Raw genomic sequence first — 144,179 nt, forward strand, 5'->3', positions numbered from 1 at the left:
CCTGTGAAAATGCATTATTATCATAATTTTCTAAGAGAGTCAGTGGAGAGCTGGGTTAAATGACTTGCCTAGGCTCACTCAGCTAGAATTTGGCAAAGCTCGAAATGTACGTTGATGTGACAAGTAAAACCTCCTCTAATGTTGCCTTCACTTATGTCCTTAAGCAGCTTTCATTTATTAAGGGAACAAGTGATAAATATCATGGAAAATGTGGAAACATGGCCACAGTTGTCAGAAAGGGATCACAACTAGGGGAAGGTCGGAGGAATTTTCAAGGAGTTAAAATTTTAGTTGAGCAAAGGGGTAAAAATTTAGTTAAATATTGAATTATTTTAACAAGTAGATTTAGAAGTAGGAGACATTGTATTTGGAGGGAACTGTAGAAGGTTAGACATAGAGATAGAAAAACGCAGGGCAGGTTGCAGATATTGTATATAACTAAGTGATTTTTTTAGCCTAGGCCTATGCAAAGGAGCAGAGAAAATACACCTAGAAAGGCATGTTAGGAACAATCTTGGAGGGACTTGATTACAAAGGTGAGGACTTCTTGTCTATTTTATTAGTTATATATGGAAGAAAATGTGAGCCTTATTGTGCAAAGAAAGGATGTGTTAACAGCTGACTTTTATTTAAGAAGACTAAGCCTGGCGCGGTGGCTCATGCCTGTAATCCTAGCACTTTGGGAGGCCGAGGCAGATGGATTGCCTGACCTCAGGAGTTCAAGACCAGCCTGGGCAACATGGTGAAACCCCATCTCTACTAAAAATACAAAAAGTTCACCTTGTGTGCCAGCATGTGCCTGTAATCCCAGCTACTCCGGAGGCTGAGACAGGAGAATCGCTTGATCCTGGGAGGCAGAGGTTGCAGTGAGATGAGATCGCACCATTGCACTCCAGCCTGGGGGACAAGAGTGAGACTCTGTCTCCAAAAAAATAAATAAATAAATAAATAAATAAATAAATAAAAGAAGCTTAATATGGCAGTTGGGTATAGAATGGATTAAAGCATGGGAGCAATAAATCAAGAAGAAATATTAGACAGCTGAGCTATGATGATGGCTTTGAGGATAGAGCTAAAGGGATAATAAATCTGGAGAGAGAAAATAGAAAGAGAAGGAGCATGAGAGAGAGAAACTGATTTTTACTAGATGGCCTCTATTCTTTAAGGGTTTATGAAAGCTAAATTCTAATGAGGAATAACTGATTTTGCCCATACACACAAAACAGTATCCTGTCAAAATTGAGAATAATCTACTATTTTAAGGAGTATGTAGCTTTTACAGAAAACAGAGTTATTAATACACCTTGATCAACTGATCAATCTCTTTCTCTGTCGCTCTCTCATTCCATATTTATATCTATCTATATCTATATCTATATCTATATCTATATCTCCACCCATCACCCAGCTGTCATCATCTATCCTTTGCCTTTGGCTTATTCATTAAAGGCTGAACTTAGTGCTAGACAGATTTCATTTTCTCTGAAATTTCTAACATGGACATGAGCAAAATTTCTGTGCTAAATCTAAACTTCCTCATATGTAAAAACAGGATTATTAATGGTCCTTTCAAATAAGGTTATTACGATTAAGTGGAATAATATATGTACAATTCTTAGCACAGTCTTCTGTAATAGTCAGCACTTAAAAAATATGAACACGCACACATACACAGATTTACAAATTTATAAATATGTTTGTAGACTGGCTATCAATTATGTTGTTTATTTTGTTTGGGGACTAGCACAGTACTTCCAATGACAGGTTATTGAAAATTTTATCCTATGGGAAGAGTTAATGTGTCATGCCTTGTCAATCCTTTTTCATTTCCTTTGATGGTTACTTCCAGCCTAAAGCCTCCTGAATTCCCTTGATCTTCCCTAGGAGTCTCATTCTGGCACCATCTGTCCATTTTTCTTGGTACCAGGAGACCTTCCTAATTTATCCTTTTCATCAACGGAGTCAGGTTTTATTCTTGGGTTTGATTCTCTTAAAATGATAACTTCATGTATGTTTAAGTGGGTTATAATTGCTTAATGAGTTACTTTTTTCAGATAAGTGATTTACAATTAACTGAAATTGTTAATGGGCTAAGCTGATGGTTCTCAATGTTGAATATACGTCAGAATCATCTGACGGGAATATAACACAATTTGTTGGGTCCTAATCCTGGAGTTTCTGATTCAGTAGACCTCGAGTGGGATCTGAAAATATGCATTTCTAACAGGTTCCCAGGTGATGTCGATGATGTTGGTGTCGAGACCAGGCATTGCGAACTACCGGTTTAAGCCAAAAGGATATTATTAGGAGTTTAAATCATCACAACCAAGTTACTAAAGGAGACATTTGGTGGTAAGAGAAACATTCAGTATTGCTTCAAGAAAATAGGTGGAAATAACTTCACAGTCAAGTAACTTATACCATTAACAAAAAATGTACTTTTCTATTGGAAAGTCTGGAACATTTTTTTTTTCCATAGTTACTCCCTAGTTTCTTTATTCCACAGAAATTTCTGTGTACACGTACAGCACTAACTTCTCAAAATCCACATGCACCAACAATCTAGTGCCTAGTCTCAAATACATTTTATTTAGACTTACATTTCCTTTGTAAAGGTGTGAGATCTCTAAAGCTAATCCCTGTCCTTTGGACCTCCTTGATGATCAATATGTTGCCGCTAGGATGGGAAGGAAGAAAATTGCCACCTCTATTGGAGTTGTATACCCTACAAAACAGGAGTACTTGCCAGACATCCCAAACCCTGGGGCTGGTTGTTTTTTTGAGTCCTTGGTGAACGCAGATGAAATGAAAGGGAAATTCATGTCATAGGATGACCTTGCAGTATTCTGCATGGTTCAGGTGATTCTGTTTCCGTTGAATTTTTCACATAATGACTTTAATTTTCTACTTTATTTGCATACATATGCCGGGCCAGACTCCAACAGCTGAGGTCCTTCAGGTAATCAGCAAGAGTATCTTGGAACAATTGGCAATTGCATGGAAATTCATGTTTTGAGTAATTACATGCACCGGTATCTAACAATATGTGTACTGACATACTCATTTGAACAAATTATGAATAACTGCCCCAAATTGCCCTGAGATTTTCTCTGCTGAATGCTCCCCAAGTTGAGTTTCAGTGCACCACAATCTTCGCTTCAAGGCTTCCTTTTGGTTACTGAAGCCTGCTGACAGTGGTACCTCTGCGCTATCTGTCACAGTGCACGTACTCCTGTCTCCTCTTCCTGCACGTGGAAGCTCCTTTATTCTTCACAGCACACTTCAGTATCTTACCTTTTCTCCTCCTGAAACATTTCCGTCTTTGTGAAATCTCATTCGAGTATTTCTTAGTATGACGTGCTATCTTGCTACACATCCGTATTTTGGCACAATTTGTCATTCTAAAATAGGCTATTCTTAATTTAGCTTTAGCTTTTCTTCAGTGTTTTCATTTAATTTCTTATCAATTGTATTACTTATCAGAAAGTTGGTAGAGATGTTAAAAAGAAATTATTTGAAACAGGTGGCTGTAAGATTTAGATGCACACACTTCCCTGGCCTTTCTCACTTTTTTATTCTTCACTTTTCCTTTTCTCTAAACCCAGCCCGTTTACGTAAGCCGTGCTTCATTGCACCCAAGCCCCACCGGAGTCCCACCTGAGTCCCACCTAAGTCTCTTTTGTGCTTCTTTTCCTAGGTGTCATGGAAATGTCATAGCCATTCATGATCTAGAGTCAACAATGCCAATGGACAGGTGGTTTTGAAACATCTGGAATCCGATGAACTCTTTCCTCTTCTTTCCATGCATTTTATAGATTTATGTGAGTATATGCTGGCAGGTCACAGTGAGTTATAAAAATAAAGATATGCTCAGCATAAGAGAAGATTGTGGAAATAAATTAAGTAAAAGCTCCTGAAATCCCAGGTTCAGTGTGCAACATTTTTGAAATGCTAAAGGTAAAATTAGACCACAACTTCTTAGGGTTTACATTAGGATTTTTTTTTTTTTTTTCTAAATTTGTGCTTTCTTATTTTACTGTCTCTGATTTTTTATCTTTGTTTCCCCTAGTGGTCACTGAACAATTTTATTTGCAGGCATCACAAGCCCATCAGTGGGAGGTTTAAATTTTTTATTTTTCATTTCCTGTATCATATATTAATTCTTCCAATTCTAAGGATGAAGCAAAGTGTCACATAAGACCTTGGTGACAGAAAATGGGAAAATCTCTTGTTAGAACTAAATGAAGAAAATCTTCCAGGGATTTCAGGTGATTTCATAGAGGACAAGGATTATAAAGCAGAGAAATAAAATTTTGATTGACCACCTGAAAAACAAATAAAGATATCACAAACATTTCAAAAATTAAAGGAAAAAAAAAAACCTCTTGATTGAATTGTTTGGTTAGGGTGTAGGAGATTTGATGATCATGACGAGAGAGAAAAGGATTTTGGTGGAAAGCTTCCATGTTGAAGTGGAAAGAGTCAGCTACAGTAAGTGTTTATGCTTTACTCATATATGTAATGAGGATTCAGAATAATGCCTGGGACTTAACACATGTTGCTTGAATGAATGCCCATTAGATTAAGATAAGAGGGTGTTCACAGGACTGCATATTGCATCCCTCTGACCCTGAATATCCCTGTTATTACCACAGTCTTAACAATTTGGGCACTTGCTTGTTGGACTTTCTGACTTACAATCTTGTCTGATTCTAATATGCTTTCTCCTTCTGAACAGATAGAGCTTCCTAGCATATTTTCTCATCCTGATTAGCATTTCCTCAACCTTTGAAGGCTCCACAGTACCTCAAGAAAATAAATCCAGACTTCCTCCTGAACTTCAAACTATAGCTTGAATTATTTCTATCTATATGATCCACTGCTATGTTATTCTTCCAAAAAACTGTATACTCCTAGTCTAGCAGATTTTCTATTGCCTTCTATACATTACCATCTTTTTAACTTATCCCGCTTGAAGCAGTGCCTCATATATTTTTCTCCTTTTATCTAATCCCTTCAAAGAACAGCTTAACTGTATTGTCTTATTAAAACCTTCCTAGTCATTGCAACTCACCTTAGTAAAATTTTTCTGAAGTCTAAAATCCTTACTGCCTGTAGTACTTTTTGTGGTCACTTTTGTACACATATGTGTTGTACCTTCAAAACACTTAACTACTTATGGAACACAATTCTCAAAACAGTTGACTGCTTTAGGAACTTGCGAAAGCTTTTCCATAGTAGATATACAAAAAAGGTTCATGACAATGATGGTAGATACTAAAATATGGTGCCTTTTATTAAAAAAAAAAAAAAAGTTAAAACTCATTTGTTTTCTTTGTGAGCATTTTCAGTCAGTGTTAGTAGGAAATTCACTTGAATTCATTGAATTACACTATGTTGACAACCAACCAAAATGTATCAGATGAGTTGACTTTGGCAATTCTCATACTATAAATGCACCAGGTTCATTGTCCGGTGCATGACAAGTCAATACACTAAGACCCTTGCAGCAAAGAGGTTTAATCATAAGGCAGCCAAATGAGGAGATAGTAGGAAACCTCAAATCCACCTTTCTGAGGAGTTTGAGAATAGAGATTTTTATGGGGTTTGGATGAGTAGTGGGCTGAGGTGTGGGGATCATTTATTGTTGGAAGAGTACAGGGTGAAATCATAGAGTGAGGAGATGAAGAAACTGGTTCATTCCTCTGTGAGGGTATCTTGTTGGTATCAGCTACTCTGCTGAAACTTAGGATCTGAAAAACATCTTAAGCAATCCTTCAACAAAAGCCTTACGATTATAACATCAGAGGTTCTATCTATAGAAACAATGGGGATGCAAATGTTCAGTACCTAGTGTGTGTGACTTTTGGTTAGTAAGTAGCTGCAAGGAGGTGGGCTAAGGTGCAACCTAATTAATGCTTAAGTATAACTATATTTCTGTCCAGAACCCAGCATGTAATTCTTATTGACTCTGTGGGGACAGTTTCGATATTGAAAGCTCACTAAATAGGTTCATTCAATTGATGAAAACTAATTTCACATTAAAATACTTACATTTACATTTTTAGGTGTATTAGGACATACTCCAGTTTTACCTTCATTTACATAAAATGAGATGTGCCTTTACTGTAAATTGATATTTTCCCTAATGTATGCTGATAGTGGTTTGACTGATAGCTTAACCGGGTAGACAAAGGGCAATATTTTTGATTTATAGGAGACTAATAACTGTCAAAATATGAGTAATAAACTAGACTGGCAATCAGAAAGCAAGCATATTATGAAAGCATAGTGAGGTTTTGCTTAATACCACGGAATGTTTTATTTCCTGCTAGAAGATAGTTATATCAGGGCATATTAATATGTATTTATTTATCTTGTTCTTATACCAAAAAAAATTAAGGTGATGACTGATAAAAACACAATGTGTGTATGAATAGAAAGTAAGTGTAACTTGCATGGATTCTGGAGCCAGACTACATAGGCTCAAATACCATTGCACTATGGCTTATTTGGAAAGTTACTTAACATCTCTGTAGCTCAGTTCACTCATCTGAAAAGTAGGGGACCCGAAGAGTACCTACTCATAGAAATCTCAGGAGGACTAAAAAATAAATTAGCATTTGCAAAATGCTTAGAATAGTGCCTAGCACAACATATAACTTTTTGTTAAATAACATTATTGAAACTACCAGAAAGAAGACTTATTTACATGTGGGACTTATTCACATGATGGGATAACAATTAAACTGAGTGGTGATTTTGCAATAGCAGCAAAAGTTGCTAGAAGAAAATCGTTTAATACCTTGAAGTTCTGAAGGAAAATGCGGGTCCAACTCGAGTTCTATATATAGCTAAACTATAATTGAAAAATGAGGTCTGTGGCAAAATAAAGAATATGTTCTGGTTTTTATCCCAGTTTCTGACAAAGACCTTCAAAAACCCTTGGCATTTCTTGAGTGTTGGAGTATCTTTTATGACTTATTCATAAGAACTTCTTTCCAGCACACCTGAGTTTATACTAACCAGGTGACAAGTAGTGCGCCCTTTTATAGTTTCAAGAAAGGGGCCAAGCACTCCAGAAAGACCTAGTATGTGATTAGAGGGTGGGAAGTTTCAGCCTCACCCCACAGCAGAGAAGGTCTGGAGACTGAGCTCAATTATGTGACCAATGATTTCATAAGACCAAGACCTCACACTCTGGATACACAAAGCTCAAAGAGCTTCCGGGTTGGTGAATACATGGATGTGCTGGGAGGGAGAGTACCCTGACTCCATGGGGAGAGGTCATGGGAGCTCTCCATTTGGCAGTTCCTGATTCATATCCTTTATGATAAAACTGGAATTGTAAGTGTAGAGCAGTGAATGCTAGAAGTCCTTTAAGATAATTAACAATTCCGAGGAGGTCATGAGACCCCTTGAATTTATAGCTGGTCAGAGGTGTGGAAACTCCCCAGGAGCTGCAACTGGCATCTGAGGTGGGTCTTCCCTTTACCTCTAGGATCTGTTCTAACGCTGGATAGTTAGCATCAGAATTGGGTTACATCGCAGGACATCCAGTTTGTATTAGAACTGGTGTCAAAACAAGGTCAAATAAACAGAACTTATAGACATAAAAAAAGCAGAAAACTTACCATCTGTGCAAGCTTACTAAAAATTCCACCCAAAGAGGTATTATAGCAAGAGATTAACCCAAAGTAAAAAAGGAGTTGTATGTAGAAGATAATATAAATCAAATACAAAGCGTGACTTTTTTTTTTTTTTGGTAATTCTAGTTAACTCGATGAATAAAAGCAAAAATTTGTGCTAAAAAGAACATTAATTAAAAATTTAGATACTAGTAAAGATGTAGGAATGCAGTTCTGAGTATGTTTAAGCCAGATAATAATGTCCCTGCTTTGATTAGGAAGAGGACAGAGATTTCAATTAATTTTAGATTTTACTTAAAAAATAGATATTTATATCTCTACCCATAAATGAATCTATCTATATTAGAGTCATGAGGATAATCATGAAAGCCATAGAAACTGATTATATTACTTCCAAAATACAGAAGGAAAGGAGATTAAAGGATACTTTGAATCTTCAACTTAAAAATGACCAGGGAAAATCAAACAAAATGAAATGTGTGCTAAATATGAACACAAATTAGGGTTATACAAATTCATGTACCTCAGTTACATTAATAAATATAAATAGTTTAAACCCAATGATTCAAATAGGGAAATCTGATGGCTTATATTAAAAAGTCAACCATGTTCTGCTTTCAAGAAAACAAAGTCAGAGAAAAAGATTTTTTTCATGTAAAAAGAGATTTTACATGAAGTATGAAAGAATACACAAAGCAAATAGTGACCGAAGATGAACTTGTATAGCCATATTAATTTCAGATAAGAGAATTTAATGCAAAATATATTAATCAGAATAAAGAATGTCACAGCTTAAAGTTCACAGAATCAATCCACTGAAAACTTGCTTCAGGTACATTTGGTCACCTGGTGGGCCATTTAAACATTTTATGAAGGCATTTTGTTCCATCGTTTTCTTCAATGCATGTTTTCCCTTTTCCATGCAAGAGGGCTGATGTTATAATTGTAGATGATTATGCTACAGTGAATTTTCACCAGGTAAAGAAAACTTTTTGTGGTTTGAATCTTCTGAGAGTATCAAAGACTGTCCTTGCCATCCACACTACAACAAAACTTTGGCACCTTGAACTGTGGGTTCATAATCTCCTAATTGAGAAGGGTCCCTCCACACTCTTGAAATCATATACCCACTGGAACCCTTAAGGTGAAGCTAATCAGGGAAGTTTCTCCCCAGAGGAGAAAGGCATCCTTGATGTGAACAGCTTCTCCCAAGTTCACAGATTAAGTCTTCTACTATCACGAAACTCTTATCTGTGAATATTTTTTCTTGCTTCTGCCTCTGTGAACAATAAAAATGGAAAAGGGGTCAGCTATGTACTATGATGGGGTATGCTTTTATTTGTGAAAAGTTTGCAACTGGCCTTATACATGGATAATCTTATACTTTGATAAATCAAAGAGGAAGGGCCAATGTAGGTAAGAAACTTTAATGGTACATACGTTGTCTGATGATCACTCAGAAACAAAACACTAGTTCCCTCCTCTTAACCATATCATGGGTTAAAGGGAACTTTGCCAGGAGGCCTTCACTCTTCTAAAAGGGCACATTTGTTAGATTCTTTATCCATGGTTTAAATTAAAAGAAACAATGGTTAGAAATGTATTCCTCATGATAGGCTCCATAGCAAATTCTACCGTAAAGGGCACAACAACTTTAAATTTTCTTGTGAAAATTATTAGAATTGACTGAGCAGAGAAGTATTTGTGCCACTGCTGGCACTCACGGCCTATGGAAAAAGCATCGGGTGTTACAGAAATTCAACTGTAGCAGATTAATGAAGAAACTGCTTAGTTAAGTCATTCTTTGATCTATTTGATTTTAGGAGATTTGTTTTATGGGGACCTTGGGTAAGGAACATACTGCGAACTCTTGGTATTATCCTCCCAATAGTCATAATAATAGTATCTCTAGTGCGCTGGATTCTCTCAAAGGTTGTAAGTGCTTGCATGCAGCCATCTCTAGAATGTCATATGGTCTCTCTTCAACTGGAATGACAAGAACTGAAAGAAGTGTACAACCATGAGGACACTGTAACCTATAAATGATGTGCTGAGACCAGAAACCCAAAATGATGGTAACTGAGAGTGGCACTACGGCCCTAAGTTTGGTCACACTCTCACCTGAGTGAGAACCGAACCATAAAGGAGGAAGATTTTTAAACGAAATTCTAGGAGGTCATTGTTTTGGACTGAGCTCATGCCCTAGGCCCCAACAAACCAAACCAAAATGGAGTCACTTGTGCTAAGACTTTAAGGAAATGAACCAGGTTTTGTTTTTCTCCTGCAAATCTCTATAACAAATATTCTTAACAGCATAGTAATCCATCCCCTGAAGTTCCCATTAAAACTTTTTTGTTTGTTTGTTTGTTTGAGACAGAGTCTCACTCTGTCACCAGGCTGGAGTGCAGTGACATGATCTCGGCTCACTGCAATCGCCACCTCCCGGGTTCAAGTGATTCTTCTACCTCAGCCTCCTGAGTAGCCGGGATTAAAGGCACATGCCACCATGTCCAGCTAATATTTTTTTTTTTTTTTTTTTTTGAGTGGAGACGGCATTTCACCATGTTGGCCAGGCCAGGATGGTCTCAATCCCTTGCTCTCATGATCCACCTGCCTTGGCCTCCCAAAGTGCTGGGATTACAGGCGTGAGCCACTGCGCCTGGCCTAAATCTTTTAACTAAATTCATTTTCTCTCACTTAGAGACCATCAAGCTTCAGATGATCAAGCAACAAAGGTTTCAGCCAGTTCCAAGTGAAAGCACCACCCAGGCCATCAAGCAGCCACCCTGCCTCCACTAGACAGAGCAGGGCAAGAGGTCCATGATCCCCGACAGGTAGGGACTATGCCCCATGCCAGCATGAAGCAGTTACAGAAGAAAGATAACTGGTTCCTCTGCCTCCCATAACGATTTATGGGGATCACATTTCTCACGGGAGATGAGGCAGGAAAATAGGGTCTGGAGGCAGGGAGCATAAGGTCAATTCACACGTCAGCAATGACAGGAAATATCCTCTCCATAGAGCATAGGCCAAGTAAATGAATTTGCAGCTTTACTTCATCCTCTTCATTCACATAAGGCGTACCCAGGTAACCAAAGGAATCCTCTAGAGGGTAAACTCCCGAAAATTTTCTAACGGGGCCCTCGAGCCCCTATGCTTGGGCCTGCTCCCACACTGTGGAGTATACTTTTGTTTTCAATAAATCTCTTAATTCCTTCGTTGCTTTGTTTATGCGTTTTGTCCAATTCTTTGTTCAAGACACCAAAAACCTAGACACTCTCCACCGGTAAAAATATGATGAAACAAGGATACAGAACTAAGTACTGTTAGGTCATCTACAGAAATGGAATACTCTTTCCCTTTGTGCCTAGCTGGGGTACTATTAAACTCTTTTTCTGCCAATATCCTGCACAAGTATGTGGGATAAAGGCAGAAGGCTTTTTGGTAGAGCCTCACTCTTGAGAAGAGGTCCATCCACCATGAAGTTCTTTGTAATTCTTAACTCTATACCTAGTGAGCTTTGACTAAAGCTAATGCATTTGTAAATAAGACAAATATATATTGCTTACCACTCCTTATCTGTTTGCTAACCAACAGAGTCATATAAGATAGCTGAGCAGAAGATGGTGCCAGTGTTTGAAGGGTTCACACCTTGTGAGTACTCTCCCCTTTTACCTGACATTACTTAGCTTAGGAAATTCCATGAAATCAGGAAACCTTCCTGGAGACACCACTGGACAATGGTACACCTGCTGGGAGAACAGCACCCAGTGGTCCATCCTGAGCTCTTCATTTATTGTCTGATGCAAGTCCATGTCTTTGACTACACCTTCTTTTAAGTCATTAGGATAAACTTAAACACTCCTGAACAATGCAAGCGTTATCATTGTTGACACTGTGTTATTTAAAGGTTAAGATCATCTTTTATATATATGTTATCTCATTTAATACTTATATTTATTTGGGGTATTATTAAACCCATTTCACAGGTGGGGAAGGCAGTAGAGAAGGGTAAAATCGTGTTTTCTATGTCACACAACTTGTTAGCCGTGCTGCCAGGATCAAAACCCAGGTCCATCTGATTTCAAGGTCAGAGTGTCACATTCTTTGTAGGAAATGATAAATATAGGATGAGAAATGGACAAGATCATCAATTCTAGGAGGGCTTCCATGACTTTCTAAACATGACAAGCCAGTGCTGAGCCCTTCCCATGGCAGAGAGCTATTTCACATGGGAGCTCATTTATTTGTTGGACTCCTCTAATAATTTAGAAGTTCCACCTTATACTACCTTCAAATCTTCCTCCTTTTAACTTCTAACTTTTAGGCATTGTTTTTCCCAATAGAAAATTTCATCTTGCTTTCCCTGAACATTATAATTTAGTTTTGAACCTGTGTGGGGCTTTATATAAAACCCTATTATAGTTACAGCACTTTAGAATGACATACTTTGACATTGAGAAATGAATTTCATATTAAAGTGTGTATTTTGTTTTATTAAAAATTTAAATAGCAATCTCACCTGAATGTCCTTTAAAATAAAAATTTAAAAGTAGCTTATAATAAGATTAGAGTTTTTTCAGGCTGTGGAAGTCATTAAAAACCATCTCCTACTTCATTACATTATTATAAGAGTGACTTTCGATGTAGGAAATTAAAGTATAATTAGCAATGTGCATTTTGGCATTACTTCTGAATGTATTATTTTATTTCTCCTATATATTGTAAATTTCAAATACCCAGGTAAAATTTTGCATTTTATTTCTAGAAACTGATTGAACAACAATACAAAAGATAAACCAAAATAGTACTCAGATTTTTGGGATGTCCAGTATTTGTTACATTAGATATTTCTTTTTCTCTTTCCTCTTTTTTTTTTTTTTTTTTTTGAAACAAAGTCTTGCCATGTTGTCCAAGCTGGGGTGCAGTGGTGCGATTTTTGCTCACTGCAACCTCCACCTCCCCAGAGTAAGCAAACCTCTCACCTGGGCCTCCTGAGTAGCTGGGACCACAGGTGTGCGCCACCACACTCAGCTAATTTTTGTATATTTTGTAGATCAGTGTTTCTCCGTGTTGCCTAGACTGGTCTCCAACTCCTGGGTTCAAGTGATCTGCCCGTTTCGGCCTTCCAAAGTGCTGGAATATATAATATATATAATATATAATAACATATATTAAATATATATATAAAATAAAATAAGTCTACATCTAAGATGACTTGCATAATTTGGGGGTAAAATGGTATTAGCTGTGATGGAATTAAACCTAACCTGCTTGCCATCCTTCCTCCCCTCCCTTTCCCTTCCTTTCCCTTCCTTTCCATCTCCTTCTTCTTCTTCTCCTTTCACTTTTTTCTCTTCCTGCTCCGTTTTCTTTTGCATAGCTTTACAGTTTAATCTGAGAACCCAGATCATCTTTCTTTCTCCATGTCTTTTTCAGTGTGTGTGAATTAAGCAGAATATAAACATCCCCCTAAATTGAACAAGTACTTATTTGGAGATCACTGAAAAATCCTGAATTTAATGATTTAGTCAGTTTTTCTGGCCACCCTCAATTATCATTTATCCATAGAGTAGCAATTTGCTAAGTTAATGCAGTCAGGTTTTGGCAGTTGCCAGACCTCTATTTTTTCTTAAATTGACCTCTTGATAAAGTTGGACGAAGTATAAATTGAAGGCTCCTCAATATTTTAGAAATTGCTCTTCTCCTCTGCAGATTTGCATTAGAGACCATGTCCATTTATAGAAAAGGATACATTGATCATTTTATGCATTCTTTTTTTGTCATTTGTACTCTGTAGTATTGGTAAAACTTAGTTGTCAACCATATTAGTACAGAATTTGAAATAAATCTTTTTCCTAAGGTTAACTTAGCTGTTAGCTTCATATATATGTGTGTGTATATATGTATATATATGTGTGTATATATACACATACACATATATATACACACATAATGTAGGCCATGTGAATAACTTCATAAGCACATTTTTACATTTTTGGCTAGAGAATATACTTTTCAAATACTTATAAAGCATGATTTTTGTCAAATAGCCCATTTGCTAAACCTTTACAGGCACTATTTCCACATGGCAAGGCAGTCTGAGACTGCATTGCAAACTCCAGTTTTGCAATTACTTGGTATGTAACCTTGGCCAAGGCACTTATGCTCTTTGCACCTTTGCGTGTTCATCTGTAAAATTAGGCTAATAATACCTATTCTACTTAAATCACAAGAGTATTAAATGGATACAGTCAGATGACAAAGTATAATTTAAGTTGAAAGAACTAAGAAAATTTTTAAAAATCCTTATCTTTATTATATCACATTGAACTCAGTTGAGTTCCTGCAATTTTGTTAGGCTGCTCTCATGTGGCAGTCATGTGGTTTAAGCCATGTATGTGTTAGGACCACATAAATGTAATGAATGCCTACAAGAAACTAGGAACAGTACTTGCAGCTCTGGGGCAACAGCTTAATCAGACATGGCTTCTGGGCACATTACAATCTACTAGGGAGACAGACATAAGCTTGTAAAATGTGTTACAATGAAGGCTTTAAAAGTGCAATGGAGAACAAGGAAGGAAAACTTTATTTCCAGTGAGATGTGAGAAGATGTGAAGAAAAGAGGGTTTGTACTTAAAAAGTAGGTGTAGCTGACAACTGATATTTATAAATAGGAAAGAAAGAAGACTTAAGTCATTCTTCTTTAATATTATTTAAAAATTCAAATAGAAACTAAAGTTAATTAAATATTAATGATGATATTTAAGAGCAAATTTAATAGAAAATTGCCAAAAACATAATTATGTGTCTTCCCCAATATTCAAATGTGTTTTTCTTTGTCAACTCTTCTAGAAGTTCAGATTAGTCAGGAGTCTTTCTTGAGTGAATTGCCAAAATGTCCAAAAAGGGATGACTCTGTCTTTGCTACATGTTGGCAAGACAAGCCACCTTAGCTTGTGAGATTTCCAGCCTTTCTGCAGTTAGAACTCCTGCTTCTTCTAGACTTGAAAGAGGCAGACAAGTCCAAGAGCAGCAAAATTCAATAAAATTATGGGACGAGTAGTTGCAAATATCCAATCAATGGCTCTGTTTTTTCCCCCCAGAGAGAAAGGTGTTTTTCTGACACTGATTTTAGGAGTTATTTATTAGAAATTCAGGGGGCACATGTGTAGCTTTGTGACACGGGTATATTGTGTAATGCTGCGGTTTAGACTTCTAGTGAACCCATCACTCAAATAGTGAAAATAGTATTTGATAGGTAGTTTTTCACTCCTTATCTGCCTTTCTCCCTCCCCTCCTTTGGAGTCTCCAGAGTCCATGATTTCCATCTTTGCTTTAGCATAGCCAATGGAAACATTCGCTTTGAATAGCTATCTCACTTTAGTCATCCTTTTAGTGGTGTTAGAAGCAGTGTTTTCCATTATAAACAAAATCAGTGAGAATTATGTCTTTCAGTACCAAACCACATTGGCTCAAATTTAATCCTTTAGGGACGTATGTATTTTTAAATGTTAAATTTAGTATGAATACATTTCAGAAAATCTGGGAATGGCAAAAATAAATTATCCCAGTCCCATTCCAAATACTGTTGGTATTTTGTTTTCCATCTTTTTCCCTTTTTCCCTATATGACTGATTATATATTGGCCTCCCTGCTACTGTATCTATTCTTTACAGCCTATCAATAGCATCACAGTTACATCTTTTGCTTTGTTTGTATAATTATCAAGGTATCCAGCTTGGATTTTTATAAAGTCTTAATAATCAAGGGTTGCTATAGCTATATCTTTTTAAAGAGTGAATACACTATATAATTTTAATGCAGTGCCACACTGTTAGATTTTTAGGCTGATCCTAGAGTTTTTTGTTGAATCATAAGCATACTTATATGAAAGTATTTATACATGGAACTTTGATGAAATATTTGGGTAAAAGGGTATGAGCAATTCTACAGCTCTGGATTACACAGATGCAACATCAAAACATTTTGACATTCTCAGTTTCTCTGTTACAATCCCTGGTTTCCTTGTTAAGTGATTAGCAAAATGCTCATCAGTTATGTATGGTAAATTATTTACTTTCTAGCTCCTGAATTTGGGAGGTTATGTAACCTGGAAAACCTCTGTTTACTCACATGGAAACTTAGAATAATACTACCTTCTAGAAAAGTTCTGATATTTAAAAAATAGTATGTGTAGTAAATCTTCTAGAAAATTGCCTATTTAATGAGCTCTCAATTGGTAGATATTAGCATTAATTTGTTTCAGTTTACTTTTTTTAATGATGAGTGATGCTAAATTTCTTTTGAAGCATTTGAAGGTCATTTGGATTTTTTATTGTCCTATGCACACTCAAGTCTATTTTCTCATGGCTAAGTGAGAGTGCTAGAAGTAGGCAACAGCACCAGATGCAGTCCCTGGGGTGTCCTGAGTAAAAGTCTTCCTACCTAGGATGTATTGGCATAGTCTCAGGTTTTAGTAATTCCATTGACACACCATGGCTCTTTCAATGATTGATTTGGCCTTTCAAAACTGATAGTAACACTATTATTATTCAACTATTTAATACTACCATTTTAATAAGGAAGCATTTCATATTCCCCACTTTGATAACTCACCAGCAATTGTATAATCACCTTTTGAGACTACTTAAGATCTACCTAGAATAATAAAAAATGTCCTTTTTGTGGCCAGCCTCAAATACAGAGGTTCAATCCTAGGGCTCATGACCACCTCTCATTTTCTTAAAGTGCTGCTTTGCCCTCTTCCTCTTCTTTGTGTTTGGTATCTGTGACAGCTTCCTGGCAGGAGAGAATTCCTGGTCTGATGGCTAATTTTATGTGTCAACTTGGCTGGGCCACAGTGCCTAGATATGTGGTCAAATGTTCTGGATGTTTCTGCAAGGGTATTTTTTGGATGAGATTTACATTTAAATTGGTGTACTTTGTGCAAAGTAGATTGTCCTCCAAGACGTGAGTGGACCGCATCCGGTCAGTCGAAGGGCTGAAAAGAAAAAAAGACTGGCCTCCCTCAAGCAAAAGGGAATTCTTGAACTGCTACATCGACTCTTACATGGGTCTCCAGTATGCCAGCCCACCCTGCAGATTTTGAACCTGCTAATCTCCATAATTACATGAACCAGTTCCTTGTAATAAATCTTTCTCTCTCGATACACACACGTGTCCTCTGAATTCTGTTTCTTTGAAGAACCCTGACTCATACAATCACTAGTGGTGGTAACACGTCTCATGATTGATTGCCTTGTCTAGAAACTCTTGGAGACGCCCCCAAAGCTCTCTTTTTGACTGCCTGTTCTGTTTGTTTGATAGCTCTGCTGTTGAATATTAGGGAGGAAGACAGTGGAGAGACAAATGAAAAAATAAACTTTTGCTCCTCGATAATTGAATCATGGGGGTGAGTCTTTCTCATGCTGTTCTCACGATAGAGAATAAGTCTCATGAGATCTGATGGTTTTGCAGTGGGTACTTCCTCTGCCCATGTATGCCTTTGCTCCTCCTTCACCTTCCACCGTAATCATGAGGCCTCCCCAGCCATGTGGAACTGTGAGTCCATTAAACCTCTTTTTCTGTATAAATTACCAAGTCTCAGGTATGTCTTTATCAGCAGCATGAAAATGGACTAATACATTCCTTTAGTGGCATGTATATGAGGCATCTGGAGACCACTCTGTCACTTTCCTTCTGAAAGAGGAAATTTCATTGGATACTGCATTGAGTAGACCTCCAGAGGAGAAAGTTTTTTTCTTATACTTCTGCCTCCTCAACTTTAACTGAACCTCCAATTTATTCTAGAAAAAGTGCTAATCAAATTCATCTACTTCTAGTACATTGAATAGAATATATTTTCTAGAAGACTAATGTTGTGTGTGAAAGTGTCAGGAGCATGTGACTCATCCTCTCTGTCTTCTCCCTTCTGTGTATGCAGCTGCAGAGGGAGCTGACTTGTGATTGGCTGTCTTCCAATCTACAGTTCAGATTCCAGACCCACGAATTCCAGAACAGGAAGCTCAGTCACAACCTCTGTGCTGTGAATGTCAGGGCTGCTGTTCCTCCCGAGGCCTCCAGGGACTGCTAAGGAGACAGACTCTCAGAGAACCATCTTCTGTGCGCTCCCTGCTGGAGTCTGCCTGCAGTGTTCCAGCAAGCGGGGGGTGCTGACCCTCTCCCGACCACCCTTGCACTGTTTGTCACCTGCACCCCAAAGCAGGGTTCTTCAGTTTCTGCCAGCATTGTATGCTCCTTGGTCCAAGTTCCTTCTTTCCTCTTTCCGGTCTTACCTGCTGTTCTGTTGCAGGATGTAACCAGATATATATCATTGATTTTTCTCAATCCAACCTCATCTGCTCTAGAATTTGGATTTTCTTTTCTGTCAGATTGTTGGGGAAAAAACAAATGTTGCATGTTATCCTTAACTTCTGAAACTGTTGTGACTTGTCTGTCTGCTTGCCTTCATGAGGGGAATGGGAGGCAGCACTCATTAGAAATGGCTAGCTGTTTGACCTGGGTTCTTTCTGTTACTGACAAACTTGGAAGATTTTTCCTTCCCAAATTGAGTCATGTTAGACTGGCTTATATTTTCCTATGGTTGAACTAAAAATATAATTTACAGTTTGAATTGGGTATTAATTTAAATTTTGATGTAAATTTTAGAAAAAAATTAAAAGGAAATTGGAAAAGAAAAAATAGATTGAGAGATATCAAAAAGAGAAATGAGACTTCAAAAATAGAAAAAGAAAAAAGGAAAATAATCACAACATATTAGTTATGGGAAGTACAGCACTATTGTCTAATACGTTCCATAGAAACCATAGCATCTGCAGTAGAAGTTTTCTATTTCTAGTTCAGTCAATGAATCTGTTATTGGCTATAAACTTTTCAGAGGTTTTGATAAGAAAGAGGTAATATTTACTAATGAATAACTTTGAATAATTTTCAATTGCATATTCTCCAATACCATATCAATTTGCTGTTTCTTTAATCATGGAACTAATCTGAAACCACTATTTTTAAAAATGTTGCTACTGAGAGTTTTTTGTTGCAGTCAGCTCATCTCTTTCTGAATATTAGTTTTCTTCCATTTAAACAATAGTCTTAACAGTAAGCATTCTCAACACAGCATGTTTCTACACAAAATGCTAGACTCTTCTCCGTTCTTAGAAACAATTTTAAATTTAGATTTAGAATCTGCATAACCTTAATAACAGCTCCAATTGGTCCAATCCTTAGTTGGAACTGAGAATGTAGTTTAAGTTGAACATTGATTCTCAGTTTAGTTTTGTTCCTAGGAAAGGTATAGACATTCTGAAAGCATTAGAAGAAAATACGTAAATATGGACAAGACAGTCTTGATTTTAAAAAGTATAGTGAGATACCGTCACCCACAGAAATGTTTTTTGTTAGGAGATTTTGTTAGGAGACACACCTATAGTGAGTTAGAAGGTAATGAAAAGAGGTAAACAGACAAGTTCAAAGTTTGTTATCACTTACTACTCATTTGACTTTGGGAGAACCACCGTGTGGATTTCTTCATGAGTAAAATCAAGTATGCCATGCCCTCTTTTATAAGGATTTTGTAAGAAATTAAGTTAAAAAAATTATGAAAAGCAATATCACAAAACTTGGCATGCAATAAATAATAATAAATCATTTGTAGTTGCTTTTATTATTGTTCAAAATAGCATGCATTTCTCTGCAACAGTAAACTGAATACAATAAATATAAATTTGCCTTTTTGGTGAAACCTCTAAAATTATTAGACAATTTTGAGCTAGTTGCTTCCGTTTGTGGCTCAAGGGAGTGAGCTGGGGAGAGGGAGCATGGCTCCCCTGAAGCCTCCAAAATACACGTATCGTCTAAGTAGAAACAACAGGCAGAGACTGTTCCCTGTCACAAGGGAGTAACTGGAACCAGACTTACTATTCCACTATGAACAAGTAGAAAACTACAGAATATATGTGGCAACCATTTTTAGACATTGGACAACCAGCAGGTCAGGACTGTGATCCCTAAGAGGAGGGAAACACGGAGAACTTGGAGGCACTTTCCCAATGGGGATGCAGGGAGGAAATTCTAAACAGTGCAAACATTGCAGGACTTTTCCTTAGTTCAGCTGAAGACAGGGTCCTTGTCCCATGGTCATGAAAGTTTAGGCTTGCAGACAGTTTGAAGAGTGAGTAAAGCAGGGTTTTACTGGATGAAAGGAAAAAAAAAAAAAAAAAAAGCAGGGCAGGGGAAAAGGGACTCTCCACAAGGCCAGAGTCCCTGCTGGGGCACTTCCTGTCTTGCTGCTTGAATCAGAGGTTCCTCACAAGAAGAGGAGCGGCCAGGCTCCTCCCCAGTGCAAAGGGCCCGATTTTCTGTGTCTCCACCCCAGTACACAGGCAGGCTGCAGTTTTGCCTGGGAGCCCCTCCCACCTGGCTGTCTCACAGGAGGCCTCATTGAATCAAAGAAATAGAGATCACCCGGGTGCAGTGACTCACACCTATAATCCTAACACTTTGGGAGGCCAAAGCAGGAGGATCACCTGAGGTTGGGAGTTCAAGACCAGCCTGACCAACATGGAGAAACTCCATCTCTACTAAAAATACAAAATTAGCCAGGCGTGGTGGTGCATGCCTGTAATCCTAGCTATTTGGGAGACTGAGGCAGGAGAGTTGCTTGAACCCGGGACGCAGAGGTTGCGGTGAGCTGAGATCGTGCCATTGCACTCCAGCCTGGGCAACAAGAGCAAAACTCCATCTAAATAAATAAATAAATAAATAAATAAATAAATAAATAAATAAAAATAGAGATCACCATTTAGGGAGGTGAGGTCGGATGGAATCTGTAGAACAGTACTAAAGATGACAGAACTATTCAAGAAAATGCACCAGGAATTTGTTTTGATCTCTTAGGTCTGTTTAGCATTTGGTAAACAATTCCTGGACATATGACATTTTAAAAGTGTGAATCGTCACCAAGGGTCACTTCCTGAACGAAACTTTTAGATGACTTCCCATTACTCTAAAATACCTACTCCAGTCTCAAAAAGTTGACTTAAATGTAAGCCCTGAATCATCTGTGCGGTACTTGCATCTCTAGCCTCATCCATAACCAGGGTGAGGCAGCCTGGCCACCACTATCCCTTCAGTGGCTCCAAGGTACTAAAGTTATTGCAGGCCTTCAAATGCCCCCTTCTGTTTTTCTTGATTCCACGTCTTTGAACATCGTCTTTCATCTGCCTGGATCTCTGGTCTCTCTTTCTCTATTTATCTTACGAAATCCTACCCTTCCTTCAGGTCTCAGGTTTTTTTTTTTTAAATTAATTAATTAAATTTTTTATTATTCTTTAAGTTCTAGGGTACATGTGCACAACGTGCAGATTTGTTACATATGTATACATGTGCCACGTTGGTGTGCTACACCCATTAACTCATCATTTACATTAGGTATATCTCCTAATGCTATCCCTCCCCCCTCCCCCAACCCCACGACAGGCCCCCGTGTGTGATGCTTCCCTTCCTGTGTCCAAGTGTTCTCATTGTTCAATTCCCACCTATCAGTGAGAATATGCAGTGTTTGGTTTTCTGTTCTTGCTATAGTTTGCTGAGAATGATGGCTTCCAGCTTCATCCATGTCCCTACAAAGGACATGAACTCATCCTTTTTTATGACTGCATAGTATTCCATGGTGTATATGTGCCACATTTTCTTAATCCAGTCTGTCATTGATGGATATTTGGGTTGGTTCCAAGTCTTTGTTATTGTGAATAGTGCCGCAATAAACATACATGTGCATGTGTCTTTGTAGCAGTATGATTTAAAATCCTTTGGGTATATACCCAGTAATGGGATGGCTGGGTCAAATGGTATTTCTAGTTTTAGATCCTTGAGGAATCACCACACTATCTTCCACAATGGTTGAACTAGTTTACAATCCCACCAACAGTGTAAAAGTGTTCCTATTTCTCCACATCCTCTCCAGCACCTGTTGTTTCCTGACTTGCTAATAACCGCCATTCTAACTGGTGTGAGATGGTATCTCATTGTGGTTTTGATTTGTACTTCTCTGATGACCAGTGATGATAAGCATTTTTTCATGTGTCTGTTGGCTGCGTAAATGTCTTCTTTTGAGAAATGTCTGTTCATATCCTTTGCCCACTTTTTGATGGGGTTGTTTTTTTCCTGTAAATTTGTTTGAGTTCTTTGTAGGTTCTGGATATTAGCCCTTTGTCAGATGAGTAGATTGCAAAAATCTTCTCCCATTCTCTAGGTTGCCTGTTCCCTCTGATGGTAGTTTCTTTTGCTGTGCAGAAGCTCTTTAGTTTAATTAGATCCCATTTGTCAATTTTGGCTTTTGTTGCCATTGCTTTTGGTGTTTTAGACATGAAGTCCTTGCCCATGCCTATGTCCTGAATGGTATTGCCTAGGTTTTCTTCCAGGGTTTTTATGGTTTTAGGTCTAACATTTAAGTCTCTAATCCATCTTGAAGTAATTTTTGTAAAATGTGTAATGAAGGGATCCAGTTTCAGCTTTCTACACATGACTAGCCAGTTTTCCCAGCATCATTTATTAAATAGGGAATCCTCTCCCCATTTCTTATTTTTCTCAGGTTTGTCAAAGATCAGATGGTTGTAGATGTGTGGTATTATTTCTGAGGGTTCTCAGTTTTAACATCAGTTCCCTGGTAAGTACTTTTACAGGAAACACAGTTACTGTTCCCTGCCCCATGTCCGGAGCTGCTTACTTTCCCTTTCCTAATCTGCTTCATAGTTAATTTAATGTGTCTCCCCCTCCTGATGGTCAGCAAGCCCATGGATGTTGGGTCCTGTTCTCTATTGCCTCCAGCACAGTAGCTGACCCATGATAGGCTCATTGTAAGTGTCAGGTGGAGTGAGTAAGTGAACAAGCTCAGAGACAGAAGTTACTCTTGAATGGGTAGAAGGATACTTGTAATTTCTTCCTTTGACTTTTAAAAAAAATTTATTCTAAAAAAAATGTGATATATGTGCAGAATGTGCACCTTTGTTACATAGGTATACACATGCCATGGCAGTTTGGTGCACCTACTGACCCATCCTCTAAGTTCACTCCCCTTACCCTCCATCCCCTAACAGGCCTTGGTGTTTGTTGTTCCCCTCTCTGTGTCCACATGTTCTCATTGCTCAACTCCCATTTATGAGTGAGAACATGCAATATTTGGTTTTCTGTTCCTGTGTTAGTTTGCTGAGAATGATGGCTTCCAGCTTCATCCCTGTCCCTGTAAAGGACATGATCTGATTCATTTTTATGGCTGCATAGTATTCCATGGTGTATATATACCACATTTTCTTTATCCAGTCTCTCATTGAGGGGCATTTGGATTGGTTCCATGTCTTTGCTATCATAGATAGTGCTGCAATAAACATATGGGTGCATGTGTCTTTATAGTAGAATGATTTATATTCCTTTCGGTAGACACCCAATAATAGGATTGCTGGGTCAAATGGTATTTCCTTCTAGATCCTTGAGGAATTGCCATACTGTCTTCCACAATGGTTGAACTAATTTATACTTCCACCAACAGTGCAAAAGTTTTCCTATTTCTCCACAGTCTTGCCAGCATCTATTGTTTCCTGACTTTTTAATGATCATCAGTCTAACTGGCGTGAGATGGTATCTCATTGTGGTTTTGAGTTGCATTGCTCTGATGATCAGTGATGTAGAGCTTTTTTTCATATTTTTTTGGCTGCATAAATGTCTTCTTTTGAGAAGTATCTGTTCATATATTTTGTCCACTTTTCAATGAGGTGGTTTTTTTCTTTTATATTCATTTAAGTTCCTTGTAAATTCTGGATATTAGACCTTTGTCAAATGGGTAGACTGAAAAAAATTTCTCCTTTCTGTAGGTTGCCTGTTCACTCTGATGACAGTTTCTTTTGCTGTGCAGAATTAATTAGATCTCATTTGTCAATTTTGGCTTTTGTCACAATTGCTTTTGATGTTTTTGTCATGAAGTCTTTGCCCATGCCTATATCCTGAATGCTATTGCCTAGGTTTTCTTCTAGAGTTTTAATGGTTTTGGGTTTTACATCTAAGTCTTTAATTTCTCTTGAGTTAATTTTTGTATAAGGTATAAGGAAGGGGTCCAGTTATAGTTTTCTGCATATGGCTAGCCGGTTTTCCCAGTGCCATTTACTAAATAGCAAATTCTTTCCCCATTGCTTTTGTCAGGTTTGTTGAAGATCAGATGGTTGTAGATGTGTGGTGTTATTTCTGAGGTCTCTGTTCTGCTCCATTGGTCTATATGTCTGTTTTGGTATGAGTACCATGCTGTTTTGGTTACTGCAGCCTTGTAGTATAGTTTGAAGTCAGGTAGCATGATGTTGTTCTTTTTGCTTAGGATTGTCTTAGCTATACAGGGTCTTCTTTAATTCCATATGAAATTTAAAATAGTTTTTTTCTAATTCTGTGAAGAATGTCCATGGTAGTTTGATGGGAATAGCATTGAATCTGTATATTACTTTGGGCAGTATGGACATTTTCACAATATTGATTCTTTCTATCCATGAGGATGGAACGTTTTTCCATTTATTAGCATCCTCTCTTATTTCCTTGAGCAGTAGTTTGTAATTCTCCTTGAAAAGGTCCTTCACGTTTGTTGTTAGCTCTATTCCTAGGTATTTTATTCTCTTTGTAGTGATTGTGAATGGCAGTTCACTCATGATTTGGCTGTCTGCTTTTCTATTGTTGATGTAAAGGAAATGCTTGTGATTTTTTCACATCGATTTTCTATCCTGAGACTTTGCTGAAGTTACATATCAATTTAAGGTGGTTTGGGACTGAGATGATGGGGTTTTCTAAATATACAATCATGTCTTTTGCAAAAAGAGGCAATTTGACTTTCTCTCTTCCTATTTGAATACCTTTATTTCTTTCTTTTGCTTGATTGCCCTGGCCAGAACTTCTAATACTATGTTGAACAGGAATGGTGAGAAAGGGCATCCTTGTCTTGTATTGGTTTTCAAAAGGAATTCTTCCAGCTTTTGCCCATTTAATATGATATTGACAGTGGGTTTGTCCTAAATAGCTCTTATTATTTTGTTAAAAGCATTAAAAATGGTGGATGTGGATAACTATGCACATAATGTTGTAATATTTCTGGCAAGAAATTAAAAGATAGCACTTGATTGGATATGAATGGTAAAGATGGGGCTATATATTTTAATAGTGGCTGACCAATAAACATACACTTTGGAGGTTGATTACGTCGATGCTTATTTTGGTAATGTTTGAGCTTTTTTGGTTACTTTTGCACTACTAGCTCCTCCAGATATTGGTCAATACTCCTTCCACGCATTAGTTAAAAAAATTACAATTCACCTTTAGTATGACCTGTTTAGAATATTTATTTTATCTGAAATACTTACATAATTTAAATAGCAAGAAAATGTTACGCATATAGAAGTTGGAGGGAAAATTCAGACTAGAAAGTTCTGTTTTGGAAATATTTGTAGAGAAATATCTTTCTTAGGACTTTAGCTTAAGGGAATATTTTTGATGGAATGATTCTGGAAAAAATATTTGAGAGTTTTGAAAAATCACATTCTTTACTCTATTTAATAACAATTTTGTAAGTCTGAAATTCAACAGACTGGATTTAGATCTCACATTACCTCACAAACCCAAAGGAACCCTTGGTATGCCACTGCTTTGTTTGTAAATAAATAATCTTGGGGCACTTTTGGATTAAAACAGAAAAACTAACTCATTTAGTTGCCTTTGTAACATGGTAAGTGTATGTTTTCCCCAGGGGATAGCAGTTTTTAGCTGTGTTACTAATTCTTGCTTATGTATATAGATCAAGAAAATATTTTTGGTGGTTAGATATGTTTCAACTAACAATATGTGTATCTCAGACAGTTGACTTTGTTTATTGATGTTTCTCTTTTAATTTCAGAAACTGTAAATCTTTTTTAAAAAGTCTTTCTTGTGTTCCATTTTTCTACTTATATTAAAATCAAAGATCAACATGATTTTCACCAGATTTACACAACTCAAGATTAAATTGAGAAACGATGGCTATAAATATATTTTTATCATAAAGATAGCCTATCTTGATATTCTTGGAAAACCCTTTAATTTAAATGAATATATTTTCTTAGTAGGTTTATTTGCTGTGAGGCAAATATTTTGGCTATTTTCCACATGCAAATGCTTGACACTAATTGTTCACAAGATTCTCATAGAGACTAGATGTGACTTCTGAGATTTTCTTGACACAGTATTACTGAGAACTGTATTAATCAAATTTACCATTAAATATGTAATCCTGTTTATATCCATGTCCCTACAAGATCTTTACAAGGCTATAATGTGATTTTTAAATCATTATTATTGTTATTATTATTGAGATGGAGTCTTGCTCTGTCGCCCAGTTTGGAGTGCAGTGGCAAGATCTCGGCTCACTGCAACCTCTGCCTCTTGGGTTCAAGCAATTCCCTGCCTCAACCTCCCTAGTAGCTGGGATTACAGGTGCCCGCCACCAGGACTGGCTAATTGTTGTGTTTTTAGTAGAGATGAGGTTTCACCATCTTGGCCAGATTGGTCTTGAAATCCTGAACTCGTGATCTACTGGCCTTGGCCTCCGAAAGTGCTGGGATTAAAAGCGTGAGCCACCACACTCAGCCGATTTTTAAATTCTTATGTGTAAAAGAGAAGCATTTGCCTGATTTATTAAAAAATTTGTACCTATGTAGAATTGGCTTTCAATAAGTTTTACAAATACATTCTCCCAATACACCCTCCCAATACACCTGACTTTAACTTTTAGGATTTATTTTTAATATATGAATTTTTTTTGAAAAAGCTTTGTGTAACCCTGTGGAATGTAAACTTTTATTGCAATGCTTTATAAATCAATCTAAAACTTATGAAAAAGCTTCAAGAAAAGAACAAGATTTTTCCCTCAACCATTAGAAAGGAGCCTGCCAATCTGATATTCTAATAGATGTAAAAACTTTGACTGTGTTTCCTAAAAACAAGAACATTCCCTGCATAACCACAATACTGTGACAGATAAAATAACACTGATGTGTTTCTACCACCTATTTATCATGCCTCATTCAAGTTTCAGCATTTTCCCAATAAAGTTCTTTTTAGCAGAAAGATCTAATTCAGATTTAAACTCTTCATTTAGTTGTCAAATTTCCTTAGTCTCTTTCAATCTGATGCAGTTTTTCAGTCTTTCTTTGACTTCTAGGCCTTTGATTGTTACGGGAACTACAGGCCAGTTATTTTTTAAAGTATTGTCAATTTTAATTTGTCTGATGTTTCCTTGGGATTAGATTCAGTTTATCCATCTTTGTTAGGGATATAAAAGAATCGATGCTGTGTCCTCATTGCATCTGCTGTGGTTTGGATCCCATCAAAACTCATATTGAAATTTGATTCTCAGGGTGACAGTTTTGGGAAGTAGAGCTTGGTAGGAGATGTTTGGGTCCTGGGGGAGATCCTTCATGAATAGATTGATGATGGTTCAGAGGAGTAAGTTATTTCTTATGTGGAACTGAATTAATTGCTGTGAGAGTGGGTGGTTTCCTCTCATATTTGGTCTGTTTGCACACATCCACTTCCCCTTTCATTTTCCACCATGAGTTAAAGTGGCACAAAACTCTCACCAGATGAACTGCCTGCTCTTGGACTTCCCAGCCTCCAGAATCATGAGCCAAATACAGTCGTGTGTTGCATAAGGAGCTTTCAGCCAACAATAGACAGTATATATGAGAGTGGGCTCACAAGATTCAACATCGTATTTTTACTGTACCTTTTCTATGTTTAGAAGTGTTTAGACACACATTTATTATTGTGTTAAAGGTGCTTACAGTATTCAATGCAGTAACACGCTCTACAGGTTTATAGCCTGGAAACAATAGGCTATATGCCACATAGCCTAGGTGTATAGTAGTACCATCTAGTTGTGTGTAAATACACTCTTTAAACTCACACAGTGTCAAAATCACTTAATAATTTCTCAGAACGTGTCTCCATTGTTAAGCATGACTGTGAACTTTTTTCTTTATAAATTACTCAATCTTGGATGCTTTGTTATAGCAACACAAAATGGACAAAAACAACATTCAATGGGTAGAACCACTTTTCTTTGTCCAATTTTTGGTAATATTTATTGTAATCACTTGATTTAAGTGGTGCTCATCTTCTCCAACTGCAAATTTATTCTTTTTCCATTTGGTATTAATAAGTAATTTTGAAACTAGGCAGCTCCTCTGTTCTTTACTTGTCTTTGCTAATTTAATCATACATTTATAGAATTTAAGAAAAATTTAATGTGTTATTGTTTATATTTGTCCCAGATTTAGCTAGAGTAAATTCAAGCTGGCTTTTTTGTCCTTCTGACACCCCTATTGTTTTATTTTATGAATTTTTTTTGCTTTCTTGCATGACATGAAGTACCAGGCACATCTTGTATTTCCCAGCTCTATCCCTGGATTCAGTCATTCCTCCAAAGAACCAAGGTTTTTGTAAAAGAAAAATGACACGTAGAAGCCAAGGTCTGGTGATACGAGTGCTCATGACTGTTGTGGCAGTGGCTTGCTGCTCCACATCCTTTCAAGTGGACAGAGCTATACATGCTTACATATTTATTTCTGTTCTAGATTTTGTTCGTTTATTGACTCCTTACTGTAGACTTGGACTTCCCATGCTGGGCTAGGAAGCATAGATGCCCTCCTAACCCCACTTGGACCCAACACCTGTACCAGGCCATGTCCCCAAATAGATTTTCTATTCACACTGTGTGGATAACCTCCATATAAACCCCATTAGATTTCTGCACATCACATCAGGCTACCATTATGTCCAAATTGTCTTTATCTTCTCCGAAAAAAAAAAAAGTGACTTTAGGATTAAATATTTTTGGAAGAAAAGAGAAAGGAAAGAGAAGAGAATGAGGAAGAGAAGAAAAATACTGAATTATTCAGGAAAGATAGGAAAAGAGAAGAGAACAAAAGAACTTTAAAAATGTCATCTCAGCATCTTCTGGCTTTCATAGATTGACATAAGAATTATTCAGTTATTCTTTCCTTTTTATTTAATGTTCCCTTTACACCGCATGATTTAAAAAAATTACTATTTTTGGCAATTTGATTATGATGTTTCTTGGTGTGGGTTTTCTGGTGTCTATTTCAAATATGAATTGAGCTTCTTGATGTCTTTATAAAAAGGGGAAATTTGAATACGTATACACAGCGGAAGAATGCCACATGACATTAAAGGCAGAGATTGGAGTGATACAACAGAAGCTAAGGAATGCCGAGAAATACCCCGAGTTAGGAGGCAGGTATAAAAACGATTTTCTCCCATAGCTTCAATGGAATCAACTTCACCAATACCTTGATCTCTGAATTCTTGCCTCCAGACTATTAGATACTAAATTTCTGTTGTTCTGAGCCACTCCATTTCTAGTATTTTGTTACAGCAGCTCCAGCAAATGAATAGAGGTAGGTTTCCTTTTATCATCAAATTTGTAAAATATTTGGCCATCGTAAGTTCCTGTATTTTGATTTCTATACATGAGTCACTGTGTAAATTTCTAGAGTCTTTACTTGCAGTAGCTCCTTCTTCCTTGGTAGTCTGCCTCACAAATGACTGCTGGAGCTGACTCCTTGTCCTCTGGTTTTTGTTTCTTTTGTTGTACCCTGTCTGCTTTAGATCCTACTCTCTTTACTATAATTCAGAAAGTGCATTTAGGCCAAAAGTCAGGGCGATCGTAGCGCTCACTTCATTTGTATTACTTCTGTCAGAGGGCACAATTCTTTGTCCTTTTGTCATTAGTGAAAAGAGTTGTTTTAATAATTTTATCTCATTTTTAGTTATTTTTAATAACAAGAGGATACTTTTGATCCCAGTTACTCTACCATAGCTGGAAGTAGTAGTACTACTTCATTATTTTCAGAGATCTAATAATTTGGTTTACTAATTCACCTGATATTTAGACAATGGGTATAGATTCATCTTCTAAATACATTTTATATTTAGAATATGTAAAGTTTTACTCTTGTCCAATTTAGAAAGGCCATTTTTTAATAAAGAAGTAGAAAAGGAAGTGCTAGTATTTATTAAGGATTATTGATCCTTTTTAGACACAAAGACATAAATTAAGCCCATCAGGTCTTTGGAGAAGTATCACTATCAAAATTCTAAGCAACTTTGTGATTTTCTTATGAATTTACCAGTGTAGGCTTTGAAAGTTTTTCTTTCATTCTCTAAAAATAGTAATAATCTTTTTTCATTAATTTTATTTAAGGAGTCCTGAAGAGATACTGATTTGGAATCATTCTATCATTGGAAGTCTTGCATAACGATGAACAAAAGTTGACCAAAGTATGTTCAAAATTTCATTTCCTTTCATTCAAAAGCTTTATTTGATTGAGAAACTGATATTGGTACAAATACTAATCATATAACCAGAGATGATTCCCTCAATGGTTAGAAAAATAACAAAAATATCTTAATGCTTGGTTCTCATATGTAAAAAATATGAGAATCTTCAAACAAAAAGAGATACACAAATTATATAAAGACTAATAAGAAAACAGATTCCAGACTTTTTATCAGCTGCACCTGAAAGATACACAAATTCTGACCTCTACTACATGTCAATTTTGTGATTCAAAATCAGATTTCACCGTTGTTATTACCTAAAACAGACTTGGCCATAAAAACAGTTTCTGAGCAAAACTGAAGAGCTTCCTCACCATGTAGGAGATTTGCCAGAGGAGTCAAGTGAAATCGAACTGAGCACTCAGCCTGTCCAAGTCCAGACAAGGTATGCCACTGGACGGCATGTTTCTGTTGACTTTGATGACAGAACACAGGTGAATTATAACTTAATGGAACCTTTAATGATGACTTTCAAAGAAGACTTTGAGACAAATTCATTCAGGAAAAAACAATACTTGTAAAGAAAGCAAGGGAGTCACATTCCAGAAGGAAAGAGTTGTCAAACATAAAACACAGCAAAGGACAAATGTAAAAATTTGCATTTTTTGAGAGAAAGGGTCTTACTCTGTCACTCAGGCTCCTGTAAAGTGGTGTGATCATGGCTCACTGAAGCCTTAAACTGCTGGCCTCAAGCAATTCTTTCACCTCATCCTCCCAAGTAGATGGGACTACAGAGGCCCACCACCAGGCCCAGCTAATTAAAAAAAAAAATTGTAGAAATGAGGTCTCACTACATTGCCTAGGCTTGTCTCGAACTCCTAGCCTCAAACAGTCCTCCTATCTCGGCCTCTCAAAGTGCTGAGATTACAGGTGTGAGCCAGTGCAATCAGCCAAAATGTAAAATTAATGATTACTTAGTGTGTATTTATTCACCTGCTTACAGTTAAAAACTGGTCATTTTTTCAAATGTCATATTCATATTTATAAGCAATATGACATGCCTTCAAGTACCAACACATCAAAAAATAACAATGAAATTGTTTATGTTAAGAAGTCTGGTTTAACAAAAATACTCACTATTTTATTATTGTGAGGACAAGGATCCATCAAGGTGACTCCTTATTTTTAATTTATCATGAGATATACTTTTTCTTCCCCTTGAGTGAGGTATGTGAAGTATATAGTTTTAGTACTGGCAACAGTACAAATGTCAGATAGCATTCTATATAGCGTATTATCTCTGTTCCTTAGGCAAGATTTTTACCTTCTTTGTGCTCCAGATTTCTCACCTATAAAAAGTGAATGGTAATAAAGTTATATTTCTCAGTGAATTGTTATAAGGATTAAATTTGTGTTCGGCAGTGCCTGCAATATCATGAGCAGTACAAAAATGCTTTCTGTTACTGTTATTATGTTGATGGAGATGATTCAACGGAGAGTGAAAAATGGATGATGCAGGAGAGGAGAATTTCTGCACTGATGTCCTTAAGTAGGTAAGGATAGGGAGATGGGGTCTGGTGCCTGAATGGAAACTCTGGTCTTGGACAGAGGCATAGATTGTTTGTCCATATAAGTATGAAGGCAAAGCAAAGCAGATGGTTGTAACATAGGATCAGAGTATATGGGAAGTGTACTGGAAACAGCCTGGAGAAGTCTGTCTAGATTGCTCACATTTTCTTCATGAATTAGGAACTAATGTCATCAGTTGGAAGTGAGAATAAGGAAGAAACTATGGGAGGAGCTGTGATAATGTCATTTCAGAGAGCAGTAGAGTAAGTTGACCAAGACAACGTAGTGGGACTCTAGAGGCCGACTCTGAAATACCAAGGACTATGGCAGAGAATATTATTGATATATTCTGAATATGTTGTTTTAATGCTTTTGTAGAGTTTTAGATCCAGGACCACATTCTACTTTATATTGGACTTAAGTCCTGCAAACAACATTATAGAAGTGGTTATTGTAGTTTTTACTCTTTGTCGTGACATAGCATTAACTAATGTTATTTATTTACTGGGATATCTTGATTACATTGTAACAAATTCAGAAGAAATTCTTGGTGGATATAAACACATTATTTTATATGCATACTTGTTTTATGGATATGTGTGAATTTGATTTTAATGATAAAATATAACAGTAGAGAAATGTAGCAAGGGTGAGGAACCACCCGGGCTTAGTGGTTGTGCATAAGCAGTGGAATCAGTTGCACAAGATTCTGTAGGAACAGGGAAATTGGAGACTGGGACATCACCAGGATTACCAGGATAGAAGGGAAAGGAAGTTAAGGGTGTATGCAAGATGGTCATGTAGAGATGAACTTTGTGATCTCAACTGGATAAAGAGGGAAGAAAGACTATAAGTAGGTGAGATCAAGGAAAAATTTGTTAGGATTAACAGATTAGGGAAAGGACTTAGTTATTGGTAATTGGTAATGGCATGTTCTGGAAGAAAGGGGCTGAGCAAGTTAGGGAACAATACTATGGAGTAAAATAAGTCAACAACCTGGGAGTTCTATATGTTTGATGATTTTATCCAAATGCATATGCAAAAATCACCATCATTTTTAAAGATAATATCCAAGGGTTGGTAGAATCATGACCACATGCATCCCTAATCTTAGAAAACATAATCTTTTTTGTTTTTTAAACTGTGAGCTCTAGTAACTCCACTCTTTTTAAACAGAAAATTCATAGTGAGGTAGTCTCTCCCCAGTTAAGGTAGTTTTACAGTATAGAGATAGTAGTCATATAATTTTCAGTGAAATGAAGACTGTAGGATAGACATGAGACCTGGATAGTTTCCTGTTCACGATAAAGAGGTCCATTCTCAATGTACCCTATATCTAGAAGAGAAAATCATGTGTCACATTGCTTCTGAGAATAGTAATTCATTAATTTATCCATTCCAAAAATATACTTTGAAGAGTTTGATATATTTAGAGATGTTAATTAGAAGTTACCACCCACAGTAGAGAAGTGCTGGAAATAATGTATTGGAAAAATAAGGATAAATCTCACTTGATTTTAAAATATTAAAAATACTTGAAAGATTGCTTTCATGTATGAGTGATCTGTAAAATTCTTCCTCTTTTCCTTTTTTTCTTTTCTTTTCTTTTTCTTTTTCTTTTTTTTTTTTTTTTTCTTTTTTTTGTCAGACGGAGTCTCGCTCTGTCACCCAGGCTGGAGTGCAGTGGCACGATCTCCACAAGTTCGGCTGACTGCAACCTCCACCTCCTGAGTTCAAGAGATTCTTCTGCCTCAGCCTCCCAAGTAGCTGGGATTACAGGGACCTGCCACCAAGTCTGGCTATTTTTTGTATTTTTATTGGAGACAGGGTTTCACCATGTTGGCCAGACTGGTCTCCAACTCCTGAGCTCAAGTGATCCACACACCTCAGCCTCCCAAAGTGCTGGGATTACAGACAGGACCCACCACGCCTGGCCAATTCCTCTTTTCTTTTATGCAATTGTTTTTAGTAGATAACTAATTTTCTAGTTTACAGATTAAAAGGCATGTAAAACATTTCTAAAAATGACTGATAAAAGGTAATATTGTAGACAGTTAAAAGAAAAAGAGTTTGAACAAAATCATTTAGTGGTATTTCTAACTCTACTTTGTTAACAGCAACAGGAGAGAAACTTCTACTCTTGTGAGATTCTGCAGTGTCATATTCAAGAGCCCAATTTTGAAGGGAAATCAGAAACATAAGCACTACTGCCAACTGTATTATTGGCATAGCTGGACATTGCATTTATGTTTTCACAACAGATTAGATTCATGCCCAGTTTACACTTGGTGCTGGAAATAAATCCTGCCAACTGCTTTGAACATGTAACTATGGTGACTTTTTATTCTTTATTTTCCTGTCCATATTTACTTAAAAACAAAGCACTTATTTATCTACTAGGGTATGTTTATCCAGAAATATTCTTGTTGCAAATTTAAACTCTAAAAGTAATCCTTTCTGACAATAAACACAACACATACCATATGCACCTACTTAATTTATATGCAATGCTAAACTAAAAAGTAAAGGAAGTGTTAGTTGGCATGACTATGGGAGTGCACTTAGGTCTGTGTGAACAGTGACAGTTCAGCTGAAGATTATAGCTTCTTTATGAATAAACCTATAATATAATAAAATTTAAAATTTCAGCTGAGCTATTCATAAGCTATCAAAACTCCTCATCAAAAACTGTCATTCTCCAGATGCTAAGGTTGTCTTAATAATCATGAAAATAAATTGAACTCTGATTTCAGAACAAAGTAATTGGCTTATTAAGACTCTGTTTTCTGAATCTTCATCTGAGTTTAAAAGGAGTCTATTATCTTAACAAAGAGACCAAATTAATTCTTGTCTGCATCCTGACATCAGGATGAGCTTATCTTTTGTGTGAAAATTATTCTTGTTTTGTAAGAAATAATTAGCAAATAAATCTAAGTGTTTTGTCTTTAATCAAGTAAAGTAGTTGACATCAAGTTTTCAACCACGCTAATGAATCAATTATTATTAACATTCACTCCTTCTCCTATCTATAAATCAGTCTGGATATACACAGTGAAGTAGATGCCATTCTTTCTCCCTAAATAGCGAGTCCTTAGATGCAGAGATGAATAATTTGCATAAGTATACTCTTTTCACAAAGAAACGCATTTTGCTTCTTGAGATCCCTATAAAGTATTGTGGATGAAATCTGACTATAACTAGGACACCCACCTGGGACGCAGAAGAGCTTTATTTTGCCAAATCGTCCAGTCTAGACCATTACTTCCTTCCTTCAGCATTTCATTCCTTCTTTTAGCCTTTGGATTTCTTCTTCTGTATGAAGCCAGGATCAGGTGTCATGTGTGCGCTTTTGATACACAATGGACCAACCTTCTCAGCAGGTCCTTTTGATACACGTAGACCCCTGATGGCACACTCTGTGGACATCTGACAGCATACTCGGGACTGTGGACAAAAAGTCACATTTTCTCCATGTCTTCAGGAGTCATTGACACAATTTCAAAAGGTAGGCTCCTCTCTTCTGGTAAGAGCTTAGACAAAATTCCTCTTCTGTCTCTTTCAAAAATGGACATTCCTCTCTTGCCCAAGACAGAGAACCATTCACATACTCCTAAGTCTAATTACATTTGTGAATTAAAACATAGTTACTTGTCTTCTTTGTGAAGTTGATATAATTATTATGTTGATAATCACTATTTGCCACAGATGGTGGGGTGAGAAGTGGGAAGAAAGTGACTTGTTTCTTAATTCATCTTTTTGGTCAACATTAAGGAAGACATTTCTGATCCACATTTCACTCTCAAAATTGTGGCAGTTACATATATTTAACATACGCTGCATAATAGGCTTCAATAAGTAGTTGCATTGTGATATTGAGCATTTATATATAGGAAAGAATTTGATCTATTAAAAAATCCTAGGTTGATTCATTTCTTTTATTTATATACCAGTTCTTTCCTTATAAAATACAGTACTTTTTAATGTTTATTTTTTAATGACAGAGTCTTGCTCTGTTGCCTGGGCTGAACTGCAGAGGTGTGATCACAGCTCACCACAGCCTGGACTCCTGGGCTCACGTGATCCTCGCACTTCAGCCTCCTGAGTAGCTGGGACCACTGGTGCAAGCCACTGTACCAGGCTAATTTTTGTATTTTTTGGAGAGACAGGGTCTCACTATGTTGCCCTGGCTGGTCTCAAACTCTTGGGCTCAAGTGGTTCTCCCGCCTTGACCTCTCAAAGTGTTGGGATTACAGGCATGAGCTGTCACGCGTGGCCTCAGTACTGTTTTAGTGGTTTAATTCAACATTTAATATCTCCTTCACTGTGTACTTTTAACAAGCAGAAGAAAAAATGAAGAAACAAAAAATGCATTTGCATTGCTTTTATTTTTCCCTATGTATTTATCTCTACTGATGCTCTTTATGTCTGCATATGGATTTGAATTACTGTCCAGTGCCCTTTCTTTTTTCAGCCTGCATGTGAATAAAACTGGTGTTATAGGCTGAATTTTGTCCCCCCAAATTGACTCTTGAAATCTTAACCCCAAGCATCTCTGTAACTTTATTTGGAAACGAAGTCTTTAAAGAGCTTATATAGTTTCAATAGGACCTTTCGGGTGGCCCTTAACACAATGTGAGTGGTGTCCTTATATGAAAGGACATTTGGACACAGACATGTGTGCACAGAAGAGGGACAATGTGAAGATAAGGGGAGAAGGGGACTATTTACTATACAAGCCAAGGCAGAGGTCTCCTAAGAGATTTACGCTGCCAACATTTTGATCAAATTCTAGCCTTCAGAACTGTGAGAAAATGAATTTCTGTTGTTTCAGTCACAGTCTGTGGTATTTTGTTATGGCAGTCTTAGCAAACTAATGCAACTGGAGAGGATGTTGTCAGTTTGATCTCCATAAAAAAAGTACAGGTGAGGAGTGTTGATAGTCTGCTTTTAGGCAATACTATGAAAAAGAGATACAACTAATATGACTGACATTTAGAAGTAGAATCTGTAGGACAAAGAAGTTGTTCACATGCAGTTGGATGGTGAGTGCATCCACATTCACAGGGAACATAGGTATTGGAATAAGTGGATAGAGGGTAGTGGAAAGATACACATTTGATCTTGAACATGTTGAGTTTGAGATGCTTGTAAGACAACTAGACAAAGATAACAGGACTTGTTTACATACTTGAGTATAAAGCTGAGCCCATATGTAGAAAGAAAAGGAGAGTCAAATTTTCATTTTCAAAATGGGATAAATTTTAATATATTTGCATGCCAAGGAACTTTGTCTTTTGATAATTTGATCACTATGTGTCTAGATGTGCATCTCTTTGAGTTTATCCTGGTTGGAGTTTGTTGAGCTTTTGTATGAATAGATTAATATTGTTTCATCAAATTTGGAAATTTTTGGGCCATTATCATCAAATATTTTATCTTTTTCTCTGCTTCCTCTTCTGGAACTTTGATTATGTACATGTCAGTACATTTGCTGGTGTTGCACAGGTCTCTGAGGCTCTTCAGTTTCTTCTCTTTTGCTGGTTGGAGTGTAGAATCACAATTTATCTATCTTCAAGTTCACTGATTCTTTCTTTTGCTATCTATCATCTATTGTTCTTTCCTAGTAAACTTTTATTTCATTAAATTATTTTTTAAGTTCAGGATTTCTATTTCAGTCTCTGCTGTAATTCTGCCCATTTGATGGATATTTAGTGAAATACTATTCTTATACTTTGATTCTTTAGACACAGCTTACTTTACTTTTTGAACATATTTATAGTAGCTAATTGAAAATATTTTTCTGGTAGGTCCAAAATCTAACCTTCTTCAAGGACAGTTTCTATTGACTGCTTTTTTTTCTCTATGTGTGGGCCATGTCTTATCTCCTTGTGTCCTTGAAATTTCTTGTGGAAAATTGGGCATTTTAAATAATACAATGTGCCAATTCCAGAAATCAGAAAACTTCCCCTCCCTCTCAATTAGGGTTTGTTCTTGTTTACTGTTGTTGTTACTGATGCTGCTGCTTCTTTATTCACCGAATTTCCTAGACTAATTCTGTGAAGTCTGTACCCTTTGTCATGTGTAGCCATTGAAATCTCTGCTCAGTTTGTTGAGTGGTTAATGAAATTCAGTCATTTTTTCCTCCATAACTTCTCCTTGGATTTTTTTGTAAGTCTTTGATTAATTCCCAGAGTTCATTGAAGTTGATTTTGACAATTTTATTCCAGTGTTCTCATTGCTTTTATAAAGCAGCAGTGTTTCAGAGGTCTTTACCATTCCAGAAGTGCTTTATGAGCTTGAATATTTTTGACCTCATGTATAGAAAATTCCCATGAAGGCCAGCTTGTGATTTAAATTGTTTCACTGAAGATTTTAGTTTTGCTTTTCACTTACCACCAAGGCCAAGACAAGTTATATGTGTGTGTGGGTTGGGTGTTGGATTTTACTTATTGTGTATACTCACCATTAAAATAAGGCTGTAAATCTTATGAGACCCACATGCATGCAGGTCTATTCTTTTGTCCGTATTTCCATGAGTGAGTACTAGGCTTTATAATGTGTTCTACTCACTTCACAGAGCCAGAAGAAATAGAAGGTCAATGACATGATAATTTGATGTCTCAGGGAAAATTATCCTCACCAATCACTCCCCGCCCCCCCTCCCCGCACAAGAATTCCTTCTATGGTGTTTAATTTTTTTTCCTTTGTGGATTCTTCAAATTCTTGTCGTTTATGCTATAATTTAATTACTAAAATTGTGCTTTGTCTGGTTTCAAATCTGGTTTAATGCAAGTTGTTCAAACTTTATCATTCACCAGTGATCAGATAGAGAAGTCGGTTTTTAAGGAACAATTTTCCCCAAGATTTTTCATCTCTTATTTTTATCTTCACAAGTGGTAACAAAACTTTAAGATCAAAACCCCTAGATTAATTTTGCGGTGGATTTGTTTTCACTCTTCCTACCCATGTCTCTGTTTTGCAACTCTATCAGAGAAGGAGTACTACCTAAAATCAATTAGTAATACTGTGTAGTATTTATGCCTATGCTGTCACTTCAAAAATATCAACAGTTTTACATTACATTTAGTTATCTACTTCTAATCCTGATTAGGATATTCACTAAGAAGGAGAGCTGCCTTTGATTTGATCTGTTGGAGAGTGCTGGAATGACAAATGTCACCTTGGCCAGAGATTAAAATGTTGCTTACTAAGAATTCCGTATGTATATATAGGGAAAAAGGGAGTGGTGAGGATAGTTTTGAGACATCAAATTATTATGACGTTGAGTTTTCATTTCCTCTGGCTCTGTGAAGCAAGTAGAACACATTATAAAGCCTAGTATCAAGTCACGGAAATGCAGACAAAAGAACAGACCTGCATGAATATGGGTCTCATAAGAGTCACAGCCTTGTTTCAAAGGTGAGTATAGATGTGTGGTAGTATTTCTGAGGCCTCCGTTCTGTTCCATTGGTCTATCTCTCTGTTTTGGTACCAGTACCATGCTATTTTGGTTACTGTAGCCTTGTAGTATAGTTTGAAGTCAAGGGTGATGCCTCCAGCTTTGTTCTTTTGGTTTAGGATTGTCTTGCAAGTGCGGGTTCTTTTTTGGTTCCATATGAACTTTAAAGTAATTTTTTCCAATTCTGTGAAGAAAGCCATTGGTAGCTTAATGGCAATGGCACTGAATCTGTAAATTACCTTGGGCAGTATGGTCATTTTCATGATATTGATTCTTCCTATCCATGACCATGGAATGTTCTTCCATTTGTTTGTGTCCTCTTTTATTTCACTGAGCAGTGGTTTGTAGTTCTCCTTGAAGAGGTCCTTCACATTCCTTGTAAGTTGGATTCCTAAGTATTTTATTCTCTGAAGCAACTGTGAATGGGAGTTCACTCATGATTTGGCTCTCTGTTTGTCTGTTATTGGTGTATAAGAATGCTTGTGATTTTTGCATGTTGATTTTGTATACTGAGACTTTGCTGAAGTTGTTTATCAGCTTAAGGAAATTTTGGGCTGACATGATGGGGTTTTCTAAATATACAACCATGTCATCTGCAAATAGGGACAATGTGACTTCCTCTTTTCCTAATTGAATACCCTTTATTTCTTTCTCTTGCCTGACTGCTCTGGCCAGAACTTCCAACACTATGTTGAATAGGAGTGATGAGAGAGGGCATTCCTGTCTTGTGCCAGTTTTCAAGGGGAATGCTTACAGTTTTTGCCTATTCAGTATGATATTGGCTGTGGGTTTGTCATAAATAGCTCTTATTATTTTGAAATATGTTCCATCAATACCGAATTTATTGAGAGTTTTTAGCATGAAGGGCTGTTGAATTTTGTCAAAGGACTTTTCTGCATCTATTGAGATAATCATGTGGTTTTTGTCTTTGGTTCTGTTTATATTTATTGATTTGTGTATATTGAAGCAGCCTTGCATGCCAGGGATAAAGCCCACTGGATCACGGTGGATAAGCTTTTTGATGTGCTGCTGGATTCAGTTTGCCAGTATTTTATTGAGGATTTTTGCATGGATGTTCATCAGGGATAGAGCCCTCAGAAATAATACCAAACATCTACAACCATCTGATCTTTGACAAACCTGACAAAAGCAAGAAATGGGGAAAAGATTCCCTATTTAATAAATAGTGCTGGGAAAACTGACTAGCCATAAGTAGAAAGTTGAAACTGGATCCCTTCCTTACACCTTATACAAAAATTAATTCAAGATGGATTAGAGACTTAAATGTTAGACCTAAAACCATAAAAACCCTAGAAGTAAACCTAGGTAATACCATTCAGGACATAGGCATGGGCAAGGACTTCATGTCTAAAACACCAAAAGCAATGGCAACAAAAGCCAAAATTGACAGATGGGATCTAATTAAACTAAAGAGCTTCTGCACAGCAAAAGAAACTACCATCAGAGTGAACAGGCAACCTACAGAATGGGAGAAAATTTTTGCAATCTACTCATCTGACAAAGGGCTAATATCCAGAACCTACAAAGAACTCAAACAAATTTACAAGAAAAATCCCATCAAAAAGTGGGCAAAGGATATGAACTTGCAATACATAATCTTATCTTAGGTTACATTTAAAATGTACCTCCTAATATACTTCATACATGCTGTGGGAAGCCTCTTTGATCATGCCACGTATTACTACTTTCATTTCACAAGTTTCTCCTTCTAGTTCTGTTACATGGGAAACAAACGTCTCACTATGTCGATAGATGTACTTAGTAGAAACATTTTTGAGAGCTTAATTACTGTTCCTCTTATACATAATTAGCCAAAAATTATTTTCATTTTTAGCTATAGAAGTAATTTTTATTCACAGCTTTGATTTATTAAGGTACCATATAATGCATGGTCTATGATTTTGACATTTTAAAGTTATTCTTTCTCTAGTTGATTGCTATTCCAAGTTGTGATCTTTAGCAAGAATATAGATTTTCAGTATATAAAATATACCATTGAATTAAAGTATTAGATCTTCGAGGTTAAAGCCAGACACTCTGCAGTAAAAAATAAATTATTGAGTACCTCTATGTTGCAGCATTGGGAAAGAGTCTCATAAAGCAATTGTGAATAAAAGAGACATCGTCCCTGCACTCATAGAGTTTATAATCTAGTGAAGGATATAGAAAATAAAGCAGATTATTAAAATCAAAAGTTATGTCCAAAAAACCCACAAGTCTGTAATCAAATGAAAAGAGCCTTTATTCAAACGATTATTTCAATAAGGGGAGGAGTATACTGTTATAAAAAGTGGGGTACTGTAACAATTGGGAGGGGCCTTTGACTATAAGGTCTGAAGTGTCGGCCGGGCGTGGTGGCTCAAGCCTGTAATCCTAGCATTTTGGGAGACGGAGGCAGGCGGATTGTCTGAGCTCAGGAGTTTTAGAAGTGCCTGGGCAACACAGTGAAACCCCGCCTCTACCAAAAAAAAAAAAAAAAAAATTAGCCAGGCATGGTGGCGGTCGCCTGTTATGACAGCTACTCAGGAGCCTGAAGCAGGAGAATTGCTTGAACCCAGGAGGCGGAGGTTGCCGTGAGCCGAGATCGCACCACTGCACTCCAGCCTGGGTGACAGAGTGAGACTCCGTCTCAAAAAAAAAAAAAAAAAAAAAAATGAAGAAAATATCTGAAATGTCAGGCAGCAGAAAGGGCTTTCCTTCATAGAGAGAAGAAAGTATGAGGTGTGGAGAAATGGAGTGAGGTGGGATGATTGCAAAGCTGATAGTTTCCCCAAAGATCCGCAATTCTCTGCAGGGGCTTTTAAAGCAGGGTTATTCTGTATCCCAAAGCTCTAAGGTAGGCCAAAGCTCACGGGCCTGGAGGAAGAAGACAATCCTGACTAAAGTTTGGTCAAGTCTAGTTAGAGGGCATGTTGTTCTGACTGATGATTGTGGACAAACGGTTGAGCTCTTATTTAAGACCCAAAGAATAGGAGTGTAGAGTGTCTCTGGCCTCATCTTTGGTAAGCAAGTGAGATCTCCAGGAGTCTTATCTAATTCATTTGGGGAAAGGGGGTTCTTTGCAGTAATTGTTTTCCTGAACACAAAGCATGGGGGGATTTATTTTACCTATTGCTGTTTTCCAGGAAAAAGGGCTCAGGTGAAATCGTATGTATCATTCTACATGGTTCATGATGGAGGCTATGATGGAATATTTGCAGAATGCTATGGAAACACCCAAAGGAAGTCAGGGAGGAAGTGCTTTTAAGAATCAGGGAGGTTCTGATTTTGAGAATTAGTAGGAGTCAACGATGCAAAAGCCTCGTTGAATTAAAAGACAAGAAATGTATAATTTACTGGCAGAATATATGGCCTTGTAGATTGCATATTTAAGAGTCAGAAATCCATCCCCCACAGATTTGTGCAATTAGATTTTCATTTTAGATATATGTTCGTGCAGTGGTGCCTTCACTTAGCATAAGACATTTGGGAACCAGAAAGGAGTTGATATTTATTCACAAGGTTTTGCTAACTGCAGGACCCCAGCCCCTAATACTTGGGCCTTGCAGGAATTACAGGAGCACTAGGGCAGAATTCAAGCAGATCTAGTGTTAGGTAGAATGAGGAGGATAAACATTTGGTCGACACACATGTGGTGAGGGCAGAAAGTAATGGAATTGAGGAACTCTGGCGTGTTAGCTCCTGAATCTGGGTAGGAAGAATCAGCAGAAGAAGAGCATGCAGTTTGAATCACCAAATTCCAGGACTAGGGAGAAAGAATTCTTTACAAGACCCCTGTGTGATTGTCTCCTGAGGTGTTTTGTGCTATAATCAGATTTAACTCAGAATCTGAGGTAGCACTTTGCCATCAATATTGATGGTTTAGCACTGTGCTGAATGGATGATATATAGTCACTCACTTCAGTTAGGCACCATTATCTTCAGATATATGGTGTTAAGGAAATAGTGACCGAGAAATTTAATTATTTCCAAGGGTCACCAGGCAATTATTGATGGAGTTCACATTACAAACTCAGACGATCTGGTTTTGAGTCTGAGCTCTTCACCACCACACTATGCTGCCATTCAGCATCGAGACATCATGGTGATCTAAGTCAGAGGGGAAAAGAATATACCTTGGGTCTTGTAGGGATAGGAGTTAGTCTAAAGATCAGGTGTAGATTGCATCTCATCTCAGGCCAGTGGTCTCTTTCCAGAGGTCTGTGTCTCAGGTATATTTGTTAGAGCAGAGGAGAGAAGATATCAGTTCTTCCTTCTAAATGCAAATAGTCCTGGATCAATAAATTATCAAGTCTTCAACACTGCATGCTCAGCTCTTTTCTGGTATTTGGGGGAAGATAGAAAACTTTGAGAATCCCTACTTGGTGGAAGATAGAAAGCTTTGAAAATCCCTAACGTGAGGGCAGAAGGCATTGAGAAGAAAATAACGCAGCAAGAAAGGAGCAGATCTTCCCATCCACCCCCACGATGTAGTCTATGTTGGGATCAGCCTGGGACCTGAATTTAAAGCCAGTTTGCCATACATGACAGCCACTACTAATGAGAGGGATAGAATAGATGGTCCTGTCAGTGATTCTCAGGGTCTTCTAAGCAGTAAATTTGCCCCAGGATACACTGTTTGTGCTCTGTTCCACCAAATCATCCTCTTTTTAAAAATCAAAATTAGTACTTTGTGTCTGAAGATAGTGACTTGTAGTATTTTTTCTACTTAGATTTTTATGGAAGTTGTTAAGTTTCTAAACACCTGACCTCTCAGGAATGACAATGAAATACATCACTGAGCTACTGACTCATAAATCTGTCTGTTTTTCTGTTTTTGTGAGACTCTTTATTTCAGAATCCCTAAACATAATCCAGAGTTCTGTTGCATTCATTTTATTTGATAAAAGCTTTGATTTGGTGGAATAGGAAGTGGAATTCTGTCCAAAACTTAAAACACTCCTTTAACAACCCTTGTACACCTCTTCCCCACCAAATGTTTTAATATGTTTCTTGTACTGTACCTACTCTTTATTCAGACCTCAGAAAAATAGGATGTTCATGGTGACGTCTATATACAAATTTAATGTTGTTCATATAGTAGGCATAGTATGTATGATCATAGAAAGGCTACATTTGGGCTAAATAACTGCTTTTTCTTCGATACTTTGAGCATGTTTCCTGGTCTTCATATGCAAATTCAAAATGCTTTATTATTTCTGTTAAATAACTTGACCACTTTCACAGAGCTTGTTGCACATCTCTGCCATTTGTAGCATATTGTTTTTGATAGTTAAGCAAAGGGGAACAACTAAGTCCAGCAAAAGTACACTATTGCTGTTTAGGGAACAGTCTTCAACTACCAACACCTCAACTATTTTTTTAAATTAATATTTATTGGACACATTAAAATTATAGAAAAGCATAAGAACGTAAGACATACTTAACTACTCTCCACCATAATTAGCAATTGTTAACATTATGCTGTATTTGCTTCATATCTTTAAATAAAATGTAACACTTTAAATTTATATACATATATATATATAATGTTGGAAATTTATTAATCACCTATTTGCAAATTTCCCTTTGTTTCCCCACCCCTCTATCTTCCGACAACCACTGTCAAAAATACAATAGCATTCTTTCTTTTTAAAAAAGTTTTTATTTCAATAGCTTTTGGGATACAAGTGGTTTTTATGTGACATGGGTGAATTATATAATGGTGAATTCTGAGATTTTATTGCACCTGTCACCCAAGTAGTGTACATTGTACCTAATGTGTAGTGTTTTATTCCTAGTTGCTCCCACCCTGCTCCTTCTGAACCTCTAAAGACCATTCTGTATACCTTTGTGTACTTATAGCTTGGCTCTCACATATAAGTGACAACATTGAGTTTTTCGCTTTGTACTCCTGTGTCACTTAAAATAATGGTTCCAGCTCCATCCATGTTGCTGAAAAAGACATTATTTTTCCCTTTTAATGACTGAGTAGTATTCCATTGTGTATATGCATTTTCTTTGTCCACTCATTAGTTGATGGGCACTTAGGTTGGTTCCACATGTTTGTAATTGTGAATTTTGCTGCTATAAACATGTATGTGCAAGTGTCTTTTTCATATGGTGACTTCTTTTCCCCTGGGTAGATAACCAGTAGTGAGGTTGCTGGGTCAAATGGTAGATCTACTTTTAGCTCTTTAAGGAATCTCTATAGTGTTTTCCATAGAGGTTATACTAATTTACATTCCCACCAACAGTATGTAAGCGTTCCCTTTTCTCCACATCCATGCCAACATCTACTGTTTTTTTGACTTTCGAATTAAGGCCATTCTTGCAGCAGTAAGGTGGTATCTCATTGTGGCTTTAATTTACATTTCCCTGATGATTAGTGATGCTAAGAATTGTTTCATATGTTTGTTGCCCATTTGTATATCTTCTTTTGAGAAATGTCTATTAACGTCCTTTGCCCACTTTTTTATGTGATTATTTGTTTTTGTCTTGCTGATTTTAGTTCCTTGTAAATTCCGGATATCAGGCCTGTGTCAGATGCATAGTTTGCAAGTATTTTCTCCCATTCTGTGTGTTGTCTGTTTACTCTGCTGATTATTTCTTTTGCTGAGCAGAAGGTTTTTAGTTTAATTAAGTCCCATTTATTATTTTTTTGTTGCATTTACTTTTAGAGTCTTAGTCATTAATTCTTTGCCTAGGCCAATGTCTAGAAGTTTTTTAAATATTGTTTTCTAGAATTTTTATAGTTTTGGGTCTTATATATAAGTCTTTGATCCATCTTGAGTTGAATTTTGTGTACGGTGAGAGGTGGGGATCTAATTTCATTCTTCTATATGTGGCTTGCCAGTTTTCCTGGTATCGTTCATTAAATAGCATGTCATTCCCCAATTTATGTTTTTTCTACACTTTGTCAAAGATCAGTTAGCTGCAAGTATTTGGCTTTATTTCAGGTTCTCTCTATTCTGTTCCATTGGTTTATGTACCTACTTTCATGTCAGTACCATGCTGTTTTGGTAACTATAGCCTTGTAGTATAATTTAAAGTCCAGTAATGTGATGCCTCCAGATTTGTTCTTTTTGCTTAGGATTGCTTTGGCTATTCGGGTTCTTTTTTGGTTCCATATAAATTTTATGATTGTTTCTCCTAATTCTATGAAAAATGATGTTGGTATTTTGATGGGAATTGCATTGACTCTGTAGATTGCTTTGGGTAGTACGGTCATTTTCACAATATTGATTCTTCCAATTCATGAGCATGGGTACATTTCCATTTGTTTATGTCATCTATAATTTATTTCAGCAGTGTTTTGTAGTTCTCCTTGTACAGATCTTTGACCTCCCTGGTTAAGCGTATTTCTAGTTTTTTTTTTTCTGCAGGTGTTATAAAAGGGGTTGAGTTCTTGATTTGATTCTCAGGTTGGTTGTTGTTGGTGTACAGAAGTGCTACTGATATGTGTACATTGATTACATAACCTGAGACTTTACTGAATTTGTTTAGCAAATCTAGGAGTCTTTTGGAGGAGTCTTTAGGATTTTCTAAGTATACGATCATCTCATCTGTAAACAGTAATAATTTGACTTCTTCTTTTCCATTGGGAAAAAATTCCTTTAATTCCTTCTCTTGCCTAATTGCTCTGGCTATGACTTCCAGAACTATGTTGAATAGGAGTTGTGACAGTTGGCACCCTTGTCTTGTTACTGTTCTCAGGGGGAATGCTTTCAACTTTTCCCCACTTGGTATGATGTTGGCTCTAAGTTTGTCATACATTCTTTATTATTTTAAGGTAGGTCTCTTCTATGCCTAGTTTGTTGAAAATTTTTATCATAAATGGATGCTAGATTTTGTCAAATGCTTTTTCTGCATCTATTGAGATAATCATATGATTTTTAAAAAATTATGTTTATGTGATGTATCAGATTCATTTATTGACTTGCATATATTCTTGCATGTATTCATCCCTGCATTCCTGGGATGAAACCCACTTGATCATGATGTATTATTTTTTTGATGTGCTGTTGGACTCAGTTAGAGAGTATTTTGTTGAGAATTTTTACATCTACATTCATTAGGAAAATTGATCTGTAGTTTTCTCTTTTGTGTAGCATCCTTTCCTGGTGTTGTTATCAGGGTGATACTGGCTTCATAGAATGATTTAGAAAGGAGTCCCTCTTTCTCAATCTTTTGGAATAGTTTCAGTAGGATTGGTATCAAATCTTCACTGAATGTCTGATCGATTTCAGCCATGACTCCATCTGGTCCTGAGCTTTTTGTTGTTGTTGTTGTTGTTGAAAATTTTTAAATTGCACATTCAATCTTGCTGCTTGTTATTGGTCTATTCAGGGTTTCTATTACTTCCTGCTTTAATCTAAGAGCGTTGTATGTCCAGGAATTTATCTATTTCTTCTAGGTTTTCTAGTTTGTGCACACAAAAGTGCTCATAGTAGTCTTGAATGATCTTTTGTGTTTCTTTTTAAAAAATACTTTATTTTTTTTGTGGGTACATGGTAGGTATACCTATTTTATGGGGTACATGAGATGTTTTGATACAGACATGTGTTGTTTAATAATCACATTATGGAAAATGGTGCATTGAAGCCCTAAAGTATTTATCCATTGTGTTACAAACAATTCAATTGTACAATTTGTTTTTTGGTTTTTTTTTTGAGATAGAGTTTTGCTCTCGTTGCCCAGGCTGGAGTGCAATAGCATGCTGTCAGCTCACTGCAACTGGTGCCTTCCAGGTTCAAGCAATTCTTCTGCCTCAACCTCCCAAGTATCTGGGCTTACAGGTATGCACCACCATGCCTGGCTAATTTTGTATTTCTAGTAGAGATGGAGTTTCACCATGTTGGTCAGGCTGGCTGGTCTCGAACTCCTGACTCAGATGATTCACCCGAGTAGGCCTCCCAAAGTGCTGGAATTACAGGTGTGAGCCACCACACCCGGCCCCAGTTATACTGTTTTAGTTATTTTAAAATGCACAATTATTATTCAGTGTAGTCACCTTGTTGAGCTATCAAATACTGGGTCTTATTCATCCTTCTAACCATTTTTTTGGTACCTATTAAGCATCCTCACCTTCCTCAATCCCCAGTCCCCACCCCTCCTGCCCACTACCCTTTCCAGCCTCTGGTAACCGTCCTTCTACTCTCTATCTCCATGTGTTTAATTGTTTTGATTTTTAGATAACACAAATAAGTGAGAATATGTGATGTTTGTCTTTCTGTGCCTGGTTTATTTCTCTTAACATAACAATCTACAGTTCCATCCATATTGTTGCAAACTACTGCATCTTATTCTATTTTATGGCTGAATACTACTCTATTGTATAAGTAGTACATTTTCTTTATCCATTCATCTGGTGACGGACACTTAGGTTGCTTCCAAATTATGGCTATTATAAACAGTACTGCAACAAACATGTGAGCGTAGATATCTCTTTGATATATTGATTTCCCTTATTCCCACCAGTGGAATTGCTGGATTATACAGTAGCTCTATTTTTAGTTTTTTGAGGAGCATTCAAATTGCTATCCATAATGATCGTAGTAATTTACATTCCTACCAACAGTGTACGAGGGTTGCCTTTTCTCCACGTCCTCACAAGCATTTGTTATTGTCTGTCTTTTGGATATAAGCCATTTTAATTGGGGTAAGATGATATCTCAGTTTAGTTTTTTTCTGATTATCAATGATGGCAAGCACCTTTTCATATGCCTATTTGTCATTTGCATGTCTCCTTTTGAGAAATGGCTATTCAAATCTTTTACCCATTTTTGTTAGCTTTTCTTCCTATAGAGTTGCTTGAGCTCCTTATATATTCTGGTTATTAATCCCTTGTCAGATGGGTAGTTTACAAATATTTTCTCCCATTGTATGGGTTGTCTCTTCACTTTGTTGATTGTCTCCTTTGCTGTGCAGAAGGTTTTCAACTTGATGTAATTCCATTTGTCCATTTTTGCTTTAGTTGCCTATGCTCATTAGGATCTTGCTCAAGAAAGTTTTGCCTGGACCAACGTCCTGGAAAATTTCCCTGAAGTTTTCTTCTAGTAGTTTTATAGTTTGAGGTCTTAGATGTAAGTATTTCATCCATTTTTATTTGATCTTTTGTATGTGGGAAGAGATAGGGGTCTAGTTTTATTCTTTTTCCTGTGGCTATCTAGTTTTTCCTGTACCATTTATTGAAAAGATTGTCTTTTCCTAGTGTATGTTCTTGGCACTTTTGTCAAAAATGAGTACCTTGTAGGTGTGTGAATTTGTTTCTTTTGTATTTCTGTGATGTCAGTTGTAATGTCTCCAGTTTCATTTCTAATTGCGCTTATTTGGATCTTGTCTCTTTTTTTCTTGGTTAATGTAGCTAATGATCTATCTATTTGGTTGTTTTTTCAAAGAATGAGCTTCTTGTTTCATTGATCTTTCGCATTTTTTTTTTGTCTGAATTTCATTTAGTTGTGCTCTGACTTTTGTTGTTTCTTTTCTTTTTCTAGCTTTGGATGTAACTTGTTTTCATTTCTATAGTTCTTGAGTTTTGACATTAAGTTGCCAATCTGTGCTGTTTCCGAGTTTTTAATGTAGGCATTTGGTTCTACAAACTGTCCTCATAGCACTGCTTTTGCTGTATCCCAGAAATTTTGATAACTTGTGTTATTATTATCACTCAAGTCAAAGATTTTTTGAATTTCCATCTTAATTTTGTTGTTAAATATCACTCAGGAGTAGATTTTTTTAAATTTCCACACGTTTGTATAGTTTTGAGGGTTCCTTTTGGAGTTGATTTCTAGTTTTATTCTGCTGTGGTCTGAGAAGGTAGTTGATATAATTTTGATTTTTTTAAAATTTATTGAGACTTGTTTTGTGGTCTATCATATGGTATACCTCAGAGAATGTTCCATGTACTTATAAGAAGAATGTATATTCTGCAGTTGTTGGGTGAAATGTTATGTAAATATCTGTTAAGTCCATTTGTTCTAGTGCATCATTTAAGACCATTGTTTCTTTGTTGACTTTCTATCTTGAACATCTGTCTACTGTTGTCAGTGGTGTATTGAAGTTTCCCACTAGCATTGTGTTGCTGTCTCATTTCTTAGGTATAGTAGTAATTGTTCAATGAATATGAGAGCACCAGCATATAGGTGCATATAAATTTAGGATTGTAATATCTTCTTGTTGGGTTGATCTTTTATCATTATATAGTGACCATATTTGCCTTTTTTTACTGTTATTGCTTTGAAGTCTATTTTTTTTTCTGATATAAAAATAGCTGCTCCTGCTTGCTTTTGGTTTCCATTTGTGTGGAGTATCTTTTTTCACCCTTTTACCTTAACTTTATATGAATTCTGTTGTGTTCGGTGAGTCTCTTGAAGACAGCAGATATTAGGTTTGTGATTTTTTTCAATTCGTTCTGCCATTTGGTATTTTTTAAGTCAGAGGTCCCCAACCCCTGGGTCATGAACCAGTGCTAGTCCATGGCCTGTTAGGAACCAGACCACACATCAGGAGGTGAGTGGTTGGTGAGTAAGCATTACTGCCTGAGCCTCACCTCCTGTCAGATCAGCAATGGCATTAATTTCTCATAGGAGCACAAAGCCTATTGTGAACTGTGCATGCAAGGCATCTGGTTGCACACTCCTTATGAGAATCTAATGACTGATGATCTGAGGTGGAACAGTTTCATCCTGAAACCATCCCAATACCCTAAGTCCCTAAAAAATATTTCTTCTATTAAATGTGTTGTCAAAAAGTTTGGGACCACTGTTTTAAGTGGGGCATTTAGGCCATTTATATTCAATGTTAATATTGAGATGTGAAGTACTGTTCTCTTTATCATGTTAATTGTTACCTAGGTAGTTTTTTTCTCATTGTGTTATTGTTTTATAAGCCCTATGAGTTTTAAGCTTTCAAGAAGTTCTATTTTGGTACACACCAGGCTTTTGTTTCAAGATTTAGAACTCCTTTTAGCATTTTCTGTAGTGCTGGTTTGGTAGTGAACAATTCCCTCGGCATTTGTTTGTCTGAAAATGACCTTATTTCTCCTTCATTTATGAAACTTAGTTTTGTGGGATACAAAATTCTTGGCTGACAGTTATTTTGTTTATGGAAGTTGAAGATAGGACCCCAATACATTCTAGCCTATAAGATTTCTGCTGAGAATCCTGCTGTAGGTTACCTGATGCTTTTGTCCTACTGCTCTTAAAATTCTTTCCTTTATGTTGACTTTACACACCATGATGACTGTATGCCTTGGTGAAAATCCATTTGCAATACATTTCCCAGGAATTCTTTCAGCTTCTTGGATTTGGATATCTAGATCTTAAGCCAGGTCAAGGAAGTTTTCCTCAATTATTCCCTCAAATAAGTTTTCCAGACTTATTGTTTTCTCTTCTCCCTCAGGAACACCAATTATTCTTAGGTTTGGCCATTTTACATAATCTCACATATTTTGGAGACTTTGTTTTCTTTTTTTGATTATTTTTTCTTTATTTTTGTCTGATTGGCTTAGTTCAAAAGTCTTGTCTTCAGGTGCTGAAATTCCTTCTTCTATTTGTTCTAGTCTATTGATAAAACTTTCCATTGCATTTTATAATTCCCTACATGTGTCTTTTATTTCCAGAAGTCCTGATTAGTTTTTCTTTGTGATATTTATCTATCTAGAAAATTTTTCATTCATATCCTGAACAGATTTTTAAATTCCTATATGATAGTTTTCACCTTTCTTTGGTATTTCCTTGAGTAGCTTAATAATTGACCCGCTGAACTCCTTATCTGGTATTTCAAAGATTTCATCTTGATTTGAATCCATTGCTGGAGAGCTAGTGTGATCTTTGGGAGTGTTATAGAGCCCTGTTTAGTCATACTACCAGGGTTACTTTTCTGGTTCTGTATCATTTTGGTAGAGCAGGGTTCCCCAACCTCTGGCTCACAGATCACTACCAGTCTGTGACCTGTTAGGAACTGGGCCACACAGCAGGAGGTGAGTGGTGGGTGAGCAAGTGAAGCTTCATCTGCTATCTCTATCACTCATATTACTGCCTCCTGACAGATCAGTCGTGGCATTATATTCTCGTAGGAGTGCAAACCCTGTTGTGAACTGCACATTTGAGGGATCTAGGTTGCACACTCCTTATGAGAATCTAATGTCTGATGATTTGTCACTGTCTCCCATCATCCCCAGATGGAACTGTCTAGTAGCAGGAAATCAAGCTCAGGGATCCCACTGATTCTATTACATACTTAATTATGGTAAGTTGTTTATTTAATAATGTATTTGATATGGTTTGGCTCTGTATCTCCACCCAAATGTCATCAAATTATAATCCCCATGTGTCAAGGGTGGAACCCAGTGGGAGGTGATTGGATCATGGGAACCGTCCCTCCTGCTGTTCTCATGATAGTGAGTGAGTTCTCATGAGATTTGACAGTTTTATAAGTGGTGGTTTCTGCTCCCCTCTCTCACCTGACACCATGTAAGATGCCTGCTTCCCCTTTTGCCATGATTGTAAATTTCCTGAGGTCTCCCCAGCCATGTAGAACTGTGAGTCAATTAAACCTTTTTCCTTTATAAATTTCCCAGTCTTGGGTATTTCATTATAGCAATATGGGAACGGACTAATACAGTAAATTGGTACCACAGATTGTGGGACACTGCCATAGAAATACTTGAAAATGTGGAATTGACTTTGGAACTGGTAATGAGCAGAGGTTGGAACAGTTTGGAGGGCCCAGAAGAAGACAGGAAGATGTGGAAAAGTTTGGAACTTCCAAGAGACTTGTTAAATGGTTTTGACCAAAATGCTGATAATGATGTGGAAAATGAAGTTCAGCCTGAGATGGTCTCAGATGGAGATGAGGAACTTCTTGGGAACTGGAACAAAGGTCACTCTTGCTATGCTTTAACAAAGAGACTGGAAGCATTTTGCCCCTACCTAGAGCTCTGTGGAACTTTGAACTTGAGGAAGATGCTTTAGGGTATCTGGCAGAAGAAATTTCTAAGTGGTAAAGCATCCAAGAAGAAGCAGAGTATAAATGTTTGGAAAATTTGCAGCCTGACCTTGCGGTACAGAAGAATAACTCACTTTCTGGGGAGGAATTCAAGCTGATTGCAGAAATTTGCATAAGTAACAAGGAGCTGAATGTTAATCACCAAGACAAGGGGAAAATGTCTCCAGGGCATGTCAGAGGTCTTCACACAGTCCCTCTCATGACAGGCCTGGAGGCCTAAGAGAAAAAAATGATTTTGTGGGCCCAGGGCCCCCACTGCTCTGTGCAGCCTTGGGACATGGAGCTCTGCCTCCCAGCCACTTCAGCCCAGCCATGTCTAAAAGGTTTAAAGATACAGCTTGGGCTGTTGTTTCAGAGGGTGCAAGCCCCAAGCCTTGGCAGCTGCCATGTGGTGTTGGGCCTGTGGGTGCACAGAAGTCAAGAATTGAGGTTTGGGAACTTCCGCCAAGATTTCAGAGGCAGAATTTTGCTGCAGGGGCAGAGCCCTCATGGAAAACATTTGCTAGGGCAGTGAGGAAGGAAAATGTGGAACTGGAGCCCCCACAGAGAGTCCCCACTGAGGCACTGCCTAGTGGAGCTGTGAGAAGAGGTCAACCATCCTCCAGACCCCAGGGTAGATCCACTGACAGCTTGTACCCTGCCCCTGGAAAAGTCACAAACACTCAATGCCAGCCAGTGACAGAGCTGTCCAAGGCCATGGGAGCTCACTCCTTGCATCAGCATGCTCAGGATGTGACATATGGAGTCAAAGGAGATTATTTTGGACCTTTAAGATTTAATTGCTGTCCTGTTGACTTTTGGACTTGCATGGGGCCAGTAGCTTTTTGTTTTGACTAATTTCTCCCATTTGGAATGGGATAATTTATCCAATGCCTATACTCCCATTGTATTTTGGAAAGAACTAACTTGCTTTGGATTTTACAGGCTCATAGGCGGAAGGGACTTGCTATGTCTCAGATGAGACTTTGGACTTGGACTTTTGGGTTAATGCTAGAATGAGTTAAGAATTTGGGGGGTTGGGAAGGCATGATGGTGTTTTGAAATGTGAGCACATGAGATTTGGGAGGGGCTGGGGTAGAATGATATGGTTTGTCTGTTGTGTCCCCACCCAAATCTTATCTTGAATTGTAATCCCCATATGTCAAAGAAGGGAGGTGGTGGGAGGTGATTGGATCATGGGGGTGGTTCCCCCATACTGTTCTCATGATAGTGAGTGAGTTCTCATGAGATCTGATGGTTTTATAAGTGGTAGTTTCTGCTTCTCTCTCTCTCCTACCATGATGTGAGACATGCCTGCTTCCCCTTCCTCCATGACTGTAAGTTTTCCGAGGCTTCCCCAGCCATGCAGAACTGTGAGTCAAACTTCTTTCTTTTATAAATTACCCAGTTTCAGGTATTTCTTTATAGCAGAATGATAATGGATTAATACAATATTACAAAGTGATAGTAATAGAAATAAAGTGCATAATAAATACAATGTGCTTGAATCATCCCCAAACCATTTCACTCCAATTAGTTTGTGGAAAAATTGTCTTCCATAAAACTGGTTCTTCATTCCAGAAAGGTTGGGGACTGCTGGGTAAACTATTTCTTATCATTGTTCTTGAATTTATGTTTGATTTGACCATGTTTCTTTTTTGTTTTTTAATTTCTTTTTTCCCCTTAAAGATGTGACTTTAATGTTTACAGTTAATCATAACCAAATTTGGTTCTTGGTGCTTTCACATGTGAAGACTCTGTAAGAGTTCCTTGGTCACAGAAGAACGTAGGATGACTTTCTCATGTGCTGGTTGTAGAAGTAATGTGCTCAGTGTGTGAGCAAGTTCACTGTCTTTTATGGGGTTGTGATGGTAGAGGTATCTTAAAGCTTATATCCTTCCCCTATGGCATGCATTTTTAAAATTTATTTTCTCTCGATATCTTATTTACTGGTTTGATGGTTCAGGCTTCAGGCCAGTAGGGGAGGTGTCCCTGGGTAGGAATCAGTTTTGGCTAAAGCAGGTGAGTAAATGCAATACCCAATGGTAGGCAGAGGTCCCAGCCTTGACAGAGGTGGCTGGAGGAGCTCTCAGTGAGTTGCACTAAGGGCTTCTTAGGGGGAAAGGTTGGAGTCACCTCGGCTCCCCTTCCAGGTCAGCAAGAAAGTTATCCAGCTCGCAGACGCATTCCATTCCCAGTGCTTCAGCTAATCAGATCAGTCAGGCACCTCTTTTCATCTGTAGGAATGTTGATGTTCCAAATGAGGTGGAATTGTGACTCTGTCTCTCATGCAAGCCTGAACCTGGAGGGTGCTCCTCCTGCGTGGATGTAGTCACCTTGATCTGTTCAAGAAAGACTGTCTGTAGTTGCACCCAGGCCATACTCCCATGGGAGGAGCTCCAACTGTGTCTGCAGTGATGGACAAGAGGTCCCCTTCTCTAAGACCCTTAAGGCACACCAGGGCTGTCTGACTGTTAGGCTAGAGCTGAAGACTTTCCCTATTGTGCCCAGCACTGCAACTGTGCCTATGTTGAAAGAAACTTCCCACAAGTGGATAGATCTGGCACTTAAGGTCTACTGTCCAGATTTTTTTCTATCCCACTGGGTGCTTCCTTGTTGTAGTACACACACTCTCACTTCCCCTAGGAGTTGGAGTCCCTGAAAGCCAGACTACTGTGAGTATTGTTGCTTCTCTGGATCTAGCTGCCCAGTGAAGTTGCCACATTCCAGGCTTGTATTAGGGAATGACTGCAAAGCAGCTGGTGATGTGACTTGTCCTCAAGTCTCCCAGCAGTGGGTAGCAGGACCAACTCTAATGGAGGTGACAGGGGAGTGACATAGACTCTTTGAGATTCCTTGGTTATTGATAGCTCTAGTGTGTTGACTTTCTCGAACCTGGTTAGAGTAGTAATGAACCAGTCATGTGGACAGACTCAGGACCTCCTGGTTAGCCAGAGTGGTGCAGGCAGTGGCAATAGCTGAGATCATGCTCCTTCCTAGGTACAGTGTTATTCTATGAGGATATGGACTGTGTTAATAATGGACTGTGTTAGGTTGGTTGGCCTCCAGCCAGGAGGTGAGATTTGCGAAACAGCACCAGCTGCAGCAGTAGGAGTGGGATTTTTGCTTGCCTTACGTTTCCAAGGGTGGATACTATGGTTTCTCAGACAATGGGTGGGACCATATAGTTCCTAAGAGTTTCTGTCCTTTGTGTTAAGCTACCAGCGCTGGGATGGGCAAAGCCCTGTGGGGGTAGTGTCAGGTGGGTTTGCACTCTGAGTCTCCATGTACAAAGCAAGTAGCAGACCCTTTGGGTGTCGAGGAATGGGAGCAGTTCTCAGGCCACTGGGTTGGTGTTCCAGAGGGGACTGTTGCTGCCTCTGCTCCACTCTGCTTCATGCAGAAAGTGAACCCCACACAGGCAGCAGTTAGCCCCACACAGATCCCACATACTTGGTGAGCCAGATTCACTCCCAGTGTTTTCCTGGCAGCAGTGGACTATGTTCCAGTCAGCCTGCACTCAGAATTCTCATCTGCCCTAAGTCATAAGCTTTTCCCATAGATACAGCAACTGTGGCTTTCAGGCCATGCACCTTTCCATCCACTGCAAAGCTGGGCACTGGGCTCCTGCACTCATGGCTCCTGAACTTCTGGCTGCAGCCTGCTTTTCACTCTTCCCTGTCCTGGCCCTGGTCAAGGGAGTTTGTCCCCATTCAAAATTAGGCTGGAGGCCTCTTTCATCTTGTGTTCACTGCCTGAACTTTTTGGATGTCATCCACAGGGCTCCCTTTGAGGAACAATAAGCAATGACTTCCCTCAGTTTGTGCTGAAAACTGGGAGTGCATACAAGGATCTTCCTGCTGCTGCTCCTAGTTTTATATTCCATGATCCTCCCCAAGTCAGTTTCTGTACTAGGTAGGGTTAAAGTCTTCCCCTGTGGCCTGGACTTTCAGGGTCCCCAATGGAGGTGTATATCCTGGAGGCAGTCAGTCTCTTCCCATTTCACACTCTGGGGACTCACAGTCCTTCACCTAACTAATGGTGTAGGCTGCAGCCTCCTGCCTCCTTCAAAAGCCCTGTAAATTCCTTCAGTTTTCCTGTTCAGTTCCTGTGTCACTTCTTGAAAAAATGTTCACTGTGTCTGGTCTTCCTTCTAAGCTAATTTTACTTAGGTGACCATAAATAACATAGATTTTTTTTCAGGTTTTGAAAAATCCCTGACAATACATAAATTGTATGTATTATTCTGTATTTTTTATTAAACATTTTGTTTTTAAGATCTATATAATACCTGAACTTTATAAAATTGGTCATGTGTTTTTAAAACAAACGTCAATAGCTAATAAATGGACTCTACTGCATTATTGTTAAAAAACAGCATCAAGCAGGTGAATTTGCTGCAGGCAAGAATTATGAAAAGAACTCAACAAGAAGCATGACTGAACTGTGAAACCAAATGGAAAGGGCAAAGATGCAGTGTTCCACAATAATGATAATCATTATAAAAATGCTGACTTACAGCATATTTTAGAGGCCAGCTGCTAGAGAAAGCATTTGATTCTTTCTCTCACATGCTCTAATGGATGGAGTCTCCTGGGGTAGTGATCCAATTTGCCATATCCTCAGGCTGGTTCTGTCCAGGACTTGAAACGAAAAGTTTCCCCATTAATGGCAGTCCACCCACACCATCCATAATTGGAAGTACAGTGCAGCCACCTCTTGGAGGCCTCCCACCGGTGCAGAGAGATGGAAAGGGATATATTGCATGTGGCCCATCTGGCCAGCCTCTGTCTCAGATACTGTCCTTTGGCGAACATAATGTATAATGGATTCAGTTTCAGTGTAGATGCTATAAAAGACCAGGGACCTGACCTTCCTATGTGTAAAAGGGACAACAGTCCCACTCCAAAATATTAACAGGTATGTGGGAAAACTGGTATATGTCTATCATTTTACCAGCAGCAAATGCATTTCTACAGAATGAATAAAGTAGTTCTATTTGCCTTCAGTTGTATTTCCTGGCTACAGTGTTGAGACATATGCCATTCCAAGCAATGATACATGAATTACCTACATCTCATATTTCAGAGACCCTTATTAACTCAGAAATGGAATTTTAGGGTTTTGGTTTTTTTTTGGTGTTTTATAATTTTTGACTCAGATTTTCTACTCTCCTTGAATTTGAGTTACTGAAATGTGGGAGAAAAGATCCCTAAATCATTTACTTGAGTTAAAATTTCAGGCACTGTAATTTTCCATTCAAATGTAGATAAACAGGATGATACCCCATATCTTATCATTGCCCTAAAAATTTCTAGTCACCCTTCAAATTATATCTCAAACTTGAACTCTTTCAAAATAACTGCTAAGGTCTCTACAGCTTTGCATAGTAAGTATGCTTCCTCTGAGCTCCTACAGCATTTTGATTTTGTGATATTTTTATTTTATAGCAGTTTTCATTTTCCATCTTAGAATCATGAGCATATTTTGTATAAAATGTATAACTCCTCTATCTTATATTTTATATTGCTTATAGGAAGACACTCTGTCAAATTAATTTTTCTATCTTCTACAGTGTCTATCACAATGCCAGACACATAGTAAGCACCAGATAAATATAAATTGATGAAATGTATGAGCAAATAAATGAATGCCCAAGGATAGGCTTTTAAACAACAGTAATCTTAAAATGCATGCAAAATATTTAGTCTTCTTAAATGAAATAATGTGTTCAAATTGATTATCAGCTTAAATGGTCTATTATATAACTCTAAGATTTTAAAGTATAGATAACATTTAAAAAAATATGACCTGTAAATATGTAATAGTCAATATCAAGAGTATTTACATTGATATATTTTTCTCTCTGTCTCTCTCTCTCTCTATATATATAATTTTATATATATATATGTATATATGTTTTGAGAGAATGAGAGAGACCAATCAAAGGGTAAAGAGCACTAACTAATGTAAATGGAGTGCCTATTGCATGAAAATTACTCAGTTACTCAGATAAATTCTTTTGTTACATCATTTGTTCTATACGTAAAATATTTGCTACATCATTTATTCTATACTTAAGCCTTTATAAGCCTTAATGTAAAATATTTTAAGTGTAGAATAAACAACAACATAGAGTAACAATATAGAATTTTCTGTGGAATTTGCAGTAAATCAGACCTAAGCCCAGTCCCTGAGGCACATTTTCTCAATTAGCATTAGTAATAGTCTGTACCTCTTCAAATTGTGAGGATTATAGAAAATGATATATACTTAGGAGAGTTAATACTCAGAAAGTACTAAGTAAGTACTAAGTATCATGCTTTATAAAACTATATTTTAAGTATAGAATAACTACTTATTCTAGCCCGTAAAAGTTACTTATTCTGTAGCCAGTAAAAGTTCCCAGTTTAGCTAGTAGAAAAAATTGCATAAAGCTTCAGTACCATGTTTGAGGTCACATGGCTCTTAGAACAGCACAAAGCACAAATTTATTAAGCATAAATAAATGAAATATCAGTAATTTCTCTTAGAATCACATCTATCAGAAGATTATTAATTTCATAATTAGAAAGATGTTAACAAAAAGTAATTTGTCAGTATTTCCAGAGTGTGAAATTTCTGGGACAATAGTTTGAAAAGACTAAAGACAAATTGAATTTATGTGAACTGAAGTTATAAATTTGCTCTTTTTGTCAATGTTAAGAAAGAACATTTTCTTCATAAGCCATAAGTATTCCATGACACACCAGATTTTGCTGTTCTTGCTGTTGAGAAACAATTATAGATCTTAGAACACACTAAGTATGCATATGAGAGCAAACAGTGAATTTGATGCACACAGTATCTTTAGTGAAGCTTTACTGCATATTTGTGATATGGGCTATTTGGATTGACTTTGGATCCAGTCTCTGTTAACTATATAATTGTATACTCATCCAAAATTTCCTGGGTAACTAGATCAATCTTGCTTATTTTTTGAAACATGTATATAAATTTGCACATTTGCATCTGGAAAGTTTACAAAATCAGGAACCTAATGTAAATGGATGAAATAATCTGCTAATGAGAAGCTCAGAACAATGAATAAAGAACCATTTCAGCAGAGCAATTGTGTTTATATCTTTGATTATTTCATCTTTGAATATCTTTGATTGTTTTATTCAAGCACACACTTAAATAATCATTCTAACTTCAAAGGCTAATGGTACAATGTGTTAGTGATATTAATAATACACTATGGGGGAACGGAAGAACATTTTTTGAGACCTGCCATAAAAGGACAACATAAAGTAGTTTGTGAAATTTTCAGTAAATCAGACCTAAGCCCAGTCCATGAACCACTATTTTCTAAATCGGTATTAGTAATAGTCTCTACCTCTTCAAATTGTGAGGATTATAGAAACTGATACATGGATAATAACATGCTTAGCAGAGTTAATACACAGTAAATAGTAGTTAATTTTTAAAGAGATAGTTTTCTACATTTGAAGAATTTCCAGAAAACTGATTAATAGTAGAACAACTTCATTTAAAGATTGCTGATCATATATAAGGTAAATTATATCAATAAATGAGTGAATTATATCCATATGGAATCCTAGAAGGCAGTGGACATTTTTATTTATTTATTTATTTTACTGTTTATCCATTGGCTATGATTCACACCTGCTATCCATGATATTCACTTGACTTACACCTCCATTCTGTGAAATTTTTACATGTTGTTTTCTTTTCTCTTTTTGAGAAAATTCCATCTCATTCCATGTGAATTCTTTGCTCATGTTGCCTCTCTTACTTTTTCTGTTTGATCATCTTCCCCTTGGAAGGGACTGCCTTGTGGTCCCTTTTGCCTTCATTCTCTTATATTCCCATTTTCATTGCCTTTATTCCCTTTAAATTTATTATGACATCTTCTTTCCTGATGTTTACCATAAACCAATTTAATTTACCTTTTTAAGGGTAAGTTTGTCTTCTCTTTTGTGGGTGCTTTTTCTGCCCCTTAAATATAGGTAAATCCAAAAAGCTACTTTTGCCCCTTGTTTTTCTAATTCTACAAGTTTATCCTGAGAGGGACTACTCACTGGTTTAACTAACTCTTGCTTTCTTGACTCTGACATCTTTAGCCCAGTCTTTTCTCCTAGACAACAAACTTGTATTATTCAGCGGTCTTTAGAGAGGCAGAAGCAATGGGAAACATATAAATACATGAGAGAAAATTTATTATGGGAATTTACTTGCACAGTTATGGAGACTGAGAAGTCTTATATGTAGTCTGCAAGCTGGAGAACCAGGAATGCTGGTATTGTAATTCAGTCTAAAGACCCGAGGACTAGGAGAGCTGATAGTATAAGTACTGGACTTCAAAGGTAGAGAAGATGAATGTCCTGGTGCCAGGAAAGAGAAAAAAAATTGCTCTCCCTCTGCCTTTTTGTTCTATCTTGGTCCGCAACAGACTAGATGATGCCTGCCCATACTGGTGAGGATGGGTTTTCTTTACTCAGTCTACTTATTCAAATACTAATCTCTTTTGAAAAGATCTTCACAGAAATGCCCAGAAATAATATTTTTCCAGCTATATCTGGGCATCCTTTAGCCCAATCAAGTTGACACATAAAATTAACTGTCATATGATTCTTCTTTTCAACTGCCTCTAAATATCTCCATGTTGACACATCAAAGACATTTTTAACTCACTATTTGAAAAGCCCCTTATAGTCACTGAGTTGTCAACACCCAGTTACTCAAGCTAGAAACCTGGTAGTTACCCTCAACTCTTCCTTCTCTCACACCACACGTGTAATCAAATTCAGCTAAATAGTTTTGAAACTTCCCACTTCTCTATGTCAACTTTGTCAGGCTCATTCTTTCCTTATCTGGACTTTTTCAGTTAAGATTCTTAGGACTGCAATCAATAGAATATGTTTTGTGCTTAGTTGAGCACTTCATAAAAAATATAGACTTCTTAACAGCCAAGTCTCTTAAAGAGAAGGGATAAGATAGCTCAAGGAACTCCAGAAAGAGATTTCTGTTTTTTCTCTTTGGGATTATAGTATTTGAAGAAGTGTAGCTGTTGTAACAAACCAAAGCATAATCATATCTCCAGCAAAAAGAATTTTATTTATCTCTCATAGAAAATCCAGAATGAGTATTCCCCAATATTTAATTTGTGTCAAGTGGCGAAATGGGAAAGAACATGGAGGGTTATACATGGTCAATTATGGGCAAGCCTGGTATAACGTCTAAAGCCACACATAATGTCCATTAATATTTCACTAATTGAAAATCAGTCACATGGCCACAAATATCAGTAAGGGAAGCTGAGAAGTATTTTCTAGCTGTGTGCAAGGGAAAACAGAGACTAGGCTTGGTAATCAGCTAGTAGTTTCTGCCCGAGCTTACCTTTCTGCCACTATGTTTATATTTCAACCTTCCTTCCATGACAAGAACATGCTCATCCCCCCTCCAGGAGAGACAATTCAAAGCCTCCTCTAGCTCAGTTTCTCGGGTCCTTGATTGATGCGAAATTCTTAGTATCAGGACATAAAATGACAACATCTGTAACCCTGCTGTGCGCACCTTGTATAAGATGGCACAGAAACAGGAACAACAAAAGAACTCCCATTAGAAAATGAAAGAATAAAAGATACATAGCAGACACGTACTATTACAATTATGAGTTCTTGCTGGGCAAAATTTGTGAAGGCCCTACCATGGCTGCCTGGCTCCTTGATTAGATCCTGATTATTGTATTTGGTTAGAAGAAAATTCTTATCAGTGACACCTAACTGTATTCTCTTGTTTTGTTTTGTTAACTTGTATATTATCTTCTAAGGCTCTAGTTGTAGTGGACCTTGAAAGTATATGTTCCATTGGGACTTTTGCTGTTTTTGCAGTCTTTTTCTTGGTTAATAGTTGAGGCACTACTGAATGTTGTTTTAAGACTGAACAATGAAAAATGTTTTAGTTCAAGGTCAAGGGTTCTTTCTAATATGACACAATTCTCTCAGAAACCAATATTGCTTCCTATATATTGTTTCCAGAAATCCTATATGCTAGTCAACATCTCCAGAGTTCTTTTCTAGGTGCAATGACCAAGCCTGATGTAGTTCTTGGTTTCCTACTTTCTATTGATTTTTTCTTCTAAATTTAACAGTGGCCATATTAAAGCCATTTGAGATAGTAGGGGGGAAAGCCTGTAAATCTGATTTTTTGCTGCATGGTTGTCACTTGCCTGGATTGAGAAGTCTTGGGGCTCTTTGAGTCTTGTCTTTTTTAATTTGAAGTCCAGGTGAAGTTAACTTTGCCAACCCTGCAAGACTCATGCTCTGGATATTCTCCATTCTATAATCATCTTTGCTTAAAAAACTGTAACTTCTTACTTTATTTCTTGTAATGCCTTGTTAAAGGAAGCCAAGAGAAGCCAACACATACTTACCTACTTTTAGAGGTCAGGCCTACTAGCCTTCCGAGTAACTGTAGACATATGTTTGACCAATTGTGTTCCCTCTACATAAGAAGATTCTTCAGTTTTCCAGCCTGTGCTGCGCTAAGTGCTGGGACACTGGGGTTGTTCACCCAACTCCCACCCTCAGATTGTGAATAACTTCATTGGAAGAGCTTAATTTACTCATATTAATATCTGTCATAAGGAATCAATATATTTCATAATTTATGTACTTAATATTTTTCATACAAATGAATCACATGGGCCAAAGAACTAGCCATTATATCGCTGAATAGACCATGATGAGGATTTTTATCTATACTTATCTATTCTGTGATTGTTTTCTCAACTGTAAATTGAAGAGGCTGAATAAGTCAACTGCTAGCTGAAGTGTTCTACATTTCTAATGATTTATGCTTGTTCTCTATTCCTTTCACATTTGGACAACTTCCACATAGAAGAGGAAACAAACGTGAAGATCAGTGCAGGAACTAACACATACATTTTCCTCTCCCTTTTTTTCTTTCTTTTTTCATCCATTTAAAGGCCTCTATTGCTTTCTCTTGCCAAATTCTGCAAAAATGAGTAAAACATCATCCGTGTCTTCAATGAACTCTTGTAAAAGTTACGAATACAGCATTAATACCAAATTGTATATCTCGACATCTTATGTGCTATGATACTGATTTCTGGAAAGTGTTATGGAAATAAAGATTTTATCTTCTTAATGGGTATTAGATAAAGAATCAAACAGATGGAGAGCATCTGAACTGGGCTTTGAAAAATCTGTGAGATTTAATAGAACTAAAATTAAGGAGCAGGACATTGCAGGCCAAGGAATAGCTTTCAGAAAGGACATAAAGTTATGCAAATGAATGCCTTATTTGTTTCAGAATTAAAAATTCATCTAGGGTATGTAAAGTACTTTTTTTCCTTTTTTGTTAAGAGTGGTAAGAGATAAGATGGAGAAGTTGACATAAACTTAGTTTTAATCCTTGTTGGTTGAGAAAAAATATTTGTGACTGAAATTTATTTCCTGCTAAAGACCTTCAAAGACTAGTTTTGATCCATTACTCATTTTTTAATTTTTAGTGAAAAATTTTAATTTTTAGTGAAATCTTTGATTTCATTTCTTTTCATATAAAACTTATAAGAAATTCTTGGAGACTCATTCTAAGATTAGCATCTAAGGTACTGACACACTGTATTGCATTTTCAAGGCAACATTTGTAAATCCAGATTTCCTACTTTTTAATGCCCACGTGAAATTGCAATCACTTAGCCAGCACTTCTGTAACAAAAGAAGAAGGAGTGGGTGGTAAGTTTTCAGCAGTTCTAAAGAAAAATAAAGGAAGTGTTTTCTCCCAGAAGACTTACTGAAGAAGTGGCATGAACATCCAGGAAATGATTCTAGAATAGGGGAACGATGCCTGAAGATTAGGGATGGGTGTTTAGAATCTCTGGCACACAAAGCATTTAAGGCAAGATCAAAGTTGTCATGCCAGGTATAAACAGTCAAAGTTGAAAGACTCGTATAATAAGTGTTCCACAATACTGATTATCTTTGTTTTCTTTTGGCTTATCCTATTTTGGGAGTGCTACAGTCATCTATCTTGCAAACCTGCCTCCTATTTCTAATTAATTTTAGACTACAGTCTCAAGAGCCCATTTTCTTCTCGCCTACTAGGAGACTGATAAATATTGGAAGGCATTTGGCCATCTCAGCCTATGACCATTAGGAAGCAAGTCTTCTAGGATGCCTTAGTGCTGTTGGCTGGCAAAAGCCAGATGGGAAATAAACTGCTTCAGAGACTCAGGGCTAAGCAATGGAATTACATTCTCAAAGGGAAGAGAAAAGAAACAGAGCTAAATATCAGGCTTTGGCATTCACTTTGCACTTTTAAACCATGCATGGTGAGAGTTGCTGTGGGATAGGACAATATGTTTGTAAGAAGGTAATATCAGAACTGTACTCAATTTGCTCCACATCAGTAGTCTCCGTTAAACTTCAGGCATTCCCTACACAAATTGCATTTTCTTTAATGCAATATGTATTCTTACTGACTTGACATTTGAGATTTTTAGTATTAATCTGCTTTGCATTCCTTTTTCATAAAATAGCAGCCCCAGGATAATCCATTTCTAAGATCCTACCCCTCTAATGGCCTGTGGTTCCATTGGCTGGTGGGATGTGCCTATGTATGCTTTCTGATGACCTGATGAGGGTGGGTGAAATTTCATCTCTCTTGGAAGTGTCTGGACAGATTTTTGTGCTTGAAAAAGTTTCAATGATCCAACAAAATTAATTTCCTTAATAAAAACACCTATGATTATAGTACTGAACAAACAAAAACTGGTCTCCATTCACACTTATTTTCTGTTTTGTAGGAAATGTTCCAACTGCTTAAATTGTAAGATGAGCTCATAGCAAACTCAGTATTTTTCATGACTCTTCACTTGCAGTCTTACTTGTTCTCATGAACAGTTGCACACACTCATATACCAACTACACACATACACACACATATATAAACACCATTCTAAGGGAAAAAAAGAATAGCAATGGGCAAATTATATATGTATATGTATACTTCAGCTGTGATCATATATTTTCAACAACATATCATATATATGTATGTATCAGAACCTATTCAATGTTTTAGTGTCTCAAATTAATGATTTATAAATAGACTAACTTCTATTGATGTATCTGTTATCCTAACCAGAGCTTTAAGAAAACTGAAGACAATGAATTAGTATTTTCAGTGGCTTCTTATAGTTTGAATTTCAGTTAAGTAGAGAAACAAGTATCTGTTCCTGATTGAATCCGCAGTGTCTAAATTGGCCTTTTGTCATAGTTAATTCCACTAGAAATAACATTTTAAGTGTAGCTCATTATTTACAACTGAGTACTTAATGACGAATAAAAAAGAAATAAAAATTGTCTTATATGGAGACAAAAAGAAAGTAGAAATGAAAGATAGTAGCTCTGCTATTCACCAACAGCTACCAAGCTGAGAATCAAATCAAGAATTCAAGCCCTTTAACAATAGCTGAAAAACAAACAAACAAACAAAGGAATGTACTTAACCAATGAAGTGAAAGACCTCTACAAGGAAAACTACAAAACACTGCTGAACGAAATTATAGACAACACAAACAAATCCATGCTCATGAATGGATATAATCAATATTGTGAAAATGACCATACTGCCAAAAATAACCTACAAATTCAATGGAATTCCCATCAAAATTCCACCATCATTTTTCACAGAACTAGAAAAAGCAATCCTAAAATTCATTTGGAACAATTAAAGAGACCACATAGCCAAAGCAAAGCTAAGCAAAAAACAAATCTGGAGGCATCACATTACCTGGCTTTAAACTATACTATAAAGCCATAGTCACCAAAACAGCATGGAGCTGGTATAAAAATAGGCACGTAGACCAATGGAACAGAATAGGGAACCTGGAAATAAAGTTAAATATTTACAGCCAAATAGTATTCAACAAAGCAAACAAAAACATAAAGTGGGGAAAGGACACCCTATTCAACAAATGATGCTGGGATAATTGGCAAGTCACATGTAGAAGAATAAAACTGGATGCTCCTCTCTAACCTTATACAAAAATCAACTAAAGATGGATCAATAACTTAAATCTAAGACCTGAAACTATAAAAATTCTAGAAAATAACATCATTAAAACCCTTCTAGACATTGGCTTAGGCAAAGACTTCATGACCAACGACCCAAAAGCAAATGCAGCAAAACAAAGATGAATAGATTGGACTTAATTAAACTGAAAGGCTTCTGCACAACAAAAGAAATAATCAGCAGAGTTAACAGACAATCCACAGAGTGGGAGAAAATCTTCACAATCTATACATCCAACAAAGGACGAATATCTAGAATCTACAAAGAACTCAAACAAATCAGCAAGAAAAGAAAACAAACAATTCCATCAAAAAGTGGGTGGTTAAGGACATGAATACACAATTCTCAAAGGAAGATATACAAATGGCTAACAAGTATATAGTAAAATGTTCAACATCACTAATTATCAGGAAAATGCAAATCAAATCACACGCAATACCACCTCATTCCTGCAAGAACGGCTATAATCATAATCATAAAATCAAAAATAATACATGTTGGCATGGACATGGTGAAAAGGGAACACTTTTCCACTCTTGGTGGGACTGTAAACTAGTATAACCACTATGAAAACCAGTGTGGAAATTCCTTAAAGAACTAAAATTAGATCTATCATTTGATGCAGCAATCCCACTATTAGGTATCTACCCAAAGGAAAAGAAGTCATTATACAAAAAAAATACTTGCACATGCATGTAATTTGTAATTGCAAAAATATGGAACCTGCCCAAATGCCCATCAATCAACAAGTGGGTAAAGAAAATATTATATAGATATGCATATATATATATAATATATACACACACACATATACATATAGGTGTATACCATGGAATACTACTCAGCCATAAAAAAGAATGAAATAATGGCATTTGCAGCAACCTGGATGGAATTGAAGACTACTATTCTAAGTGAAGTAACTCAGAAATTGAAAAGCAAACATCTTATGTTCTCACTCATAACTGGGAGCTAAGCTATAAGGAGGCAAAGGCATAAGAATGATGCAATAGACTTTGGGGACTCAAGGAAAGGGTGGGAGCGTAGTGAAGGATAAAAGACTACACATGGGGTACAGTGTACATTACCAAAACCTCAGAAATCACCCCTAAAGAACTTTTTCATATAATGAAACACCACCTGTTCCCTCAAAAATCTATTAAAATAGAAAATAAATTGAAAACGAAAAGAAAAAGTTTAAGGTAAAAAAACAGAATAAGGAAGAACAAAAGACAGTTTCAAATTTTACATTTATTTAAATTAAATAAAGTAAGTAACTGAGGAAATAACAAAAACCCCAAAACTGTAAACTCTGACATCAAAAACACCCTTGTAGTTCATTTAAATTGTATCATTAAGACTTTGTTTTAAACATATCTATTATGGACACTGTCAGAATTACAAAGGAATATTGATTCACTGAAATCACTATATAGTAAAAAGAGTAAGAAAAAATGAAGTTTAACGTAATCAAAAACATATTTTGGGCAATACTGAATGCATTTTTTTTTTTTTTTAAGACTGTTGATATTTCACTGGTCAACCAAGAATGCCTAAACCACACACTCTTCCTTCATTTCTCCTCTTCCAGGAGTTCCCCTGAAAGGATATTATTTTTAAGAAAAACAGGCTGTGTATGGTGGCCCACGCCTGTAATCACAGCACTTTTGGAGGCAGAGGCGGGCAGATCACCTGAAGTCGGGAGTTCGAGACCAACATGGTGAAACCCCCGTCTCTACCAAAAATATAAAAAGTTAGCTGGGCATGGTGGTGCATGCCTGTAATCCCAGCTACTCAGGAGGCTGAGGCAGGAGAATCGGTTGAACCCGGGAGACAGAGGTTGCAGTGAGCCGAGATTGCACCATTACACTCCAGTCTGGGCAGCAAGAGTGAAACTCTGTTTCAAAAAAAAAAAAAAAAGGCCAGACACGGTGGCTCACGCCTATAATCCCAGCACTTTGAGAGGCCGAGGCGGGCGGATCATGGGGTCAGGAGTTCGAGACCATCCTGGCCAACATGGTGAAACTCCGTCTCTACTAAAAATGCAAAAATTAGCTGGGCATAGTGGTGGGTTCCCAGCTACTCAGGAGGCTGAAGGAGGAGAATCTCTTGAACCAGGGAGTCAGAGGTTGCAGTGAGCCGAGATTGGGCCACTGCACTCCAGCCTGGCACCAGAATGAGACTCTGTCTCAAAAAAAAAAAAAAAAAAAAAAAAATTGCAAAGTGAGATATAAAGTTCTATTTTATTAATCACTGGACAAGTTCCAGGTAACTCCCAAAGACTGTATCTGGTGAAGGTTGGATTAGAAATTGGGAATCAAGTTTTAAGCGACACATTCAGCTTGCAGTGTATTGGTAAATCGCTTGGTTTAACACCTGATTGAAAGAGATTAACAACCACCTTGCAGCTTATGCATGGTATAAAGTATAGGGAGAGGCCTTGCCTTTTGTGCCCTGTGGAGACAGATTCTATTTCATTTGCCTACTTATGGTCATAGATAGCAAAATTAGACAGTATTTTTCATGGCCGTTGATCTTTAAAGGGCAGTAATCCAGCACACTAGGAAAATGCCACTCTTAACATTTTTCTAGACTCAAAGAGGGTATAAATGTTTCCTCTGCATGAGCTAGGTTCCAGGAACAGGGAGAGGATATTCAGCATGCTTTTACCTATAGCAAAGTAGAAAAGAGAGACTGAACATTCTAAATGGAGAGAAACGGCATGGACCAAATCATGAAAATAAAAGTGATGTATCTTGCTGGCAGCAATCAGTCCGTGAAATTCTGTAAAGGTCTTAGACTAAAAAGGTGACAGATGATCACCTTTCCGTGTCAGCACACACTGCGTTTGTTGGGTGGTTGCAAAAGGGTCAGAAAGAGCTGTCTCTCCCAAACTATCTTCCCTGTTCAGAGACTCTTTGATGCACCTTGAAGTGCATCAAAGCCTTTACTTGCACAGTTAGAACTGTTTCCTTTGTACATATCAGTGGAGAAAATACATTGACTTAAACACAAACTTAGGCTTACGTTAGCATTTGCAAAGCACTTAAAGGATCAGGAAAAAAATATCAACAACAAAATATTGGGCAGGAATGATACAGGATTATTTACGCTTTATTTTGCCAAGAACCTACATTAAAATAAATAAGAAATGTACGTATAATAATAATATCATTATGGAATGTGTGTTTTGGCTATTTGTGGATAGAATTGGTTTGATCCATGACTTCATATTTGGACCAGTTGACAAAGTTTTCCCTAGATAGCTGAACTTTGCATTTTGCTTGGCATATGGAGTATAAATATTCATGTTTCTTTAATCCAAGCAGTAAAATATGATGAAAAGAAAATTATGAGCAAAATAAATGTCAGCTAGAATACAAATTCTTAGTCAATGCTGAAGTTTTTTCTTAGAAATTCTAGCTACATACTTGCCAGGGTATTTGGAAAATGAAATAAGATTTCAAAGGTACCCACGATGTTTAAACACTAATGATAGATCAGTAAATGGTAACTTGATGCTAAAAAAAGAAAATTTGGATGAGTATCTTTTCATAAATCATAATTAAGATAGTACTCGAGAATTAGAAACCAGTTGATCACTTTCCATGTTTCTATAAAAATATCATTTTAATAAAAGTCAACTTGGAAGCACCTGGAACACAAAAATGTTAAGCAGCAGTGAACAATTTGTCAGAAATAATTCTCAAGGAACTCTAATTTCTGTCTCTGTCTAAATAATTTACCTACTAAATGGTGAGCAGTTGGCTCACAAAAATGGTATCAATTTGTGTTTTAATAAAGTAGAATTAATCAACATAATTAATATATAGTCAAGGTAAACATAATGAAACTTTGATGCACAAGTTTTAAATTGTATTTTATACATGTAGAAATCACAAAAATTAAACTCATTTTAAAAGTAATATTATTATCATCTAACAAAATATAAATTTGGATAGAGATGACAGATTTCTTTAAAACTTTAACTTGATTGGTAGAAATAGTGATGTTTGGAAGAAATTTTAAACAATATTCTGTACATTTTAATTTATTTTGTCTGTGCAAAAATCCAGATTACAGCATAAATACAAAACGCATTTTTATTTCATGTATCTGTTATTTTAGTGTCAATTGTTAAACAGTGCTGATGACTTAGGTTGTGCAGATGTTGATGTTATTCTGGGCACAGAACTCTGGGAGAAGCATAGATGATACCATAAACTATAATTCTTATTTGTTCTTATTTAGTCCTTTATTTGATTATATCTCTCCCTCAAATTCTCATATATTAGGTTGGTACAAAAGTTATTGTGGTTTTTGCCATTGAAAGTAAACTTTTGCACCAACATAATGCATTTATCTCCATATTCACTGGCCTTGAAAGTAAACCATATTTTACCTCCCACAATCCTGTCTCCCATTGGTAATACTCTATATTTTCATAGTAATCTAATACTTGAAAAGTGTTAAGACCATTATTGTATGTAATGTACCCAACCTCCCTGCTATTCACTCCACATTATACATTTTAAATAAATGAGAAGTTACATGACTTGACCTAGTTCACACAGTAAAAGATGAAATATGGTCATAATTCTAGGTTTTCTTATTATAGCTCCATTGCCTTTCCCTTCCATTATGTTGACCTTTAAGCTCCGGTCTTGGAAATGGAGGAGATGAAGGAAGTAGCCTTTCTCCAACCTGAAACATGGGGGTCTGGAAAAACCTACTCAGTCTACATTTTGTCAGTTCACAGGTGCCATCTAGATGTAAAGAGAATGGGAAAAAAATTATCGTGTTCCATTTTTTGTCTTTAAAATATGTGTGTTTTGGAGAGAAATGAAGCAACTGTTCTTCTAATGCTTGTATTCAAAATATAAAATATCAAAATTAAAATATAAGTTAATAGAAAAAAGTTCAATTATTAACCATTAATATATCTTCTCTTAATGTTTACTTTGAACTTTTCTTTCACATAAGCATGGGTTTGCCAACAGAGTTTGCCCAGTTTTTCAAGATTTCTGCTCCATACATTTTAACTAATTTTTTTTCTCTGAAAGTAAGGATTCTGTTAAAAGATTAATTGGGAAGCCATTAGTTGGGGAAGTTACAGTGCCTGGAGTTTCTACATAAGCAAACCAAACCCAACTCAGTTGGAAGGTCATATTCTTTGGCAGTCAGAAACCACCAACGAACTTTTAGAAAGGATTATCCCACTGACATGATGCAAATAAGTTTACTGCAGTATTAGCCAGTCGAAGATTTTCTTTGCCTTGCTTCCATATTCACCTTAAAAGTCTTCCCCTCATGCCCCTTTGGTGGAGTCTCTGACCCCCTTGTGGTCTGGAGCTGCCCAATTCATGAATTGCTGTCTGCTCAGATAAACTCTTTAATATTTGAAGGTACCTCAGTTTATCTTTTAACACGTCTTTCCCTATTGTTGACATGCTTAAGCTCTGTATCATTTAACTCTGTTCTTTCTCTTGAAATTTGTTCTGAGTGCCTTTTGAAAAAATGATATAGCATTTGATTATATTTCCATCTTGACTTGATTCTTTATGACTCCAGACTCCTTTAACATGCAACTTCTTCTTGATGACTCATTTTTGGCATGATAAAAGCATAGGAGCCGGGTGCTGTGGCTCAAGCCTGTAATCACAGCACTCTGGGAGGCCAAGGTGGGTGGATCACTTGAACTCAGGAGTTCAAGACCAGGCTGGCCAACATGGTGAAACCCCATCTCTACTAAAAATACAAAAATTATCTGGGCATGGTGGTGGGTGCCTGTAATCCTAGATACTTGGGAGGCTGAGGCAAGAGAATTTCTTGAACCTAGGAGATGGAGGTTGCAGTGAGCTGAGATCATGCCACTGCACTTCAGCCTGGGCAACAGAGTAAGACTCCATCTCAAACAAAACAAAGCACAACAAAAAAACAGCACAGGGATTATAGAACATAGAATACCAATTCTAAAAAGGGGTTTTATCACCTGATCTGGTTTAGCTACACAATGTTAGCAACTTTTCATTCTCCATGTGAGTCTTTAGAAATTGTTGAAACATAGATGTGAATATGAGAAACTCTTAATTTTGAAATAAAATCAAAAGTTTAGACAAAATTCTTACAGAAGTACAGGGAAATGAGTAAAATACTTTTCAAAATTAATCCAATTTTTTTCTTTTCTTTTTTAGATAGAAGTAAAACTTGCATAAAATCAAGAATGTAAACTGAGCATAGTGGTGCGTGCCTGTAATCCTAGTTATTTGCGGCATCAAGGTGAGAGGATCAGTTAAGACTAGGAGTTTGAAACCGGCCTAGGCAACATAGCAAAACCTCATCTCTACAAAAAATTGAAAAAAAAAAAATACCTGTGCATGTTGGAATGAGCCCATTGTCCCAGCTACTCAGGAGGTTGAGGCAGGATGATCATTTTAGTATGAGATTGCCTTGAGCTATTGAGAGGTGACAATGTGCTAGCAGCCTTCACTCTCAGCACCTCCTTGGCCTCGGAATCCACTCTGGCGGTGCTTGAGGAGCCCTTCAGCCCTCCACTGCAGTGTGGGAGCCCCTCTCTGGGCTGGCTGAGGCCAGAACCGGCTCCCTCTGCTTGCAGGGAGGTGTGGAGGGAGAGGCCTGGGTGGGAACTGGGGCTGCGTGCAGCGCTCACACGCCAGCGGGAGTTCCCACCGGCGTGGGCTCCATGGGCCCCATACTTGGACCGCTGGCCGGGGCCACCAGCCCAGGGCAGTGAGGGGCTTAGCACCTGGGCCAGCAGCTGCGGTGGGTGCCCCAGGTCCCCCGACAGTGCCAGCCCACCGGTGCTGCGCTCCAGTTCTCCCCGGCCTCAGCTGCCTCCCTGCTCCCCAGCAGTGGGCTCCCACGAGGCCCAAGCCTGCCTGATGAGCACCACCCCCTGCTCTGCGGAGCTCGGTCCCATCAACTGCCTAGCGGCTGAGGAGTATGGGTGCATATGGGTGCATGGCAGGGGACTGGCAGGCAGCTCCGCCCACCCTTGGCCCCTGTGCAAGATCCACTAGGTGAAGCCAGCTGGGCTCCTGAGTCTAGTGGGGACTTGGAGAACTTTTATGTCTAGCCAAGGGATTGTAAACACACCAATCAGCACTCTGTGTCTAGCTCAGTGTTTGTAAATACACCAATCAGTACTCTATATCTAGTTAACCTAGTGGGGACTCAGAGAACTTTTCTGTCTAGCACCCTGTGTCTACCTAAAGGATTGTAAAGGCACCAATCAGCACTCTGTTTCTAGCTCAGGGTTTTTAAATACACCAATCAGTACTCTGTATCCAGCTAACCTAGTGGGGACTTGGAGAACTTTTATGTATAGCTAGAAGATTGTAAATGCACCAATCAGCACTCTGTCAAAAGGGACCCATCAGCTCTCTGTAAAATGGACCAATCAGCAGGATGTGGGTGAGGTCAGATAAGGGAATAAAAGCCGACTGCCTGAGCCAGCAGTGGCAACCTGCTCAAGTCCCCTTTCACACTGGTGGAAGCGTTCTGTCTTTGCAATAAATCTTTCTGCTGCTCACTCTTTGGGTCAATGCTGCGTCTAAGAGCTATAACACTCACCACGAAGATCTGTAGCTTCACTCCTGAAGCCAGTGAGACCACGAACCCAACCACCTGGAGGAACCAACAACTCCAGACACACCACCACGAAGGTCTGCAGCTTCACTCCTGTCAGTGAGACCACGAACTTACCAGAAAGAAGCAGCTCCAGACACATCTGGACATCTGAAGGAACAGACACGGGACTACCATCTTTAAGAACTGTAACACTTACCGCGAGGGTCCGCGGCTTCATTCTTGAAGTCAGTCAGACCAAGAACCCTCCAATTCCGGACACACTATGTTTGTATCACTGCAGTTCAGCCTGGGCGACAGAGTGAGACTCTGTCTCGAAAAAAAAAAAAGTCAAGTACCCTAATCATAAGTGTAGACTTTACTGAATTATTATGTTTGCTCATTTATCAATAATCCCATATCACAATGTAGGTCAAGTTCAGCACCCTAAACGGCTTCTTTATGCTCTTTCCCATTTAATATTTACCACCAGTGGCAACTGCCATGTTGACTTGTGTTGCCATGGACCAGCTTTGCTGGTTACAGAACTTGATAGCAACTGAATTCTAATACAGACAATCTATCATGTCTGCCTTTTTTTTTTTTTTCGCTCAGTATATTGTGTGTGAGATTCATCCATTTTTTTCACATAATTGTAGTCTGTGCATTCTTACAGAATATAATATTCTAAAAACAAAAGACCAGATTCAACATTTACATTGTTTTTACCAAAAACAATGGAAAGATAGTATATGCTAATACTTTCAATTTATGATTACTGAATTTTGAAATTAAGAAAACATGTTTTAGGAAAGTATTTTTAACATGATGCATTTACTTGTGTTTCATTTTCTGTTGTTTTATGACTTTTTTATTATAATAAAGCATTTCCTACTTTACTTTCTCTCCCATGACTAAATTCAGTATTGTCAATTTTACAAAAAAAAAAAAAAACCATAAAGGAATTGTTTGCTCCTGTAAGTTCTATTTAAAAAGTATATTCATTAGTAAAATGAGGTGTGTTCTTCTATTTATATTATTTATGTAGTAGTTACTGCAAGTGAAATTACCAGCAATTGATGAAATATGGGGTGAAAGAAAATAATTACATCTAGTTTTCATGTTTGGATTGTAACTGAATTCTGAAGTGCCCTATGCGTATTATTTAAAATATCTATAGACCATAAGAATTATCAATATTCAATTATTTTGACACAAACAACAATGACTAAAACTACAAAAAATATAAATGATGAAATAACCTTTTTGTCAAAGATTAAAAACAATGATAGTAAACAATGAAAATTTAGACTTGATCAAAATGAGGGCAAAACACAACAGGTATGCCCTAAAACTTTACACAATTCAAAATTTGACCTTGAAAAAATTGAACTACTTGGGAAATTGCTCATAAAAAGAAACTAAAAATGAGACAAGTTGTATTTGGTAAAATCAGATGTCATTAAATAAATCACTCTTATTAAATAAATCAGTAAATGTTTTATTGCAAAGATATATTTAGAAACAACTTTATCAAGGAGAAGATAATTTTATAACATTCAAGTGAAAATGAGAACAGTTGTAAGCTACCAATCAGAAAATCAGAAAATAAAATCAGCTGAAAAGATTAAAATGTTTGTTTATTTTATGTAACGAAAGTCTAGGTTTAGCTAGTCTGGGGGTAGCATGACAACAATGAAAGGACCCAGTCTCCTTTTATCTTCCAGCTCAAAGATATTCTATAGTTTTATTTATTTTCCCCTCAGGGTGGAAAGATAGCTGCTGTTTCTCCGGCAATCTTGTCCATGTACAAGGCAGGAAAAAACAAGAGAATGTACAAGTCACAAATGACATTAACAAAGGCAACATTCTAGCTAAATCCAGCCCTTGAAAAGATCTGTTCTGGAACCCCGCCCACGTATCTTTTTTTCTATTTCATTGCCCAGAAGTGGATTACATGTCCTAGAAGTAAAACTATCCAGACAAGTGAGTATTACGGTTTTCTGGTGTGGGTAGTAGAGGAGTGTAGGGGAGAAGGGAACCTGGAATGATCAGGGTAACCCATCCAATATCTATCATTCAGTTCCACTGTTCTCTTTGGCTTCTTGAACAAAGAATTAAATTAATCTAAGGGAGTTCTTTACCTGAATAATTTATATTAAAACTTGCATAAGTCTGTTTAAAATTCTTGTGCTTGTAAACAAAGTAAAAAATGTTTGTATTGCAAAATGCCAGAGGCGACACTTCTGCTAGTCCAAATGGCAGGAACAAAATGGGGATGAGTTGCTAAATGTATTAGCTATTAAAAAAGAAAAAAGGTAGGGCGTGACGGCTCAAGCCTGTAATCCCAGCACTTTGGGAGGCCGAGGTGGGTGGATCATGAGGTCGGGAGTTTGAGACAAGCCTGGCCAACATGGTGAAACGTCATCTCTACAAAAAATACAAAAATTAGCTGGGCGTGGTGGTGGGCACCTGTAATCCCAGCTACTTAGGAGGCTGAGACAGGAGAATCTCTTGAACCCAGGAGGCGGAGGTTGCAGTGAGCCGAGATCACGCAACTGCACTCTGGTCTGGGCGACAGAGCAAGACTCTGTCTCCAAAAAGAAAAGAAAAAAAAAAAGAGGACTGCAAAAACCTGTTTAGTGATTATCAGTGAAATTATACTAAGCATAATTTTTTTTTTATTCATGGTTTTAGAATCCATGAAAAACAGTATTTAGAGAAAGAGTGGGGGCCATGGCAAGTGCCATCTTACAGCACTGCATCAAATACTGTTTCAGGGCTACTGATTCCTCCTGAATGCTGATTATCTTTTAGTTTTGTAGCTGTTCAGTGTCCTGTATCATGAATACATAGAGATAATTTTGTTTTAGTTTACGGTAAACTCAAACTTGCATTACTTTTTTTGGTTAACTTTCTCTATGTCAACCTGCGCAGCTTGGCCTTCTCATTTTATCTTTTCTGTCCAATGAAATCTTGCCAAACAGTGTTTGTAGAAATATATTACCTTTATTTTCTTATTATCTTCATATTTACCCTGTTCTTAGCAACCACTCAATTTTCCTTTGTTAAGGATATAATGTTCATGTTTTACCAGTATTTCTGTGGAAAAAGATTTAAAGAAAAAGAAGAAAAAGAATATAATGTTCTGTACCAATCGATTTCCAGCTCATGTTTTTATTTTTATTTTTATTTATTTATTTATTTTTTCAATTTTACTTTGTTTTTATTTTAAGGTATCTGTGGATTAGTTTTGGCTGCTGCCATAGAGAGAAGCAGATCATTTCTACACTTAATTTTATAACAAATTCATTAGCTCCTTTGGAGATGGTTTTTGAGGATGTGTTACTTTCTATACTGATGGTCATGGATGTGTACTATTAATATTTAAATTAAAGTTTGAAAAATTATATGAGGAAATAATATCCATTTCTTAAATTTTAGTGACATCTAATAGCATATATAAATAAAATACTGATATTCGGCTTAAATAATCACTATTTGAAAGGATTATTGAGCTTATAGGGTCAAACAAATTTTTTAAAAAGGCATTTTTACTCCTGATGGATTTTTTTTACCCCAAGTAATAAAGGCTTTTTAGCTATAAAGAGTTTCCCCCACAACCAGAGCTTTAATTGGAGGAAGCATTCATTCTGACATTAAACAATGTGGTTCTTATGTTGCTACTCATTTGAAGATCTGTAAAAATGTCACTTTATATGGAAACATTTATAGTGCCTCTTCCAATGATCAATGGATTGAGAACCCGGAGAGCATAAAGTAATGCCAGGGATTTTTAACAAAGGCTATTGATACATGCCTTGCCACTTCAAGGACCGATTCAGTGTCAGGAGGACCACAATGAAATTGTGGCACCTGAGTAAATGCCTGAAAGAGATGGGGGAGGAAGCTCTGCCAATGCCTGGGAGCAGAACTCCAATAAGAAGACATGGCAAGTGCAAGGGTCCTGACAGAGAAGCATGCCTGAGTTATAGCCAGGAAACACTGGGTGGTTTTGAGTAGAGGAGTGAAAATATATGATGTCAGAGGTCATCCTCACTCCTCTGTTGAGGGTATTCTGAAGGAGGGCTAGGGCGGAATCAGGGAGATGGGTTAGGAGACAAAACTTTTGTTGTCATCCCAGCTAGCGATGACCATGGCTTGGACCAGCAGTGAAAATGGGGAGAAGTGGTTGTACTCTGAAGATAGAGCCAAGAGGACTGCCTACGTGAATAAATGTGGAATCCAGGAGAACTTCAAAGTTTTCATCCTGAGCAAATGGCAGGAATGTGTCATTTAGTAACACAAGTAAGGTTATACGTGCCATAGATCTTAAAGCTCAGAGGTTCAGTTTTAGACTTAATCAATGGCTACTAGACATTGCAATGGAAGTACTAGTTATCAGCTGAACATGTGACTCTAGAGTCTGAAGGAAAGATGTAGAGATCTTGAAAGCCTACCGGGAAGAATAAGATGTTTCTATACCCATGAACTCCTCAGTATTTGAGTTTAGTCAGTATTTATGAGGGCTCATTCATTCCTCACTTACTGACTCAAATTTCCTCTCAATGGGAAGTAAGTGTTTTAAAAAATGTTGCTGTGGGCCAGGTGCAGTGTCTCACGCCTATAATCCCAGCACTTTGGGAGGCTGAGGCAGACAAATCACGAGGTCAGGAGATCAAGACCATCCTGGCTAACAAGGTGAAAGCACATCTCTACTAAAAATACAAAAAAATTTGCTGGATGTGGTGGCGGTCTCCTGCAGTACCAGCTACTCAGGAGGCTGGGGCAGGAGAATGGTGTGAACCCGGGAGATGGAGCTTGCAGTGAGCAGAGATCGCGCCACTGCACTCCAGCCTGGGAGACAGCGAGACTGTCTCAAAAAAATAAAATAAAAATAAAATAAAATGTTGCTGTGAATCTTCAAATCCAGGATTCAGGAAATTGTCTAATTTATGTTTAAAAGAAATGGACTTTTGGGGGGGCAGAAAGTCCTCAAGGAAAATGAAATATTTACTAGATGAATATGAGACATGGAGAGAAACAAATCACAGCAAGATTCCTCTATATGTTTTTTCAAGAAAAGTATTGCGGGAACTGGCCAGCAGCCCACAATGCAACGGGGCTCTCTCTTTGCTCCCAGGCGGATAGGCAGGTCGAGAAATAATAGACAGACACAAGATAGTGAAAGCTAGGTCCTGGGGGGTCACCGCCTTCTGGTCCCATGGTGCCAACAATGCACAGGATATGCCAGCATTTACTATTAAGTTTAGTGAGGGCGGGGTAGGTTAGTGAGGGATTTAGGGTCATTTCATTATGAGGTGAGACGGTCACATGGGGATGAAGTAATTCTTTAATATAACATCTGTATGCAGAAGTACAGTATACAGAGATAAGAATTTACAATATAGTATGTGCATCAGTCATTTCTAATAGAGCCTTAAAACAGGAACAGCAGTAACAGTTGCGGCAAAAGCTGGTTACAAACAATTCATAGAAACAGGAGGTGAAGTTTAATTTCTAACAGAGCCTTAAAACAGGAACACAGTCTTTCCATAACCTATGACTAGCAATATATTAATCAGCAGTAACAGTTGCAGCAAAAGCTGGTTACAAACAACTCATAGAAACAGGACGTGAAGTTAGACAACCGGTTAGTCTAGAAATTCTCAGAAAGGAGTATGAACCCTTAAGATGCCTAGAAGAGCCGCGGCAATTAAGGGCGTTTATAGCCCTATCTTATCCATATGGACAGACGCCCCCCATGCGCCCGTTTATAGGTTCTCCACGAGGGTCGCATTCCATTCTTAGAGCTATGAACATCTGCTTTTCTGGGATAGGAATCTTGGTGATGTGAAACCTTCCTGACTACACGTCCATTCACAGGCTCTCTGCATGGGGAGGCACGTCACGCGCTGTTGGCTCATTCTGGCAGTCCAACTTGGCATTGTCTTTACACAATCCTGCATGCAATTTTGTATTTACAATAATCAGGAGTATTTCATCTTTTATTCCATAGCAATAGTTTCAGGGGATCTCCCTACAGAAAAGGAGCAAACATAAATGTCAAATAAATGCAGATTCATATCACTAGTCTATTACTAGGAGTTAATCAGAAACAGCAATTTTCATAGGACATGAACAAATAAGATTAGCTATTACAAAATGCTATGCTGATTAAAACAATTTTTGTTCACTGCTATCTCTTATTCTTAAACTTCAGTGCTCACTGGAAAGAATGAACATTGTTATCGTTGTCACTTGACTGATGAGAAATATTGTCTTGGCATGACAGCTATAGATTTAGAGGGTTAGATCTAATATCATAGCATGTAAGTGGTGGAAGTGGAAATAGATCTGTATTCTTCCAATTTCCTAGTCATTAAATTGCTGATTAAAATGCTTCTGGGCATGTCGTCCTATGGAACTTTAATTAGAGACCTCATTTTCCAATTTAGGATCAATAGAGTCTAAAATAAACCTTGCTTTTTCTAAAAAAAAAAAAAAGTGCTATTTTACATAGCAGTGCTATTATTATTATTATTATTTATAGTAACATTTAGGATATTAAAAGTTATAAATGTGGAATAGAATTTTTTTTTAAATGTCACGACTAATTCTTATGATGAGGTGATATGGTTGTTTTGAAACATATCCTTCCCTTAGACAAGATTCAGGCAAAATTAAAATTCTCCTTTCTGGGAATCTGCCCTCAGAATCTGTTCCACAGAGCAGTAGTTAACTCTGCTGTTAACATGGGCTTCAACGTAATTAATGGTGCATGTAAAATAAAGCAACACTGTCTTTTAAAATATTGGAGGGAGGTGGGGAAAAAATTGGAAACAGTAACATAAAGTTTAAAAGGTTTCTTGGCCGGGCGCGGTGGCTCACGCCTGTAATCCCAGCACTTTGGGAGGCCGAGGCGGGTGGATCACGAGGTCAGGAGATTGGGACCAGCCTGGCTAACATGGTGAAACCCCGTCTCTACTAAAAATACAAAAAACTAGCCGGGCGAGGTGGCAGGCGCCTGTAGTCCCAGCTACTTGGAGACTGAGGCAGGAGAATGGCGTGAACCCGGGAGGCGGAGCTTGCAGTGAGCCGAGATCGCGCCACTGTACTCCAGCCTGGGGGACAGAGCAAGACTCTGTCTCAAAAAAAAAAAAAAAAAAAAAGGTTTCTTTACCATATGACTTTGCAGAGTCCTTAGTAAATAAAAGTGCGTGGTAAATACATAAAAGAGAAATAGTCTGAAGTGTTCGCAAAACATATTTAGTCATAAACACGTTTTAGTTTGAAGGGAATCTCATGGGAATAGATTCTCATTTGGGGAAAAACTGCTTTAATGTGGACCCAGCCAGGCCAACAAATTCGCAATACAAACCTGGTTTCTGATTGCAATTGTAAAATATGCTGCGGTTTGAGCTAAAAAAATCTAGTCTTTTTTTTCTTACTCTCTCCGCATAGTTGAGGAATATTCCTACTTTCAGTCTTAGGCACACTGGTAAAATTTATGTGTGTGTGTGTGTCTGTGTACATATATTCCAATTAAGTAATTTGTTTGGTTTCATGTACTTTCATCTGAAAAGTTCATTCCAAAATAAAAAGTAGGGCTATTTTTCTCTAACCTTCATTGGAATTATGGGATTATGTTCAATGGGTCTATGGACTTAAAATTGTATTACTTGTATGTCCTTGAATATTTTTAAATTAACATATTTATCTTATCTCAGATATACTTTATACTAAATTTAAGCATATTTACCAGTTTCTTATGCTCTAGAATGTTACATTTAAGAGAATTTCTTATTTAGAATCATGCTAGGTAGTTGGTGCTGCTTTTTCCCGTTATTTTTAGTGTCACCAGTTTAAGTGAAATAAGATGTAATCAGTGTAGTTTTCACAGGAAGAAAATCCGGTATAATATTAGGTATTAAACTGAGCTATCTATATCATTTATTTTCTAGCTAAGTAACTCTCTAGATATCTGCTTTGGTGACTCTATCTGTTCCTTATGTTCTGCAGTTGAAACTGGAGTCTTATAAAATCTGTGCATTGATTCTTTTTCTCTGCCTAGTCCTTCCATGTCAGTGTTTCCTGAAGTTCCGTAAATCAATCTGTGTGTCTCTAATTGTACATGTTGTAAAATTAGAGTTATTTCATCCCTATTCACCCCGGCCATCTCTGATCTTCCTCCAAAACGCCAAACACAGCTTTGGCACTTGTTATTCCCTCTTCCCGGAATGTTCTTCCCTCAGAAATTCCCAGAGCTCACACTCTTACTTTATTTAGTATTGCTTCCTTAAAGAGGTCTTCCCTCACTTGCTTTATTTTTATTTTATATTTTTTATTTTTCTGAGATGGAGTCTCGTTTTTTTAACAAGGCTAAAGCACAATGATAAGATCTTGACTCACTGCAACCTCCTTCCCCTGGGTTCAAGCAATTCTCCTGCCTCAGCCTCCTGAAGTAGCTGGGATTACAGGCATGCACTAGCATGCTTGGCTAATTTTTGTATTGTTAGTACAGACTGGGTTTCACCATTGTTGGTCAGGCTGGTCTCAAACTCTTGACCTCAAGTGATCCACCAGCCTCAGCCTCTCAAAGTGCTGGGATTACAGGCAGGAGCCACCACACCCAGCCCTGACATGCTTTTTATATAAGTATACCACCTTGAATTTCTACTCCCTTACAGCATTTCCTTTAAAAAACAATGAGCCTAATTGTTAATACTTGATATTACATTACACGTTTGTTAATTTTTCTTCCCTCACTAAAATATAAATTAACCAATCACCACCCGATGATCATGAGTATTACCTAACTGCCAAGTTGATGATCGTGAGTATGAAATCTTTTTAACATTTTTAAGTGTTTTTTTTTTTTTTTTTAATTTTTCTCCCTTTTTTTCCACAGTCCCTGGAGGGAAAATGGTATGAAATCTTTATCTCCAGCACTGTCTGTCTCTAAGCCTCAGACTCATATTAACCACTGAAAGAGAATTCCAACTGGATTTACCTCTTGAAGGTCAAACTCAACATATCATCCACCGAGCTAATTGCCTCCCTGACTCTTTTCCATGCTATCACTCTTAGTAACGTCTCTATCCCAGTTCAATAAAAAGTATCACCAATATTCAGTTATTTCAGCCACATGCTTATTGTTATCCTTGATCCTATTATTCCCTTTACTACCCTCAGGTTTCACTCTCCCATTTATTCATAAAACAAATATTTTGGGGGATTTAGATTATTTTCTAGACATTGTTCTAGATGCTGGAGATACAGTGACAAAAGTATGTCACTGCCCTAATGAAATTTGCCTTCTAGTGGAGGAGCAAGAAAATAAACAATATAAGGGAATAGACATTGAAGGATGCATTCTAACATAAAAAGTAAGCCAGGGAAGACCTCTTTCAGGAAGAGAAGCCAAATAAAGTAAGAATATGAGCTCGGGGGCTTTCTGGAGGAAGAACATTTCCGGGCAGATGGAAAGCAACTGCTTGAGCCAGTGCATGGCATGTCGAAGGAAAATCAGAGGTGGCCAGTGTGGCCGGAAAAGTGAGTTATATCCTAAGTGTCATAAAAATGCCCTGGAAATAATATGATGTGAACTTCGAGGCCATTGGATGTTGGGAACAGGCCCTCAAAATCTGGCCATAAAGTGGCCCCAAAACCGGCCATAAACAAAATCTCTGCAGCACTGTGACATGTTCATGATTTCCTTGACACCCACGCTGGAAGGTTGTAGGTTTACTGGAATGAGGGCAAGGAACACCTGGCCCACCCAGGGCAGAAAACCGCTTAAGGCGTTCTTAAACCACAAATGATAGCATGTGCGATCTGTAGCTTAAGGACATGTTTATGCTGCAGATAAGTAGCCAGAGCCCATTCCTTTATTTCGGCCCATTCCTTTATTTCCCATAAGGAATACTTTTAGTAAATCTTATGACTGGCTTGCTATCAGTACATATGTGGGTATATCTCTGTTTGAGACTCTCAGCTCTGAAGGCTGTGAGACCCCTATATTTCTGTGTATATATGTGTGTGTGTGTGTGTGTTTAATTCCTCTAGCGCTGCTGGGTTAGGGTCTCCACGACCAAGCTGGTCTCGGCAAGTGGAGAATGTTTTGAGTATGAAAATCAACGAGTTCTGGAAATTAAAGAGCTTCCCAGAGAACTAAAGTACCAGCAATTGAGACTGGTTAAGACAGCTTTAGCATTTCTCTCAGCGTGGCTAAACTTCATACAAACTTCCTTCTGACTCTAGTTTCTTGACTTCTCTTTTCTTAGAACATTTCTTCAGAAAACTTGTAATTGCAAATTATTTCTCTGCCCCTTTGATGTAAATCATTTTAAAAGCCTCTGGCCAGTTTGACAACCCAGAAATGTCTTTCTCAAGCACCTGGGGGCCATCTCTTTGAAATATAATCCTTATGATCGTTCCCTATCTTCCAGTCTCTATGGTGACTGACTCCAGTACACATCTTGCTCCAAGATGGAAAATGATCTCAGGTCATAATGAGGAGAAAGTTTACGTTTCCTTTAGGTAAAGCCAATTAGCAACACAGATGACGATGATCTCTCTCTTCCCCTAGAATATAAATACACTCCCACCATTTGTGTTGACTGAGTAGAATTCAGGCTTTGTTTTGGTCAGTCTTCTCTCTTGCAATAGCCTTAAAGTCTTCTTTGTTTAATCTGGCCCAGTGCAATGTTTGATTTAACAAGACTAACTACTGACAATGTGTTTTAAATTAGTAAATATGCTACTCATCATCCTAAAGTATCTACAGGATCTGCTGAACCTGTTGAAATGGGAAGATATATTCACATTTTCACTTTGTGTATTACGTATTACCTACTCTGAAAAACACATAGTTTGTGGCTTGCAATATTTTCTACACACTATTATGGAAACACAGACTGTAGCTTAAAATGGTTGGGTATAGTGGGCCAGCTAAAGTGTTCTCTAATTCCTTGTCTGGACATTCATCCCAGACAAGCCAGACCGTAGATAATAAAGCTGTGCTTGTTTTCTCAGTTCATGGTGCTGTCATGGGCAGGATAGACTATTGGAATGCAGAATATGGAGATGAAATGGGGTGAAATAAGATTGGGAGCTAAAAGGAAATTCAGACACATGACATCAGGGCTGACCCCAGAGCAGAGAAAGGGGATGGAAATGGAGTCTGGAGAAATTTGCTGACCCTCCATGAATAGGCTACAGAGCGCCCCTACAGCATGGTCCTGGGTTGAGTAGAGCTCTCCGGGCTGCCGTATTACCTCAGGCAAACTTCAATTGCCTTTTCTGTTTTGCCTTTTGTGACTGCACCCCAAACCTGCTTAACTTGTGATGGTGGCAGTGGATCACCTGGAGTGACCGCTGTGGGGATGCCAGCTGCAGCAGAGGGAGTTGTGTCCAGAGATGAGTGCTCTGTGGAGCTGGTGGGAGCCAGGAACAGTGATCTCAGTGGGAGCTCTGTGCCCTACTGAGTTGTCAGGGCAGGAACCTAAGCTCCAGCGTGCAGCTACAGCCCACCCAGCCACAACTCCAGACCCAGGAATCCCTGTGCTCTCAGGGGCTCAGCAAGCCCCCTGCCCTTGCAGGTGCAGAAGTACCTGCTCACACTCCCTGGCCTTTTATTGCTTCTGGCAGCTGGGGAGTTGTAACTAAGCCCATGTACTGTCACAACCTGGCCAGGTGTGTGTGCACTTGAGATGGTGCTGACACATCAGCCCCCACTGCTGCCTCAGTCCTTTCCAGATTCTGGGTGCCAAAAAGTGCAGTGGGGAGGTAGTGGGTGTGGTGGGGCACAGGCTGAGGGTGGCTCAGCATGGGTGTGCTGCAGACATTCCTTGGTGCAGACAGCCTGGGCACTGTGGATGGCATGTTGATGGTGGCCAGAAGAAGACAGGTTCTTAGGTGGGAAGGGGCACATCCCCAGTTAAACCCCACCTTCAAGCCAGAGAAGGCCTGAAGCCTGGGGGCTGGGCTGCCAGTTCTGCATGGAGTCCACAACTGGGAGTGAGAACTTCATTAATACCTTTTGGTCAATTGGATGGTGCTGTTTCCAGGCCTGCCCATGGTTGCCCATGGACCAGTCAGCATGCATTTCCTCCACTCTGAGCACATAAGAACCCCAGAATCAGCCAGAATCACATGCTTGCTGGGACAACCTGCCTGGAGAAAGAAGCTACTGACTTCAGGTCTCCTGAGAGCTGTTCTGTCTCTCACTAAAACTCATCACTGCCTTGATTACCCTCCAGTTGTCTGAGTAACCTCATTCTTCCTGGATGTGGGACAAGAACTCAGGACCCACTGAACAGCTGGAGTGAAAGAAGCTGTAACAGGAAGTGGTTCCTGGCTGGCTTGCTTAGCTGTGGGCAGTGACATGCTCCAACACTGTGGGAGTGAAGAGTGGTGACCCTTCTGGGGGCCCAGATCTTGGGGTTCCTTGAGCCAGAGCTGTTGGAACACTATAGCCCTCCCACCCTTTGCTGGCACCAGGCAGCTGTTCCACATGACAGGAAGCAGCAGTGGGGCCAGGGCGGTCCAGGAGCTGGGGGACAGAGCAGAATGGCCAGATTGAAAGAGCTATAACATGAATTGGTTGAAGCATGCCAGCACCCCCAACCCCAACAACTTCCCACTCACCACACTGTGGGCAATAAGAAGGAGAGAACTACAGTTCTATGACACAATGGACTTCATATAAACCATTATAAGAATGAAGACTAATTAATGACCTTCATGATTTATTTTAATTAAAATATTGTCATATTAAAAAATGTTATTCTCTGAACATTCTACCATGTATATATCACACTGTTGAAATCTACTTAAAATTTTTCAAACCAATAATGTAATTCAGTTTATAACAACTAATTTATCCAAAGACTATTATATTCAAGTTGTGATGCATACTTCAGGACTCATGAACATTAAGGCCCTAACACCCAGTGTTTTGTGAGAATAGTAACACTTCTTTGCCATTGCTTTGGCAAAGTGGCAGAAATCAAACTCTGGTGGAATGAGTAAGGTTTTCGAAGATATTTGAACAGAAATTAGTCCATCCAGAATAAATGAGGAGGGAACAGTGTCACAGTGCAGTCTTAGCAGAATTGATGTGCTTCACGTCACTTGGAGAAGTGGCAGAGATGACTCTGGTTGATTTCATAGTTTTCCAGGTCTTGGATTGATCTGTGAGTTACACACAATTTATCTTTAAGAAATATTTTTTATAGTGTGCTTTTCTTTTTAGTTAGACAAATGTTGCTTTGGAGAATAAAAAGTTACATTTATTCATTCTTTAAATTTTAACAACTAATACTCATTTCGATTTCAACAGGTTTCATTGCATTTATCTTCACATGTCAGTTCTGCAGATAGTCACAGAAACATAATAGTGGAAGATAACTGAAATTAAATGGGCTGGCTTTATCTGATCTGTCCATGCCTAGCAGGATCACATTAAATGAGTCTTTGAGCAGCTGTCTTTCAAGAATGTGTTGATTGATGACTGAAAAGATGATAAAAATGCATATTCTTACCTTTATTTATTGTAATCACAATGTTGAAAAGTAGATTTCTTTCACAAAGAATCCCTGATTTTTAGGAGTCTTAATATTAAAAAATGCAACAAAACCCAAAGAAAATTTATTTTTCTAGGTCAAAGCACTAACATATATTTCAGCTAAGTTGAAAAAATGTGGAAAAAATGCTTGAAAATACAATATGATTAAAATAGAATTATTTTATTTGAGACAAAAGCATTTAAGGTACTAGTATGCCCAAGACCAGTGGAGAAACACTGATTACTTTTGTAAGTATTAAGACATATAAAATTTAAAACATCAATTCCCAATGTAATGTTAATAATAAAAAGGTAAACTGTAATAGTACAGTATTCACATGCCAATAAAAAGCAAAAGATAGTTTCATAATCAATTGGAGTTTGAAAGGGAGGAAAGCAAGAATAGAAAAAGCAGGATAAATAAATTAAGATAGTAGAAATAAATCTAAATATATTCATAATAAAATAAACATAAATAGACCAAACTAACCTATTAAATGACAATAATTTTCTGAGTGGGTTTTTAAAAAATCAAGCCATATATTTTTTGATTTTTTTGAGATGGAGTCCCACTCTGTCACCCATGCTGGAGTGCAGTGGCGCCATCTCAGCTCATTGCAGCTTCCGCCCTCCTAGGTTCAAGTGATTTTCCTGCCTCAGCTTCCTGAGTAGCTGAGATTACAGGTGCCTGTCACCACACCCAGCTAATTTTTGTATTTTCTGTAGACACAGGATTTTGTCTTGTTGGCCAGGCTGGTCTTGAACTCCTTACCTCAGGTGATCCACCCGTCCCTGCCTCCCAAAGTGCTAGGATTACAGGTCTGAGCCACTGTGCCCGGCCAAGCTATATACTTTTGAAAATACAAAGGAACTTCAGCTTGAAAATAAAATAACAAAAGAAGATATACCAGGCAAATAGTACTCAACAGAAAGTAGGCAGAACCACATTAGTAACAAATTAGACTTTAAAAGAAAATGAAAGTTTTGATACAAAGATATTTAGCACATAATATAAAAAAGAATGATTCACAGTGAGATATAATAAATTCTAAACCCGTGTATAAATAATATCACTACCCCAAGTAAATAAAACATTATCACTATTACAACGCATTATTGACAATTTATAATCAGAAGATTTTTGTAGCAAAGCTCCCTAAATATTTGCAATAAGCAAATACATTTTACAAGGTAAAGTTTGAAAAATATGATTAACAAATTTTATCTCACGACCATATAAATTATAATGCACAATAATTAAATACATTCTTCTCAAATATTCATAGACTGTAAAATTTAAAGATGTGGAAAGCTAAAAAAAAACCCTATCTTAGTAACTGGGTATTGCAAACATTCAAAGTTTATGCTATGACATAAACCCAATTAAGGCAGAAATGAATGACAAAAAATAATCAAAATATCAGACTTTGGGGATCTTTTAAACATTTTTTTTATTTATTATGCTTTAAGTTCTGGATTACATGTGCAGAACGTGCAGGTTTGTTACATAGGTATACACGTGTCATGGCGGTTTGCTACACTCATCAACCAGTCATCTACATTAGGTATTTCTCCTAATGCTATCCCTCCCCTAGCCCCCCACCCCTCCACAGGCCCTGGTGTGTGATGTTCCCCTCCCTGTGTCCATGTGTTCTCATAGTTCAACTCCCACTTATGAGTGAGAACATGTGATGTTTGGTTTTGTTCTTGTGTTAGTTTGCTGAGAATGGTGGTTTCCAGCTTCATCCATGTCCCTGCGAAGGACACGAACTCATCCTTTTTTATGGCTGCCTGGGATTCCATGGTGTATATGTGCCACATTTTCTTTATCCAGTCTATCACTGATGGGCATTTGGGTTGGTTCCTAGTCTTTGCTATTGTGAACAGTGCCAAAATAAACATATGTGTACATGTGTCTTTATAGTAGAATGATTTATAATCCTTTGGGTATACACCCAGTATTGGGATTGCTGGGTCAAATGGTATTTCTGGTTCTAAATCCTTGAGGAATCACCACACTGTCTTCCACAATGGTTGAACTAATTTATGCTCCCACCAACGGTGTAAAAGCGTTCTTATTTCTCCACATCCTTTCCAGCATCTTTTGTTTCCTGACTTTTTAATGATCACCATGCTAACTGGTGTGAGATAGTATCTCATTGTGGTTTTGATTTGCATTTCTGTGATGGCCAGTGATGACGAGTATTTTTTCACGTGTTTGTTGGGTGCATAAATGTCTTCTTTTGAGAAGTGTTTGTTTATATCCTTCGCCCACTTTTTCATGGGGTTGTTTGTTTTTTTTCTTGTAAATTTGTTTAAGTTCTTTGTAGATTCTGGATATTAGCCCTTTGTCAGATGGATAGATTGCAAAAATTTTCTCCCATTCTATGGGTTGGTTGCCTGTTCACTCTGAAGGTAGTTTCTTTTGCTGTGCAGAAGCTCTTTAGTTTAATTAGATCCCAATGGTCAATTCTGGCTTTTGTTTCTATTGCTTTTGGTGTTTTAGTCATAAAGTCTTTGCCCATGCATATGGCTTGAATGGTATTGCCTAGGTTTTCTTCTAGGATTTTTATGGTTTTAGGTCTTACATTTAAGTCTTTAATCCATCTTTAGTTAGTGTTTGTATAATGTGTAAGGAAGGGGTCCAGTTTCAGTTTTCTGCATATGGCTAGCCAGTTTTCCCACCATCATTTATTAAATAGGAAATTCTTTCCCCATTGCTTATTTTTGTCAGGTTTGTCAAAGATCAGATGGTTGTAGATGTGTGGTGTTATTTCTGAGGCCTCTGTTCTGTTTCATTGGCCTATCTCTCTGGTTTGGTACCAGTATCTTGCTGTTTTGGTTACTGCAGCCTTGTAGTATAGTTTGAAGTCAGGTAGCGTGATGCCTCCAGCTTTGTTCTTTTGGCTTAGGATTGTCTTGGCTATATGAGCTCTTTTTTGGTTCTGTATGAAATTTAAAGTAGTTTTTTCTAATTCTGTGAAGAAGGTCAGTGGTAGCCTGATGGGGATAGCATTGAATCTATAAATTACTTTGGGCAGTATGGCCATTTTCATGATACTGATTCTTCCTATCCATGAGCATGAAATGTTTTTCCATTTGTTTGTGTCCTCTTATATTTCGTTGAGCAGTGGTTTGTAGTTCTCCTTGAAGAGGTCCTTCACATCCCTTGTACATTTTATTCCTGGGTATTTTATTCTCTTTGTAGCAATTGTGAATGGGAGTTCACTCATGATTTGGCTCTCTGCTGTCAATTATTGGTGAATAGGAATGCTTGTGATTTTTGCACATTGATTTTGTATCCTGAGATTTTGCTGATATTGCTTATCAGCTTAAGGAGGTTTTGGGCTGAGATGATGGGGTTTTCTAAATATACAATCATGTCATCTGCAAACAAAAACAATTTAACTCCCTCTCTTCCTATTTGAATATGCTTCATTTCTGTCTTTTGCCTGATTGCTCTGGCCAGAACTTCCAATACTCTGTTGAATAGGAGTGGTGAGAGAGGGCATCCTTGTCTTGCGCTGGTTTTCAAATGGATTGCTTCCAGGTTTTGCCCATTAAGTATGATATTGGCTATGGGTTTGTCATAAATAGCTCTTACTATTTTGAGATATGTTCTATGAATACCTAATTTATTGAGAGTTTTTAGCATGAAGGCTGTTTAATTTTGTTGAAGGCCTTTTCTGCATCTATTGAGATAATCATGTGGTTTCTGTCATTGGTTCTGTTTATGTGATGGATTATGTTTATTGATTTGTGCATGTTGAATCAGCCTTGCATCCCAGGGATGAAGCTGACTTCATTGAGGTGGGTAAATGTTTTGATGTGCTGCTGGTTTCGGTTTGCCAGTATTTTATTGAGGGTTTTCGCATGGATGTTCATCAGGGATATTGGTCTGAAATTTTCTTTTTTCTTGTGTCTCTGCCAGGTTTTAGTATCAGAATGATGCTGACCTCATATAATGAGTTAGAGAGAAGTCTCTCCTTTCCTATTGCTTGGAATAGTATGAGAAGGAATGGTACCAGCTCCTCTTTGTACCTCTGGTAGAATTTGGCTGTGAATCCGTCTGGTCCTGGACTTTTTTTGGTTGGTGGGCTATTAGTTACTGCCTCAATTTCAGAATTTGTGATTGGTCTACTCAGCGATTTGACTTCTTCCTGGTTTAGACTTGGGAGGGTGCATGTGTCCAGGAATTTATCCCTTCCTTCTAGATTTTCTAGTTTATTTGCATAGAGGTGTTTATAGTATTCTCTGATGGTAGTTTGTATTTCTGTGGAATCAGTGGTGATTTCCCCTTTATCATTTTTTATTGCATCTATTTTATTCTTCTCTCTTTTCTTCTTTATTAGTCTTGCTAGCGGTCTATCTATTTTGTTGATCTTTTCAAAAAACCAGCTCTTGGATTCATCAATTTTTTTTGAAGGGTTTTTGGTATCTCTATCTCCTGCAGTTCTGCTCTGACCTTAGTTACCTTTGGGATTTTTTAAATGTTTAAACATGGCTATACTTAAAAATAGCCAATTGTTCAAAGATGATATCACAATATAAATAAGAAATGTAGAGATGTATTTGATTTAAATGCTTATACTATTTAAAAAATAAAAATTAATGAACTAAGTATCTGACTTAAGACGGTAGAAAAAGAATAGTGGAATAAAACCCTAGGAAGATGAAGAGAGGTAATGCCAACATACATAGATTTGAATTAGAAAACCAAGATATAATATAAAGTGTTAATAAACTGAAAAGTTGGTTATTTGAAAAGAATAATAAAACAGACAAAACTCTGCAAAATTTATTTGAAAACATAAATTTAGCAATGGATAAAATAATTATAGGTTAGAATTCTATAAACTCCTATAACAATTATAGGAAAATCATATGAAAAAATTAAACCAATAAAATTGGAAATATATCTTAAATGAACTTTGAATTAAAACATGTATACACCAAAATTAAGTTGAATTTATTAAATTAGGAAAACTGGTTATGCAATTCACCTCAACAGTAGAAACAAATACTTTGATGTCAGCCTCTATAGATGCACAAAAATATTGGATAAAATGTGTAACTCATTAATAATATAAGAATCAACACCTTAGCAAATTATAAAACAGAATTTTCTAAATTTGATAAAGTAAGGATATTCTCCAAAAACTGCTTAAATATCACCACAAATTGTGAAATAATAACAGTATCTCCTTTAAATTTAAGAATAATCAAAACAAATCTGCTCTTTTGGTTGGTGTTTGTTAGGCTAGACAGCACAAAAATATAAAAGTTAATATTTAAAAGTTAGAAATAACCAGAAAGAATAAAGAAATCTGTCATCATTTACAAATTACATGATTATTTATTTTTTTAAACTCAGAACAATTGACAAATTGTTGTAATTAACAAAAGCTCATGAAGTTTGCTATATATTTTGCTTGTATAAGCCCAAATCAATCACATTTATGCATACTAACAACTGACCTATAAAACTATAATAAATATATGTCATTTGCAGTAGTAATAGCAACTTTAAAATACGTAAGAATAAACCTCACAACAGATCTATTGAGTTGTTTGAGTTCCTTATATATGTTGAATATTAACCCTTTATCAGATATGGTTTGAAATCACTTTATCCTATTCCATGTGCTGTCTCTTAAGTCTGTTGATTGTTTCATTTGCTTTGTAGAAGGTTTTTGGCCTGACACCAATCAGATTTGTCTGTGTTTACTTTTGTTGCCTATGCTCTCAGGGTCATATTAAAAAACTATTTGCTAAAACCAATGATAAGAGACATTTACCTTCTGTTTTCTTATAATGATTTGACAGTTTAAAGTCTTAAGTCTTTAACCTATTTTGAGTTGCTTTTTATATATGTTCTGAGAAAAAGGTCGAATTTCTTTCTTCTACATGTGTACATCCAACTCATGCATCACTGTTTATTGATGAGTCTGCCTTTCCAGTCTGTGAATTTTGTTGATTTTTAGTTGTTCTATATATGGATTTTGTATCTGAAAGACAAAAATAAGAATTGAAAGAAAACATCCAGGTGAGTATGTAAATGCAGCTATTATAACTAAGAGGAAAAAACGATGATGATTATTCAAAAGACTTAGCAATAGAAGTCTTAAATTTGTATTAATAAAATAATTATATTCCCAGCTTGATTTTCATTCAACTTGTTTCTAAACACCCATATTAACTGAACAAAGCTGATTTGAAGACTTAGACCCCCAAGGGATTAAAAAATGCTTTAGGATAGCATGTCGCTTTGTACTGATAGTGAAAGCACATGTATGACTTGGGAAATTGCTAGAAAAATCAAAGAAATTTCTTATCACCATGGTGTTTCCCATATTACAGGAATCATTGCAGAAAAGGGAGACAGATATTTCATAAAATGTCACAGTATAGGGATGTGAAGAAGTGCTGATTCAATTTTTGAAAATTTGCATGACTGTCATATTGAGGTAAAGTTTAAAACTACACAAATTCAGGAAATTTAAAAGTAATTTTTGAAAGTCTGCATATGATTTCTTGTTTATACTTGATGGATTTTTTTACAACCCTGCTTATCTTTATCTTGTGAAAATTAGGCCTCCAGCTTAAAGTACCAAAATACTCATCCATGTTGAATGTGTGCCTCAGCCCTTTATCTCAACAGGAAAGAATTCTTGACAAACAAAGCGCAGTAGTTCTGTGCTGGAAAATGAAAACAGCCACAGTGGATGCTGTATCCAACAGTGTACTCACTAAAATACAAACTGTTAGTAAGATAACCAGGTCATGAGAAATTTCTAGCACTGGCTGGCTGAATATATATGCTGCTGCTGCTTTTAAGGTAAGTAATATGTCAGGAGGCTACAAAGCCTCTGTTAGCAAAGGAATAGAGATGTGGAGTAGTGTTTCCCGGTTTTCCCTGATCCATATAGACTGACTGAATAAAATATACTCTTAAAGATGCTTACTTATTTGTATGCACTATTAAAAAATAAAGAAATGACATAAATAATTGCTCCCCATAGAGTCCTATTTGTTCTTCCAGAGTAGGATGCTCTACCCTATGGTGCCATCCTCAGGATGGCATGGCTATGAAGAGTCTGAGACTATAACTAGTGTTGTGAGAGTACTAGCTCTATTATTTCATCCTGTAATGGGTTTTTCTTCTTTCCCTGAATTTAAACTATAACATTTCTTACAGATAGAGTCCTTGTCTTATTCAACCTTGTACTAGTCACAGTGCCCATGTAGTGCTTTGAATGACAATAGGTAACCTAAAATTACTTATTAAATGAATAAAATTACCTGCCATTTCCCCATGTCTGAAGCTGATTCCATTGATATTTTCTTCATTATTCAAAGTTAAAACTTGTTTTTGAGAGTTCTGTGCTGGCTAGCTAAATGTATTACTATAGCCAGGACTTTGATCTTTGATCAATGAATTTCCCCCACTTCAAGGGGAGACTCTCCAATAAGCAGGTTTTAATCATTAGTAATAAACATCCCCAATAGGAACCTTCCTTGATAATTCAAACTGTGTTCATCAGAAGTGCTTATCCTTCAACATGCATGTTTAGGTGTATGTAAGTTCAATACTTAGCATGGGATAAAGTGTTTTAAAGGTTTTGCAGCCCTCAAAGTAATTCATCTAAACTTTTCCTTCTCAAGATCTCCTCTCTATGTCAAAAGCTCCCTCCTTCACCTTTAATGAGAATATATCTGAAGGTATAAACCTCTTAACTCTCTCTGTATCTCATACAGAGACCTTTAGAGAGACCATTTTGACCAAGAAATGAAATAATTATTGGTGCAACATATGCACTCAGATTTTATTCTATTTTGGGAATAATGCAAAATAAGGTGTCTTTTCCTATTTTTAGATAATAAAACCCACCTTTCGTATTATGCTTCTTAAAGAACAGATATATCCTGCACATATTGAAAATTTAAAAAAAATGAGGAAATATCAATATCAGTTTGTTAGGGATAAAATTAGAATTTTATCAATATCAGTTTGTTCTGAAATATCAATATCAGTTTGTTAGGGATAAAATTCTAATTTTATCCCTAACAAACTGAAGACACAAACACATCAACTCATTCATATATTGATTAACTCAATAGGTTATGCATGCGTATGCTTACATAGATAAATATACATGTATGTATATAAAAATTTCCATTTATAAGTAAATGTTCCTATTTCTCCTACATTGTTTCTGTTCCTCATTTGTTTTCCCAAGAGACAAATAAATATGTTACCGCATTTTGTTTGTATACTTTCCATTATATTCTATGCATATACAAACATCCACACATAGCACATATTATGCGAATCTTATAATTTATAAAATAGTAGGCTATAATACTACTGCACACCTTGATTTTTTCCTTGCTTATATAATCTTGGCATTAATTCATATAACTATTTATAAAATGGATCAATCTTTTCAAAGATCATAGTGTTTTATTACCTGGATTACTATAATTTTCTTAACTCAGATTTTCCTGATGGACATTTAGACTTTATAATTAAAATAGCTATTATGAACATGCAGCCTCATAGACTCATTTCTCCTGCTTCTATTTTATTTTGAAGTAACACATGCTGATTTACATTTGAACATGTATGACTCCTTATATATGATGATGGAATGAGACTATATGATTGCTGTAATATTTTATAAATAGAACAGTGCCTACTTTTAAGGAAACGTAGTTTTCAAACTTGAGGGATTATAAAGATAAAAGAGTTTTCCTTTACCTTAATATAAACACGAGGCATGTATTTTATGACCCAAATTTCACTCTCTCCATAAGCATGAAAATAGAAATTATGCATAATATACAATCAGAAACGTACTTACATAGGTTTGTGACATTTAGGAAGCATCTTTCATTTTTTGAAAGTTATTACCTTATGTGTACGTGACCTTCCCCAAAGCGGACCCTGAGAGAAACATTGATGCATAAGCAAGTTATGAGAATCACCGCCACATGAAATCAATACAAAATAACAGGACAGGGAAAGAAGAACAGCCAAATGGGTACAAGGATAAGACAATTCCTAGCATCAAATTACTTCAAAAGAGCTATTGAACACAAGTCATGCCTCAAGCAAAGGGAGTTAAGCTTTCTTATTTTCAAAAAAGAAATGCAGACTCCTAGGAATTTCTGACTCTATAATGAGGGCTGAAGCCTCTCTAGGAGTCGAGGGGCAATCTCCTGAGAAAGTTTGCAAGCATGAAGCATTAAATGGATAAAATGTGAAAGCTGGGGAGTGAGTGCACAGAGTCCTGGATATTCTGTTCTATTTATTCTCTTTTGTTTTCCTATTTGGATTTAAGTTTGGGGAGGTTTTATTGACATGTCATCAAGTTCACTGATCCTGTCATTGGCTGTGTCTGGTCCACTGACCAGCCTATCAAAGGCATTTGTCATTTGTGTTACAGTGTTTTTATTTCTAATATATTCTTTGGTTCTGAGAAGTTCTGTCTCCACTTACATTACCAATCTCTTCTTACACCTTGTCCACTTTTTCCATTAGAGCCTTTAACATATTAATCATGGTTATTTTAAATTCCCAGTCTGCTAATTCTAAAATCTCTGTCATATCTGAACATGGTTCTGATTTTGTGCTGTCTCTTCAGACCATGTGTTATCATGACTTTCAGAATGCTTTGTCATTTTTGGTTGAAAGCCAGACATGATGTATCAAGTAATAGGAACTGAGGCAACTGGGCCTTTAGAGTGAAGTTTTATGCTTATCTGACTAGGAGTTAGTCTGTGTTTCATGTTTATTGTAGTTGTAAGAGTCAAGGACTTGAAATTCCTCTATGATCCTTGTTTTTGTCTCTCTGTTTTCTTTGGATTTCCCTAGAAACTCCTTTGTAATTAGTCTTTGCTCTGTAACTGTTATAATCCATGAGTGTTTTACTGTAGTCAAGTTACTGGCTGTAGTGGCTTCTGATCCCAGTAAGCTGTGATCCTCTGTATTTATCTCTCTCTCCATTTTTGAGGGCAGTGGTTTCCCTGTGATCTTAATTCTTTGAAGGATTAAGGAAGATTTTTTTTCTGTTTTCAGCCCTTTTTCTGTGTGGACAGAGTGATACAAGTGATTGCAAACTTTTTACATATTGGAGTGGAAAACAGAGGTTCTGTTGAGGAATTTTACATCTAGATACATGAAGAATATTGACCTGTAATTTATTTTTCCTAGAATGTCTTTTCCTGCTTTCCTTATCAGTGTAATACAACTTCATAGAATGGATTGTGATGTTTTCCCTCCTCACATAATTTTTAGAAATAATATTGGTTGAATAAATATTCTTTTAAAAAATGTTTGATATAGCTCTCCAGAGAAGAAAAGTAGGCCTGGAGTATTTTTGGCAAAATTTTTAATGATAAACAATTTCTTTTACAGGTATAGGGCCATCCAAGTTTCTATTTCATTCAGTATCAGTTTTCAGACTTCTAATTAATTAGCTCATTTCATTCAAGTTGTCACATTTTTTGGGCACTAATATCCGTATAAACAGTTATTGTGTTATTCATCTGATGTTCTGGGATACATAGTGGGATCTGTTTTATTTTGAATATTTGTAATTTGTTTCATTCCTTTTTTGATTAACCTACCTAGAGTTTATCAAATTTATTGATATTTTTACATCTAAAACTTGTACTTTTATTTTCTCTGTCATTTGTTTATATTAATTCTATTATTTATATTCTCACCTTTATTAGTCTCTTCTTTCTACTTACTTTGCATTGAATTTGATTACTTTTTCTATTATCTCAAGAGAGAAATTTAAATAATTGTTATTAGACCTTTATTCTTTTCATAAAAATTGCGTACTGTAAAATTTCTTTTTAGCACTGCTTTACTTGCAAAATATATAACAAATGTAAATATGTTTTTATTTTTACTAAATTCAAACTATTTGCTAACTTATCTTGTGATTTCTTCTTTGACAAGGAGTTTATTTGGTAATGTATTGCTTAATTTTCAAGTGATTGTGGATTTTCCAGTTATCTTTTTATTATCAATTTTAAATTTATTCATTTTGTATCAAGAGAACATATTTCTAATGATTTCAAAATGTGTGAGACTTTGTTACATAGACTACCATATTATCTATCTCAATGTGTTTTTTGTGTACTTAAAAAGGAAGAGTACTTTTCTGTTGTTGATAGAATATTTCTGGATTTCCACTGGGTCAATCTGGTTGATAATTCTATTCCACTCTTCTATATCCTTATTTATTTTCTTTTAACTTGTATCAATTACTGAGAATAATTAGGAGTGCTAATACCTCAAGTATACCTATTTGTCCATTTACTTCTCTGTTAGTTTTTCCTTCATGTATTTTGACACTATTTCCACTTTATATGAGCTATGTATTTTTTCTGTGCCTCCAAGAAAACTCCCATCAGCTCCAGGGTCCTTGACTACAGCATTAAAACTAGGTAATGGGAAAGTGCTCCTATATGACAAAATTTATCTTATCCAACTTTATATTCTAACACTCTGGTTCAGCATCCTCAATATCTACCTCTGGCTTTTGTCAGTACGTATTAATCAGGCCCTATAGCTCATTTGTAAGTAATTCTCTTTGTCCCTTACCAGGGACATGATCTGCCTAATTGTAACATGAAGTGCCTTGACACTAGTTACCTTTCTCGTGACACTGAGAGTTTGTGGGGAAAGATTCTGAGGAGGAAAGCATTAAGAAAACAAAGAATTAATTACATCCCTTACCTCCCTTTTGCAGTCTTCCTGCAAAGGAGAAAGCAATTCTAGCCCCTACCAAGGTGGTGGAATACTTTTTCTTAGGCAAGCAGGGTGAACAAGAATTGGGGGTTTGATGTTCTTAAGTTCATCTACCCAGATCTTCCCAATTCAAGTCTCAGAGTCTCACTCCTTCCCTATCAAGACGAAAAGTCTCTGTAGGTGATTTATTTAAATTTAAAATGCATTTCTATCAAAATTTTCCATTCTTTCAATTGAATTCCAAGCCGATTGGCCCTTTCTTTTCAGGAAATCAGGGGTTTTTGTTTGTTTGTTTGTTTTAGATGGAGTCTCGCTCTATTGCCCAGGCTGGAGTGCAGTGGTGCAATCTTGGCTCATGGCCCCCTCTGCCTCCCAGGTTCAAGTGATTCTCCTGCCTCACCCTCCCAAGTAGCTGGGATTAAAGGCACCACCACCATGCCTGGCTAATTTTTTGTATTTTTAGTGGAGACGGGGTTTCACCATGTTGTCCAGGCTGGTCTTGAACTCCTGACCTCAGGTGATTCACCCACCTCGGCCTCCCAAAGTGCTGGGATTACAGGCGTGAACCACCATGCCCAGCTAGAAATGAGGGTTTCTTTAAACCCTACCAAGGAGGCTTTTTGATTTTCAAATTGTATCTTGGGTTGGAAATTGATTGACCAGAACTTGCCGTTTGTTATTTTCAGTACATAAATCATACCTAACAACAACAGATTCCAGAGTCCTCATGCTTATCATTTCCCCCAGTATCTCTCAAATGCCAGAAAAGTTGCAACATACAAACCAATGCAGTCCCTTCTGCCTGTATTATATCCAATTTGTCACAGGTGAAAGTCTCATCAACTACAGTGATATATTATGTCAAGGCTCTCAACACCTTATCTATTATAAATGATGAGGATCTTTATTTCTATTTGGGCAATGAGTGAGCCAGCATGATTATGTCGTTTATGCAGGCTGTTCCCTAGAACCAATATTGTTATTAATTCTCTTAGGTACCAGAAATAGACCTGAAGATAAACATCCTAATGCAAGTGAGTTACTGAAGAGACACAGGAGCTGGGTAACTATATTTTATGAGTCTTTTCTGAAGTAGCCAACATAACATTACAACAAAGAAATAAAATAAAGCATGGCATCCTCATGTGCTGTAGTATTTTTTAACATTTATATTTTCTCTTTTTTTCAACTTTTAAGTGCCAGGGTACATGTGCAGGATGTGCAAGTTTGTTACATAGGTAAGTTTGTGCCATGGTTGTTTGCTGCACAGATCAACTCATCACCTAGGTATTAAGCCCAACATCCTTTAGCTAGTCTTCCTGGTGCTCTCCCTACCACTGTGTACCACCTCCCAAAAGGCATCTGTGTTGTTCCCTTCCATGTACCCATGTGTTCTCACTGTTCAGCTCCCACTTTTGCTTGTTTTTCTGTTCCTGTGTTTGCTGAGGATAAAACAGCTTCCAGCTCTGTCCATGTCCTTGCAAAGGAGGTGATTTCATTCATTTTTATGGCTGCATAGTATTCCACGGTGTATGTGTACCACATTTTCTTTATCCAGTCTATCACTGATGGGCATTTTAGTTCATTCCATGTCTTTGCTGTTGTGATTAGTGTTTCAATGAACGTACATGTGCATGTATCTTTATAATAGAATGATTTATATTCCTTGGGGTATACACCCATGAGATTACTGGGTCAAATGGTATTTCTGCTTCTACATCTTTGAGGAATCGCCACACTGTCTTCCACAATGGTGGAACCAATTTACACTCCCATCAATGGTGTAAAAGTGTTTCTATTTCTCTGCAACCTCACCAGCATGTGTTGTTTCTTGACCTTAATAATCACCATTCTAACTGGTGTGAGATGGTATCTCATTTTGGTTTTGATTTGCATTTCTTTAATGATCAGTGATGAGCTTTTATTCATATGTTTATTGGCTGCACAAACGTCTTCTTCTGAGAAGTGTCTGTTTACTTATTTTGCCCACTTCTTAATGGGATTGTATTTTTTTTGTATTATCAATAAACCAGCTTCCTTTGTCATTATAGTGTAATACTATATCCATTCCTTTGCAGAACCTCTCTTCCAAAGACATTGAATGAACATGTGTTCTGGCCCTATCCAACCATGTCATTACATCATCACTCTGGTACAGTGAATGACCCAGAGACCACCACAGAACACATATAAAGCTGATTCAAGTCCTCCAGAGTGCTAGGAAAAAGAAGGAGCCTTAATGACTGACTCTATGGAGATGTTCTAGTCTGAGACATCTATGAGAATTACTCCCTTTTGTACCATATTAAGAAAAAAAAATGTAGCTTAACACAGAAAGAATTAAAACTGAGAGATGGAGAGTTCCTATGGTAACAATTGTACCCTAGATCCAAGTCCATTTCTCTGATTACTTCACAAGTATAAGGGCCAAAACATTCTGATTTTTAAATCTCTGTATAAGCTTGTGTTAATTAAAAGTGAAAGGGTGAGATTATTTCTCTTAATAAACTGAAAGTGTTAATATAATGAATTATAATAAAATGAACAACACAGAAGAAATCCAGAAGAAAATCAAATAATATATTTAAAATTATGAAATAAAATAGTTACTAACCTAGTATTAGAAAACTAGCAAAAATATCCTCCAAATATGAAAATGAAATTAACATGTTTCAGACAAACAAAAATAGAGAAAATTTTCAATGAACGGACTAGAATGAAAATAAATGCCTAAGGATGTTTTTGAGGAAAAGATGAATATTTCCAGACATAAGCAAACAGAGAAATGAATAGACAGCAGAATACATAGTGAATATGTAGATAAATTTAAATAAATTTTAACTGTGCAGAATAATAAGGAAAGTGTCATCAAAGTTAAAAATCTGATTAAATATGTCAAAAATAGTGCAAATATGAGATTGGGCTAAGATAATTAAAGTGTTTTAAATTCCTTATATTGTCTGAGAAGTAATAAAAGTACTAATCTGTAGTAGATGCTAATAAATCAAGATATTATGTTGTAATCTTTAGAGAAACCACTAAAGAATAGTAAAGGAATGTACAAATGACAAGAAAATAAAGCAGAAGATTGAAAAATAAAATTTCATTTGATTATTTCAAAAGAAACTAGATAAGAGAGAAAAGACGATGTAAAACAAATAGGAAAAATAGAAGGCAAATGGTAATACAGGAGATATAGACTCAAATATTTCAATAATTATATTGAGTATTATGGAGTAAATGCTCCAAATAAAAGTGTAAGACTCACAGACCCACTGAACAAAACAAAGTCAATTATGTACGGCTTTTGTGAGACACACCTTAAAGTAATAGAAGAGAAAAGTGAGAATAAAGAGACTACAGTAAAGATACACCAAGAAAACACTGTCGTATAGCAAGCAAACACTATCTCGCTTCATCCATGACCCTTCTCCCCAAATGATGTTATTATATAATTTCAGATAAAATTGACTTTAAGTCCAAAAGCCTTATTAAAAATGTACATGCCCTAGTTGTATACACCAGCAACCTGTGAACTATCCTCCATCTTCTGTTTCTGTAAATAAATTTTTATTAAAAACACAGGCACACCAATTTAGTTTTATGTATTATACATGGTTGTGTTTATGCTAGATAGCAGAGTTAAGTAGTCGCAACAAAAACTATATGTACCACAAAGCATAAAATTGTTACTGTCTGGTCCTTTACAGATAAATGCATATTCTATATATATATATATATAATAAAAGTAAAGAACTAGACAAAAAATAGATAAGCCCACAAACATTTTGTTAGATTTTTAATGTATCACTTTCATAAAAATTAAAGAATCACTATGGATAAGGAAGATTTAAACAAGCAAATAATGAAACAGAACGAATTTATATATTAAGAACACAACGCTCAAAACCTACAGTTTTTTTTCAGGTAGATGTAAATGGAATTTAACAAATGTTAAAAGGTTGAAATAATATAGCACATATTCTAACCACAATGAATTAAGGTAACAAGAATAAGATAATTGTAAAATCTTCAAAGGTTTAAAAATTAAACAATATACTTCTAAATATTCTATGCATCAAAGAAGTCACAAGTGAAATAGTAAAATCATTTGTACTAAATAATAATGAAATTATTCCAACTTATTACATATCACAATTGGTTGAATTCATCTCAAACCATGGTTAGAAATTTATAATGGTAAATGCATGCGTTAGAAAAGGATGAAAGAAAATCAACCATATGAACATCCATCTCAGGGAGTTAGAAAAATAACTGTAAGTTAAATGCAAAGAAGTAGATGGAAGGAAATAAGAACAAGAAGAGACTATGTTAGTAAATGTAACAGAGATAGAGAAAATTAATAGTCACTAACAAATGGGAAGGATACTTCAAAGACCCCACAGATGTTAATGAGACCAAAAAGAGCTGACAGAATTTTATGACAAAAAAATTGTAACTTTATTTGAAGTGCAAGCATTTGCAGAAAAATACAACTGACCAAAGTTGACACAGAAAAAAAAATAGATCTATGAAAGGCAATACTTCCATTAAAGACATTGAATCTGTGTTTAACATTTTTTTCTCAAGAAATCACTAGACAAAATGGATGGCTTCGAGTCAGTGGCCTGACTTTCATGTGCACATTTTCTGAGAGGCCTGATATATGCTTAGAATACTGTTGGAAATTAATTTTTAAAATAGAGATGCTTTGTGTTTTTGCAGTACTATAGGATACTTTTATTGAGTGACTAACCTATTGAATGTATTTAGTATCCATCACATATGTACATCCTCAGTAAGGCCAAATTTTGATTTGTTCCTTTCCTAGAATGAAGAACATCATTTTTATTAATGTAAATCACAAAGGGAGAAAAACGTTTTTACTAAATCATGCATGTTGTTGAAGTTTGAATAAATATAAAACTATATTGTGTTTTATTTCATTTTCTTATTTATTAAAAGTAATGGCAAAAACCACAATACTTTTGTACCAACCTAATATTTGTTAAAGCCAAATTATAAGTAAAGCCAAATTATAAGAATGTTATTCTTTTTTGTTTGCACTTTTCTTTTTCTGGCAAATGATATAAGCTAAAGGACATGTAATAATCTTAAAATTCAAACATAATTAAATCAATATTATTTTATGACTGGTCTTTAACAAATGAGACTTAGTGATGCTAGCTGCCTCATCAAATAACTTATCTGCTGTGTAATCACAGCATTAGACTATGGCACTGGAAATATTTACATGGGTCAGAAGATCCTCTTTCTTCATACATAAGGCAGAACATCAAAGCAATAATACCTTTTCCCTTCATTAAATCAGTTGATACTCATTTTCCTTTATTTGAAAATATTGATTATTCAAGCTCCAAGTTTACCAAGCATTTAATGACTGAAGTGGGAGAGGGGTTATGAGTATGGTTTGGAAGAACCACATTCTGGAGGGACATTTCTAGAATTTTCTAGGACTCAATAAACATTATATTATATAGAGAAATGTCTGTTTTCCCATCTACCCTAAAACAGAGCCAGCCTTAAACATAGGCAGAATCAATAATTATTTCTACTGCACAGATGAAATAATTTAAAGGAATAGCCTGAAACTTCAATTTGGGTCATCCACCCATAATTTTCTCTCACAATATTCTCATTTACTTATCCAGAATCTGAATACCAAATTATTTTCATGTAAAGAATTAGTAAAGTAGAATCAGGGTGTTAGGTAAGGTTAAGCCATGACAAGTATAGAAACAGAATAGAGATTGACTATCCAGAATCATTTAAAAAATACATGAGCATCTCTTTAGACACAGAAAATAGCCCATTGGGGGAGGAGATAAAAATGCAAATCAAATGTACCTGAATGATCACAGTGCTAATTCTGTCGAGAAAGATAAGGTCCCATAGCTGGCACTGTTGGTACCACATGTAGATCTTGAAGCACTAGCTCCATGCACCATCCCTCAGGGTCTAAATCCTTGACTCTAATGGCTTCCATCTGTCATCTTCAGAGGATGATCTTTTGCAATTGAAGGGACTGGATATTCAGCATGTTCACTGAGGATGATGCTAATTTCTTTAAAACAAGTAGCTAAGAAATCTGTTAAATCCAAGTGAAAGATGGCTTGAAAAGTATAACATTTTAAGAATTCTTCCCATTAATAGTAGAACGAAAAACGGTAAAGAGCACAAATTTTTATTTACTCACAACACTGAATAATTACTGTAAACTTTTTGAATATTTCTTTTCCTTTAGACATTTTTCCTCTTAAGTAACTTTTCAAGGCCTTGTCATGAAGAGCCTTACGTTTCATTGTCAAAATAAATGCACTTATTTTGGGAAATAGTTTGAAGTAAGTAATAAGCATTCCCCACTGTACAAACAACTTCTCTTAAGGTAAAGTTCATTTTCTATTTAGGTCACCAGCTTTTACATAAAGCCAACCCTGGTTCTGTGTAACTTACATTTTACCTATAGCCATTCCTACAAAGGACGTGGATTTATTTAAATAGGTACATTGAGACTTTGTGTTTTTTTGAATGTTCTGATACTTTAGGATGAAGTTAAATCTTAAATCTTATTAGTTGAATTGTTATAAGGACACTGATGTATGATAACAAGATATGACTTTTAGGTAGCCTGTTTTGGTTCAGTCTTTTCGAATCTATTTTTGTTTGTTTAAAAACAATATAACTTTTAGAAAACAAAACATTTTTTAAAAAGCCCATCAGTGTTATGGGCAATATGTAAGTAAATATAATATTTCATCCTTTATCTTTCAGGTAAAAGGTAATGCTGTTATAAGTGTAGTTTGTGTGCATAAATAATACTTCTGAATTAAATTATTTAATATTTGACTGATTTCAATAACTGTGAAAAATGAAAAAGGTGTTGCATTGCTTGTGAAAAAAATAGTAGAAGAATATTGGAACCACCTGCTAGAATCCAATGATATTATAGACAATTTTATTCTTGATAAGGGTTGGGAGGTTTTCAATAAGAAAGTGAAGTGGTATCAAAGTACAAGTGATTTAAAGCATGGGAGGAGCAGAGAATAGATCTTTGTGACCCACTGTAGTTGGAGGTGGGGGCGGGGATGTAGAGACTGGAATGTATGGGAGGGAGTGGGTAACTGGGAACAGGTAGAAGGTAGATGTGCAATGATGGTGCCTGGGAACGCAGAAAGACAATGTACAAGTTTCCAATAAGATCTTATCCTAGAGCTGTTTTTGTTGTTGTTGTTGTTAAAACTAGACTTGACTCCATTCCCTCCCAAAGTACGACTACTTACACTTAAACGGAATTCCCATAGTAATCTTGGGTAGGGATGGCTCATTTTTAAGCTCACAGTATGAGAATTAAGACTAACTACCCAGGATATGTGCCTTATGCATATATAGCCAGTAACAAATCAAAATATATGCTTTGGAAGTGCCTGTTTCTGGCTTCTGGTTGGAGACTTTTCTTCCCAGCCTGTCAGACTGGTCACCACGTAAGCTGCAAGAACAAATAGATGAATGAATGAATGAATGAATGAATGAATGAATGAATGAAACAGTTTTATTTGTATTCAAACTTCAACAATGTCCATAATTTGGTAAATTTCCATTCTCCCTTTGTGATTTACATTAATAAAAAAGATGTTCTTCATTCTAGAAAAACAACACATCAAAATTTGGGCTTACCGAGAGTGTATGCAATTGTGATGGTATCTGTGATGGATACTAAATACATTCAATAGGTTAATCACTCAACAGAAGTACCCGTTAGTACTGAAAAAACACACAGCATCTCTAATTTTAAAAATTACTTTCCAATAGTATTCTAAAGATACATCAGGCCTCTCAGAAAATGTGCACGTGAAAGTCAGGCCACAAAAGGAGGTTGAAATGAAATGTAAATAAATGTAATTAAGGAGAATCAACCTTTCTCTCTCTCCTCTTGCCACTCTAAATATCTGTGAACAGCCTGTATTTTACTTTGTGAATAATAGTCGCTGATCCTTTAGTACTTAACCACTTCCTGGGTAGAACAATCCCTAATTTTGGGCAAATCATGACGAATACTATTTTTTTATTATTTTCCATAAAGCTGTCAAGCTTTCATTCATAGGGTTTTATTTATTCCATTTGAAAACAGATTAGAAAAGTAACAAATGTTAAAAAAAATCATCATCTTCTATTCAAATTCCTTCATGACAGATTCTGGTACTTTGAACATTCACTACAAGAAATTAACGAGAGTGGTAGGTTTTTAATCTTTCATACCAGAAAATCCCTTGAGTTGTATGGCACAGCAAGTTTCCAGGTGACTGAAAATGTCAACATAGCCTATATCTGTATTGCTAACTCTGTGAAACCTATAGAATGTATTTAGTATCCACCACATATACCATCACATATATACACCCTCAGTAAGGCCAAGTTTTGATGTGTTGCTTTTCTAAAATGAAGAACATCTTTTTATTAATGTAAATCACAAAGGGAGAATCAAAAAAAATTTACCGAATTATGGATGTTGTTGATGTTTGTGTAAAAATAAAACTGTAAATTATGTAACATGATATAGAGGAAAGAGCTCTTAACTTGGATAAAATCAGGAAGAAAGATTAAATTCTCCCATTCATTGGCTCTGGACAATCTTCTTAAACTTTCAAGCCTCTTTTCTTATCAGTAAAATGTGTTTTTTCTTATCTAGGAAAAAGATGGCTTATTTTACCTAATGCTGTGATCTGAATGTTTGTGTTGTTCTAAATCTAATCCACAACATGATGACAGTATAAAATAGGGCCTTTGGGAGGTGACTAGACCATGAGGGCAGAGCCGTGTTGAACAGGATTAGTGTCCCTATGAAAGAGGCCCCACAGAGCTGCCTTGTCCTTTCCCCCATGTGAGGGCACAGTGCAAATGCATTGTTCTAAGAACCAGGAAGTGGGCTCTCACCAGAAGGTGAATCTTCTGGTGCCTTTATCTTGGACTTCTCAGCCACTAGAACTGTGAGAGATAAATTTCTATTGTTTATAAGACACTCATTTTATTTTATTTGTTATAGCAGTACAAACAGAATAAGACACTTAACTGGCATATTTCACATAAAAGTAAGTTGAGTTAATGAATAGAAAAAGACTATATAAACTTTCACTGTTATTCACAAATAAACGAACATTACTATACTCTGAACAGAGGAGAGATTTCATATTTTTTATTTCAAAATAAGAGAAATAAAAATAATTCATTTTCATTGTCATGTATCTATTACCATACGTATCTTCATCTTTACTTGTTGAGATTGATAACTACACTTTTAACTGCATATCTTTTGTAAGTAGAAAAAAATATTGTGCTCCGAGAAATTTGATGATCTGCCCAGGGTTGCTAGACTCCCAATTCAGAGTTCTTGCAAGACTCTGAGCTGTGATGAGCATTCTCCATCCAAAACACCAAGGCACTTTCCTTTTTGTTGTTTCACAAAAACAGGAACTAGAAATTCAGAGTGGAGGTTGCTGCAAAAGAATACTGCAAACTCATAATTTTAGTAATACAGATAATCGTTTGCATTCTTTATATAAAATAGATAAAGTAATTTAAAAATATCAGCTTCTGAACATTGTATCTGCTCCTTTGCCCAGGAATAAGTATCTTAACAACACCATTACATGGGCCACCTATTTGAATATATCGCCAAGATTGTACCTAGAGTATAAAGTATATAGAGTCATTCTTTCTGTCTCAAAAACTATTTCCTTTGACTTTAACTTAGTTTTCATATTCTATGGGGCTCTGGCAACTCAAAAGCAAAGATAAAAGTAACCTTCTGGCCGGGTGCAGTGGCTCATGCCTATAAGACAGCACTTTGGGAGGCCGAAGTGGGAGGATAACGAGGTCAAAAGATAGACCATCCTGGCCAATATGGTGAAACCCTGTTTCTACTAAAAATACAAAAAATTAGCCAGGCATGGTGGCGGGCGCCTGTAATCCCAGCTTCTCAGGAGGCTGAGGCAGGGGAATCGCTTGAACCTGGGAGGCTGAGGTTGCAGTGAGCAGAGATTGAGTCACTGCACTCCAGCCTGGGCAACAGAGCAAGACTCCAAAATAACAACAGCAACAACAACAACAACAAAAAACCCAAAAAACAAAATTAGCCTGGTGTAGGGGCGCATACCTGTAATTGCAGCTACTCAGGAGGCTGAGGCAGTAGAATCGCTTGAACCCAGGAGGTAGATGTTGCAGTGAGCTGAGATCAGGCCATTGCACTCCAGCCTGGATGACAAGAGTGAAACTCTGTCTCAAAAAAAAAAAAAAAAAAAAAAGGAACCTGCTACCATATAACCATATTAGTTTAGAAACATTTAATGCGAATCACATTTCTAGACTTCCTTTTTCATATTTTTAAAATTTCATCATTTTTAGTCTCATACAGTTCTAAGATATTAAATATCATCATGAAAAATGCAATGTCCTTAGTAGTGCTATGACGACTGGTCAGCAAAAGTACCCAAATTCCTTTTGTTTCTCTGTTGCTAATGGTAACTTGGAAATTAGAGTTCCTAGGAAATTCCTGAACGATTTAATTTCTCTAGTGCTTACGGTAACTTGGAATTTGTAGTGCCCAGAAAACTTCCATCTTCAATAGCTACCTACACACTGTGTTTTGAGGAAAGCAACTAACGAGGATATAAATCTTGGGAGAGCAATTGAAAAAACAGTCTCAGGATCTACATACTTCAAGTTTGTTGATATTCTAAGGCCTTCTTATTGAATGATTTTGGTTAATAAAATTAGAGAGAAAGCACAGTTTAATATTGACTATGAAATGTAAGAAATTATCATTAGAAAGATTAGTCCTGTCTCATTTATTAGAAAACCTATTTTTATAATTAAATCAGACTGTGTATTTTAACTTGTAATTTATTAAACATGGTGAAATTTTATTTGGAAGACATTATGAATAAGTGCTGATAAACTGCTTAAAAATGATGGTCACAATATTTTATTCACATATTTTCCCCATACACTTTGAAAAGGATTTGAGATATGTTACACAATGAAACATAAGGTAAAATAAGCCATATATGTATATAGATAAAACAATAGTCTTTGTTTTGAGACAGGGTCTCTCTCTGTTGCTGAGGCAACAGTGAAGTAATGCAATCATCGCTCACTGCAGCCTCCATCTCCCAGGCTCAGGTGATCCTCCCTCTTCAGTCTCCCAAGTAGTCAGCACTGTAGGTGTGCACCACTATGCCCAGCTATTTAAAAAAAAAATCTGGTGAAGGCAGGATCTCCCTGTGTTGCGCTGGGCTAGTCTTGGGCTCAAGCAATCCTCCTGCCTCAGGCTCCCAAAGTGCTGGAATTACAAACGTGAGCCAGATGCTTGGTTGGCTTAATAAAATGATAGTCTTAATGCTAGCATCTCTTGAGAGAGCTGAGAATTTATGATCCAGGTGTTTTGCTTTCTTAAAATCTAACATGAATAATGATAACATATAAAGCTTGGAAAAAATATAAATGAAAATTAAAACCAAGTAGGCTGTTTCCCTTAACTGTTAGGTATCTTCAATGAGCCTTTTAAAGGCACTGTATTTTATTTCATTTTTAAATTTTATTTTAAGTTCCAGGATATATGTGCGGGACATGCAGATTTGTTACAGAGGTAAACGTCAAAGCACCATATTTTAATCAATGCGTGTTTTGTCTTTCTGTTAATGTCATGTTGAAGATAAGCTATCAGATATGAGAGATAGGAACTCATGTTCCTGTAATGCTAGATATATATTATCCTTCAAAAACCCCAGATGGTTTAGTATGAGGATAATCCTCAAAAATCAACACTGAATCTTCTCAAGGACTTTTACAAGGTCTTGGTCATGGTTTCCAATGGCATTGCCAAATGCATCATAAGGAGTACTTTATCTCAGGAAGAAAAAGCAAACAAGGGAAAAAACAAAAACAGCTCCCATAATTTCTGAGATGAGTAAGTGCACTGATATGGTTTGTATCTGTTTCCCTGCCCAAATCTCATGTCGAATTGTATTCCTCAATGTGGGAGGTGGAGCCTGCTGGGAGGTGATTGGATCATGGGGGCAGATTTCCCCTTGGTGCTGTTCTCATGATAGTGAGTGAGCTCTCCTGAGATCTGGTCTTTTAAAAGTCTGTGGGCCTCCCCATTTCTCTCTCTTCCTCCTGCTTCTACCATGTGAGATGGCTGCTTTCCCTTTGCCTTCAGCCATGATTGTAACTTTCCTGAGGCCTCCCCAGAAGCCAAGCGGATGCCAGAATCATGCTTCCCGTGTAGCCTGCAGAACTGTGAACCAATTAAACATCTTTTCTTTGTAAATTACCCCGTCTCAGGTGTTTATTGCAATGCAAGAACAGGCTAATACACAATATGCTAATTGTTAGGTATCTATTTAAAATCAACTATTCAATTTTGTTGTAGTTCATGCACAAGTTGTTTTTCCTAATACTGTAAACAGGATTTTAGAATGGAAATATTTTATTTTCAGATTTTGCCGAGGTCTGTTTGCATATTACAAAATACAGTGCAGTCAAGCTAGACAGGAGCTTGCAAAAGAGGTACCCCAAACCTCTTTTGACACCCATCACTATTTATTAAATTATAAAACTGGAAAGGCCAGGGAAAGTAGATACTACCACAGATTTATTTCCATGTCATAGAGTGTTGTGAATACAATCATACCTAACTCCGTTGAAGAGAGTTGGGATTTTTCTCTGACTTCAAGGCTACTGAGAGGTCCTCAAAGAGACTTTTCCACAAGCTTGTCATTTATGCCCTGCCATTTGGGCAGGAATGGTGAACTGGTATCTGCCTGACACCTGAAAAATCTAAAACAAAATACTGAGTGAGCTGACTGCTGGGAGTAAATAAAAGGGTTGTGTTTGGGAACTGACCATAACTAGTGATATGATCCTAATAATTTTAAGATACAGAGAGTTGTTTAAAAATAATTATACTAAATTCCTCCAAGTGCATGCATGTGTGTGTATGTGTATGTGTATGTGTATGTGTATGTGTATGTGTATGTGTATATGTATGTGTATGTGTATGTGTATGGATTCCGAGGCAGTTCTCTTGGAACACCCCAGTAGAGGGTTTCCCAGGAATGGAGGGTTAGAGGTAAAGGGATTGCTTCCAAATAACCCGTGAAGGTGCCCATGAGAGAAAGTGTCCAAGTTAAACACTTGTCAAGTTAAGCGAAATGGAAGACAAAGTAGATGGGTATGAGGTAAGAAAGTCTTATTCACCTACGTCATTTATAAAAACTGGTCTCACTCAATAAATTGATTGTACAACTCACTAAAGATTCTAACACAGAGTGGTGAAAATATTGCATTAGAACACGAAACACATGATTTATTATTTTAACCAGTAGAAAATGATATTGAACCACCCTCACTGTCCCTACCCTGGGCACACAGGCCAGCTTTGATGAGAACTGTCTTATCAGTGAACCAGAGTTGGAGGCCTACGCTTTCACCTCATGTACTTCTTGTTTAGTTTTTTACATTATTTACAGACAACATTTCCAAGAAGCAATTCAAAAAGAAGTAAAGGAGGTATAAAGGAGCAATAATCCTAGTTACTCAAGAAAACTATTATAAATAAAAATGGATAGACCTTGGTGAGTATTTCAGATCAGATGTAGTTTTATAAGGTGGGCTAAGTGTTTCATGTTCGACACTGTTCAAAGAAGAACTTCAAAATGTAACTGAATTTCTTTCTCACTTTAAAAGGGAAGATGCATCTGCATTAGCTGAATGCACCTGCACTGGACACCAAGGGTTGAGCTGGGCTGCACAGGATTAACCTGACTCTTAGGGGCAAAGCTAAATGGAAAAGTGTGGAGCACCCATGTGCACTCAGGAAGTTGTATACAGTATAACAGCCTCATTTGTTATCAAATGAGGGATCTGAGTAGATTAGGCAGCCCCCTCAAAATGTTAAAAATTGAAAATGTAGTCACAATTTCATTTATTGGGAATATAAAGCATTCATATCCACAATTTGATATTTTCAACACTAAAAGGTTTTCATATTTCATCTTGTAACCTTTTGTATTCTCTCATAACTAAAGAAAACTATCCAAAATTGTTTAAAGCTAATTATTTAAGCACAAAAGCAAGAATTGGTAATAACAGTTCATGAAATAATCTTGTATATTGTAAAGCCATATAATGTAATACAGTGTTAAGCTAACCAGAAACCAATGAGAAAAGGATAAAGTATCTCAACAGGCTATATTTGTCAAATGTCTTCTATCCTAAAATTTTGGTTATCATCAATTAAAAAGAATAATAAGTATCAGTATAAAAATCTGGAAAAATGTAGATGAAAATTGTCTTTATCTAAATGGAGAAGGGTTTTCTAAAACATAAAAGCAATGACAACATCACAATAAAAAATGCACTATCACACACTTGAATAAAAAGCCTTTCATATACCACAAAAGAGAAACAAAAATAAAGGCAAACTGTTAAGTCAGGTAAGATATTTCAACAAATATGACAGATAGAGTCAAAAACATAATTTCTATTTTATAGATTGATTTATTCACTCATCATTTATTTACTAATTCCCTGAGTGTCTGTTGTTCCTCTCGGCTTGTGCTAGATGTTAAAACTATAGACAGTGATCTACATAGTGATTTCTGTCCATATGGGAAGACAGACAATAAAAAAATTCCAGAAATAATCGCAACAACAAACATTGACAAGTGAGATCTAATTAAACTTAGAGCTTCTGCACAGCAAAATAAATTATTAACAGAGTAAACAGCCTATAGAATGGAAGAAAATATTTGCAAAATAATCATTTGACAAAGGTCTAATATCCAGCATCTATAAGAAACTTTAAAAAATTACAAAAGAAAAACAACCCCATTAAATGTGGATAATGGACATAAACAGATAATTTTCAAAAGAAGACATACATGTGGCCAAGAAGCATATGAAAGAAAGCTCAATACCACTCATCATTGGAGAAATGCACATCAATATCATAATGCCATACCATCTCTAGTCAGAATGGGTTTTGCTAAAAAGTAAAAAGTAACAGACTCTGGTGAGATTGCAGAGAAAAGGAAATAGTTATACACTATTGGTGGGTGTGTAAATTAGTCCAACCATTATGGAAGGCAGTATGGCAATTCCTCAAAGAGTTAAAAGGAGAATTACCATTTGATCCAGCAATCCCATTACTTGGTGTATACCCAGAGGAATATACATCACTCTACCATAAAGATATATGCACATGAATGTTCATAGCAGCACTATTCACAATAGAAAAGACGTGGAATCAACCTAAATGTTCATCAATGATAGACTGGATAAAGAAAATGTAGTACATCTACACCATAAAATACTGTGCAGCCATAAAAAAGAATGAGATTGTGTCTTTTGTGGGAACATGGATTATCCTTAGCAAACTACCACAGGAATAGAAAACCAAACACTGCATGTTCTCACTTATAAGAGAGAGCTAAGTGGTAAGAACTTATGAACACAAAGAGAAAAACAACAGACACTGGGGTCTACCTGAGGGTGATGGGAGGAGGAAGAGGAGCAGAATAGATAACTATTGGGTACTGGACTTAACACCTGGATAGTGAAATAATCTGTACAACAAACCCCTGGGACACAAGTTTATGTATGTAACAAACCTTCATATGTACTCTGGAACCTAAAATAAAAGTTAAAAAAATTCTAACTATAAGAGAAAAATTGTATATAATGAGACAAGAAATACAAATTATCAGTAAATATAGGAAATGCTAACTCTCATGAATGATAAAATAAATAAAAAATTAAAATAGGACTTAATGTTTTCTTCCAGGAAATTGGCAAAAATTGAATAAATGTGATAATTCAGTAGTAGATATTTAGAGAGTGGAATAAGGCAGGCTCTCTTATACAATGCTATTGGAAATGACATTTGGTATTATATTTCTAGGAAACAGTTTGATAATAAGCTTAAAGTACCATATAAAAATGTCATTGCTTCAAATTCTGTTAAAGAATCTAACCTAAGGATATTACTACATATAGATCATTATTAATGTAAAACAATGCATCAATGTTTATCAAAGCTTTACATGTAATTGTGAGAAATTGAAACTAAGTTATATGCCAGAATATAGATTGTGCATGGACAACTTGCAGATTCATTTCCAGATTAAAAAAAAATTAAAACCATATGTAGAATAATTTAGATAATTTTATAATTTCAATTATAAAAAGCTTGCATATTTAAAGATATTTAAATGCCTTGCATATTTAAAGACACTTGATGGAAATACATGAATGTTAACCTTGGTTTTGTCTGGGACGAAGGGTAATAGTTGATGTGACTTTTTCTCTATTTAAAAATGTTTTGCTTTATTTTTGTGTGTTCTTTTTCAATTTTCTATCAGTGAGTGTGCTTGAATTCCACAAATAAAAAATATAAAACTTTCATTATGACTCTGATTTTAGCCAAGGTGGTACAATTCAAGTTTGAAGAAACAATGTTGGTTATATTCTTTCATATACTGAAACCAATCAACACTTTTTTGTTACTTTCTTAGTATGTGACAGACATTCTTTTAATTTCTGAAGATACTGTAATAAATATTAGGTAGTAATTAGTGCTAAGAAAAAAATAATAAAGTAATGTAAGGTGGTAGATAGAGATGGGGGTATTATTTTAGATTAGTGGTCGTGAAAGCCTCCTTTAAGTCATGCCATTTAACCCAATAACTGAATGTAGTCGAGAGAGTAAGTTATTAAAATATCAGAGGAAACAACAAGTGCAAAAGCTCTGAGGTGGCAACATGCCTGGTGTGTTCATAGAATGTAAAAATACTACTATGGCTGTGGTAAAATGGCTGAATAGAAGAAAAGTAGGAGATATACTCATCATTTGATTGATATTGTCAACTTCCTTAAATTAGCCTTAACTATTTATTTTCTTGATGAAATTTTATTAAATAATGTTTTAAAATTGCCTATCAAAATTAATACTGAATTATTTGTTTTTGAAACCTATTCACAGTGTCTGGAAGAAAACACATATTAAAAACAGAATAGTTAAAAAGACCTCTGGAATGATAGAATGAGAACCTCTTTAAATTTACTCCTTCATAAAATCAATAAAAACAGCAGCCAACAAAATGGTAAAATCAAGTTTTACAGAACTCTGAAAATCAATTGAATGTTTGCAACATTCTGGGAGCAGTTATTGAAGAAATAATGCTGAATCTCAGTAAGAATAGTGGGCTTTGTCACCTTTTAACTTGATCTACTCCCACTGCCCTCTGACAAAGCCCTCAGCAGACTTGAAAATAAGTATCTCACAACCACAGTAGCTGAGAAAACTAGCAGTCTTGCAACCAATAGAGGAGGCAGACTGATGTTGAAGCTCCTCACAAAGTCTAATTTCCATAACATTGTCATCTTTTGAAATGTCTGGCAGCTCAAAAGATGACAGTGTTCTGGAAGAGGCCAATTGTAAGGATACTGATACTATTTGAAGTTATTTGGAATTCATACTGTAAGAAATTCCCCCATGCAAGATGTTTGCTAAAAACAATCAGTGACAATTGTTTAGCACCATGGCTGCCTGAGATTATAATAGCAGATAAGGCAAACAAAAGCCCAATAAAAACCTTAAGAATATCCAAGGAAAAGATGTCCAAAGGAGGCTCTGAAAAGCTCTGTCATATTCCTGGGAATCTAAAAGGCTACATACATCTGCAGGGCTGTGTGTAATCATGGAAAGGATCTAAACGAGCCCTAAATTGTCACCTCTGAATGTTCTTAAAGCCATGCATAGGCAGAAAGTGAAGTCAAAGACAGAGTTTAAAGCTATCTGAGCATTTGATGATCTGTCTCAACTTCCTGATTTGGATGCCTCCAGTGAGAGAAAGAGATAAAGGACATCCACACTGGAAATGACACACACACAAAAGATCTCTACTTGTAGATGGTGTAGTCTTGCATATAGAAAATCTTAAGAAATCCATAAAATTTATTATAATGAGTAAACAAGTTTGGCAAGGTTACAGGATACAAGATCAATGTAAAATATTAATTATATTTATATATACTATCAATAAAAATTTGTAAATAAAATCAAGAATGCAATTTGATTTACAATATCAAAAACTGAAATCCTTTATAAATTTAATAAAAGTAGATGAAGACTGTTAAACTGAAATTTACAAAACAATTGTTAAAAACAGTTAAAGATCAAATTAAATAGAAAGGCATCCCATGCTTATAGATAGAAAGGATTAATATTTTTAAGATGGCAGTGCTCCTTAAATTGATCAACAGGGTTAACATAATCTATGTAAAACCCCCAATAAGCTTTTTAATAGGTGTTAATAAAGTGATTCTACAGTTTATATGAAAAGGCAAAAACTTAGAATACCCAACACAATACTGAAGAAAAAAACCAAGATTGGAGAACTCATGCTATCTAATTTCAAAACTTATTATACAGCCAGAGTAATCGAGACAGCCTGGTATTGGTGAAAGAATAATGATCCATATGATAACAGATTTGAGTTATAGACATCAATATGAAGTCATATTTAGCTTAAGATAGATACAGATGATTATATATAGAAATATTTACAGATAGGTGTATATATACTGGTTAATATACACACATATATTTCCTTGTTTTGTCAGATGAGAGGACCTAAATGAAAGAACACCCCAGTAGAAATGAGCACACCTTATATTCAGATCGTAGCTTGGTTTCTAATACCATTCTCTAGAAAAAGAAACCAAGGTTGCTTGGAGACGTGGCTGATTCTTGGGCCAGTTGAAAATATGTAAGATGAGCCTGTCACATCTTGTAATGACAGAATAGAACATGCTCAAACACATGCACACACACACCCCCCCAACACACACACACAGTGATAGGTTTATATCAAAGGGACACAATAGTCAAATGAGAGGGCTCCTAATAAACAAAGTGGAAACAATTTGAGCCACAAAATAAATTAACAATGTCACAATGAATTAAAATACAAACTGTAACAAAATTCATTGGCCCATATTATTCTAAGTAAGTGAATAAAAACATAAACGAGTGACAAGAGACAAATGTCACATGCAGAAGAATTCCATATAATTTAAATAGTATTTCACACCCAAGGAGGTGATACATGACTCATAACTCCTTTCATGTGAGTTTTTCATACTGACTTCCTTTCAAATAATATAATACAGAAAGGGGGAAAAAGAGTAACTTCACAATAGATAAATCTGACAAATACTATTTCAGCCACGTGGTCAAGGTTAACATTAACAATGATGTTATGTTGATAGTATGTATCTTTGATATGATGTGATGAAAATGGCACTTAATCTCTGTGGTCTTCCTCCATAAAACTTATAGCCCCAGTCAAATCAGGAGAAAAATATAAGACGAATCCTAACTGAGGGACATTCTACAAAATGCCTTACCAGTTCTTCTCAAAACTATCAAAGTCATCAAAAACAAAGAAAGTTTGAGAAATTGTCACAGCTAGGAAGAATCTAAGGAGAAATGACAGATAAATGGAACATGGTATCCTGGACAGAGTCCTTGACAGGAAACGGACATTAGGTAAAAACCAAGTAAAACTCAATAAAGTACAAACTTGAGTTAATAATGATGTATCATGGTTAATTAGTGATAGCAAATGTAACACGCGAATCCAAGATGTTCATAAAAGGGAAAACTGGATGCAAGGTATTAAAAACTCAATTTTTTCTCGAAATCTAAAACTGTTTCAAACTAAAAAGATTATTTTTAAAAAGCACTACTAGAGACAATTTCTGCTTAACGTAACGGATCCCTGTAGAGACTCAGGAGCCGTACTACTCAGGTTTCAATTTAAGTTACCACTTAACATTTGTGGTTTTAGATAAGTTGCTTATCTTCTTTGGCCTCGTTTTCCTGAAAATTTTCATAAAAAATCATACATGTTTAAAAGTTAAGTACAGCATGTATCGCATCGTAAGCACCATGAAAATGTTTATTAAATGAACAATATGCTAGAAATCCTTTTGGGAGAAGACTGAATTAAAGAAAAAGATCTTTGATAAGCCCCACAAGATACAATGAAATAGCAAATGGTTAGACTTAAAAACAGGCTGTGAAACTGCTTTCCAAGCAGGGTAGAGTTTTTATTTTGCATTTAAGAGCAGAAGACTCAATGCCCACACAAAAACTTGCACATAAATGTTTATAGCAGTATTATTCATAATAGCTACAATGTCGAAACAACCCAAATGTTGATCAACAGACAAATGGATAAACAAATATGATTCACTGGAATATTATTTGGCCATAAAAAGGAAAGAAACTGATAAATGCTAAAACTTGGATAAAGCTTGGAAATGGTCACAAAACTCCACATACTAAATGATTCCATTCATATGAAAATACAGAATACAGGAATCTGTAGAAATGGAAAGTGATTAATGGCTGCTTAGTGATGGAAGGGGAGGATGGTGATAGCAAAATGGTACATGAGGTTTTATAGCTGATAGAACGGACTGTGGCGATGGTTGCACGTACATGTGAATACTCTAAAAACCACTGACTAGAATACTTTAAATGAGCAAATTGTATGGTATGTGAATTATGCTTTAATAAAGCTATTTAAAAATAAATAAAAGCAAAGTGAAAATATTTTCCGGTAAAGAACAAAAACTAAAGAGCACTCAAATTATTAACTTGTCCTGCTTTTCTACATTTCTTATAGTCTAGAAGTGGTCTAGATATTCGAAATATAAATAAAAAGTGACATGCAGAAAGAATTTCGTATCTTGCCTCGTAACATAGCCCAAATCTGCTTCTTCAGTCTAAGGATATGCATGTTTACTTTTAGAAGAGAGAACATGAACTATCGTCAGTGTAGGCAGAAGGTCTACTTTTAATCCCTGATCTCACATAACTGCATAAATTACTGTCCCCTTTTGCAGTCAGGATGGGGTGAAGAATGTGCTCTGATAGCAGTCGAATGCTAAGCAGTAGACACTATTAGTAATTCAATTGTTTTTTTTTTTATTCAAGAATGGAAGAAGTCAATTCTAGGAATACCAAACAAATTTCTCTGAACTCTGAGAGAACATGGTAAAATATGAACATCTGCATAAGATACTTAAGCACACTATTATATAATCTGTGTTCACTGCTTGGTGTGTCTGCCCTTCCTCTTCTATGTCCACATCTACTCACCCACTTACTCATCTGCTTGTAGACCCATCCTGCCTTTTCCAAACATTGCTTATGCTCTTCCAGGCATATGTGTGGCTAAGTCTATGTGCTTCCACTATGCTATGTCCAGGTGTTGCCTCTAGTTATCTACTGACTTTGACATTTCTTTATTAAATAGCCTCTCTGAAAAACAGAATGAGTCCACTCATTACCTCAGGATCCAGATCAGTGTATTGGAGATAATAAGAGGTAAATAAGTCTTCAAAGTTGATATATTCATGATTTGAAGTTGATATATCTTCCTTTCTGATATGAAGAACAAAATGCCCATAGGCATTCCCTTATATGAACTGATGATTTTTTTGGTTGAAATGTGAACTTCTAAAATGTAGGAAATAGTGAAGGTAGACTTGAGACACCAGAGATAATGAGTAAAATGTAGCTGATAAAAAGTTGTACAAAATTAAGCAATGGAAGAATAAAGAATTGAAAAATAAAATAAAAATAAAAATAACCCTTTGCATTTATTCCACATCCCTTACTAAAACATATTATCAGATCATATCACATGCATCAAAACTATTGAGTCTTCATCACCTGCAAGGCAAAAAGTCTTCACACTTTTATCCTCTGCCACGTCCCATCAACCTGGAAACATCAGCAATGAGAAAATGATTGTACATCCCTGAATTATGCTTTTCACAGTCCTTGCCTTTCCATAAATGTTTTTGTGTCTCCTGTCTCTTGGGAAAATATCTTTTTATTTCAAATTCCAACTCAGAATTAGCTTTTCCAGAAACTTTTCCTTAGCCATCCCCTTCCCACTAAAATAGTTAAGTACATTTTTTTTTGTTGTTTTGCTGAGTATTTTACCTACTTCTGTTTTTGCATTTATCCCACTGAATTTCATCTGCAGTTAGTTTTTCTAATTCAATGGAGAGATCACCATGACCAGGAATCAAGTTGCTCTTCTTTCGCACAGTGTCTTGTAAATAGTAAGTAATCAGTAAGTGTTCGATTTTGGTAATTGAATGATGAATAAACAAATTAATGCTTAGACACTTTTTGTTTCTTAACATAATGCATCATATGATATATTTTTATGTCCACACTGAATTAGGCATTTTAAGTATCAAAGTCCTTTTAAAACCAAGGAAACCAAGAATCTGAAAAGTGTAGTAACATCCAGGAGTAGAAATCTAGCTTTTCTGGCTTCTGAATCCCATGATGAAAGGACATCCAAATTTGAGACAACAATTTGGTGAGCATGGGAGCTAAATAAGCAATAAAAATGAGAAAGAAACGAAAGTAACTCAAGGAAATATATGTTGTTGCCATCTGGATTGTAATATTTCACTGTTCACCGGGAAAGCAGTCTTATATAAAGATTTTCTTGGAGAGTCACATTTCCTCCAATCACTATTAAACTCATTTCCATCAAATGGAACTACTTATTACTAATGAATTAGTGCTGCTTTGGGAACATTTACTTCCTAGGTCAATTTTTATTCAAGAATTGCAGTCTCTTGATTAAATCAGTATAGATTTACCATTGATTAGATCAGCAGTCTCATGTCACTAGGTATCTACACACCCTAAAAAATGTATGACAATCTTCTATCTAAAAAATTAATTTTAAAAAGTTAGAAGATTATGTATTATTTAAAGTGAAAGAAATCATCACCAGCTCTTATTTTAATGTTAAAAAGAACAAAGATCCTAGGAGGTGAAATAATTTGCTTAAAGTGACTAAGTGGCAATATGCCCGGGAATTGGCCCCGATCACCTGCCTTAATATGGGCTTTTGTTTTACTCTTTGTAGATACTTTTTGAGATAGAGTCTAGCTCTGTCACCAGGCTGGAGTGGAATGGCAAGATCTCAGCTCACTGCAACCTCCATGTCCTGGGTTCAAGTGATTCTCCTGCCTCAGCCTCCCAAGTAGCTGGGACTACAGGTGCGCACCACCACACCCAGCTAATTTTTGTATTTTTAGTAGACACAGAGTTTCACCATTTTGGAAAGGATAGTTTCGATCTCTTGATCTCATGATCCACCAGCCTCAGCCTCCCAAACTGCTGGGTTTACAAGCTTGAGCCACTGTGCCCGGCCAATCATCATATCCTTTTCATCAATTGAGTTACCTCAAATTTTGTTATCATGTAAGAGTGGCTATCTCTACTGTAGGAAAATTCCTGAATTTTTTTTAAAAGGCTCCCCATTTTCATCATGTTACCATTGTAAAAGGACCCATATAGCATAACCTTTACATGTAATTATTTGGACAATTACTACCTATGACTATGCCTAGAGATTGTATTGTTAAAAACAAGTTTGCATTTCTGAGTAATTTGCAAGACTCATTTGAAAGGCATTGCTTGGTCCTTGAAAAGCAGCTTTCAGCAAACACACAAGTCAGCTTAAATTCAGTTGTTTGGCCTTATAATGCTGCCTTCAGTTACCTTCTTGGCTTTGGCCATTTTCTGGTTGTAGCTCTGCATTTTAAAATTTTTTCCACATATTTGTTGGCTTCTAACTTGGATTTAGTTTTCTTCCTGATTCTGTAGAATTCATAGACATAGACTCTCTGATACTAAGTAACTGTGAAAAGTTTGGGAAAAAAGTCACTGAGATTATTTTCCATCTGATAAATGTTGACAATATTAGTACCTACCTCAAAGGTTGTCAACATTATATGAATTATTTTATTTAAAACAAGTAGCAGATTACACAGTATTTTAACTCATTAATAAATGTTACTATTAGTACCATTATTACACAAATCTCTATGAATATAGAAAATGACAAATGTGATTTTACCCTAAGAAACATCATATATGTGAACATGTGATATATATCAATTTTTCTTGCATCCCTTTGGTAAATATTTGTTTAAGAATAAATAACATTAAATTGCAATCTTGAACCAGAATCACTGCTAAATACTGCCTCTGGAAAAATACTACAACAAGATTATCAAAGTAAAATTGTTAGAAATTCTTCAAAGATTAGATTAAAAACAAGAATATAATGATTTATCATATTCGTGAAGAAGACAAATGGTTTCATTTTAAGGAGAATCTGACACATCATTATTCCACAGTAATGTGATCAACTTGCATTCCTCAGTTGTGCAAACATACAGGCTAGATTGATGAATGAATTTTTTAAGCGCAAATACTTCATAAGTATTGCCACTTGTGTGGCAAAAGAAAAAGCTGAGTATGATTCAGAGTAATGACAGAGGAACCTCGAAATAATTTTTACATTTTCTAACAAGTTAAATATGCTGTTCTCTGCAAGGATCTTTACTGTTGTATTATAACTGCAACTTGAATGCATAATCAATGAAAGTATCCCTTCCTTATAAAATATGCAATTCCTATTCAAGTATTTTAATACAAAATCTCATCTGTGCCTAGAGCCCTGCTGTTCAGGACTGGGGAGAAGCTCTGTGATGAGACAATGAAAACCCTTCTCCTGGCGCTCCTGGTGTTTTGGCAATAGAGAGGTGAAATAAAAAGGCTCCTGGTGTTTTTGAGCACCTCTTCTCTAAAGACAATGCAAGAGAATAGGAACTGCTTCCTCTGCCATCTGAGAGGGGACAAAGGAGTGGAGATTGGCTGGGACAGGAGGTATAGAAAGATACTTTCTTCTCTGGAGTATTTCTCTCTAAATAGTGATTGTTATCCTAGACATTGCAACTCCGTTCACCTTTCTCTTGGCAAGCAAATCAGTGTTCTTTTGCCTTGAACGCTCTGCAGACTACGGTCACAGGGACAAGAAGGAAGATGAGTCACTGCAAACTTGACATTAAAGATGTGACTTTTTTAGCATTTGGATGCTTCCTTTTTTTATTTCCATTAAGTGCCTCCTTGGAAAGAGTGGCTTAGGACATGGTAGCTAATTATTAACGATCAATACAGCAGAACAGCTATAGATTAAGAGCCAAGTGTTTTTTATTTTTAATTATGCTTCAAAGTTTCAACTCATTAAATGTCCACTGAAACAACCTGAAAATTGTGATAGCTAACTTTACACTGTATAAAAAGAATATTTGCTAACTTTTAATCTAAAATATTATGGACATTCCTTAAATATTGTTTAGTTATCTAGGCAAATAACTGTGACACTTTGAGTAGTGATATTGTTCACCATTATATTATGTTCAGGTCATACTGTTATGAAAACACAGCAAAAATAATTTTATTTCTAATCCATAGTTAATCTCTTTCTGGTTCCACTTGCATTTAGGTGTAGACACCTTCTTAAACTAAGAAACAACAAAACTACAACCAACAATAATAGACAACAATCAATCAGACACCTAATACTTTCTGGACAGAGCCAAGTTATTTCCTTGTGTTGTGAACCCATTGTTGATTCATTGTAGATATCAGAAGAAACAAGGCAAATATAAGCCAGAGGTCAGAGAAGAAGTTGTTATCAGACTGGCAAAAATAAAATAAAAAAATAAATAAAGTAAAATAAAATAAAATAAAATCACTTTTCTTGCTGATCAATGAAACTTTGGGTATAGGTATGATTTGCAGAGATATGAGATATTTATGCGAGGTGAGGATGAGTTTAAATGGATGAAATTGCAGTGGTTAGATACAATATGGACCCTCGTATAAAATTCCTCAAAGAAGAATTTCAGAATGTGGGAAATTTACTCCAGTTATCTTGGCTCCCAGCTGCATTCCCACCGTTCTGGATTCTCCTTTGCATATCAGGGGCCTCCAGCAGTGTTGGCAGCAGTTTGTAAAGAGCAGAAGCAGGAGTGCAAATTCCAGCCCCTTAGCTGAGATGCAGTTCAGTGGCAGCGGATGCCTGAGAGTGCAGGCAGAAACATGGGAGAGCACTGCAGGCTCAGACAGAGAACTGGGATGCCAGTAATTCTGTCCCATTGTCTAAAGGCAGGTAATACGACTGGACCCAAAGTCAAGGAGTGGGAAAATCTATTGTGATCCTTTCATGCAGGGTGTCAAATCTTTTGGCTTCCCTAGGGTGTAATTGGAAGAAGAATTGTCTTGGGCCACACATAAAAGACGCTAACACTAGCAATAGCTGATGAGCTTTTTTAAAATTGCAAAAAAGATCTCAAAATGGTTTAAGAAAGTTTACAAACTTGTAACTTTGGGCTGCATTGAAAGCCATCCTGGGTTGCATGCGGCCCATGAGCCGTGGGTTGGACAAGCTTGCTTTAATGAAAGTAACTGCAAAATCACATACGAAAGATATCAAGGATTGGGGCAAATAATGCAATCTGCCGCACGTGCTTACTATGTTCCTAATTAGACAAGAACTAACATTAAATGCAAACGCCGGAAACATATCATGATTGTCTGGCTTGAGAAACATAGTCTGCAATTATTCATCTTTACTGTTTCTTTAGAAAACAGGGTCATAGGAAGAAGGTGAAGATTCTGAAAAAAGAAATTTTTACCAGAACAGATTCAAATGTTACATTTGGTCGGAAAACAGCAGATAAATAATCTGAAACCTAATTTATTGCTGAGGCTTGCTTTTGCTGCTAAATATAATCTGAGTCAAGGAAAACCCCTGATTTCTATAAATATTATAAATTAGTGATGATCTATCAGAAGTTGTTTTCATTTCTATACATGACGACATTAAAAAATCCCTATATCAGTATATAAATATTTTCCATCATATTATTTTGTATAATGCTATTTTTTCTCTTTTTATTTTTGATAAAGTGATACAAAATCACAGAGATTATAGCGTTTTTTAAAAAGTCATCCTCAGAGGATGCTAATTTGGGGCATACTCAAAGACTCTAAATAGAAAAAAAAAAAGAAATAAATTCTCTAAAAAAGATATAAAAGGGCTATGAAAATCCTCAAAAAGACAGAATTCTGTCTTATGCCCAAAGGCATGCTATAGAGAAGGCATAATTAGTTTCAAAATTTAAGTCTGCCTTTTTTAGTCAATAAAAATTATGACTGCTTTTCAGCTTTCTGACAGTTTAACTACGTAAGAAATTACACAAAGGTTCTTGAAACTCTGCAATATAATTAAGAAGCTTTAAGAGGGAACTAGGAACAACTACAACGAGAAGAAGCAGAAAAGCCTAGAAGGCATTTTTATAATTTCATATCTTAACTAGAGTGTTTACTGGTGAGCTAAAAAGTACTTGACACATGTGAATATAGCCCAAAATGCAGTAGCATTCAAGAACGTGGGAACAAATCAGTTGATTATCAATATTCCAATAACAATCTGACAAATATGTACATTTAACATCATTTATTCCAGTATCCAAAGACAAAAATGCAATTTTCTATGAAAGTTGAGGTTTACTCATTAACAAAATTGTCATTTTCACGACAAAAAAAATGGAACTAAAAGATTGGGAGATGCCAAGTCAATGCTCTCCTACTGAGATGAACATACCTCTCTGTGTTTTTAATTAAGCTTTCTGTAAGGAGTCCTTTCATCTCAATTACTGACCCTATTATGGAGAGGTCATTTCACTGTGGCAAATGGTAGTCAGAGACAATGCATTTGTAATGCCATGATCAATTTTTAGGCATGGTAAAAGTCCTATAATTTAGAAATGACCTCTAGTTTTGCATGTGTGTGTTAGTATTAGTTGTCTTTGTTTTTAAAAGGAGATTTTTGCTTCTTGCCATGGTGGAGTAACAGAAACTGGATCTACCTTGGCGTTGTAAAAAAAAAAAAAATAAATAAATAAGAAATCTGGACAGGATATATGAAACCATAAGTGTAGATAGTGGAAAATAAGCATGGCATGACTGATTCTTGAGGAAAGAGAAAGATAAAAATACTAGGTGAACCTTCAATAGCCCCCGATTTTATTCCTGAAAGCACACTTCGGAGAGATGGCCAGGCCAAGTGGACTGGTGGTCCCACTGAATCCAGGACACAGAGATTGGAGTTAGTGACACTGAAGTGAATGGAAATAGCAGCCTGAGGTTCCAGACATGAAATGGCTCTACAGATAAGTTCCGGAACTTTGTACTGGGGTCTTTGAAGAGCTTTACATCTTTGCTAAATATGAAGTATGCATGTATAGGTTAACACGCTTTGAAATTGGGCAAAGAGTGATTCTTGAGGTTTTGTTGAATATAAAGATGTGCATCTAACCCCAAGATGGGTTAGATCTCAAAAAGGCCTGACACAAAAGTAACTGGGGAGCTGTGAGTTGAATAGTCCTCAGAGCTGGCATGCTTTGGAGTTCTAACTAGTCATGGTGGGGAGCCTCATCTGTCACTCACTGAATTCAGTAGAGATGCCAGAATAACAAACTCTAATAGTAGGGCTAAGTCCTCCCTAGAGTAAGACTACCAACTACTCACCCCAACGAAGATCATTCACAAACCCTGAAAGGATTAAAATGAACCATGAGTAACTTAACTGGCTACCCAAATAAATCCTTCCATTTCTGAAAAGGAAAACAAAATCCAAACACTCAATAATGTAAAATCAGAATATCTATCATAGCAGTCATCAAAATGTATTAGATATATTATGGCACAGGGAAATATGAGCCTTAATCATGAGAAATACCAGTCAAGGGAGAGAGTTTGATTTACATAGAAATCAGACTACTAGATCCCAAGAAGGAAAACCAGAAACTTTCTCAGGTAAGTATAGTTCTTTTCCTTCTTAGGAATACTCACTTCTCCCCCGCCACTTGCTTTATTTTTCCCCTAGCATCTGTTTTTATCATTTTATGAGACAGAGCCTTGCTCTGTCACCCAGGCTGAAGTGAAGTGGTGTGATCTCAGCTCACTGCAACCTCCGCCTCTAAAGTTCAAGTGATTCTTGTTCCTCAACCTCCCAAGTAGCTGGGGTTACAGGCACCCACCACCACGCCCAGCTAATTTTTGGATTTTTACTAGAGATGGGTTGCACCATGTTGGCCAGGCTGGTCTCGAACTCCTGGCCTCAAGGGATCCACTTGCCTCGGCCTTCCAAAGTGCTGGGATTACAGGTGTGAGGCATCACACCTGACCTATTTTTCCCCTAACATCTGAATTCCTAGTAATTACATTTTTTCCCTTTCTCTCTATCTCTGTCTGATATTCTAGTAGTTGCATTTTTTGCTCCTCTTTCCCAGTCTGCAAACTGTATTATAAATTCTATTATATCAGGAAGTTTGTATATTTTGTTCACAATTGAATCTTTGCTTTCTAGGTTACTGCCTGGCATAAAATGTTGACACTCAACTGTGTATGTGGGATAAACAAAGAGTGAATTATTTCTTTGAGAATGAGCCTGTTACACTTCTCAAAAGAAAACATTTATGCAGCCAACAGACATATGAAAAAATGCTCATCATCACTGGTCAAATCAAAACCACAATGAGATACCGTGTCATGCCAGTTAGAATGGCAGTCATTAAAGAGTCAGGAAACGACAGATGCTGGAGAGGTTGTGAAAAAATAGGAATGCTTTTACACTGTTGGTGGGAGGGTAAATTAGTTCAACCATTGTGGAAGACAGTGTCGCGATTCCTCAAGGGTCTAGAACTAGAAATACCAGTTGACCCAGCCATCCCATTACTGGGTATATACCCAAAGGATTATAAATCATTCTACGATAAAGACACATTCACACGTATGTTTATTGCGGTACTATTCGCAATAGCAAAGACTTGGAACCAACCCAGCTGTCCATCAGTGACAGGCTGGATTAAGAAAATGTGGCACATATATACCAAGGAATACTACACAGCCATAAAAAAGGATGAGTTTGGCCAGGCGCCGTGGTTATGCCTGTAATTCCAGCACTTTAGGAGGCCGAGGTAAGCAGATCACGAGGTCAGGAGATCCAGACCATCCTGGCTACAATGGTGAAACCCTGTATCTACTAAAAATAGAAATAATTAGCCAGTCATGTGGGTGGGTGCCTGTAGTCCCAGCTACTCAGGAGGATGAGGTAGGAGAATGGCATGAACCTGGGAGGCAGAGCCTGCAGTGAGAGGAGATTGCGCCTCTGCACTACAGCCTGGGTGACAGAACAAAGCTCCATATCAAAAAAAAAAAAAAAAAAAAAAAAAAAGGATGAGTTCATGTCCTTTGCAGGGACATGGATGAAGCTGGAAACCATCATTCTCAGCAAACTATCCGGATTCACCAAGCAGACCTAATAGACATCTACAGAACTCTCCACCCCAAATCAATAGAATATACATTCTTTTCAACACCACTTTGTACTATTCCAAAATTGACCACATAGTTGGAAGTAAAGCACTCCTCAGCAAATGTAAAAGAATAAAAATTATAACAAACTGTCTCTCAGACCACAGTGCGATCAAACTAGAATGCAGGATTAAGAAACTCAATCAAACCCGCTCAACTACATGGAAACTGAACAACCTGCTTCTGAATGACTACTGGGTACATAAAGAAATGAAGGCAGAAATAAAGATGTTCTTTGAAACCAATGAAAACAAAGACACAGCATACCAGAATCTCTGGGACACATTTAAAGAAGTGTGTAGAGGGAAATTTATAGCACTAAATGCCCACAAGAGAAAACAGGGAAGATCTAAAATTGACATCCTAACATTATAATTAAAAGAACTAGAGAAGCAAGAGCAAACACATTCAAAAGCCAGCAGAAGGCAAGAAATAACTAAGATCAGAGCAGAACTAAAGGAGATAGAGATACGAAAACCCTTCAAAAAATCAATGAGTCCAGGAGCTGGTTTTTTGAAAAGATCAACAAAATTGATAGCTAGCAAGACTAAAAAAGAAGAAACGAGAGAAGAATCTAATAGATGCAATAAGAAATGATAAAGAAAATATCACCACTGATCCCACAGAAATACAAACTACCATCAGAGAATACTATAAATGCCCCTATGCAAACACACTAGAAAATCTAGAAGAAATGGATAAATTCCTGGACACATAACACCCTCCCAAGACTAAACCAGGAAGAAGTTGAATCCCTGAATAGACCAATAACAGGCTCTGTAATTCAGGCAATAATTAATAGCGTACCAACCAAAAAAAGTCCAGGACCAGACCGATCCACAGCCAAATTCCATCAGAGGTACAAGGAGGAGCAGGTACCATTCCTTCTGAAACTATTCCAATCAACAGAAAAAGAAGGAATCCTTCCTAACTCGTTTTATGAATTCAGCGTCATCCTTATACCAAAGCCTGGCAGAGACACAACAAAAAAACAGAATTTTAGACCAATATCCCTGATAAACATCTATGCAAAATCATCAATAAAATAACGGTAAACCGAATCTAGCAGCACATCAAAAAGCTTATTCACCATGATCGTGTAAGATTTATCCCCGTGATGCAAGGCTGGTTCAACATGTGCAAATCAATAAACATAATCCATCATATAAACAGAACCAAAGGCAAAAACCACATGATTATCTCAATAGATGCAGAAAAGGCCTTTGACAAAATTCAACAGCTCTTCATGCTAAAAACTCTCAATAAATTGGGTATTGATGGGACTTCTCTCAGAATAATAAGAGCTCTTTATGACAAACCCACAGCCAATATCATACTGAATGGGCAAAAGCTGGAAGAATTTCCCTTGAAAACTGGCACAAGACAAGGATGCCCTCTCTCACCACTCCTATTTAACATAGTGTTGGAAGTTCTGGCTAGGGCAATTAGGCAGAGGAAAGAAATAAAGGGTATTCAATTAGGAAAAGAGGAAGTCAAATTGTCCCTGTTTGCAGATGACATGATTGTATGTTTAGAAAACCCCATTGTCTCAGCCCAAAATCACCTTAAGTTGATAAGCAACTTCAGCAAAGTCTCAGGATACAAAATCAATGTGCAAAAATCACAAGCATTCCTATACGCCAATAACAAACAAACAGAGAGCCAAATCATGAGTGAACTCCCATTCACAATTGCTTCAAAAGAATAAAATATCTAGGAATCCAACTTACAAGGGATGTGAAGGACCTCTTCAAGGAGAACTGCAAACCGCTGCTCAATGAAATAAAAGAGGACACAAACAAATGGAAGAACATTCCATGATCATGGATAAGTAGAATCAATATTGTGAAAATGGCCATACTGCACAAAGTAATTTATAGATTCAATGCCATCCCCATCAAGCTACCAATGACTTCCTTCACAGAATTGGAAAAAACTACTTTAAATTTCATATGGAACCAAAAAAGAGCCTGCATAGTCAAGACAATCCTAAGTCAAAAGAACAAAGCTGGAGGCATCACGCTACCTGACTTCAAACTATACTACAAGGCTACAGTAACCAAAACAGCATAGTACTGGTACCAAAACAGAGATAAAGACCAATGGAACAGAACAGAGCTCTCAGAAATAATACCACACATCTACAACAATCTGATCTTTGACAAATCTGACAAGAACAAGAAATGGGGAAAGGATTCCCTATTTAATAAATGGTGCTGGGAAAACTGGCTAGCCATAAGTAGAAAGCTGAAACTGGATCCCTTCCTTACACCTTATATAAAATTAATTCAAGATGGATTATAGACTTAAATGTTAGACCAAAAACCATAAAAACCCTAAAAGAAAACCTAGGCAATACCATTCAGGACGTAGGCAATGGCAAGGAATTCATGTCTAAAACACAAAAAGCAATGGCAACAAAAGCCAAAATTGACAAATGGGATCTAATTAAACTAAAGAGCTTCTGCACAGCAAAAGAAACTACCATCAGAGTGAACAGGCAACCTAGAGAAAGGGAGAGAATTTTTGCAATCTACCCATCTGACAAAGGGCTAATATCCAGAATCTCCAAAGAACTTAAACAAATTTACAAGAAAAAATCAAACAACTCATCAAAAAGTGGGCAATGGATATGAACAGACACTTCTCAAAAGAAGACATTTATGCAGCCAACAGACACATGAAAAAATGCTCATCATCACTGGCCATCAGAGAAATGCAAATCAAAACCACAATGAGATACCATCTCACACCAGTTAGAATGGCGATCATTAAAAAGTCAGGAAACAACAGGTGCTGGAGAGGATGTGGAGAAATAGGAACACTTTTACATTGTTGGTAGGAGTGTAAACTAGTTCAACCATTGCGGAAGACAGTGTAGCAGTTCCTCAAGGATCTAGAACTGGCAATACCATATGACCGAGCCATCCCATTACTGGGTATATACCCAAAGGATTATAAATCATGCTGCTATAAAGACACGTACACACATATGTTTATTGTGGCACTATTCACAATAGCAAAGACTTGGAACCAACTCAAACGCCCATCAATGATAGGCTGGATTAAGAAAATGTGGCACATATACACCATGGAATACTATGCAACCATAAAAAGGATGAGTTCATGTCCTTTGTAGAGACATGGATGAAGCTGGAAACCATCATTCTCAGTAAACTGTCGCAAGGACAGAAAACCAAACACCACATGTCCTCACTCATAGGTGATTGAACAATGAGAACACTTGGACACCAGAAGGGGAACATCACACACTGGGGCCTGTTGTGGGGTGGAGGGAGAGGGGTGTGGGGAGGGATAGCATTAGGAAATATACCTAATGTAAATGATGAGTTAATGGGTGCAGGACACCATCATGGCACATGTATACATATGTAACAAATCTGTTGTGCACATGTACCCTAGGACTTAAAGTATGATAATAATAAAGAAAAGAAAATGTGGCATATATATACCATGGAATACTATGCAGCCATAAAAAAGGATGAGTTCATGTCCTTTGCAGGGACATAGATGAAACTGGAAACCATCATTCTCAGCAAACTATCACAAGATCAGAAAACCAAACACCGTATATTCTCACTTGTAAGTGGGAGTTGAAAAATGAGAACACATGGACATAGGGAGAGGACCATCACACACCAGGGCCTGTGAGGGATGGCGTGCTAGGGGAAGGATTAAAAAAAAAGTGGTATGCAACACTAAGAAAGACATTTTCCTGATACATGTAAAACATGCAAAAACATAGAGAATCTCACAAACAAAATGTTCTCTTAGACATGGGAGTGTTAAGCCTGGGGTCTGCTTGTTCCTTTAAACATGCAAAAGGCCCGAGTTCCTCAAAGACAACAGTGTGGGTTGTTTTCTAAAATGTCCCCTATAAAGATTTATTTTAATTTTTTATTTTTTATTTTTTACTTTTTACTTTTACCCATAAAACTTTTTGGGGAAATTGAAGGTCCTCATCTCCATCCCATTATCTTCCCTCATTTCTCTTCAGCACAAGCAATACCATGGACCACATGTTTAGTTACATTCTTGGAGAATGAAAAAGCCTTAGGTGGAAGTCGGATTCTGGCATTTCTGTGCTTTGTAGGTTAATCACTGGTCTGGGACAGGCCTGATGAATTACAGATGTTCTAAAACAGTTTAGCCAATGAATGACCCCTCCAAACCATCTGTGAGATTTAATCATATAGTCTCTGGAATCAATTTGATGAAATTATCTTATCATCATTACTGTGGTTGGATGAACAACTACTTTCAGGGCTAGAGGAAGGGTGGGAATAAACAAAAATCTAAGGATAATTGCTTTTTTAGAAATTCCAAAATAACAGGTGCCATTTAATTGGACTGTATTAGGCATGTCAAGGAGCAGATTCAGAGCTGACATGTTACAGTGTCAAGAATTGTAGTAACAGTTTTCTTTGGCCAATGATACTAGGTTCCCTGTTCAAAACATTTTTCTTCCCTTTAAGTGGCACCCACAGTAAAACAATATTCTGATCTAACTGTTTATCTATGACTAAGTGAAATTCTGCCAGAATTTTCGAATAATTTCTCCCCTTGAAAATCAATCACTTCCTACTGAAGTTAATGTCTAACCAAATAGATTAGAACACTGTCTATAAGCCAAGAGAAATTAATTTTTTTCATTATATGTGGACAAACTAATCTCATTAAAATTAATTGCATATAGAATATATTAATGAGGGCTATGATTTTTAACTGCTCTAAAAAAGCAAGATTTTAATACTGATTCCACTGGTTATGAACTGTGATCACAAGTGAGTATATTAATTTCTCTCTGCTTCTGTTTTACTCACATACGAAATAGGGCTAACATGAAGATTGATTTGAAGATTGGTCTATTTTTGCCATCGTTTTAAATATTTCATCCAGTCATCAACAAAATTACCTTATCTTTATTCATTCCCAATTAAAAAAAAAAAAAACAAGCTGTCATGATAATTAATGTATGTCTTGACTGCCACATCCAGTGATTTCTTCTCAGTCTTCCCTCTCTTGAGATGTCTTCACTATTTCAGTTTAATCTTCTTTTAATCACGAAATTATTTTGCCTTGGTTTCTTTGATAATATTAACTTTTATCTTTTTTTCTGACTCCATGAGAGCTCTTTTGTCTCTTTAAATGCAATCCATGTCAATGTTTCCTGGTCATTTATTCTGTCTCATTTAACACCCTTGTCTTGGGTAATAATGCCAGATATTACCTGTTCAGTGGTGATGCAGAAATTTTATCACTTAGGATAATCTCTTCTAGATTAATCCGGATATCCTACAGATATTAAAGTTATCATATATCCCAAATTCCAGATTAGTTTTATCCCCTTATCTCACAAAGTGCCCTAAACTGAAAGCTTTCCGTTGTTTTCTAATTGGCACGACAATTACCGTCACCATCAGCATCACTGTCAGAAATGCAATATCTACCTATTATTGAACGTTCACTGTAATCCAGGGATCATTAAATGATTTGGGAACATTATCTTATTTAATCATCCCAAAACTGCATGTAACAATATAAGATAATGAGGGTAAGTGAGGTTAAACCAACTGCCTATAGTGTTATTGTTATCAGGTGGCAAAGCTGAAATTATATCATCATTTCATTTAACAGCCAAGGCTACGATTTTAGCTCCCACTCTCTATTACCTCTCTCACTGTAATTCATCATTTTCAGTCACTTCCTAAGGACACCTATTTATGTCTCAAATGTGCCTCAAACTTGTCTCATCTGGTTATTATCCTCCTACTTCAGGTTTTTATTTCTCACTTCTAAACAAACCAATTTAAGACTAATTTTACTTCCACTCATATTTAAATTAAAAATTCCTTGCTTTTCATGAAGGCAACTTTTTTTTATCTTCATTTTTATTCTCTTAAGATATCCCTTAGTTTCAAGGGTACATGTGCATGTTTGTTATTTAGGTAAACTGCGTGTTGTGGAGGTTTGGCTACACAATATTTTGTCATTCACATAATAAGCATAGTACCCAATAGGTATTTTTTTTTAAATCTCAGCCTCCTTTCACCTTCCCACTTTGAATTGGCTCTGATGTCTATTCCTCCCTTCATTGTGTCTATCTCTACTCAATGTTTAGCTCCCACTTGATTTTCTATTCCTGCATTAGTTCACTTAGGATAATGTCCTCCAGCTCCACCCATGTTGCTGCAAAACACATAATCTCATTATTTTATTTTATGACTGTGTGGTATTCGATGGTGTACATGTACCACATTTTCTTTATCCGGTCTACTGTTGATGGACGTTTAGGTTAATTTCACGTATTTGCTATTGTTAATAGTGCTGTGATGAACATACAAGTGCATGTTTCTTTATGGTAGAATGGTGTATTAGTCTATTTTCACACTGCTGATAAAGACATACCCAAGACTGGACAATTTACAAAAGAAAGAGGTTTATTGGACTTACAGTTCCACATGCCTGAGGAGGCCTCACAATCATGGTGGAAGGCAAGGAGGAGCAAGTCACATCTTACATGGATGGCAACAGGCAAAGAAAGAGAGCTTGTGCAGTGAAACTCTCACTTTCAAAACCATCAGATCTTATGAAACTTATTCATTATCATGAGAACAGCATGGGAAAGACCCATCCCCAAGATTCAATTATGTCCCACTGGGTCCCTCCCACAACACATGGGAAATGGGAGCTACAAGATGAGATTTGGGTGGGGACACAGAACCAAACCATGTCAAATGGTTTATATCCCTTTGAGTATATGCATCCAATGATGGGATTGCTGGGTTGAATGATAATTCTGTTTTAAGTTCTTTGAGAGATGAACAAACTGCTTTCCACAATGGCTGTACTAATTTACATTCCCACTAGTAGTGTTTAAGCATTCCCTTTCCTCCACAACCGCACCAGCAACTGTTATTTTTTGACTGGTGTGAGATGATATCTCCTTGCCATTTTGGTTTGCATTTCTCAAATGAATAGTGATGTTGAGCATTTTTTCATACACTTGTTGATCCTGTGCATATCTTCTTTTTAAAAGTGTGTTCATATCCTTTGCCCACTTTTTAGTGGGGTTATTTCTTTTTTGGCTTGTAAAATTGTTTAAGTTCCTTATAGATTCTAGATATCAGACTTTTCTCAGATTTATAGTTTGCAAATATTTTCTTCTGTTCTGTGAGTTATCTCTTTATCCTGCTGATGATTTCTTTTGCTGTGCAGAAGATCTCTAGTTTAATTAGGTTCCATTGTCAAGTTTTTTGTTGCAATTACTTTAGGCATCTTTGTCATTGTCATAAGATCTTTGCTTATTCTTATTTCCAAAAAGGTATTTCCTAGGTTTTCTTCCAGAGTTTTCATAGTCTTAAGTTTTACATTTAAGTCTTTTTTTTTTTTTTTTTTTTTTGAAATGGGGGGTCTCGGTTTGTCACCCAGGCTGAAGTGCAATGGCATGATCTCAGCTCACTGCAACCTCTGTCTCTCAGGTTCCAGCAATTCTCCTGCCTCAGCCTCCTGAGTCTTTTTTTTTTTTTGAAATGGGGGGTCTCGGTTTGTCACCCAGGCTGAAGTGCAATGGCATGATCTCAGCTCACTGCAACCTCTGTCTCTCAGGCTCCAGCAATTCTCCTGCCTCAGCCTCCTGAGTAGCTGGGATGACAGGTATGCACCACCATGCCAGGCTAATTTTTGTACTTTTAATAGAGACAAGGTTTCACTATGTTGCCCAGGCTGGTCTTGAACTCCTGACCTCAGGAGATCCACCCATCTCGGCCTCCCAATGTGATGGGATTACAGGCATGAGCCACCACATCCAGCCTACATTTAAGTCTTTAATCCATCTTGAGTTGATTTGTATATGGTTTAAGGAATGGATTCAGTTTCAGTCTTCTTCATATGGTTAGACAGTTATCCCAGTGTCATTTATTGAATAGGGAGTCATTTCTCCATTGCTTGTTGTTGTTGAATTTGTTAAAGAACAGATGGTTGTAAGTGTATGGCTGTATTTCTGGGTTCTCTATTCTATTCCATTGGTCTATGTGTTTGTTATTGTACAGTATCATATCGTTTTGGTTACTGTAGTCTTGTAATATAGTTTAAAGTTGGGTTATATGATGCTTCCAGCATTGTTCATTTTGCTTAAAATTGTCTTAACTCTTCAGGCTCTTTTTTGGTTCCATAGAATTTTAGAATAATTTTTTTCTAATTCTGTGGAAAATGTCATTGGTAGTTTGACAGGAATAGCATTGAATCTGTAAATTGCTTTGGAAAGCATGGTCATTTTAACAATATTGATTCTTCTTATTCCTGAGCATGAAATGTTTTTCCATCCGTTTGTGTTTTCTCTGATTTCCTTCAGCAGTATTTTGTAATTCTTGTTGTAGAGATCTTTTTTCATGTTAGCGTTGAAAAGTCTGACACGTATGTGTCTTAAAGATGCTCATGTTATCTTGCAGGGACTCTCTGCATTTTCTGAATTTAAATGTTGGCCTTTATAGCAAGGTCAGGGAAATTTTCATGAACAGTATCCTCAAATATATTTTCCAAGTTTCTTGCTCTCTCTCTCTCTCTCTCTCACTTATAAATTGTAGCTAAATAATGTGTACATGTGGACACCAGAGAGTGGGATAATACACATCAGAGACTCAGAAACATGGGAGGTTGATTAGGGATAAGAAATTATCTAATGAGTTCAATGTTACATTAAAAGCTCGGACATCACAACTATGTCATATATCCACGTAACAAAAGTGTGGTTGTAGCTTCTATTGGTGGGGATGCCAATGAATTTTAGATTTGGTCTGTTTATATAATCTCATTTTTCTTGGAGGTTTTATTCATTCTTTTTTTTTTTCTTTGTTTTTGTCTGACGGAAATAATTTGAAGAAATGGTCTTCAAGCTCTGAAATTCTTTCCTCAGCTTGGTCTATTCAGCTGTTAATAATTAAAATTGTATTAGGAAATTATTTTGTTGAGTTTCCCAACTTTATCAAATCAGTTTGGTTTTTTTCTTGAAATGGTTATTTCACCTTTCAGCTCCTCTATATTTTTTACTGGATTCCTTAGATTCCCTGCATTAGGTTTTGGCTTTCTGCTGAATCATGATGATTTTCATTTCTATCAGGATTCTGAATTTTATGTCTGTCATTTCAGCCATTTCAGTTAAGGACTATTGCTGGAGAACTAGTGTGGCCATTTGGGGGTAAAAAGACGCTCTGGCTCTTTGAGTTTCCAGAGTTGTTGCACTGGTTCTTTCTCATCTGTATGGGCTAATGTTCCTTTAAACTTTGAAGTTGCTATCTTTTGGATGGGTTTTTTACTTTTACATTAAAAATATGGAATGCTTCATAAATTTGCATGTCATCCTTGCACAGGGACCATGCTGATCTTGTCTTCTTGTCTGTGTCATTCCAATTTTAGTATAGGTGTTGCTGAAGTGAGTGCAAACATTTTTTAAATTTTAGTTTTACTTTATGTTTGTGATGCATGTGGCTCATTATATTGAGAGAAATAAGAGGCAATAATATAATTTGTCAAAAATGGAAAATAGACTCAATCATGGTTTGCTATTATCATGTCAATGTTAAAAATGTGGCATACACCTTTTATTAAATTAATTTGATTCTATTAGATTAGTAAAACAGGTAAAATATTTAAGTCTAATTGGGATGCAAGCATTTATGCTTCTAATGAAGAAAAATGTACTGAATATAATCCAGGGTAAACCGTTAACTTCATATTATTCCATTACAATTTTATATTATTTTATTGTAATAGATTTAGAAACTACAACCACAGTTTTGTTATGTGGATATATGACATAGTGTGATGTCTGAGCTTTTAGTGTAACATTGAACTCATTAGATAATTTCTTATCCCTAATCAACCTCCCATGTTTCTGAGTCTCTGATGTGTATTATCCCACTCTCTGGTGTCCACATGTACACATTATTTAGCTCCAATTTATAAGTAGAATACTTTCTGTTTCTAAGTTATCTGACTAAAGATAATGGCCTGCAGTTCCATTCATGTTGCTGCAGAAGACATGATTTCATATTTTTATGACCGAGTAGTATTCCATGGGGTGCATGTGTGTGCGTGCATGTGTGTGTCTGTGTGTCTATTACATTTTCCTCTTTTAGTCATTCATTGATGGATACTTAGGTTGATTCCATATCTTTGCTATTTTTCATAGTGCTGCAATAAATATATGAGGGCAGATATCTTTTGGATATAATGATTTCTTTTCCTTTGGGTATATATTCAGCAGTGGGATTGCTGGAATGAATGGTAGTTCTGTTTTTCGTTCTTTGAGAAATTTTCATACTGTTTTTAATAGAGATTATATTTATGTACATTCCCAGCAATGGTGTATGTTCTGCTTTCTTTGCATCCTCGCCTTTTTTTTTTTTTTTACACTTTATTAATAGCCATTCTCAGTAGTATAAAATGGTACTTCTTTGTGGTTTTAAGTTACATTTCTCTGATGATAAGTGATGTGGAACATTTTTTCCATGTGCTTGTTGGCTTCTTATGTATCTTCCTTTGGTAATTGACTGTTCATGTCCTTTGCCCAACTTTTAAGCGGTTATTGGTTTTTTCCTGTTGAGAAGTTCAAGTTCCTTGAAGATTCTGGATATTAGCCTTTTGTTGGATGCATAGTTTGCAATTATTTTCTCCTATGCTGTAGGCTCTCTGTTCACTCGGTTGATTATTTCTTTCACTGTGAAGAAGCTTTTTAGTTTAAAAATCCCATTTGTTTATTTTTGTTTTTGTTATACTTGCTTTTGAGATCTTGGTTATGAATTCTTTGCCTGGGCCAATGTTCAAAAGAGTTTTTATTAGGTTTTCTTCTAGAATTTTTATAGTTTCATGCCTTATGTTTAAATCTTTATTCCATTTTGAGTTAATTTTTGTGTATGGTGAGTGATACGGGTTCAGGTTCATTCCTCTGCATGGGACTGTCAAATTTTCCCAGCACCATTTATTGTATAGGGTATCCTTTCCTCAGTGTATGTTTTCGTTGACTTTGTCAAAGATCAGTTGGCTGTAGATATGTGGCTTTTTTCTTAGTAATTTTTTATACTAAAGACGTTGACTAAATCACATGCAGAAAAAATCAGTTCATAGAATGAGTCACATGCAGTTCATATGTAACAGATCTTTTCCAATCAAAGTAATGCTTTTTAAAACTATCTGATAAATCAAGTTCATGATAACTAGTATTTGTTGAGGGCTGAAATAGTATCAAACATTGTTCTAAGCACTTTACATGAATCAAACTATTTAACTGTCATACCAACCCCAATTTGCCAATGAGAAATTAAGGCACACAGTGGTGAAGTGATTTGCTCACTAAACCAACATTTAACACCTGGCAGTCTAGCTCCAAAGCCAAAGTCTTAAATTTTCTAGTCCATAAACACATTTTTATTAGAAACAATCAAGAAACATCTAACATATCCTTAATAATTACTATTGCACATTGTTTTTGTATTTATCATTATAGTTGATATGGTTTAAAAGACAGGGTGGGTAGTGTGCAATTTGAGCAATCATATAACTGGATCTTATGCTAAAAGAACACATTAGTAATAGAGACCTCTTATATTACAAATTTAATGACAAAGAAAAAAATGTGTGCTGATTTAAATGCAGGTGAAATTCACATACCAGAGCCTCTATCAAGAAGTGCTGTTAATACTATTTCAGCAAAACAGTGGAGAACAGACCAACGAACAAATTTATTTAAACGTGATACTTTCCAATATTGTAATCACTGCATCACAAGATGATTTTCCCCAAATCATGCTGCTCTAAAGACACATGCACATGTAGGTTTATTGCAGCACTATTCACAATAGCAAAGACTTGGAACCAACCCAAATGTCCACCAATGATAGACTGGATTAAGAAAATGTGGCACGTATACACTATGGAATGCTATGCAGCCATAAAAAAGGATGAGTTCATGTCCTTTGTAGGGACATGGATGAAGCTGGAAACCATCATTCTCAGCAAACTATCACAAAGACAGAAAACCAGACACCACATGTTCTCACTCATACGTGGGAACTGAACAATGAGAACACTTGGACACAGGAAGGGGAACATCACACACCAGGGCCTGTCATGGGGTGAGGGGAGGGGGGAGGGATAACATTAGGAGAAATGCTTGATGTAAATGACAAGTTAATCGGTGCAGCACACCGACAGGGCACATGTATACATATGTAACAAACCTGCACGTTGTGCACATGTCCCCTAGAACTTAAAGTATAATTTAAAAATTACAATGCAAATCCAATGAATAATGGAATTTGCATTACAATTTTGGCATACATTCATCTTGTTGGAATGAATGATTTTTCTATTTTTAGAAATGTGTACAGTCGTGCGTCACTTAACAACCAAGATCTGTTCTGAGAAATGTGTCATTAGGGCAATTGTGTCATGTGAATGACATCGAATGTACTTACACAAACCTAGAGGGTATAGCCTACTACACACCTAGGCTAAATGTTGTAGCCTATCGCCCTTAGGCTACAAACCTCTTCAGCATACTGCTGTACTGAAACTTGTAACACGGGAATTGTAACACGGAAATTGTAACACGGTGATGAACATTTGTATATCTAAACATATAAAAGGCATAATAAAAATACAATATTAAAAGAAAAGAAGAAAAGAAAGTGTTAATTTTTCCCCAGGGGAAAACCATTCATGAGCTATTACCTGGGAAAATGGGTTAAAACTGAAGCATTCAGGCTTCTGAGACTACCAAGCAGTAAGGTGAACTGGTATACCTGCCCTCCACAAATGGTTTCAACCTGCTAGTCCCTTAACCAATTTTGTTGTTAAGTGTAGCGTAGTAATAGTCAGTGCAGATGGTTTTTTCAAGGAAAATGGGCAAAGTAACTGGAAATTCAGACAAGTTAATATAGCTTGACTTAATTTATTGCATTTTAATTAGTTTGGTACAGCGTTTCTTGTTTCTTTTTCATTTTTCAAATTTTATTTTTTTCTACCTTATAGGGAATGTTTTGTTAGAGTCCTACTTATTTTTCCTTCTTTAAATTTTTGGAGCATACTTAGAATTCCTCTTGTAGTTCTAGTTCTTAATCTTAAAGAGAAAAAGATAGTCCAGAAGCTAGATGGTCTATATGCATTATGTGATTCCTTGAGTGCCTTCTTTATTCCTCACTTTAATAAAATCTGAGTTGTTTTACATGATCTCACTTGCATTCTGCAGTCTTATTAACATTCATCATAATCACCGAGAGAAATCACCAAGATAAATCATCCCTTATTTCTTAGGTGCTTCACCAGTTTCTTGCTTCATCTCAAAGAGCTTTCACAGAACAAGAAAGCTTGTAAAAAGATTATTTTTCTTCTGTGAAATCTCATTATATCTAAAATATTGTGAGCCTATTTTTTTTTAAGTTTTTAGGTTTCAAAGAAATGAAGAAATGTCTTTTCCTCTTATCTTATTATGGGCAATCTCATGACATATTCTTAGATGATCTGAATAATCTTAAAGTAAAGGGGGAATTTCAGATATCAAATATTAGCTAAAAAATTAAAAAGTGATTGTTGAAAGATGAAGCATAATTAATAGCACTTTTCTAAGAGAATGCACTGATTTGATCCTCCTTGCAGAACTGAGATACTGT

At 36.5% G+C, this 144,179-nt stretch overlaps 1 pseudogene; it reads right to left on the minus strand.

Annotated features, from left to right (window-relative positions):
• Nucleotides 1–139,835: 139,835 nt before the first annotated feature.
• Nucleotides 139,836–139,954, minus strand: LOC119625426 (U6 spliceosomal RNA; annotated as a pseudogene).
• Between the last annotated feature and the right edge of the window lie 4,225 nt (nucleotides 139,955–144,179).

This window comes from Chlorocebus sabaeus, chromosome 13 (assembly GCF_047675955.1).
Source record: "Chlorocebus sabaeus isolate Y175 chromosome 13, mChlSab1.0.hap1, whole genome shotgun sequence".
In the NCBI taxonomy this organism is placed as follows: domain Eukaryota; kingdom Metazoa; phylum Chordata; class Mammalia; order Primates; family Cercopithecidae; genus Chlorocebus; species Chlorocebus sabaeus.